Source organism: Eublepharis macularius, chromosome 5 (genome assembly GCF_028583425.1).
Source record: "Eublepharis macularius isolate TG4126 chromosome 5, MPM_Emac_v1.0, whole genome shotgun sequence".
In the NCBI taxonomy this organism is placed as follows: Eukaryota; Metazoa; Chordata; class Lepidosauria; order Squamata; family Eublepharidae; genus Eublepharis; species Eublepharis macularius.
In genome coordinates this window covers 173,405,625-173,547,418 of record NC_072794.1, presented here as the reverse complement: position 1 = coordinate 173,547,418, position 141,794 = coordinate 173,405,625, and the positions used below count along the sequence as shown (strand labels likewise).

At 50.3% G+C, this 141,794-nt stretch overlaps 1 protein-coding gene across 1 annotated transcript; it reads left to right on the top strand.

Annotated features, from left to right (window-relative positions):
• Positions 1-22,252: 22,252 nt before the first annotated feature.
• CTNNBL1 (catenin beta like 1) lies at positions 22,253-136,148 on the top strand. Its single transcript, XM_054981738.1, has 16 exons — positions 22,253-22,327; positions 48,779-48,964; positions 50,682-50,788; positions 54,408-54,549; positions 60,509-60,604; positions 65,397-65,490; positions 67,571-67,662; positions 77,125-77,197; positions 77,505-77,563; positions 79,456-79,604; positions 92,600-92,781; positions 116,685-116,782; positions 120,988-121,068; positions 129,310-129,447; positions 130,796-130,868; positions 135,929-136,148. The coding sequence occupies exons 1-16, from the start codon at positions 22,298-22,300 to the stop codon at positions 136,015-136,017; spliced, it is 1,689 nt and encodes a 562-aa protein (XP_054837713.1). The 5' UTR covers positions 22,253-22,297; the 3' UTR covers positions 136,018-136,148.
• Positions 136,149-141,794: the final 5,646 nt, after the last annotated feature.

The window sequence follows — 141,794 nt, the reverse complement described above, 5'->3', positions numbered from 1 at the left end:
CAAAATAAGCCATTGTCTAAATACATTACTTTCCAAGAATTCCTTTCTGCCTGAATGTATCTGGCAAACATACAATGCTAGCCTGCACCGTTATCTTCTGAGACAGAGCTCTGAATTCTTGCCTTCAGTACTCAATGTAACTGAACACAACTTCTCGAAGTTACTAAGCAATTGTGACAGGCACACATCACAATCCACCGCAAGAAGAACACGGATCCTGTCCGACAGGCACAAAAGGCCTGGGGAGAACTCTATGAACCCCCCTTCCTGGAGAGCCCCTGTAATAGCCTGGCTGAAGTTCCCTCTGAGTGGCACAGAAGCCCTCAATATCCTCCTATGCACCTTTGCACCACCTTGATCCCCCCGGGCCAAAACCAGGGACAGCCTAGCCTGAAATGTAGAAGGTGTGCATGGGATGAAAGTGTGTAGAGATGCCCCTCAGGCTGTACAGGAGAGGACAGACAGGCACCTTCCCTGTCGTGGGCGTGCACTGAACACAACTGCACTTTCAGCCCTTTTCCGGCAGGAAAGCCACAGCGTGGAATGAACGTGGTGGCAGGGAAGTGGCCAGTAGATAAAATGGAAATGTTGACAGCCGGTGAATTCCAGGGGCGTTTGCTGAGCTGGTAATGACGTGCCCAGTGAGCTGCATCGCAACGACGCCACCAAATTAAAGAAATTCTTTCCCCCCTTTAATTTGAAAGTCACCGCTGGGAAATCTCCCCCGGCTTCGGCGGTGATTTCCCCCCAGGCTGGCTTTCTGGAGAAATCTTTAATTTTGATTGTCACACTTTGTGGAGTTTTAAATCAAGAAAGCCGAGCCATGAATGAACACAAGCGCCCGCTCAGGAAGCAGAAAGACAAAACCACAGCTGTGAAGAGGGCCAGCTGTTGCGAAAGGATACCCCCTCCCTGTCAAGGTGGCTGTTCCCCAGAGAACCTTCAAGGGATCCCTCCCAAGTCTGAACAGGCTCAAGCTTTAGGGGACAGCAGGAGGCAGCTCAGGTCTATCCCACTCTTGTATTTAATGGGGTGGTGGTAGAGAGTGCCCTCAAGTCACAGTTGACTTACGGCAACCCCTGGTGGGGTTTTCATGGCAAGAGACTATCAGAGGTGGTTTGCCATTGCCTTCCTCTGCAACCCTGGTCTTCCTTGGAGGTCTCCCATCCAATGACTAGCCAAGGCTGACCTTGCTTAGCTTCTGAGATTTGATGAGGTCAGGCTTTCCTGGGCTATCCGGGTTAGGGCATATAATAGGTAGGGGAGGCGTCTTTGAAACCAAAAAGTATGCAAGGAGGGAGAGTTGCACACTGCCGGCACCGTCTCCGTAGCTTTCCTCCCGGGCCCTTTTCTACCATCCCGACTCACTCCTGGAGCCCAGCTGAGGGGGAAATGACATTATAGGAACCCAAGAGAAGCCCTAGAGACTTTTTCTGTTGCTTTGCCATCACACCCTCAGGTCCTCTAGCAGAGGACTTTTGTTTTTGTGTATAATGAATGATAAAAATGTTGAAAAATGATATGTAATATGATGTAATTATGCATTATTGTTAAAATCACTTGAAAAGGGTTATAAACTGTTGCACTAGAGTATTGCAGAACCTTTCTTCCCGATGGTCCTTTGACCACCTCTGTTTAGTGACTGAAATTGGGAATAGCCTTATCTTCTGGCCCCTGGAGAAAACGGCTGCTTTGGAAGATGGGCTCTACGGCATTATACCCTGCTGAGGCTTTCCCAACCCAGAGCTGGCAACCCTATTCCTGGGGAAGCGGCAAGCTGTTATCTCAGACCCCCAATGGGACCAGCTCTTTCTGCAAAGGCCTCCTCGGCCACCTGCCCTCGCTTCCGCCCTTTTGTGGAAGACCCCACCACTGTCCTTAAGGCTGCAGGAGTCTGGGGCTCTGCTCGAGCGTGCACATCTTCGTACCCCCAAGCTCCACCTGTTTCCAAGCACTGGGTGCTCCTGTTGTTGTTGTCTGGGTGCTCCTGTTGCTGTCGTGGAGAACGTTTGTACCATGTTCTGGAACTGACCTGCCCACCAGACTCGGGGTGCGGTTAAACAGAGTTTGCTCTGCTGGCACTGCAAAACGCTGCTCCCCTAAATAGTCTCTTGGGCCTCCTTCCAGATTGCCACACTTACGTTCTTAATTCTGCGTATTCCTAACCGCTGTGCCTCTTGCAGGAAGAAGGAGGCCCAAATGTGGCAAATAAGCAAATGCCATTTCTCTCTGACTTTCTCTCAGTCTTCAGTGCAGGCACCGCGAGCCCTGATTTCACATGTCGCTTCTTCTCCATTAGCCGGGTTCCCATCTTTCCTCACATGCTCTCCTGGGGAAATTGCAGGTTCATGAAATTTCATTAACCTGAGTTGCACCACCAGTTCGCTTCCCTGCTTAGCCAGAAGGGCCTGACACTTCCAGCAGCTCTTCATTCCGCCTTCCTCTCCACCCTTGCCCACCCCCATACTGTCACAGGTGGTGGCAGCAGCTGGGCCAATAGCCAGGCCATGTCCACTGAGACCACCCCCCTACCTCGCCCCCCCCAGCAACATACCTGAAATTTCACTCTGCAGCAACACTTGAGAGATGAAATGCAGGCAGGAGACCAAACTTCCCCGTGTGAATACTTCTTCACCTGAAAGGGTAATGAACAGGGTCGCTAGGTCCCTCTATCCTCCCAGCAGGAGGGTTGGGACCGGGCACTTACCTTTCGGCACCCAGGTTTGAATCCTTGCATGCACGCTTTGCACGCGCCCTCCAGCAGCAGTGTGATAACGTTACTTCCACAAGTTACATTATTGCGCCTAAATTGGTGCCAAATGGAGCGCGGGGATGCTCCAGCAGCTGGCATGACAGGTGGGAGCGTGCGCTCAGTGCGCACTCCTAAGGTGCTTGCCAGTGGCGGGCAAGCTCTGGGAGTTTGCCCCCTCCAGCCGATCGCTGGGAGATCGATGGACGAGGGGGCAAATCCCCAGGAGTTTGCCCACCACTGGCAGGCACCTGGGACCCTAGTAAATGAAGAGGGCAGTTCTCAAAGGCTCTTGATTCTAAATTATGTCCGTTTGGCCTCCACCAGGTTCCTAACCCCCACAAGGAGCAGAGTGTAAAGAAAAACAGGCCAGGGAGAAGGCTTAGAGGCCTGAGATGCTAGTTTTCCGTGTGCAGCAACCTTTTAAATATGAAGTTCATTACATCATGTGCCATCTGCGGTCTGAAGTGGAGCAACTCAGACATGGGTTCATTTATTGCAAAGTCCCTCTGCAGGCCAACCCTGTGGTTGCTGTGCTCATGATATTTAACAGCAGTTTGAATACTGAAGGAGCAGTTCTGCCTCCTGCAAAAAGATTGGCAGCGATACCGACAAACCAGAAGAAGCAACGATGCTTTTTTGTGGCCAACTTTAGAAAAAGACTGAGAGCCAAGCTACAAGTGACGCCTGACACAGGTTGGACACTTGTCAGCTTCCCTCAAGTTTTGATGGGAAATGTAGGCATCCTGGTCTTGCAGCTGTAATGGAGAGCCAAGCTGTAAAACCAGGACGCCTACATTTCCCATCAAAACTTGAGGGAAGCTGACAAGCGTCCAACCTGTGTCAGGCGTCACTTGTAGCTTGGCTCTGAGCTTTCTCCACCTGCTCGTAAAGACAGAGGCAACTCCAAATGAAGCTCGGAGGAGCTCACGCATAATTATTTCTGAGCAACTGGAACGCTTCCCTTTGCCTTAGAATTCACCCCAGTAATTCAGCCATTAGGGCAGCACTCTGCCTATGAGCTGGAACCCGGCTGCAAACTCGCAGCTAGCAAAAAGAAAGATGCAACGGGACGTCATACCCCAACCACAGAGTACACCAGCGCTGACAGAGGCAAATGACTTTCTGCAAAAAGACAAAAGGGTTTCTATCGAACACCTCCACATCAAAAAGGCCAGAGAGTAAGAAAGCCCAAATCCTAGAGTGTTTTTTCTTATTTGGGGGCAGCAAGATCAGGACTGATCCCAGAGGGGGATAGACTCCCAGGGGGAGATTATATATTCTCAGGACATGAGAAGGAAGCTCTCTTCTCCTTGTTCATCTTTCTTGGATGGGCACAAGCTGTGAAGGACTAAACCTTTACTTGGGGACTCCATCTTGACCAAGTGTCGAAGAACCGTGGGGAGAAGTCTCAAAGTGTGAGAACGAATGATGTTCATTAAACTTGCTTATATTTTGAATGCTCCAAGTTTGATCTCGGGAAGCACCCTGTGCCTATCTGGGCTTGCTTTCTGGTGAGTGGTAAAAGGGACAGTAGTGGGTAACTGTGCCATCACTTGATTGTGAGAGCTCACAAGTAGGTTGCCGGGTGTCCGGTTTCCACACACACACACACCCCCCCCGGACAGTCTGGTTGTTTCTGGTACTGTCTGGGGGAAACAAATATCAGACATATAAATATCTGGTGCTTTTGTGTAGGGTAGGGTATGAGCCTGCGCAGAAAGGCACCAGCAGGCCTTTCTGCGCAGCCTCCCTCCCCTCCTTCTTTCAGTGCCCGGCTTCTTCCTGCGTATCCAGGAACTGGCAGGCCCGTTCACCCACCCAGCCTCCTGAGCACCAGGGGAGTGGTCAGCGATGCCAGGCCCAAGAGTCCAGTTTGGGTTTTTAACGCAGTCTGGCAACTCTCTTGGTGGTTGTTGTGGATTTTCCGGGCTGTATCGCCGTGGTCTTGGCATTGTAGTTCCTGACGTTCCGCCAGCAGCTGTGACTGGCATCTTCAGAGGTGTAGCGCTGAAAGACAGTTTGACACTGAGAGATCTCTGTCTTTTGGTGCTACACCTCTGAAGATGCCAGTCACGGCTGCTAGCAAAACGTCAGGAACTACAATGCCCAGACCACGGCTATACAGCCCGGAAAATCTGCAACAACCATCGTTCTCCAGCCGTGAAAGCCTTCGACAATACATGGCAACTCTATTGCTCTCTGTTCACAAAGGCAATATATCATCCCCATTCTAGCTAATATGAGTGAAGCAGGAGAAGCTGAAAACTAGGTGGGACTTTTAAACAGCTACACAGATTCAGAGCGCTATATAGCCAAATCTTTCTAGCAGGAGATACACTTTCAGACTGGGGTCCAGTAGCACCTTAAAGATCAACTAGATCTCCAGGGTATGAGCCTGAAAGGAGCTCTCAAAAGCTCTTACCCTGGAAATCTAGTTGGTCTTTAAGGTGCTACTGGACCCCAATCTTGCTCTTCTGCTACAGACCAATACGGCTGTCCACATGAAGCCCTCCTTCAAATTTGTTTGTGGCAGCAGTTACTACCTTGAGAGATGCTACTACACCCTAGGAGTAAGCAGAAGGGGTGGAGTCACTGGGCGGAGACCTGGAATGGCCTCAGGGCTTTTCCCAAGCCCCAAGGGAACAAATTAGCAAGTCCATTCCTTCCCAGAGCCCTCAACTTTACTGGGTTAAATTCAGCCTGTATCTGTATATCTGTAAGGAAGCTTAACTCTCAATAGCTTATACCTTGGGAATCTTGTTGGACTTTAAGGTGCTATTGGACTCAAATCTTGCTCTCATCCATAAGCAGGCTCACCTTTCAGGCTTCCAGCAATGTTATCTTTTCTCCTTCCACGTTTCGTTTTTTGCTGTTCTTACCTGCAAATGAAAAAATGTTGAGATCAGTATTTTTGACATTACTTTGCTGGACAAAGGAACTGCGAACCGACTCGCTCTGCTCCCTCCCCCCTCTCTTTATGTATAATGATGTTAATCGGCAATAACAGTATCCCTTTTTAACTTCCCTGTAATGAGGACCTTGGAAGGGGATCACTTAACAAATCTATTAGCAATTAAAAATATGGAGGGGGGGCATGGCTCTGGAATGTCTGTGCATCTCCCCCCGCCCCATACATACACACACGCTGCAGTTCCAGTGGTGAACTCTGGAAAGGGGACCACCGATTGAATTCCACTCTTCAGTAATTTCCACACTTCAGGGTGCAATTAAAGATACGAGGCTGGAGTTATGAATCTGTCTGGGTGGAGAGACCTGAATGCTAACTGACTCCATTCTTTGTGGCTCCTTGATTTATCTATGATAAAACCTCAGTAATGCCTGCGGATTTCCATTGGCGGCTGTAATGGACCTTGACTACATTAAACACACGCCTTTTTGTAGCTTTTCTGATGGCCTGGACTTCTGGAAAGCCTTTCGCTGATGGATTTAGTTCTTGTTAGGCAGCAGGGGCCGGGGGGGGGGGGGGAGCGAATGGGAATTTCTGGCAACTCTAGGTCCTGGCCAGGAGCCAGTTAGGATATGCAACAGCAAGGTGGGGCATGACGACGGACTGCAGTTCACTTGTGATTTCTGCTTATTCTCACTAACGAGTTAGGAACCATAGACCTGTCAGCACTATATTGCCTTAGGTCTTCCCTGTTGCTTTAAGCAAATGCTCCTATGTGCTACCTGTGGTTTTAAGTATGACTCTACTTGGTAGTTCGGTGTTGTCTAATGTCAGTCCTGGAATTGCTTATGTTCTGTTTCAGCATTTCTTCCACTCTGTATTGGCTTCTTGCTCGTGCTACGTCTTTCTAAATAAACTTGTGTTTATTTACCCTATGGCATTGTTTATGGAAATGTCCCTGATCTTGACTGTACTAATCTCACACTGTGTAAACCGCCTTGAGTCTCAGTGAGAAAGGCGGACTACAAATGACATAAATAAATAAATAAATAAATAAATAAATAAATAAATAAATAAATAAATAAATAAATAAATAAATAACTGCATGCATGCTTTGTTACGGTGACAACTTGATTGATGGCCCAGGGACGGCCTCCCGTCTCACCCCTTCCCCCGTGCAAGGTACTGATTTGCCTGGAGGAAGGCAGCTGCCCCTTTAAGTTCCATCACCCTCTAAGGGGATGCTTTTGAGCTCAACCTCATGATTTGTCTCTTTCTTTGCCTCCATCAATTTGCTCTGAGATTTCTTTCTTTCCCTCTATTATCCACCCTGATTAACTCAACTGCACCTGTCAGCTTTTATTCCACGGTGCGGGGGAGTGCTGGGGAGAACCTGTTAAAATGCATGAGTTTTTATCACATTTGCTCTTTCCTGGCCAGCAATGCTAAACCAGGAGGTGGCCAGGGAAAGGGAGGGGGAGGCAGATCCAGGCTCACTGCTCCAGAGCAGAGCGACCTGCCGGCTGGCCAAATAAACTCGCCGCTTGCAAGCAACTCAGGTTTCCCAAGACATCCTGTTTCTGTCTCCTGGAGGTTGGGAAGCCTGAGAGGCCAGCATCTCTGGGAAGTCAGCTCTCTGTTTCCACCCAGTCACACAACTGCCTGGCTCATTGAGGCCCATCTCTTTCTAGCTTGGGCTGTATAATTTTGGCTTGATTTTGCTCCTGATGAAGTGATCATGGATATATCTCACCTGTCTTCTGTGGAAGTTACAGGGGTTTCGCCCATCTCCCATCCAGGCACGGACCAGCCTGCCAAGGCCTTCTTTGATTCCGCAAGGCAGGTGCAGCACAAGCCTTCAGACTATGGTATGGTTGCCAACCCTGGGTTGAGAAATTCCTGGAGGTTTTGGGACGGAGCCTGGGGAGGGGAGGGACCTCAGAGAGCTATAAAGCCATAGAACCACCACCACCACCCCCTGCTCCAAAGCAACCATTGCCTCCAACGGAACTGATTTCTGTAGCCTGGAGATCAGTTGCAATTCTGGAAGTTCTCCAGGCACCACCTGGAGGGGTTGGCAACTGTATTGGGGGAGTTACACTCTAGGCCCCAAAGATCTCATCTTTACACCCCGTTGCTCAGTCAAAGGTCCGTGCTTCGTAGCCCCTGGCTGAGTCCACTCCTTGGTGATGCTCATGGAGTCTTGGCCAGCAGCAGTTTCTGGACCTCTTTCCTGCATTGACATTAGAAATGGAAACGTCCAGAAACCAGTGGGAGAACACTTCAATCTACCAGGACATTCCACCAAAGACTTAAAGGTCGCTGTGGTTCAACAGAAACCTTTCAAAAACAAAATCCAACGGGAGGCTGCTGAACTGGAATTCATATGCAAATTTGACTCAGTCAGGCTGGGACTGAATAGGGACTATGAATGGTTATCCTTTTCAGGTTTCCTTTACAGCGGCGTGGTCTGGGGGAGCCCAGTGACGCCTGGTGTGGGCTTTCGGGGACCACCGTTCTCTTTGTCAGATGCATCTGGCAGGGAGAGCTGTGGTTATCGAGGGCTTATACTACATAGAAATTGGATGCTTTTACTGCTGCAAACTAACACGGCAAACTGACTCCACACCAAAAGGAGATGTTTACATTTACTAGCAAAGGAATGTTTTGGTTGCCTCCCCCCTAATTGCATCTTGTCCCTCCTCTCCTTCTCTCCCCTCTCCCCCCTCCTCGTCTGTATTTGACCAGTTTGTATCATGCATCTGACGAAGAGAGCTGTGATTCTCGAAAGCTTATGCTGCAATAAAATTGGTTAGTCTTAAAGGTGCTGCTGGGCTCTTTCTGATTTCCCTGCATTGGTCCTGCATGCCTGTTACGGTTTGTGGAGCGCAGCTGCCTGGCAGGCTCTTCTTCCAGCGTGAGCAAACAGGAGCAGAGTCCCAGCACTGGCAGGACAGAGGCAGCAGCTGGTGATACACCCGATCTCCACCCACCCCGAGGAGGGGGTGTCCGTCTCCTCCAGCAGTGTGCAGGGCAGGTGTATCAGAACGGACGCACCTCGAGCCTTTCCCAATTCATCTGTGAAAATGCCGGGGAGATGGCACCGTGTACGGAAGTCAATGCGGCTTTCTGATCAGTGGAGCACCTATCTCTGGGCAATAGACTTATTATTAGTATATTGTGCACATATGAGAAAGCCGTACAGTACTGGGAGTTGAGATTTACTGTAAACCTTTCATCTATCAAATCTATCAAAGAAGGGAAAGCTGCCACAACGTTGGATGATTCTGGAGCAGAGCGTACCTGTTCTGGGACTCCAGGGCAAGAACAGTCCGCTGCAGTGCCCTTTTCAAAGCCAGCACCTCTCTCTTTATTTTTTACTGAGAATAGCTGAGCTGAGTGCCCTTTGCCCAATGCAGAAACGGAATCCATTGTATTCCTTTCTTGAGCGCCAGAGAATATGGGGCACCCTTTTGTTTCCTTCTTCTCTGCATGGGGCCAAAGCACAGCAGAGCCGCAAGAGTGTTTGCGCAAGCACAACGGCAGTGGAGCCGGTGCCTGCCGAAGCCAAATGGGAGTCATGTGCTGTCGTTGGCAAAGGTTGCTGTGTCGACTCTTATTATTTCTTTCCATTCTTTGGTACTTTCATGTGCGGGGTAGAAATCCTTTCATGTTCTGTCAAATACGCAGAAATGTGAGTGCGCACACAGACACGCACAGTGTTTGTGGTCTATCAAAACATTTCTCTGTTGTTGCAGATTCGCTGCTTTGCAAATGCTAATTTCACTGTCCAATTATAACCGGTTCGCTTTTTCTCGTTTTAATAAAAACGAAAGCATCCGGAAACGCCGCTGCACTCGGGAAGCGGCAGATCTGACATAATTAGAAAGTGGCTTCAGTCAGGCTGTTTTCCTAATGGTTTGTCATATCAAGCTGCAGCTCCCTGGGAGCCCCCCCTCGATTCCCAACCCCCTGAGGCATCATTTACATTTCTTAATAACCCCTCATTAATATTCATGACGTGAGGAGGGTAATGACGGCTGAGTGCACACCACTAATTCAATTTCGCTGAGCCTCCGTGTGTTTAGTTAATCACCGGGGGACCTGGGTTCCTCAGCACAATTATTTATTCGGAATTAGATCTCGCGGCATCTGGATTGAAAAGTGCCCGAGGAACGCCATTCAGGAAGGGATTCTCCTTCTCGCCTCCACGGTGGGCTCTCAGTCCCAGAAGCAAGTGGGCCTCTTGACTGGCAGCTCGGTGGGCTTCCTGATGTGAACTGGCACGGGCGCCCTTTCCTCCTCCTAATGGAACGTGCTGAAGGCGGTCATTTCTGTGATGTGCGATGGGCTACCTCACATATCCCAATGGCTCTGTTCCAGTCATGGCTGGCATTGGAGGGTGCCAAGGAGGCAGCTGCTGGGGCTTTGGCAAGATGGCATGTACACTCTCCCCTCTCGCCTTAACCTTTGCTCGGATTGCTTCACAGCTTTGGCCTCATGAGTCCAGGTAGGGCAACAAACAAGCAGTTCTAAACTGAAAACCTCAGCCAGTGACGGGGCCATGACTCCATGGTAGAGCCGCTGCTCAGCAGGTGGGAGATCCCAGCTTCAGCCAGTTAAAAGGAACAGGTAGCAGGTGTTGGGAAATGTTTAGCAGAGTAAATAAAAGCACAGCAGAATAAAGCAGCCACAGGCACACGCAAGTTTAGCTTCCAAGAAAGAAGTTTACTACTAGAATAAAGGGAAAGGGTTGCAAGGAAAGAAAGCAAGAGCAGTCTAACTGAACTCCGTCTTGCTTCGTTTGTCCTCTCTCTTCGTCTCACTGCTCTCTCCCTCTACTCTTTCATCTCTGTGACAGTAACTGAAACGGATCCCTTGCATATGTCCAGGATAGTTTAATTGGCCCCCAACATATTGATTAGCCAATACTCAATCCTAGGTTCACTTCATTGAGAATAAAACCTCCCCTTTTCTAGCGAGAAGAGTCTACTGTACACTAGAGATGGCCACGAACTGAAATACAAACCAAAGTTCGTCATGAACCGGGCCTATTTTTTGGTTCGCGAACCGGTGGTTCGTCGAAGCTCATTTCTGATGAATTTTGATGAACCGCTACGATTTTTAGAGCAGTTCGTTTCCTTCGTTTTTCAGTTCGTCACTGCAGACAGCCTAACTTTGATCAATCTGTTACCTAGGCAACAAGGAGATGGGCTTTCTGCAGACCTTCTGCAGCCTCGGAAGTGATGTACGCACGAACCAAACAAACCATTTTGCGAACCAAGCAAGTTCATGGCAGTTCATGGTTCATAGTTTGTGAAACGCGAGGAACCATGAACCACAACGAACCACCATTTCCCCAGTTCGTGCCCATCTCTACTGTACACCGAATTGCCCCTATTCTAAACTTGCTATCATTAGTTAACACAAATATCAGCTTAACTCTTTCATGACAGGAGGGATGGGAGTTGCAAAACCCAACAGCAGGTGATGGGGAAGGTCTCCCACCTGAGACCCTGCAGAGTTGCTGCTTGTTTGAGCTGGCAGTACCCAGCTTGGAAGGCGAGCGGTCTGACTTAGTGGAAGGCTGAGTTGTGAGAATGGACGAATCATGGGATCTGCTACCCAGGGAGGGGGTGGTGGTGGTATGAGGGCAAGACTAGAACAACATCTAACTGGGGCACTTTTTGGTAGGGATACACGAACAGTCACTGGCTGGGCTCATGCCGTTTGCCAGTTGTGAATAAAGAGCAGGTTTTCGGACAGCGTGTGTCTGTTTGTTGACCCATTCAAGGCTGTTCCACAAGTGACTTCCTATTTCTTTGCAACAATGCGATACAGCACCGCCAGCTTGGAGGCACATGTGCTATCTCACACAGCCTGATGGAGTTCTACTCCCTGCCCCCCCCCACCACACTTGCTTTACTGATGCTCTACTCAGCAGGCAGCTGTTCAAGCAGGCAATTAAATCAGTCACAAATCATATAAATCAGTCATACACATACACTTTTTTTTTAATCCTACCCTTTGGTAATTATCTAAGTGGTGCTTAGCACGCATATGCAATTGTGTTGCCACCCTGGTGCCAACCTGTTTGGCAGGCGTCCAAGTGGTTGGGCTCCAAACCAAACAGTGAGCAGCTCATGGATTGTCAAACATGGTCCATGCGACCGTCAAACACATCTGCCACAGAACACTCAGCATCCCCGTTCTGTCCCATTTTCTTTACTGGCTGACAACACCTGTCTTGAATTGCAGGTCTTGGGGAACACTTTGGCACGATGATTGGCCTTGTAAGTTGAAGTATCACCCCGTCCTAGAAGCTTTACAAAATATGCTTGGAGATGGTGGAGCATTACCACAACGCCACATCTCAAGAAATGCACAGGAAAGTCAATGCATGGGAAAACGGTTCTGTGACTCACCTTGAAGGACATATGATGGTTCTCCAGCTACTTGTGGGGTGGGGAGGGGATTTGATGTTCTGAGTCAGTACACTTGAGTCCTGGAAGCAACAAATTGCTTACATGCACCCCACATAAATCCCTTGCGAAGTCACAACATATTTCTCCTTGCAGCACAAGCTCTGGTGTGCCTCCTGGCCTTTTTTTAGTGAGAGGGGAGTCATTCTGCCTTGAGCTTAAGAGTCTAGCTACATGAGACATGTGACATGTGAAGAACACGTCGGGAGATGCAATGATAGCTGGGAAGGGTAGTTTAAAAAGGCAGAGCTGGCAGCAGGGCAAAGGCTTTGCTGTACACTGGAGCTGTGTGAAGGGACTGTGAAATGCCAGAAGGGAAACTTCAGCCCATTATAATCTTTCCTGGTACAAACTGGGCTCTGGAAGGCAGCTCCAGCCCGTTTCCCTTCCTCGCTGCCCTCTGGTTGACATCCCACACAGTTTTAGACTGGAGAAGTGAAACTGACAGAGCCTTTGGGGAGGCAAAGATGAAATTGACAAACCCTCTGTGGAGAGATCTCTGCCGACTTTGTCTTTTTAAACTACGCTTCCTGGCTAACATTTAGTCTCCCTACACTTGATGAACATGCGCCGAGGCGTCTCGTGCAGAGAGACTCTACACTGGGTTAAGCATGAAGCCAAAAGCACAGCCAATTCCCTTCTGGCTTAGAACCTAGTCAAGGGCTCAGATGAATCACATTCAACAGGCATGAGGCGACACAGTGCCATCTCCACAGCAAATGTTCAGAATTGCTCTCCACTATTCGTATGAGCTGAGGACCACACAGAATAACAAGTCCCAGTGTGGTGTGAGGTTCAGGCAAGGACCTGGGAGATCTGAGTTCAAATCTCCACTCTGCCATGTTGTTTGCCTGATGGCCTTGGGCCAGCCACTCTTTTCCAGCCTACCTCACAGGGGCGATGTGCGTCCAAAATAGAGGACAATATAAGCTGCCCTGAGCTCCTCAAAGGAATCAAGTTAAAAACATAGGGATAAAAAAGGCACATGTGTAGATGCGTGAGGTGCCAGCGGGCCAGGAGAAAAATTCCTGTCCCTTTAACAAAGGCTTAATGTGTGGAAATGAATCAAGATGGGGAGCCGTGTTACTCTGCCTGTAGCAGTCAAAAAGAGCAAGAGTCCAGTCGCACTTATAAGGCTAACAAAATTTGTGGTAGGGTAGGAGCTTTTGTGAGTCACAGCTCACTTCTTCAGAAATTTTGTTAGTCTCATAGGTGCTACTGGACTCCTGCTGTGTGGACATGGGCACTTGAAACTTTTTGTGGCATGGAGGCAAATCTGATATTTCTTGCAGATCAAATTGATATTTAAAGGGGCAGTAAAGGGAGCAATTTAAAAGCGGGCAACTCTGTGGTCTTTTTGATAGGGAAAGAAAGAGAAGTGAGTGTGTGAGAGTGAGAGAAAGCAGGAACTATGGAAGGGAGCTTCTAAGAACAAGGAGGCAGGAGGGGACCAGGCGTGCTGCGTGCATGGACCTGGGGGGACATTCTGGGCTGGCCTGTTCTTGGCCATTCTGTCCTTGTATTGTACTGAGCTGGTGCTGAGCCCTTTGTCCTCCCCCCATGCTTTGCTTTCAGAAGCCACCAGCCTCCCCCCCCTCAGCTGTCAAAGGCCCTGACAAACAGCTCCAGCGATGGCTCATAATGCCAGCGATGATGGAGACATGGAGGCGACAGCAGAGAGAACGGGTTGGGAGGGACTCTTGTCGTAACTTTATTTGTGGGAGGCAAATCCTTGTCAAGCAGGTGACGGATGGGCAAAAGACACCCAGCAAAGCACAGCCCCGAGTTTGGCTCCTGGTCGTTTGCACAGCTGAGCAACCTTGTAGCTGAGAAATGAGTTTGGGAAGGAGGGGAGACGAGGGCTGCAGCGGCTGTCTCCGTGCAGAGCAAAAGAGCCGTTCATGGGCCTGGCTGCTGTGTTGTGGCTTTCATATATAGTATAAATATACCACAGCACCCTCTACTGAGTTCCCCACCACCCCTGTTCACAGCACAGTGGTTAAGTGGTTTGGCTGTGAACCAGCACTCTGCTGGTTCGAATCAGACTACTGTCCTGAGCTCAGCAGGCGGCCTTGGGTCAGCCACTCCTCTCAGCCCCAGCTCCCCAGCTGCATCGTGGGGATAATAATAACACTAACTTGTTCACCACTCTGGGTGGGGTACTAATCTGTCTAGAAAAGCAGTATATAAGTGCAATTGTTATTTGAATTGTTATTTGAATTGAATTGTTATTTGAATTACACACAACATAATCAATAATAAATAAAGATCATATGTTACCATTTGATTGGCATTGCTGAGCTGATACAAGTTTCCACCAGAGACCTAAGTATCAACCAGATATCGGTGTAATACGTACGCTGTTCCAAGTAACGCCGTCTTTTGCAATTCTGTGGGTGTTATTTTAGAAAGCTGCAGGTTTTCCATATACGTTGCAAATTTTTTTGAAATAGTTCCCAGTGCTCCGATGACAATGAGGACTACTGTTGTTGTTGTTGTTATTGGGAGATAATAATATCAGGTGCCACTGGATAGCAATATCAGTGTATTTAAGATTATGTTCCAGACGAGTTAGCCATATTAGTCTGTAGAAGCAAAATAGAAACGAGTCCAGTAGCACCTTTAAGACTAACCAACTTTACTGTAGCGTAAGCTTTCGAGAATCACAGTTCTCTTCGTCAGATGCATCGTTAGCTTTCGAGCACCACAGCTCTCTTCGTCAGATGAGAGCTGTGGTTCTCGAAAGCTGATGCATCTGACGAAGAGAGCTGTGGTTCCCAAAAGCTAATGATGCATCTGACGAAGAGAGCTGTGGTTCCCGAAATCTAATGATGCATCTGGCAAAGAGAGCTGTGGTTCTCAAAAGCTTATGCTACAGTAAAGTTGGTTAGTCTTAAAGGTGCTACTGGACTCTTTTCTATAAGATTATGTTGTAGCAGAGAATGCCCTCAAGTCATTGCTGATGTATAGCAACCCCTACTGGGCTTTTCAAGGCAAGAGACTAAGAGAGGTGGTTTGCCATTGCCTGCCTTTGCACAGCATCCCTGGTTTTCCTTGGACTCCCCGTGGTCAAAGAACTTCACGTACATTATACTGCAATCTTTACAACCATCCTGTAAGGTAGGTCTGTCTTGTCTCCATTGTGTAGATGGGGGGAATTGTGGCTGTGTGACCAAGGGAGATTTGAACCAGGGAGCTCACAGGAGTGTGTGTGCGTGCACGTTGTGTCCAGGCCCACCCTCCCAGACCACAGTCGTATTTAGTCCAGAGATGCGTCAAGAGTGTAACATACACAGGGGCAGCATCAGGCCGATCGAGGATGCAAAGCAGGGCAGGAGCGATCCGTGAGGACGACAGGGGTCTGAAACGACCACGACTCACACTCAGGCACTGCCTGATGTTCTGAGCAGTCCGCTCTGCTCCTGCACAATCTATGCTCCTTCCAGAGGGATGACGGAGGTCCTGGGCTGCCACCCAAACAACCACGTTTCTTGTGGCCCCTTCATGCCTTGCAATTAAGAAGCTTCGCCCGAGGGTGCCACGACGATGGCTACCAAGTGGGCAGCCCTGAAATCTGACAGGTTGGGGGATCCGCGGCCATGCGCTCATTGAAGCCTTTTTTTGGTCAGTGGGTAACCCCGTTATTTGGATTCCAGCCCAAGGGAGAGAGAACACATTGGAAGCGTGTCCCATGTGGGACCGTGCTGCCTGTCCGGGGCTGAGCACCCCAAGCACCCCAGACTTGCCACACTTGCCCTTACCTGAAGGCTGACGAAAACCCTATAAAGGCCGGCTTGGGGGAGAGAGCAAGGTGGGTTGTGTAGGAGTGGTGGCGTGGGAGTGGTTGGCGGTTGGTTGGCAAGGAGGTGTGTGAGCGAGCAAGGAGGGAAAGGAAGGTTGGTGAAGGAGTGGAAGGAGGGAGGTGGGAGCAGGGGCTGGGCCACGCTGAGCAGGCCTGCGAGTGGACTGAGAGGGAGCAAGGGTGAGGTATGCCTCCCCTCCTTCCACAAAGCAGGACCCCGCAGTATCCCTGACGACACCCCAGAGCCAGAGTCAGGCACCCTGGCGCCTGGCACAGCAGCGCCTGGGACGAATCCTGGCACCGCCATCCCAGTTTCTCAACTGATGCTCAACTGAGTGCCAGTGGAGTGTAACTGAAAAGCGTTGGGCCAAAGAGACCTACACTCAAACTCCCACGAAGCAAAGATCCTCAATGGATGCCCCTGGGCCAATCGTGATGCAAGATGCCTTGAGTCAAAGTAGTATATAAATGTTGAAATGAATACATCTAAGGTACCTCACAAGATTATTGTGAAGATAAAACTAACATGAAGAAGGAGGCTTGTACATTGCCCCGAGCCCCTTAGAGGAAAGTCGGGATAAACATCTAATAATTTATCATATATTTTTATTTATTTATTTGTGTTATTTATAGTCCACCTTTCTCACTGAGATTCAAGGCAGATTACATAGTGTGAGTCAGCACAGTCAATTTCAAGGGCATTTCAATAAACAATGTAATAAGAGTCTTATCAATGCCAATTTGCAAAAATTTAAAACCACAAGAAATCCAATACATAGTTGAAAAAATGCTGAAACAGACTCATGAGAAAATTAAGACGGAGAGAGGAAATATTCTTGGTTTGTGTTGTATACCGGAAAAATGTTATATGGTTGTCGTACTTTAACAATCCTTGTAATGTGCATTTTCAATTTTCTTTTAAACTTAAACCTTTTGCTCCTTTTCCCTTTATCCTTCTGTGCCCGTTTATTGTTTAAAAAATAAAAAATATTCTTAAAAATAATGCTGAAATGGCCGATACGCTGAACAACATTAAGCGACATAGATCTACTTAGCAGGATTATACCCAAAGCAACAACACAGGAACAAACAGTAACATTTGCGGTCCCTAAACTTTGAGGGATGCAGCCCTCGGAGACCACTTCCTTGCAATACAGCCGTCCTATATGGGATAGGGCTTAGCTGGTAATCAGGAATGGAATGGAAAGCACCTGATCTTATTCAGTAACCCCTGTGTTCTGACATGTGTTCCCGGGAGGGATCACGGTTCCAGTAGCACCTATAAGACTAACAAAATTTGTGGTAGGGTATGAGCGTTCATGAGCCACAGCTCACTTCTGCAGATACCGGAGAAATCAGAGCAATTTGCAGGCATGCGTAGGCTGCGGTATGGGCAGAAGACTTCACCGCCTGGAGGGTGGGTTGAGTGGGTGGTATCCTGCTCTCACCTCCCCACGTTCTTTGTCCACACGCTTGCTGTCATCTGCACAGGGCTACACGGCATGCCACATCTGCAAACTGAGCCTTCGCTTATTCATTTCCAGGGTGATTTTGTCTTTTCTTTATACAACTCCTGTTTTATCCATGCGGCCGGATCCAGCACGTGCTTCCTTGGATGTACGCCCCACTTTGTATTAGAGGAGGTTTGCAGCCCAGGGGTAGATTACTTTCTCCTTTCTAGCCAGTGCTTCTTCTTCTAACGTCTTTTGCTAGAAAATATTTTCAAAGAAGCTTTTTCTCCACATCAATCCGGCCTTTGGTCAAGGCTCAAATTCTCTGCCCTGGAACAGAGGATTACAGAGAGACTGTGGAGTTTTCTTCCCAAAGCGAGAACCATTCCTCTGTATTTTGTTACAATGGAATAAAGATGTGATGAATGAATGAAATCCTATTAACACTGGCACATACCCCTAAGGTGGATCCTCTGGCAAGAGAAGGAAGTGCAAGATCTTGGCATTCCCTTCCCACTTAAGGAGGCATTCAAAAGGCGATTTTGTATGGATGGCCACATTGCGCAGACGTGTGGTTGGTTGGCACCCTTCCTTCCACTCCTTGCTAGCTCAGCTTAGCATTCCACAGAAGCCAGACTGCAGAACCCCCCACCCCCGCCTCTCTGTTTTCTCTTTCTTCTCTACTTCGTTTGCTTTTTGTATTTGCCTTTAATTCAATATTTTGTCCCCATGCTCCATCTCCCTTTATTGGATCACACTACTCTGTTATTGAATCCTCCCCCGCAAGAGGAGGGAGAAAATTTAGTTTCCCAGGCAGCAATAAAGTTGGATTGGAGTCTTCGGAGGCCAGAAACTGTGCCAAGGTTTGGAGGAGCCTGAGAGACGGGCTCCAGGGAATTCTCTGACAGTCGCAGGAGCTGCAAAATACAGTCAGCCTTCGAGTTCATCGAACCAGCAGAGCTGGAAGGAACTCAAAAGGCTCGCCTCACCCCACCCGCCTCAGCCCACACAATACCACACTTGACAAATCTCTTTCCCCGGACCTTACAAAAGAATACCAAAAAGATCTTAACACGATTATGAAGGAGCTACACTCACAGATATGGAAACAAACCAACACGGATATACTGTGGAAACCCCAACATGGTGCCTCTTTATCGGCTATATACCAACTTCTCCCATAAAGAGGAACCCCAGGCCATCCAGAGCGTTATTCCAGATGACACCATAGGAAACCAGGATACCGAGCTTTACTTATTTGTCCTTTCCCGGAACCACTTTGAGTTTGATAACAATTTATACCTTCAGATCAATGGCACAGCCACGGACACCCACAGGGCACCCTGGAATGCATACATTTTCATGGCTTAGAGCCACACTTCCTCTGCTCCTGCATTAAGATTTATTGTTGACATTTTCATAACCTGCGTCAGAAGGAAGCTGCTGAGAGACCCATCGGCACTTTTACCCCAACAGCAAGCTCAGCGTGGCGCAATTCACACAACACCACGGAGCAGCCCACGCACCTTGAGGGCTTGCAAAGAGCATTTAGGGGGTTGCAATATACTGGACACCACTGCGAAGCTTTGTGATGGACACATAAGCACCATTGACCACCAAACGTATCCGAGCGCTTTCAGCTACTACTCGTACTACATCAAAGAATCCATTGTCTACATTGAGCAATGCATGACGATCACATTTGCTCCAATCCTTCCGACAGGACTCCCACCTTGAGACTTACAAAAAGCATTTCTGGGATTGCAATACCCTGTCAGAATAGTAAAGGAGCAGATCAGCAAAGCCATACTGGTGCCCGGAGCCAGCCGACTACAAGTCAGACCCAAGGAAAGCGACGAGAGAACACGACTGGTTGTCACCCACAGCTCACTACTTAATGAACTCCGAGGCATTTCCAATAAACCCACAGCCTCTCCAGCATAAGGACAGTTCTCTCTCTGGGCCGGGGCAGGAGGCAGAGCGGAGGAGAAGTTTTACGTTTCGGAAACAAGCTTTACGTTTCGGGACCCTCGTTTCAGGCAACAGAAGAGAGTCAAAATATTAAGGAGCTAAAACAAAATGTGTGCTCAGCAGTGTAAATCACTGGTTGTTGTGGGTTTTCCGGGCTGTATTGCCGTGGTCTTGGCATTGTAGTTCCTGACGTTTCGCCAGCAGCTGTGGCTGGCATCTTCAGAGGTGTAGCACCAAAAGACAAGGATCTCTCAGTGTCAAACTGTCTTTCAGTGCTACACCTCTGAAGACACCAGCCACAGCTGCTGGCGAAACATCAGGAACTACAATGCCAAGACCACGGCAATACAGCCCGGAAAACCCACAACAACCATCGTTCTCCGGCCGTGAAAGCCTTCGACAGTGTAAATCAATGCTTTTGCTAGCTGCTTCCCATCTGTCTGTACGCCAAGGGTCAGTACTTCCTCTTTGTAGTTAGCTGTTGTCCCCCCCCCCGCCCCCCCGGTTCGTTTGCTTTTTATTTTTTCACAAGGCCTTATGTCTTCTTTACTAGTGTTCGCTGCGAGGCTTTCCAATAACTTGGTAATGTCCTCAAGAATGTGTCGATTCTCGCTGAACCACCGTAAGCGTGCGTGGATCACAGCTGGTGCTTTATCAGGGTGCTCAATAAAGGGACGGCGGATGATGTGAGCATCATGGGCCGTTTATCTCTTCTCTAGAGCAGAGATTTGTTGAGTTAATTTTGTCGTGACTGCGACTTCCTCGGCTCCACTGGTACAACCAAGATGCTGGCTGGGGGCTTCTGTCAAAAAATTATATATGTTTTTAATTTCAAGCCTATTTTTCAAGCAAACTCCCACAGAGATAACTGCGCAAAATCTGCTATTAATGATATGGGATAAGGCGATTTTTTTTTTAAAAAAAGTAAGTACTGGAGACGGTGCTTTTTATAGGATTCCAGACAATTATCTTCTTTTTCTTAGCTATTAATGCTTGCTGACAAATTTTGCTCATTGTTACTTCGGATCTGGCTGCAAATGAAAAGCATTTATCCTCAGGGTTTTGTTCCCCCTTGCCCAAGCAACGGGAAATTTAGGCCATCGGAGAATGCGCAGGAGACTTCCGTGGATCTGTAACAAACAAAACAGTCAAGCATTTGTTTGTCTGCAAAGGCCTAAGTTGGCAGGTCAAAGGCAAGACGTGCGTCAGTCTCCATCCAGTCCTTAGATGCAGAGGAGTTAGCCGTGTTAGTCTGTGGTAGCAAAATCAAAAAGAGTCCAGTAGCACCTTTAAGACTAACCAATTTTATTGTAGCATAAGCTTTCGAGAATCAAGTTCTCTTCGTCAGATGAATGATAGAGAGACAGTCCTTGGCTCTTGGCATCACACACAAAAAGCTGGGGCCAGTTTCAGGTGGGTGGCCATGTTGGTCTGCAGTAGAACAGCAGGATTTGAGTCCAGGGGCACTTTAGAGACCAGGTAGATTTCCGGGGTTGGAGCTTTTAAGAGTCAAAGCTCTCTTCTTTAGATACATTTAGAAGTGGAAATATATGTTTTTTTTTCAGCCAGAAGGTGGGAGGGGTATTTAACTGCGCTTATAATCCGCACTTCTAGATAAATTAGTGCCTCACTCAGAGTGGTGAACAGGTTAGTGTTATTATTATCCCATCAATATAGCTGGGGAGCTGGGGCTGAGAGGAGCAGTTTACCCAAGGCCACCTACTGAGCTCATGGCAGGAGTGGGATTCAAACCAGTAGAGTGCTCATTTGCGGCTGAACCACTTAACCACTGTGCTACAGCACAGTGTAATTACCTTGATAGATCAGGGGTGTGAAAAGCAGAACAGCAGCATCTGTAGAGAGCAGAATCCAATGTCCCTTAAGCCCTGGAAAAGGGTTCCATTGTTCCATTGTTTCGAATTTGCAAATTCTGTCCAAACTTTGCAAAGGTGTGGCCAGGCTCGTGTTTCCACAGCCTTTCCAGCTAGACCCTGGAAGAAGACTGTGCCTGCTACCCCATCTGCAAGGGTTGCCAGGTCCAGGTTGGGAAATTCCTGGAGATTTTGGGGGCGGAGCCTAAAGAGGGTGGGGTTTGGGGGTCGTCAGTGGGGTATAATTCCACCCTTCAAAGCAGCTATTTTCTCCGGGGGAACTGATCTCCGTTGCAATTCTGGGAGATCTCCAGCTATCACCTGGAGGCTGGTTACTCCTCTGCCCGGCCCCTGCGCCTGCAGATTTGGAGCCCTGGCAGGAGCAAGCAAGACTCCCAAGGGTTGCTAGATCGGGCTGGGAAATACCTGGCGGTTTGGGGCATGGAGCCTGGAGATGGTAAAGTCTAGGGAGGGTCTGAAGCTCATCGGATTATAATACCATAGAGCCCACCCTCTAAAGCAGCCACTTTCTCCAGGGGAACTAATCTCTGTGGCTTGGAGAGTAGGTGCAATTCCGGGAAATCTCCAGCCGCCACCTGGAGGCTGGCAACCACACTCCCAATAGAGAACCGGCAGCCGATCTGACAGGTGGGGAGGGGCCGGGCTGCGCTTTGCACATGTCCAGAGGATTCAGAATCGTTTCCCCCTCCCTGGCGCACGGGAGAGCAGCGGCGGGGCTTGGGGCCGCTTGCCTGTGGCGAGGCGGGCGAGGGAGCCAGCCGAGGCGGGGCAAGCTTGCTTGGGCCGGCAGGCGGTCCAGGGCGCGCAATGCTCGGGCTGGCGGAGCTGCGCGGCCGCTCGGGAGGCAGCCTTTTTTCTCTGCGCTCACCGAGAGCATTTACGGCCCAGCCTTCCCTCTGCCGCAGAAGGCGTGCGTTCCAACGCGGCGGTTTACGGTAGCGTGGCACCGGCGCGGGTCGCTTTGCGGCGCCGTCTTGCTTTGCGGCAGCGCCGCGGCTTTTCGCGACAGTTGAGAAGGAGGCTGCGCGGAGGAGCCGCCATGGATGTGGGAGAGCTGCTCAGCTACCAGGTGGGCGGAAGGCGCTCGTGTGGATGGCCCTGCGCGGGGCTTGCCTCATTTACACGCGTTGCTCATCGGCCCTTGGTTTTGCCAACCTCCCGGGGGGAACGGGAGAGCTCCCGGATCTCCCGCCGGCCTCCAGACCCCAGAGAGCATCCCCCCCCTGTAGAAAGTGGCAGCGTTGGAGGGGAGACTCTGTGGCATTACATCCCGACGAGGTCCCTCCCCTCCCCAAAGCATGCCTGCCCCAGGCTCCCATAGTGGTTAAGTGGTCGGGTTGCGAATCAGCAGTCTGCTGGTCTGACTCCCACCCCCTGCCATGAGCTCTGCGGATGGCTTTGGATGAACCACTCCTCTCAGTCCAGCCCCCCAGCTGTCTTGTGGGGATAATAATAACACCGACTTTGTTCACTGCTCTGAGAGAGGCACTAATCCATCTAGAAAAGCTGCTGTACCATCATGGTTAACTGGTCGGGCTGCAAATCAGCAATCTGCTGGTTCGACTCCCACCCCCTGCCATGAGCTCTGCGGATGGCTTTGGATGAACCACTCCTCTCAGTTCAGCCCCCAGGCTGCATTTTGTGGGGACTGGGCTATTGTTAGAGATAATTCCTGTGGAGATATCTCTAATAGCTCCACAAGACCCACTTTTTAGACATTCTGATTGGCTGTTCTTAACATGTTTTGTCAGACCTTGTACCAATACCAGTTAATTTTCACTTAAACTTTTGGCTACTTTGGATGGTGGACTTTGTGGCATTATATCCCACTGAGGCCCCTCCCCTCCCTAAATCTTGCCTGCCTTAAGCTCCCATAGTGGTTAAGGGGCTGGGCTGTGAATCAAAGTTTTGGCTACTTTGTGGCATTATATCCCACTGAGGCCCCTCCCTAAATCCTGCCTGCCCGAGGCTCCCATAGTGGTTAAGGGGCTGAGCTGTGAATCAGTGCGCTCCTCGTTCAACTCCCACCACTGCCATGAACTCTGCAGGTGGCCTTGGGTCAGCCACAGCTCCCCAGCTGTATTGTGACAATAATAATAACTTTGTTCTTTGTTCACTGCTCTGAGTGGAGCATTAACTGTCTGGAAGAGTGTTTTATAAGTACACTGTTGCAGCTGAATTTCCCAACCTGGTGTTGGCGGCCCAAATTGGTGCATGCCATAAAACAACATGACCACCTGTGATGCTTGGATCCTACTTCCCTCCAAGAAGTGCCATTATAGCCCTTTCCTCCATTTTATCCTCACAGCAGCCCTGTGGGGTAGGCAGGGCTGGAAGAAGATGGCGGCCTTCAGATTCTAACCCCGCCCCCCCAGCTAGCTTGATGGAGGATTTTAACCCAGATCTCTCTGAAGATGGTTCTAACCCACAAAAGCTTTTTTTTCTGTGGACATAAAACCTTGTGTGTCGTTCAGGTGCCACAAGATTCTTGTCCAGGTATGCTGCAACAAATTCATATCGTGATTCCTCTGGAATCATTGCCAAGGAAGATAGTTTCAGGTGTGTAGCCCTGTTGGTCTGCAGGAGAAGAGCAAGTTTTGAGCTCAGTCGCACCCTAAAGACATCAACTAGATTTACAAGGTATGAGCTTTTGAGAGTCAGAGGTCCCTGGTATCTGAAGCAGGGAGTTTTGACCCTTAAAAGCTCATACCTTGTTGGTCTTTAAGGTGCCAAGGAAGACACTGTATTTAGATTTAATCGGACACTTTTGACTACTATAGTACATGCATACATAAGCAAAAAGAGACTGTGGCTTCTTAAAGGCTGACAGAGCTCCCTGGTGGCTGAAGATTTCTGTTTAATTTCTCTAGAAATATTGACTGTTGGATCTAAAAGCTGCCACCAGAGTGTGAGTTTTGTGAACAACCATTACCTTGAGAATATAAGAAGCGGTTACTGGATCAGACCAGTGATCTGTCTAGTTCTGGCATTCATAGGTTTGCTGCCCCTGGCTCTGGAGGCTCCTTTCAGTCACGATGGCTGCTGCCTTTGACGGGCTCCTCCTCCCGTGGCTGCCCCGTGGCTGCTGTTGTCATAGCGCACACTGTGCTTTTCCGTGCCTCCTTGCTGATGTGACCCTCCCCATCCTAGAAAATAACGCAGCTGGCATTACTGGGAAGGTGCGAACAGTAACTTCGGTGCAGTTATGGTGCTCCTTGGGGGAATATTATTGTGGAAGTGGGCGGTTATGAGAAACGTTTGTGGTATCGCTTGTAATAACAGTTAAAAAATCTATTCTCCATCTATCTCCCCAATGGGGACTCAAAAGTCTCTTCTGCATAGGGCTTTTTCATACTGCATCAGCTTCTCTCTGAAGTTCTGCTCTCATGCTCAAAATACCCCAATTCAGTCTCCAAACAGCTTCCCAGACTTTTTTGCATTCTGCACGGGTAAAGGCTGCATCTGCCACAGAACCAGTCTTTCCTTAGCTTTTCTGTGGCTTTTCTCCCTGCGTGTATACCCTGATTCCTGTTTTCCAGCAAAGTCAAACTGCAGCTTCTTTGAAGTGCAGAATGCTTTCTTCAGTGAGAAGCCTGGCCCTGTCTTTCACCCTCCCCTTTATCTCCCTGTGCCACGATTGGTTGAACAGCAACAATTCTGTTTTTTTTCCTTTCAAAACAATGCAACGTTGGAAAGAGCAAGAGTCCAGTAGCGCCTATAAGATTTAACAAAAATTGTGGTATGGTATATGTTGATTACAACATTGGTGTCTTAAAAAAACAACAACACCTTGCAACTGCAGAGAGCCTTGACTCCTACTTGATATTGTAAAGTTCCCCTCTGTGCTTTGGTGTTCCTAACTTTTTTTAAAATAGCAACCTTGGTGCCTTTCAAAAAAGACAAAAAAAACCCTTGTCCACTGATGAAACTGACCAGTGCTCAGCTGATCAAAAGACGAAACGGACCTGTTCCTCAGAATCTCCACGGCAGAAACCCGGCGTTTTTCTAGTGCAGAAAAAATAAACAGGCACCACCTCGGTTTAACGCCCTCAAGTGCGGAATGACGGAGGCCCAAAGTGGATCTGATCCTTGTGGATTGAATAGCTAGAAAACCTGGTGTAAATTTGCATGCAGAAAACACCAAAGTAGCTTCCACCATTCTCTACTCCTTTATTCTAGATGAAAAAGGCATTTTGTTGAGTTTGTGTATAAGTGCATCTGCACAATGTTGCAGAGTATTTATAAGCATTCTGGTTTCAGAAAAGATTCATAAGTTGTTTCAAAACAGGCGTAGATCCTTCAGTGTTTATTTACAGACCCAGGCAGAAAGACTGATTTTCTACTCAGCTGCCACTTGTTAAAAATATCCCCAAAAGAGAAGAGCATTGAATTATTTTAGCTTACTTGCCTCACAGGCTTATATCCGCCACCAAATAAAAATACTCTGACTACTTCTCTCTGCTTTTCACTCACAGAATAACAGCACAACTCTCTCCTTCTCCACACAGATTCCCTGAACTAGACTTTCCCTCACCACTCTTAAGAGTGCCTTTCACTCCACTCGCTGTTGTACAGCTACCGTCCAGTACACGGCATGCTCCATTCACCCACGCAGCCCTCCTCCTCACTTCAGAGGCCTGCATTTTAAACCATAACAACACACACATTCCAAACCCCACATTAACCAGCAGAAACAAAACACAGCCTATTTACATGGCAAAACCTTACAGATGTCCCTGGCAGCTTTATCCAATGCTTCGTGGAGAGATCCACAACTCTTTTGAGTCAGCAGTCCCATTGCTGGAAGGCTGAGAGAAGGAAGGTAAAACGGCTGCCGTGGGAGCGAGGCCCATCGGTTCTGCAGACTGGTGAACCCAAGCGAAGCCTCTTTTTGTGCTGGAGACAGCCACTTTTGAATGGGCAGCACTGCAGACAAAAAGACTGGGCTCTTCCTGTACCACGCAGGCGAAGGAAAACCAGAACTGGGTCTTTGGTTGGTGGGAAAGATGGCGTTTGGTTCCAGTTGCCATTTAAAAAGGTTTGTTCCTTATGCATCTGCAGGGAGAAGTTTCCAAGCCCGGTGGTAGAAAAGAGGTTCGTGGTAGTGCCACTCCTGCCAAGGGTGAACTTGGTGTTCGTCTGCTCATCTTATAGGAGGCGACGTGCAGCTCCTTGTTTTTTACCTGTTCAGGGTTAAACTCTTTGGAATACATGTGTCAGGGAGGGGGTAGCTTTAAATCCCCTGCACTGAGCAGGAAGTTGAACTAGCTGTCCTGCAAGGCCCCTTCCAGCTCTAGGACTCTATGATATTGTCCCCAAAATTCCAAGAAGGGAAACTGTGCCCGGAAGTCCTCAGTGAGCGCCGTGTCTCCTCTTGCCCCCGCATTGGGGTTACTGGCTTAGGGAAGAGTTTTCTAGGCACCGATGGTGGGAGAATTGACAAATCAAGGCAATTTTAAAGCTGCAATTTAAAGTGCTGAGAAATAAGGCTGATTTAAATCATCCATGTAAATTAAAAAATCCTATTTATTATTTAGATACTTCCTTTAAAAGTGCATACTAATTGGTTGCTATAACCATAAAAATATATTGATTTAGAGTAGAACAGTTTTCATACAACCTTCATACGCTTTCTGAAATATTTAACTTAATAGTGTTACTATTTTTGAAAATGCTGTGCCTTAAACAGCTTTTTCTTTGCTAACTGAATGCTCAGCGCCACAGATAGGGACCCTCTCACATCCTGCAGCCCTCAAAGGCGACTGGTTTTTCTCCTGTGGTTCCGTCCTTTCCTGTAGAATTGCCCCTGGCACCCGAGTAAATCACAGAATCACTGAATAACAGAGTTGGAAGGGTCCATACAGACCTTCTAGTCCAACCCCCTGCCCAGTGCAGGATCAGCCTAAAGCATCAGCCTAAAGTATTCATCCAGCCTCTCCTTGAAAACTGCCAGTGAAGGGGAGCTCACCACCTCCCTAGGCAGCTGATTCCACTTTTGAACTACTCTGACCGTGAAAAAGTTTTTCCTAATATCCAGCCGGTACCTTTCTGCATGTAATTTAAGCCCGTTGCTTCGGGTCTTACCCTCTGCTGCCAACTGGAACAGCTCCTTGCCTTCCTCCAAATGACAGCCTTTCAAATACTTAAAGAGAGCAATCATGTCCCCCCTCAATCCCCTCTTCTCCAAACTAAACATTCCCAAGGCCCTCAGCCTTTCCTCGTAGGGCTCAGTCTCTGGACCCCTGATCATCATTGTCGCTCTCTTCTGCACCCTTTTGAAATAATCTGGGCCAGTTGTTGTGTTCTATCAGATGGTAGTTGCCACCTACCATTCTTTTGCAACTACTGTATGGAGCCAGTTGCAGAGATCTGGTAGTTCATAGGCATAAACGGGGGGTAAAAAAAAATCACCCCAGTGGATCAGGGTTTGGCTCCAGGGTGACCTGCTCTTGTGCTGTGTGGTGGCTGGAGAAGAGGTTCCCCCTCAGATCATTGATCCAGAAAAATGGCCTTTCTTAAGTTCAAGGAAAGGACTAAGTTTGCGTATTTATTTAATTTATGCCTTATTTTCTCCCCTATGGAGACAGCAAGCAGCTTATGTTGTTCTCCTCTCCTCTGTTTTATCCTGACAACAACTTTGTGAGGTAGGTTAGGTTGAGAGTGTGTGACTGGCCCCAGAGTTACCCAGCAAGCTTCTGTGTCAGGGTAGGAATTCGAACTTGGGTCTCCCAGATCCTAGTTTGTCACTCTAACCCCTACACCACACTAGCTGTCGTGTTCAGTTTTCAGAGATTTTGTGGGGAGTATATCCTTGCAGGGGCAGTTGGAGACTCTGAGTGGGGGTGCCGCCAAGAGTGTGATGTCTGGGGTGCCACTTTGTGGGTCGTCTCCTCTCCTCTCTCCCCCCCTTCAAAATGTGCGTCTCTTGTGCCCGGCCCTTCTTGACCTCTCAGGGCCTGCAGATCAAAGGCTTTCTGGCTACCAGCGATTGCCTCGGGCCACCGCTGTTTTTGGTACCCGTGTCCACGTGGCCTGCCAAGTGGCTTCCTCCCCTGCCCTTTGAGTCGGTCCCTGTCCAGTATCGGGTCCTTGGGGATCGTCCCCCCGTCCCTGCGCCAACTTCTGTACATTCGGCACTTTCTGCCAACTCTTCATCTTGTTTCTAATCCCAAGTGAAAACATTCATTTTTTCCCTGTCTTTATTTCTTCATTTTTCTTGGGCCCTGCTATTATTTATTACCCTCTTATTTAATTCTAAGTATTTTTGATGCAATTTGCATGTGGCGTGCAAGGCAGCAGAAAACGTAAAGCCGTGCCGTATTTCATGGCTTTCGCTTGTCCCAGCAGCACGTCAGGAAAAGAAGATTGATTTTGCTCATATTTTTTCTCTCCTGGTTTTGGAAATGAAAGGCTCGTACAGGCAGAAGAGAGGGGCCTGTGTCTCTTCAGGCATATTTCAAAGCACTGCAGCCCCCCCTCCATTTCTCAATGGCAACATAAAGCCTGGCTTCTGCCAGTGAGGCGAGCGGGGTGGGGGGGGGACCTTTCCTTTCTTGTTGGTCTGAATGCAGGCGGGGGGGGGGGAGGAGTGTCCCAGCCCCCAAGCATGTGTTGTGCTGCAGCTTTTGGCAAAACATAGCTCCATGGTATTAGAAGAAGATCTTTTGTCCCCTTCTGGGGTCCTGTGACTTGGGGAAGGTTTTGCTTTCCCCGTAGTGTGACTGGCTTGGCTTGCTTGCCTGCCATCTGGAGCGTTTGGCCTCGCCTGCTCTCTTGCTTGCATGGCGCTTTGGCGGTATGGATCCGGTGGAGTTTTATGTAGGCAGAATCTGTGAATAGCTGTAGGAGGGAGGGAGGGAGGGAGGGAGGGAGGGGGGGTTCACTTGCCAGCCTCGTGGATCTCCAGTGGTTCCAGAGCTGCAGCCACTCACCTGAAATGACTGCGCTTTGGAGTTGTCTTCTTCCTATGGAACTGGAAGGAGGCTTTGCTGTGTGTGTTGTTTGGAAGCTGCTGCGGCTTCTGCTCCGGGTTTAGTTGATGGGGCCTTCGGGTTGGGAAGGCAGAGACCTTGAAGGACATCATACTCCCCACTTCCAATGCAGTTTGTCTGACCCTTGCAGGCCCAGTTAAGGGCTTGAGGGTTTTACTGGGTTGCAAGTTAAGGCAGCCACCCCCCAAAAAAATGCTTTCTCCAAACTCAGGCTAGCTTGGAAGATGGCATCGTGCCTTGACTCGGCCGATCTGGCCACCTGGGTCCATGCCATGGCCACATTGAGACTTGGCTACTGTAAGGCACTCTGCATAGATCTCCTCTCTAAGTTAACTTGGAGACTCCGGTTGTGCAGCACAATGCTGCAGCTCAGCTATTATCAGGAGCGAGGAGGACCATGAGTATTTCTTCCCTTCTGCAGTCTCTCCGTTTGGCTACCTGTAAGTTAACTGGGCTCAGTTCAAGAAGCTGTCACATGCAAAGCTCTTCATGGCCTTGGCCCGGCATATCTATTGGATCGCCTCTCTCCCAGTATTCCACTAGGGCCGCTTCTGAACGGGGCCTTCTGCAGGCGCCGCCTCGCGCATGGGCCGAATCAGTAGTTGCTCAGATACGTGCTTTCTCTGTGGTGGCCCCCATCTTATGGAATGGCCTACCTGAAGAGGTCAGGACGTCTCCCACTCTCCTAATTTCTGCAAACTATGCAAAAGTGGATTATTCAAGAGGATGGTTGTTGTGGGTTTTCCGGGCTGTATTGCCGTGGTCTTGGCATTGTAGTTCCTGACGTTTCGCCAGCAGCTGTGACTGGCATCTTCAGAGGTGTAGCACCAAAAGAGGACCTTTTACTCAGATAGGAGGGCTGTGAAGTGGTCTCCAAAGAGATGCATCAATAAACGGATAGGGACTATAGATTTACTACTATGTACTGTCTGTTGCTGTAAGTCTGATCCTACTGGGTAGTTCTTAATGTTGTTTAATATTTCAGCCTTGGCATTGCTTATACTCTGTTTCAGCATTTGTTCAGCTCTGTATTGGCTTTCTGCTGGCTTTAAACCTTTGCAAATGTGTCCTGTTACACTGTATTGAAATGTCATTGAAATTGACTGTACTGACTCACGCTGTGTAATTTGCCTTGAGTCTTGGTGAGAAATATATGCAGAGGAGTTAGCCGTGTTAGTCTGTAGTAGCAAAATCAAAAAGAGTCCAGTAGCACCTTTAAGACTAACCAACTTTATTGTAGCATAAGCTTCCGAGAACCACAGCTCTCTTCGTCAGATGCATGGAGGGCAAGAAGAAACTGGTCAGATATATAGGTGGAGAGGGGAGGGCGGAGTAGATGCAAACAGAAGCTTCTGATATGGAGATCAGTTTGCTTCTGATAACGAAATCAGTTACTTCTGATAATGAGATAACCATTCATAGTCTCTATTCAATCCCAGCCTGACTGAGTCAAATTTACATATGAATTCCAATTCAGCAGCTTCCCGTTGGATTTTGTTTTTGAAAGGTTTCTGTTGAACTACAGTGACCTTTAAGTCTTTAATGGAATGTCCTGGTAGATTGAAGTGTTCTCCCACTGGTTTCTGGAGAAAGGGGGACTATAAATGATGTAAATAAATAAATAAATCTGAACCCGAGGCCACCAAATGGAGATAATGAGCAGCCACCCTTGATTTCATCTGGACTTCTGCTCTGTTCCTTCACTTCTAGTCCTGACTTCCGGTTTGGGACTTATGGAGGTCTGAAGCAGCTCCATTTGCGGAGCTGACCGGACTGCCGTTTTAAGCGGCCGGCGGGGTGAAAATAGCCCGCGGCCGACTGCTCTCAGGCGGAGAGCAGGCAAAGAACGCTCGAGACCCTAGGGTGAGTTAGATCTCGGACGAGGGGGGGCTCTGCGCAACGGGTCCCCTCCCGATCCTTGAGGTCCCACCCTGCGACAGGTCGGCTACAATCTCTGCGGCAGTTCTGGGGCCAATTCGGCTGGCATAAGACCTACATACCCAAGCTTCGATTGGGGGAAGAAGTGGAGAGGAGAAGCCAAAATCGAAACAGTGATTACAACCCGAGAAAAGTGAATGAGAAGGTAAAGATCACTATCTTCTGATACGGGACAGATTGATAAAAGCAGAGAGGAATAAAAGTAGATTTTTAAACTGCAACAGGTTAATGAAAAGGAGGGGAAGACTCGGCAAGAGTTGCATTTGAAAAGAGACTAAGTTTAAAGAAGTTATTAAAGAAACTGGACTATTGTTTTGAATACTTGCGGTTATGGAGCTGTGAGAAAAAGACACCATCGCGAGACCTACTGTGGGAAGTTGGGAGACAGGAAGTACGTAACAACAATAGAGTTGCTGGAGAGAAGCGGCCCTTGCTGGAGGGCAGGAAGAAGGGAATCGCCATCTTTGAAAGGGGAAGGGTCGTGGCCTCAGCGGAAAAGGAAGTAGGCCATCTTGGATTGCAAAATCATAGAGAAACCATAGAGAAAAGACGCCCGACATTTTGGACTCTTTAAAATTTAATTTTGGCAAGAAGACCGGGACATTTGAAATAAAAGGACATTAAATTTTACGCCACGGAGTTAAGGAAGAGAGCGGACTCGTGGGAGCGAGCCAAAGCAAGCCCCACGATGTCAAAAAAAGAGTGGCAATCGGCAATAGAAAACCTGGATAAAAAACTTTTAGATGTGATTAAAGAACTTAAGGACACGAAATTGGAGCTGATTAAAGAGGTTAAAGAGGTTACACAGACAGTAAAATCGGAGCTGTCAGAAGTGAAAAAAGGTATGGAAACAATACAAAGTGAACTACAAGGAACGCAGCAGAGAGTTAAAACAGTAGAAGACGCGATGGAGAACTTAGCAGACACGCAACAAACAGAGATGAGACTGATGAGGGGGAGAATGTCAGTTGCAGAAACTAAACACATGGAGAAGCAGTTACGTTTTCGCGGCTTGCCAGAAGTGGAAGGAAAGTCAGCGCAAGAACAGATGACTGAGGTGTTAGCTGAATACCTGGGGAAGGAGGAGGAGGAAGTTGTGGCTATCCTAGATGTGGCATATCGTGTGAATTCGAGAATTGCAACCCAGAGGAAATTACCAAGAGACGTGATTGTGCAGTTTACGACACGAAATATGAAAGAGAAGATTGTGACAAAACAGTTTCAAGACCCATTGGAGATTGATGGCAAGACGATTATCATAATGAAGGAACTACCCAGGTCAGTGTTATCAGATCGGAAAAAATACAAAGTGCTAATTCAGATCTTGAAAGACATGAAAATCAGATACAGATGGGAGTTACCAGAAGGGGTGTCCTTCGAGTTTGGAGGGGCCAAAAAGCGCATCAGATCTGAGCGAGAGATGGAGCGATTCATAAGGGACAATGAAAAAGACTTACCAACAAGATCATGAGTATGGAGTGTAAAGTTTTATCTTGGAATGTAAATGGACTAAACTCACCGAATAAGAGGAAAAATATTTTCCACTGGCTATTAAAGCAAAAATGTGATATTGTTTGTTTGCAAGAGACCCATATCAGAAAGCAGGATGTAAAATATTTAAAATCAGGAAAATTGGGCAAAGAATTTGTAGCGGCCTCCAACAAGAAAAAAAGAGGAGTGGTATTGTACATAAAAGAGGAGCTACAGCCAAAATTTGTAACGAAAGATGTGGAAGCCAGATTTATTGCAGTGGAATGTACTTGGGACTTAAAGAGAGTGTTGGTAGTCGGAGTTTATGCACCCAACGGTGCAAAGGAAAGTTTCTTTGAGGATTTGAGGAAGCAATTAGACGATCTTTCATATGACCAGATAATTCTTGCTGGAGACTTCAATGGAGTGACAAACTTGGAATTAGATAAAAAGACAATAGCGGCACAAAAGAAAAGAGGACTATTACCAAAGCTCTTTTTTGAGTTGATACAACAGGAGACTCTAGAAGATGTATGGAGAAGAGAATATCCCAAAAGCAGACAATTTACTTTTTATTCTGCAAGGCACTCTACATTATCAAGAATTGATATGATCTGGGCCTCAAAAGACTTAGCGTTATGGACTAAGGAGGTAGAAATAATGCCGATGGTAGGCTCAGATCACAATCCAATTATGTGGAAATTAGGGAAAAGGAGAAAAAGGAAAGCATGGAGAATAAATGAAGACTTGCTACAGGAAGGAGAGAATATGGAGATGTTGAGAAGAGAGACAAAGTTCTTCATACAATACAACGTGAATAAAGAAGTACCAACTGATAAAGTTTGGGATGCTTATAAGGCGGTTATAAGGGGCATACTAATGGACTTAAACGGTAGAGCAAGAAAGAAGAAAGAGGAGAAAAGACAAGAAATTGAGGAGAAAATAAAAGCCAAAGAAATACAGTTAAAAAAGAGACCAGGGAAAAAGAAATTATATCAGGAAATTAAAATACTTCAAGAACAGTTAACAGCAATGAGTAACAAAGAATTGGAGTGGAACCTTAAGAGACTGAATCAGAAAGCGTTTGAAGGCGCAAATAAACCTGGGAAGTACCTGGCATGGCAATTGAAAAAGAGAAAGGAAAAGAAAATAATAAATAAAATTTGTGAAGACAATAAAACGTATTTGGAACAGACTACCATTAGTAGAGCCTTTTATAAATTCTACGCTAAGCTGTATAATAAGAAAGAGGTAAATAAAGAATCAATAGCGTCATATTTGGAGAAAACGAAGCTTCCAGTAATCTCGGAAGTTTGGAGAAATAAATTGAACAGTGAAGTAACGGATGAGGAAATAAGTAAGGCAATACAATCTGCAAATCTAGGAAAGGCGCCAGGGCCAGATGGACTTACGGCTAAATTTTATAAGACAATGGCCAATGAACTGGCACCATTCCTAAAAGAGGTGATTAATGGAGTTCTAAGGGATCAAAGGATTCCAGATACCTGGAGTGAAGCGAATATATCATTGATCCCAAAAGAGGGCCAAGACTTGACTAATGTGAAAAACTACAGACCTATATCGTTACTTAACAATGACTACAAAATCTTTGCGAAGATATTGGCGGAGAGACTGAAGGGGTGGCTCTCGGAAGTTATAGAGGAGGAACAAGCAGGCTTTTTGCCAGACAGACAAATCAGAGACAATTTAAGGACAGTGATTAATGCTATTGAATATTATGACAAGCGTTGTGACAAAGAGGTTGGTTTCTTCTTTGTTGATGCTGAAAAGGCGTTTGACAATTTAAACTGGGACTTTATGTTTGCCACTATGGAAAAGCTACAATTGGGAGAAAGATTCATCAGAGCAATTAAGGAAATTTACAGAGACCAGACTGCAGCAATTGTGGTGAATGATGAAGCGACTAAGAAACTGACTATAAGTAAAGGAACAAGACAAGGTTGCCCGTTGTCTCCACTGTTGTTCATCTTGGTATTGGAGATCCTGATGATACAAATACGACAAGACGAAGAAATTCGAGGAATAAAAATAAAGGACTATTCATATAAGGTCAGAGCATTTGCGGATGATATAATGTTAATTGTAGAGGACCCATTGGAGAACATGCCAAAAGTGATAGATAAGATTAAGGAGTTTGGAGATTTGGCAGGTTTTTATATTAATAAAAAGAAGTCAAAGATACTATGCAAAAATATGACTAAGCAGAAACAACAATTGTTAATGGAAATAACGGACTGTGAAGTAACAAGTAAGGTGAAATATTTGGGAATCGAACTGACTGCAAAGAATATAGACTTATTTAAAAACAACTATGAAAAATTATGGACTCAGATTGAGAGAGACTTGATTAAATGGAATAGGCTGAATCTGTCATGGTTGGGAAGGATTGCAGCAGTTAAGATGAATGTGTTACCAAGAGTAATGTTTTTGCTACAGACAATACCAATCATCAGAGACTCTAAGCAATTTGAAAAATGGCAGAGGAAAATATCAGATTTTGTATGGGCAGGCAAGAAGCCTCGAGTGAAAATGAAAGTTCTACAAGACGCAAAAGAAAGAGGCGGAATGCAACTGCCCAATTTGAGACTTTATCATGACGCAATCTGCCTAGTGTGGTTGAAAGAGTGGATGACGTTAAAGAATAAGAAATTACTAGCCCTAGAGGGATACAAAAAAATATTCGGATGGCACGCATACCTATGGCACGATAAAGTAAAGGTGAACTCGATGTTCCTGCATCATTACATACGGAGAAGTTTATATACAGTCTGGAAGAAGTACAGACTTTATCTACAAGAAGGAACCCCTTTGTGGGTAGTTCCATATGAGGTGATAGATCGGAGAGCTGTTGATAATGAGCAACAACGTTTAACTTACAAAGAAATAACTAGAACTGAAGCATTTAAACTTAGAATAAAGACGCAGGAGGAACTATCACCTTATTATGACTGGTTCCAGTACAGACAGATTAGAGATTTATATAATTCGGACTCTGTAAAGGGAGGTATACGAACAGAGAATTCGGAACTAGAGCAGACCCTTCTTAAAGAGGACAAGAAAAGAATATCTAAGGTATACCAAGTACTGTTGAAATGGTATACTGAGGATGAGACAGTTAAAACACAAATGGTGAAATGGGCTATAAATTTCAACAAAGAAATAACAATGGAGGCATGGGAATACTTGTGGAAGACTACAATGAAGACAACGACATGTACTAGCATCAAAGAGAACATTTACAAAATGATCTATCGTTGGTACATGACACCAAAGAAGATTGCGCTAGGGAATTTGAACACTTCTAATAAATGCTGGAAATGCAAGAAGCACGAGGGCTCCCTCTATCATATGTGGTGGTCATGTGAGGTAGCTAGGCAGTACTGGGGGGAAATAATAAGAGAAATGAGTGAAATTTTGCAATTTCAAGTAAATAAGAACCCAGAACTCCTGCTACTAAACTTGGGAATGGAGGGATTACCAGCCCATCATAGGACGTTGATATTCTATATGACGGTAGCAGCTAGAATTTTGTATGCGCAAAAATGGAAAGTACAAGAAGTGCCAACTATTGAAGATTGGATCTACAAATTGCTGTATATGGCAGAAATGGACAAGATGACAAGAAAACTGAGAAATCTGGACTCAGGACAGTTTAACACAGACTGGGAGAAGCTGAAACAATATTTGGAGAAGAAATGGGAGGTGGGAGGAGAACTGTGGCAGTTTAAGAACTATTGAAATACAATAAAATGTAGAGGGGGGTGACTTTACCGGGGGGGAGAAGAGGTAAACGTGAATCTCTAAGCAGTTAGGTTATTAGATTGATATATATAGAATAACAAATAGAATATTGATAGAAAATAACTAACCATATGGGTTAATTATAAGGACTGATTAACTAATAATATTTTCTTTCTGGTAAGATTTGTATAATGTACCAAACTGAATATGTTTATTTGAAGATATATATGAGTTAAGTGGATTGATTATATAATGACAGTAATATAGATCTACTATCGAAGGGGAATAGAAATACTAATGTAATTAAATATAATTAAAACAGAAAGAAGAAGATAGAATGAGTAACACATAGAGTATAAGTCAAATTGTTTGATTTATATGAATGTATGATTTATATGGTTTATGATCTATAGAAATATTTGAAATTTGAACTATGAAAAATGGGATAAATTGTTTATCCAATATGGAAATAAGGACTCATAGGGTACAGAGTTTTAAAAATAGTTAAAGAAGTATTGCTTAGAATAAAGGGAAAATATATATTTGTTAGATAGAGGAACTTAAAAGGAGTAAGGGAAAAGGGACAAAGGGTTGGAAAACTGTTGGAAGTCAACAAAAAGGGGGGGAAAGGGAGGGGGTTAGAAATTGGAAAATGGGAGAATTGATTGTAATGTGAAAATAATTGATCCTAACCCAATAAAAATTTTTCAAAAAAAAAAATAGAGAGGTGAAGTCCTGAAAGAAAAGAAAACTAAGGAAAAATGGGCAGGGGTCATTTCCCCCATATATTTCTAAGAACTTTTGTTTCTCATAGTAATTTGGGGAGACATAACAAACCTTCCTTCTCTCTCTCTCTCTCTCATGAGTGAGATATATTTTTAGGACAAGGTTTTGCTCACTCAAAATGTAGTCAATGGAAAAATTGGGAAATTTGTGGGAGCACTGAAAAAAACTGATTTTTTTCTTTTGAAATGAGTGCGGTGTGTTAAGATTAAGATAGCATGAGGTGCAGCTGTTTGACACTCTCTCTTGCTTTCTTTTGGGGGGTATTTGCTATTTTGCTTGTAGAAAACTAAAGGATTTAAATTTCATAAACATGCCAGTTAGTATAATTTTATATGCTAGCAGAGCTATAAATGGTGTATTTATGTTAAAGCAGAAAAATAGGTTTAGGTTAGATAGGAAAATAAGTATGGCATATATTGTATTGTCGAAGGCTTTCACGGCCGGAGAACGATGGTTGTTGTGGGTTTTCCAGGCTGTCTTGCCGTGGTCTTGGCATTGTAGTTCCTGACGTTTTGCCAGCAGCTGTGGCTGGCATCTTCAGAGGTGTAGCACCAAAAGGCCACGGCAGGTGGTCTTTTGGTGCTACACCAAAGTCTTTTGGTGTAGCACCAAAAGACTTTGGTGTAGCACCAAAGTCTTTTGGTGCTACACGTCTGAAGATGCCAGCCACAGCTGCTGGCGAAACGTCAGGAACTACAATGCCAAGACCACAGCAATACAGCCCGGAAAACCCACAACAACCCTATGGCATATATTGTTTGTGTGAGTTTATATAGTGTTGTGACTGACTCATCAATGTCCAGCCCAACCCCCTGGACCTAGAAACATGAAATTTGGGAAGAACATTCCTTTCATGATGTAAACACCCACTAAGAAGGGATTTTAAGAAATTTGCTCCCTAAGGGGGTGTAAAGGGGTCAAATGTGTTTTCCCAAAGGGATACAGCTTCTCTGTGTGGCTGGCAGGCTGCTGCCTGCTTGCACCCCCCACCCACTGCCAGTTTGGCCACTCTTCCCTGATTGGGCCAGCCTTTCAAGGTCATTTGCATATGCGGGCTGATTGGGGCTCACAACATTCCACACCTCAAACACTGCCCCCCTCAAGACAGTTGGAACACAGAGGTCATTTGCATATGCGGCCTGCTTGGTCCTCACCCCTCACATTCTAAACAGTCTTCAGTTGCTATTGGAAGTCATTGAATGTGTCATGAGGACGAATGCACCTCCCAGTCTTCTCCTAAAAGTTCACTAGGGCAAACCAAAAAATGTTAATACCCGTAAGTATTATAACTTGATTTAATGTAGTTAAATACCGTAGCGAAGCATGGGTATCAAGCTTGTGTGTGTGTGTATTGTACCCCCCATTTTCTGTTTAAAAACAGAGGGGGGAAAAGCTCTTTCCCCCCATGGTTACAACATTCTTGGAAACTTTGCACCCATTTCTTCCTTGAAATGGATTTCAAAGAAAGCTGGGTTACCTGTGATTAGACAGCAGCTGGGCAAGTTATTTTAAAATGGCGTTTAGGTGCCTGCACAATTGCTTTCATTGTTTTCGTCCTTGAGTTGCTTATTTTGTTTGCATCTTGCGGGACAAAGCGTTTACGTGCGACTGAGTCTTTGGAGAAGTTGGTGTGCATTTTCATACCATATCCCCAGGCTGAGAGTAACTAACTTGGGTGTTACACCCAGCCTGGGTTGTGCATTCCACCTCTTACATTTACATGACCCTTACTCCCTGCACCCTCTCCCCCTTTCGCTCACCTCCTATATATATCCGTCCAGTTTCTTCATACCCTCCATGCATCCGATGAAGAGAGCTGTAGCTCTCGAAAGATTATGCTACGAATAAGTTGGTTAGTCTTAAAGGTGCTACTGGACTCTTTATTATTTTGCTGCTACAGACCAACACGGCTAACTCCTCTGGATCTATAACTTGGGTGCGGTTTTCTACTGAGTATAATGTGTGGGTCCCAGGCAAAATTTTTGGGGTGTATAGAAATGATATGGATTGCTCCCTCAGGCTCCTAGGTTGCTGAGTTCTTTGGAAAGACACCCAGCATCTTTCTTGATAGGCCAGCCAGACGAGTTCCTTTCCAGTTCTGATCGTCCTGGATAGTTCCCTCCTCTAAGCATTTCATTTGTTCTCTGCTTATTCAAATAGCAGCGTTGCCTTCTTGCCAGGCCTGGCTGAGGCAGCGCTGGGCATGCTGTCCCTTAATTCGGCACCAAATGTTGGTTGGACAGGGAGGAAGGCTGTGCCTGTGGCGGAGAATACAACTGCTCTGGATGCAGCACCTGGTGGTTTGCAAACAGCCCAGGAACGCATAAGCGTTGAGATGGCAGGGCCGAGCAGCTGCAGATGGCCTGTGCCGCTGATTAAATATTGCCGCTGTTTTGCCCAGAAAGGTTGTGCCCATACCCTGCCTGTCTGGTTTCTGATTACAGCAGGTAATTAAGGGGTCATCGCCAAGTCCGGTGATTTCCAGGGCTCCTCTTCAGAGCGAAAGCTGTCGCCCTGATTGCCGAGCGCTGATTTGTGCTGCCGCAGTCCGTTGATTCCCAATTGCCTCTTGGGCTTTTAAGAGTGGAATATCTGTGTGGTGCTTGAAGGTAGTTAAGATGGGCAAAGAGACCAAGGCTTTATCTGCTGGCGCTGGTGCGGAGGGAGGGAAATTGCTGGCGTTGGCAACGTGTTTTAAATCGGCATGGTAGCGAGCACACCTGATGCCAGAGATGTTCGCTTTGCTAGTGGCCTTCTTGCAGATCCACTGCTGGAGACCTTTTGTGCCACTTTCAGTGGGATTGCTGTCAACTGCGAGGAAGGGGTGATTTCTAGGAGAGCCCTGGCACACAGTAGCCCTTTTAGGAGAGAGTGACCAGGTGGGCTAGTGGCCGAGTGCTTCTTCCCACTCTGTGGAATGCCCGTGTTTCCATGGGGATGTTCTCCTACTCTTTTACGTGGATTTTCAGGAGCAGCCGCAGCAGGAAATCAGGGATGGAGAGTCGTGCACTGCCCACTGGGGTGTCACAGAGATGCGTACCTCTCCCTGTTGCATGCTTGCACTCTTCGTCACGCAAGAAGTTCAGAAGAGCCCCGATGAATTGGACCAAGGGTCTGTCTAGTCCAGGCCTTGACCAATTTTCTTTGGCTTTAGGAGCCAGACCAGTTTTCCAGTCTTCAGAATTCCACATGTTAATTCCCATATTTTCTCATGGTTGCTACTACAAAACCTAATCCCAACTCTTTCAGTTTCCTATAATTTTAATAAAGCTGTGGCAGATTTGTTGTATATAAATTAATATAGGGATATTGCCAGCACAACAGACTTATTTCTGGTTATTCCATTATTGCTTTAAAAACTCCATTTAATGGAATATTGGCACCACTACAGAAAGCATCTAATGAAGAAATTAATTCATCCAGTGCTGCTGGATGGTGTAAAGTTAACACATAAATACGCAATAACAAGGGCTTCATGCACACACATTTTTGTTCCATACAACAAAACATATCTCATTGAGAGACACTACAATAAAAACATTGTGAAAGATCCTAGGCACCACAGTGAAGTTTCTAGGTACCGTAGAAAACCGGTGGCCCACCAGTTGCCCTTGGGGGCACATCTGGATCGAAGGAAGGAGTGATAGAAACCCCTTTTTGCCCTGCATGTGTCTGCTGCCCGCTGTTTCCAGGAAGCAAAATCACTTCCCTCCTCCATTTTCTCGGGCAGCACATCAGCATTTATGCTATGCTATGCTATGCTATAGTCCAGTAGCACCTATAAGACTAACAAAATTTGTGGTAGAGTATGAGCTTTTGTGAGTCACAGCTCACCTCTTCAGGTGTGAGTCACGAAAGCTCCTACCCTGTCACAAATTTTGTTAGTCTTACAGGTGCTACTGGGCTCTTGCTCTTTTCTACTGCTACAGACAGACTAACATGGCTACCCACCGTGAGCTATGCTATGCTATGCTAGTTACAGTCCGCCTTTCTCACTGGGGCTCGAGGTGGATCTACACAATGGAGGTCAGCGCAGTCAACGGCTGGGGCATTCAGTAAACAGTGCAATAGGGTAAGGAAGGCAGAAATTTGGAAGCAAGCAGCAATCAAACACAGAGCTGAAAAAAATGCTGAAACAAAGCATGAGCTCATTGACACGACATGTTACATGACATGGAACTATCCAGTCGGAGCGTGCTTACTTTCTGATTGTTTTAGTTGAAGCTATGAAACTTCCGGAGTTTTCACTAGCTGCCTGCTAGGGTTTGCTAGGTCCCAAAGTGGCCAAATATTTTAAACAGATTCTCTTCTTTTAAAAGTGAGGAGATTTAGCATTTCCTTAATCCGATTGGTTTGGTAAAAATTAGATGATGTGGAGTGTGTGTATGTGTGTTAAAATAGTAAAGAGTCCAGTAGTTCCTTTAAGACTAACCAGCTTTATTGTAGCATAAGCTTTCGAGAGCCACAGCTCTCTTCGTCAGATGCAACTTTATTGTAGCATAAGCTTTCGAGAGCCACAGCTCTCTTCGTCAGATGCAACTTTATTGTAGCATAAGCTTTTGAGAACCACAGCTCTCTTCGTCAGATGCATCTGACGATGCATCTGACGAAGAGAGCTGTGGTTCTCGAAAGCTTATGCTACAATAAAGTTGGCTAGTCTTAAAGGTGCTACTGGACTCTTTACTGTTATGTGTGTTAAACAATCCTGAAAAATGCATGCAGGAAACCATCTTCTGCCTCTCCCACAAATGGAAAGCCCATAAAAGGGTCCTCTCCAGATGTCCTGGGGTCACGATGGCTGGTTTTTGCAGCCCATACGTGTCACAACTGATGGGAGACTCATGTGGGGTGCAACATAGGATTGCTCAGGGTTGGAGCCCACAGAAAGGGGAGGCATGTGCCTTTGGGAGCAGGACCTGATTTTGTGAATTTAGCGTTTCTCTTCTGCTGCGTGTCTTCCCCCAAGGGAAGGATAGGTTAGTCCCATTGGGGTGTCCAGAGCCCTTAAGAATCACGGAGTCACGTTATTTCCCTTTCCGTGCTCAGTTTTTGGCTCGTGGGAATCAATCGTGCCTCGGCATTTCCCCTCTGCAGGGCAGCTCAATTTCCTTTCCCTTTATTGTCCTGAGTGTTGAGCTGCTGTCCTGCCTGCCGTGGCTCATTCCTTTCGAGACGCCCCGGAGAAAAGCAGGATTGAAAGCAGGCTGGCTTAACACAGGTGTTACAGGAAAGATTAAGAGGCGGTTGCAAAGATATCGCTGGAGATTTGGGGCTTGCCTCCTGAAGTCTTTCTAAATTGACAGCTAATGGGTAGCTCTCCTTGATGGCTCTTTCCTGCTAGATTCAGCCGTTGTAGATCCACGCACAAAGGGAGCCCTTTCACTTGCGAAGATTCATTTCAAATTTCTTTTAACAAATGGTTTCCGAGCTCCATAGTAACAAGGTTACTTTGCCTCTGCACCACGCGCAGCCGACAGTTTTCTATTATTAAACAGAATACGTTAATTCACGGCCACCCTCCCCCTTCCCAGTTCCAATTTCCCTGAATGGCTGATGACGGGTGGCAGCTAACTCGGCTCAGCACGAGTACCTTTCTCCGGCATTTTCTGTCTTTCCTTTGTGCTGGAAGGAATGTTTCCAGGGCAGGCGGGTTGCTTGGATGGGTGGCCGGGGCTGTGCCCAAGTGTGGCCAAGAATGGCATCTCTGGCCATCAGGCAGAGGGGGGGTGGCCCTTGCTTCCTTCTTGCTTTTAAGTCTGATCTGTGCAGGTCAGTGGGCTGATAAGGAAAGCCTCTGGTGGTTGATGGAGGATTTATTCGGCCCCCTTCATGCCAGAGGGCCTGTGCTCCCCCTTATGATCGTCAAGGAAGCCTGCCTCAGCTGGAATAAACTGGAGTCTAGTGGCACCTTAAACACTAGCATACAAGCACACAAAACTATTTAGCTAGTCTTAGAGATGCCGCTGGGTTCCCTGTTATTTTTGCCGCAATGGACTAACACAGGTGCTTGCTTCATGGTCTTGTGAGAGGAGAGGCTGGTGGAGGGGGGACGCACACACGATGGGACAGCTTTTCAGCTGCCATTCCCAAATTGTGCTCCTCCCTCCCTTAAGAGGGAAGAGATCTGAAGGTTTTTTTTTTAAAGTTCTGAGACAATCAAAAGCTTCCATGCACTTTTGTGTCATTGCAGCTGGGGTTGGTAAAATTTAGTTTGGCTTTGTATGGTTTGGGGTTTTGCATTTTGATTTTGGACCACCATGGCTGCAAACAACTTTTGTGCTGGAAGGGTGTTGAATTTAGTGGGAGATGGTACCATCTCTCTCTCTCTCTCTCTCACTTTTAAAAACAGGCCCTCAGTTAGCTAGATATGTGGAGTCAATATATAAATCAATATTTAAGATCAATTTGTTATTACCATTACATACAGATCCTCCAAGTAAATGATAAATAAATTCGCAAGACTGCGGGAAGCCCCTAGAGTGCCATCGGTGGGGATAGAGGTGTGTGTGTGTGTACTTTCCTGCCCTGTTGTCATGGCACCTCAATGCCATGGGGGGGGGGGGATGCCCGTGCTGCCCCTCTGTCCCCTGGCCAAGGAGCAAAGAGCACATTGAGAAAGATGGAAAGAAGCGGCATGCTGTTTGGTCATGTTTTCTTTTCCTTGGGGAATAAGTTGCTGTGTTTTCAAGGAGGTAGACAAAAAGTCAGGGGTTGGTTTTGTCTGTGAGACAGATCCAGAGGAGTTAGCCGTGCTAGTCTGTAGTAGCAAAATAGTAAAGAGTCCAGTAGCACCTTTAAGACTAACCAAATTTATTGTAGCATAAGCTTTCGAGAACCACAGCTCTCTTCGTCAGATGCATCGTCAGCTTTCAAGAACCGCAGCTCTCTTCATCAAATGCAACTTTATTGTAGCATAAGCTTTTGAGAACCACAGCTGTCTTCGTCAGATGAAATACTTTGTAAGCTAAACTATTATTCGAAGTGTGTAATACATAAAAATGTACGTTAGATAATATTTTCTGTATGTGGTGTAGGCAATTGAAAAGGTATGTTGAATGTTTAAATGTGACTAGTTGTGTCCACTATTAATATGCTATAGTGTATGTGATAATTATGTAATCTGCCTTGAGTCTCAGTGAAAAAGGCAGACTTTAAATGGCATAAATAAATTACATTATTAAAAAGTTCAGGGATTTCATTGTTAAAAGTTTTAATTTGCTATCCAGGTATACCCTCCCTAACTGCAATGGTATGAAATGGTTTCTGCCCAAATAATACATTTTTGTTTACTACAAAATTTATTTTCTAGTTTCAACTTTTATCTTTTTCTATCTCTTGCACAGTAAAAGCTAAGCTACTTGTACTAAGATGCAGAGGAGTTAGCCGTGTTAGTCTGTGGTAGCAAAATCAAAAAGAGTCCAGTAGCACCTTTAAGACTAACCAATTTTATTGTAGCATAAGCTTTCGAGAATCACAGTTCTCTTCGTCAGATGCATAGTACAGAAACTGGTCAAATATAGAAGGGGAGGGGGGGAGGAGAGAGAAGATGCAGTTAGGGGGGGAGGGGGAGGGTGCAACCCAAACATTTCTTTGCTAGTAAATGTAAACATCTCCTTTTGGAATTGGATGGTCTAGCTGTTTTACTGCTACAAACTAACACGGCAAACTCCTTTGAAGCCTCACACAAGCCAACTGATCCCCCCACCAAAAGGAGATGTTGGTCAGATGCATCGTCAGCTTTCGAGAACCACAGCTCTCTTCATCAAGTGCATCTGACGATGCATCTGACGAAGAGAGCTGTGGTTCTCGAAAGCTTATGCTACAGTAAAGTGGGTTAGTCTTAAAGGTGCTACTGGACTCCCTACTATTTTGCTACTACAGACTAGCACAGCTAACTCCTCTGGATCAAAGGAATATCAGAGTCTCATTGCAGGGATACGAGTCCTCTGTTCCTGGGCTGTGCTGCTGGAGTCCGGCCGAGGGTGCCTTTGCAGGCAGGGGTTTCCAGGAAGCCCACACGCAGGGCGCAAGGGCAGTTCACCTCCCCACCGCTGCCAACAGGCACGAAGAGGTCTCTTGTCTCTGAACATGGAGGCATCGTGGGGTGGGGGGGTCTGCTGCTGTTCAGTTTGGGATGGTGGACTTTTTTTGTGCTTCATTTAGGATTGCAAAGTTCTTGAAAAGCCCGCCTCCCCTCCCCAGTCCTAACTTTCTAGTTTTTATCAGGGAATTCAGTGATGCTTGGGTGAAAATTTGTAGCCAGCATTCATAATTACACTCCAGGCACTTTTCTAATTTATCATAATGACTCTGTTATTGCATATTAGAGAAGATTCGCCCCCCCCCTCCCCACTTGAGGTCGAAGCAGATCGTAACTGCCGATAATGACATCGATTGGGGGCCCGGAGGAAATGGAGCTGGCTTTGGAGTGGGGTTTTAATTTCGAAATGGTTCTGGTGCAGCAACCTCTTCTACGCTACATTACTTTGCGTCCAACTCGATGGTGGGCTCCCCTAGCCCTTCATTACGGCTGCAGTCTCATTGCTTTTTAATTAAAAAAAAATGGAGGAAGAAAAATTAGAACCGGCAGCCTGAATTGTTTGCTGCCTCAGTAGACGGTCAGATTGTAACTTTTAACTTGCGGCTTCGATATGGGCATGCTCAAGTTTCCTTCTTAGCGAAGTTGGGCTCGGGAAGACGTCCTGCCGCCCTGGAAAGTCTATTTCCTTGAGTGAATTTTAATGGGGAGAGGAACACAGCAAACAGACGTTGCCAAACTCCCATTTGCAGAGGCACCCTGAGGTTGGTGGATTGGGGGGGGGGGGTGGCGGGGGGGAGGAAGAGATTTGCAGTCGTGAGAATGAATTCCCTTCCCTCTCCAATCTCCCTTGCGAATGCACCCCCTCCCCACGCAACAGGGCTTACTTCTAGTCTCAGAACGTGGCTGGGGGCAGAGGCAGCTTTCAGGGAGGAATTGGTGAGAGTGGGAAGAGTAAGGTACCCTTTCTCACTTGCAGAGCCCCCCCCCCCGTCCCCATGCATTAATGTTACAAGCAAGACAAATCCAGTGCTGTGTTTTATTTTGTAATGTGTAACTTCACCATTTCTGTTCCCTTCTTTGGAAGTGTTTGGCCATTTCTTAGATCTGTTGGCTCTCTTGTAGGCCAAGGACACGGCCCGCCATGAAGGCAGTGTGGCTGCAGCCCCCGCCTGCTTCCAGACGCCTTTGATTCCAAGGCCTGGACGCACATTTTAGCTCTTCCCCCCTGAGGCTGCTTTGGTTTACTCTTTTCTGTGCTGGTCTCTGTGGTTGAGAGGCCAGAGTTGAAGACTCTGCCCAGCTCTGTACAGGACCTCAGAGAGTTGGCATGGGGTTCCCTGGCAGCCACTGGCAATGCTGTGCCAACGATTTCCCAGCCCAGCAGTGGCACAGGTTGGCCCCAAAGCAGGGTTCTCCTGAGCCCAGGGTGCAAGCATTCTCTCTCCATCCTGGTGACGTGTGCAGTGCCCAACAGTGGAGTTGTTTCCGCAGTGCTGGGGAATGTCTTTATCTCCGTCCTAGAGGAGGCTTCTTGGACTGCTTGGAGGCCCGCTATGGTGTGTTTGTGTAGTGTTTTGTGGATAAAACCAATTGCAGGCATCCCAGCTTGGTTGCCACATTGCTTGTCTCGCTCGAACAGGCTGTTTGTTCCCGTAGCCCTGTTTGGTTGCTTCGGCTGGGATGTCGAGTGACTGTTACGGACTGGGGATGCTGCATCAGATCTGGCCTGCCACCTCTGTGCCTCACCCTCGTCTACAGTCGGTGGTCGATGTGGTGGCTGCTACCCGTGGCCCCTTTGCTGCCGTGGGCTCCTGTCAGGCCCTTCTGGCCACCCCCGTTGCTTAATCTGAAAACAAAGCTGCTGGGGGAGGCTGGCTGCCCGGGGATTTGAGGTTTCTTTCGCGCATTCGAGTTCTATCCTTCTGCCTCCTGTTGAGCCACTCAAGGCAGCTGGCAGCTCATAAACCAAAAATTATGATCATTTAAAATATCATAAAGTAGCTAAAAACAGCACAGAGGCATCACAAAAGAGCAACGCCAGTCAAAACTAATTCAAAAGCCTTCCAGAATTTTTTAAAAAAAACCCTTAATGGGAGTTAGAAGGCAGGGGCAGATGGCGCCGTCTCTCCTCTCCGGGGAGGGAATTCCAGCAGCCAGGGGGTGGGTGAGTGGCGGCCGAGAAGGCCCCCTTGCCAAATCCTGGACTCTAGCAGATCTCGTCCGGGGTGTTTGGGCAGGTTGGTGTGGGTGGAGATGGTCCTTCGGGTGCTTTGGGCCTGGCATACCTCACAGGGCTCTTCTGAACATCAGATGGGCAAGGGGGGACCACATGTACTGCCCCAAGTCCCTAGGAAGAAGGCGGCCTAAAAGTACAATGTCAACCAACACAGCATCCAGGAGCATCGCCCTGTCCAGAGCAGGCGCCTGCATGCCCCTCTGCTGGGTTCACTCCTAACTTGCGTTGCCAACATGTGTTGCCTGCATGCCGAGGGTGCTGCTCTCTCTTCTCTGGACCTCTGGCCTCGCTGAGGCTGTGCCAGTAATGGGTTGGGTGGGGCGCAGTAAAGCAGAGCCCAGCCTAGACAAGACAGAGTTCTGTTCTCAGGCAGGAAAAATGATCAGATCCTGGTGCGCAGTGTTACATCCCCCCACCTCACCCCCCGGAAAGAAGTTCTGATCTGCCTCCCGGTGGCAAGTAAGATCTTGCCTGGCCGATGTTGACTTGAGGGATGCCCACCCCTCCGTGGCTTGGCTTAGGCGCTGGTGGCCTTTCAGGCGAGCCTGATCCTGCTACGGAGGGTTATCCGTCCTTTGGCAATATCAGAATTGGGCTAACGGAGGGCACAGAGGTGGTTTGGAAACCAGATGACGCAGAATATGCAGTCGTAGGCATGATCCTATTTTGCTTGTGCTTCCACGTTTAAACCAGCGGCCAGGTTTGTTTCTGGGCACAATTCAAAATGCTGGTTCTTTTAAAAGGCTTAAATTGCTTTGCACTGGGGCTCCCTGCCAATGTGTTTAGCTGTTCTCTTGAAGCCCTGCTTTGGAAGCTCCTACCTTGGGAGGATGTGCCCCAAGTCCGGTCCCATTCTCTGATGGCAGCAGGCACTGCCCTCTCGAAGTGCTCGTCTTTCTTCTTAAGTGCCAGTCTGAAAATGTCCTCCTCTGCCTGGACTTAGGACAGTATTTGATCCGTGTTAAGTCCAGGGCTTGACTGATGCTGTTTGCTCTCTGTGGCATTTGTTTTTAAAGTTCTAGTTTTCTTCTAAGAAGTTGCTTTTTAAACTTCCCTTCTGAGCTGCCAGAGTTTGGAAGAGTGAGGCACGAAGCTTCTCCTGTGGTGCCGTTGGTGGGAGTTTCCCAGCAAGAGTGGCAGAGCTCTGGCACCCTGAGGCCACTGCTGCTCTCACTCCCCCCCCCCCCCAGACCCTGTCTGTTTGCAAAGGTCACGCCATGCCAGGAGTTCTCTTTGGCCTCCCAGAGGCAGGGGAGACAGGTTTTCCTGGCTCATCCGCATGATTTCTGTCCACAGCCCAATAGAGGAACAAAAAGACCCCGCGAAGATGAAGAGGATGATCTTAAAGTGCGGCACAAGCAAGGCAGCGTGCGGGAGCGTGGCCGGCACCGGGAAGAGGAGGCTCCTGCCATGGAGGAGGCGGAGGATGAGAAAAAGAAGCTCCTTCAAATAATTGACAAGGGAGAGGAGGAAGAGGAGGAGGTATGCAGCTGCTCAGGGGGCTGAAAAGAGGGGCTTTTTCTTAAGGGTGCTGCCTCCAACAAAGGGAAGGCAGTCCTCAGATATTTAAATGCCTCGCAGGGGTGTTTTGTTCTGCTGGCAGGCAGGGTTTTAAGGGCATCAGCCTGTGGAGGCAGCAGAAGGAGGATTTCGAGTGGCTGCCTTTTGCCCTTACTCTATCTGTAGTGCAGATACTCAGAGGCCATTGGAGGGGGGAATCTCATTAACAGCTGAGGAGCTGAGAAATAATTGTCCAGGTCCTTGTCTCTGATCTCGTTTTCACTCCTGGGGCTCCAAATGTTAAAAACATCTCTTGTTCCAGTTTTCGAGGCTACAATAAACCCTCTCATTTGGGGGGGGGGGGCAGGGGCTCCCTTCCTCCTCACACACCCACACAGGCAGCCTGGGAGCCACTTCCTCGTGGGACCAGCCCCTGCTGCTTGGGGGAATACCTGTGAGGGGTCCCAGAGGTTGGCACTGGAGCATTGTCATGCGTGGCACAAAAAGCCCTTTGAAGCCCCACCTGATCCCATGGCCTGTCTTGTGTTTTCACTCCTCTTTGCCGCCCCCATCAGGCTGCTCTTTGGGCAACATTCTTAGGGCTTCTCTTTCCTTTGCTGCATGAAGGCAGCCAATCAGGGATCGTTTGGTGGTGCCGTGACACTGTATAGCCAGTCAGGATTGGCTGCCCAGTGACACTGCTGGGGACGGATGAAGCACATGAATGCCCCCGCGGAGAGTGATGAGGCAGCCAGGCCTGCGTCCCTTGCGGCTCTTGGGGCTGTACTGCCCGGTAATGTAGCTTAGCTCTGGTTGCATTATAGCCCCTCAAGCCAGAGCATCCATTGCACTGAAAGTGATGCAGCGCAGCTGGGGGTCGTGCAGGTGTGGATGGTGGCCCTCCCTGTTGCATTTCTGCATGTATCCATCCAGAGTCTGTTAAAACAAATCAGTTGTGTATGGCTGGATTGGGCATGGGAGGGCCGATCCGGTTGCCTTGTCAGGGCAGCTGCCTTCTGTCCTGTGTTCCACACTTACCCCTTTCTGGACGTTTTCACACCTTTGGGCAAAGGAGTGATAGAAATTGCCGAAAAGGAGGCTCTTCTAGAAGGGGGTGGGCTGATTTCTTAAAGCATCCCCTCCCCCTTTTCAGGTCATCGCGATTAACACCTCATTTTCCATCCTGCTGCAGTGTGCATGTGTGTTCCTCTTTCTTTGATGCACAAAATAGTGCCCGGGCTCTAGATTTGTATTTGTGGAGATGGGATTTAAGATTCTTAATAAGTAATATGCAGGTATCTATCTTTTCTGTCAGGGTTCACCATTGCGTGGGCTTTCTCTTCTTCCCTCTGTCAGCCCCAAAGGAGAAGCGTTCCTTAGGGGTGGGGAGTTTTGTCCTCTCTTTTACTGTAGCAGTTAAGAAGCTGAAACTCCCAAAATGGGCTGCTGTTTTTGCTGAAAGGGGTGGGGTGGGGGAGTAGAGACCCAATCGGGAGTCTATTTTTGCCTATCAAGCAGGAACTCCTGCTCAACTGGGATCTGATAATAATATCACCCTTTGTAAACCGTTCTGTTAAGTTGCCCTGAAGGGCGGTATATATATGGTTGTGGTTGTTGTTGTTGTTGTTGTTACATGCTGTGTGTTGGCGGGGAAATTACTGGCCAGCCCCGAAATCTTACTTTACATGTTTTTGGCCAGGAGGAACCCCTGGACGAAAGCTCAGTCAAGAAGATGATTCTCACATTTGAGAAGAGGTCTTACAAGAACCAAGAACTTCGGATCAAGTTCCCCGACAATCCTGAAAAGTAAGATTTGGCAGACCCGTATGCTGAAGTTGACCAAAAATATCAAGCATGCAGAGAGAGACTTCAGAGTATAATGTAGAGATGGGTTGGTATTCATTCTGAGCCATTTGCTTTGGGCAGAAGCAGGCGTGTGGTCCAGCCCTTTAATCGCATTGGGCTGTTAACACTTTGCAACCCCTGGGTTCTAGCAGATCCAGGGATTTCTCAAAGGGGGTTCAAGTTGCTCTGAGTTGGGCTAAAGAGAATCAAGAAACCAGGTAATGTGATTCTGGCCAGCGAGACAGGACCGCTTCTGATACAAAGCGCACAGTCCAGCAACCTGATCCTCAATGCAGATCTGTATACGACAAGACTTCACCCTGCTGCAGCCAGTATCAAAAAGGCAAGGCCATGAAAGGGGAGGTATCTCATTGCACATCTTTTATCTGCCAGGTATGAATCAGCAACGGTGTTTGAAAGTAGCAGGAGGGGGCTTTGATGGGACATGTGAAATAAAGCATTAGAGGAAAGCTTACAGTGCGGCAGGCACAGAAAATCCCGTGGCCGTGGAGAGAGCCTGGCTGGCAATTAGGGCACAGTGCGGGCGCTTTCTGAAGTGTTTGCAGCTCTGGGAGAAAATCCAGCAGTTGATCCGGTTGCCTGCCGCTCTTCTGCTGTTTGTCAAGAGGTTGCGAAGAAAGACTCCAGCGCAAGGGCATAGACCGGCTTCCTGGCATGGGTGGCATGACCTGGCACCTTTCCCCCGCCCCCTCGAGTTGAAGCACCATCTGTGCTTCCTCTTCCCCATGTCTCTTCCTGGCACAGGGTGGCAGTGGCCTCACGGCGGTGCATGTGTGCTGTGTGGCTTCAGGGTGCTTGTTCCTCTCTGGTCGCCGCTATGGAACTTTTGGCCTTTTAAATGGAAGGTGGGACAGAGCAGAAACTGAGCTTCTGCCGTGGTCCCTGGGGGTGGAGGGGGAGTCTTGTTGCCCAGGGTGACGAAAGCTTTTGCACGGCGGTCTTCTCCGCAGCAGGATGTTTGCCTTCTGCCCCCTGTGCTGGTTCAAATAATAGGATTATGTTTCTGCCCAAAAGAACGTAGGTTCCCTTTTTACATTTGCAAAATCTGCTCAGTTGTGAAAAAAAATATTTTTAGAAAAACTTGGTTCTTACTTAATTACCGAAACGATAGAGACAAACCTATATAAATACCACTACGAAACTGCGAGTTTCATAACTCATCATGAGTTCATGCTTGGCAGTATTGTCCATATTCTCATTCTAAAATCCCCCAGGTGAGCTGGCCAGGAGCTGCCTCTGGGAGGAGAGCTCTTTGGCTGGCAAAATGCCGCAGGCCGCCTGCTTTTGCTTCCAGCTCCTCACGCCTTTGCTGCCGTGTCTCTTCTGCCTCCTGTGTCTTTGCCCCCGTTCCTGTCTCCCTGCTTGTGGGTCTTGGGGAACTTAAGTTACAATTTAGTTTTTCCTTCCTATTCCTCAATCTTACTTTTATTTCCTTTGTTAATAATCGTACATAATGTTTGCAAGGCATTTTAGAGCGGTAGAAGCTTCTTGTTTTCCTTACAACAACTCTGTTAGGTAGGCCAGACGTATAATCTCTGTATTGCTGATAGGGGGATGAGAAAGAGTGGCTTGCCCAAGGCCAAGCTGCCTTGAGTCCAAGGAAATAAAGCAGAATAGAAATGTTTTAAATAAATAAAATAAAAATCTGAGTGGACGCACAGTTTCTGCCAGGGACGCTTGGGTTCCTAGCTCGGGCTCTCGGCCCCAGAGCTGTCTCCAGGTTTCCTCCACCTGCTGCAGTCTCTGCATACCTTCTTGACCTCTTCTTACCTGAACGGATGCTGATTCTTGCTGGCTTTGCCACCTACCAGGTGCTGCAGGCCTCTCTGTCCATCCGCATCAGTTTTTCTATCATCTTTACGATGCGCTCAGAACGGCCAAGTTAGCTGAACGGCTCTTCCGGCTGCAGCGGACAGCTCTGGAGAGCTCTTGCACGTGGTGTCCTGGGAACTTGGAGGGCCGTGCCATGCCAAGCTAGACAGGGGCAGCTTTGCCACTCTGCTGGAGGTGCCTTTGAGTGGCAGTTCCTTGAACAGCAAGAGCCGTTCCTTCTCCTGCTCTTCCGCCCGTACAAAGTCAATTCTGGGCTCTTAAGCCGATGGCTTTCTGTTTCTGTGCTCCCCCTTGCTGGTTTTCCTGGCAGGCTACAGCTTTACTGCCTAATGCTGGGGTCTGCCCTTGCACAGCTTCCCGGGCGCGGTGGAAATGTAAGTCTCTTTCAACCTGCTGGGCTACATCTCTGCCTCTGTGCTCAGCTGCGGCTCTTCCACCCAGCAGAGTGCAGAATTATAGCAGCTCCCCCCTCCCTCCAGAGTTTGCTCCAAGTGTGAAGGAAAGGGCAGTTAGTGAAAGACCTTTTCCAGAGTCGATACATTCCAGCGGGTGGGTAACAGCCAAAAACAGCCGAGAGAGAATTTAAAAGCAACCCATGGACATATCAGAACAAACGAACCCCTAGAGGAGCCTGTGTTAAAACAAATGAAGTAAAAGACTTCTCGTGCCATCAGATCCGTGTAGTAGCGTGTTGACGTGTGTCCTTATGGGCACAGAGATGAGATAAGCTGCAGGGCTGGAGGTACACTCACACACCCAATAATATGACTGTTAATGGTCCATGTGTATCTATCACTTCTTACCTGTGAACATGTCGAGTTGTCTCTCCTCACCCGTGTAACACCTTAGCTGGCTCTCGTGTGCCTGGAGTGAGGGGAAGGGCTCCCCACCTGGCCTCCTTGCTCTCTCCTCAGTGTGAGCTCAGGTGAGATGGGGAGATTGCTGAGGCACCCAGAGGAGGGCACGCTGGCCCTGGAGAAAGGGAGTAGGACCACCTTCATCCGCGCTGTGGCCACCTGGCTCTTTCCCCAGGAGGCTGTGGTTGCTCTCCTCTGTTGCCAGATCGCGCCTTGACCCCGGTAGCCACGCCTGTGCAGGGATGAGTGTGCAGAGACGGGACTGGAGACCGGGCTGGAGAAAAAAGGCCCTTTAATTCCATCCTTGGCTTGAGGCCTGCGGCTTGCAGATTACATGTCCTGCCTGCAGTCCCTGCAGCAGATGTTTGAAGGTGGGGGCTCCCTACCGACTACAGGCCCTCCGGGGCAATGGACTCGCTCCCTTACCTGAAATGTAGAGCAGGTGCCACATGGGGGATTTTGGAGCGAGAAATGTGGACAGTATTGCCAAGTATGAGCTCATGATGAGTTATGAAGAGCGAGCAAGTATTACAGCTCTAATGTCTGCAAGGTGAGAGAGAGTGAAGGATACATTTCCCCCCGGCTGCGCTGTGCTAATTAAACAGCTCTAATGGGGGAGAGAATCTGGGCCTCGACTGCGTTCTGGAATCAGGTGGGTTGTCAAGAAAAGGTTTCCTCTTAAAGGTAAGGCTGGGTCTAATTAAGGGAGGGGGACACAGGAGCTTCCTTCTTTCTTACACAACCACGATACGGATCAGGAAGGGGGGGTGCTGCCACCTCTGGCCTCTCCTGTTGGACAGGGGCTGCTGCGGCCGGTGGGTCTGGAGCAGCCCTTTGAGTCCCAGGTGCTGCCCTGCTTCTGCCTGCAGGTTCATGGAGTCGGAGCTGGACCTGAACGACATCATCCAGGAGATGCACGTGGTCGCCACCATGCCGGACCTGTACCACCTGCTGGTGGAGCTGAACGCCGTCCACTCCCTCCTCGGACTTCTGGGGCACGACAACACCGATATCCTTCCTGTGGCAGAGAGCCAGGCTCTCCGGCTTGGCTCGCCCTGCATGTCCCCTCTTACGCTCCCGTGAGCAGCGTGTCGTTTAGTAATGGCTCCCTCTTGGGTTCCAGTGCTCCTCTGTGTGAATAATTGACCCTGTTTAATGTGGATCCTTGAAGTGTGGCACCAAGCAGAGGTGCTGAGAGCAAGCGCAGCGCTGGCTTTTTAACCTCCCCTTTCAAAGTCGCTCGAGGGCCTCGACTGAATTGTCGGAAATTGGTGTTGTAAGAGTGTTTCAGAGCTAGTAAGGGGGAACCGAGACCCCGGGCTTACCCGTTACACTTCCTAAGCCCCTTGTTTCATAGAACCATAGGGTTGGTAGGGGCCTCTAGGGCCATCTAGTCCATCTCCCTGCAGAGTGTTTAGCCCTCTGCCTGTTGTGCCTCAAAGGGCGACGGCCCCCTGGCGTGCTGTCTCTGGCGCTGCCTTTAAAGTTGGGCTGTAGTCATGGAAGGCAGGTTCAAGAACAGCTGAGGGGCGGACAAGAGCAGCTTATTTTTATTTATTATTTATGTCATTTATAGTCCACCTTTCTCACTGAGACTCACGGTGGATTACATAGCATGAGATTAGTACAAACAGTATCGGGGACGTTTCCATACAGGGTTAAGGACATTTCCACGACAATGTCATAGGATTTTACAAAGACATAGTATTCGCAAGAATCCAATACAGAGTTGAAGAACTGCTGAAACAGAACATAATCAATTCTGGAACTGACATTAGATGAACGTGAAGTACAGGTAGCATAAGAGTACATATTCGAGCAGCAGATAATATGCAAGGCAACGTAGTGGGGAAGTCTGTGGTCCCTAACTCATTAGTGAAGCATTCGAGACCCCTCCCTATAATGCTTCCCTCTGATCTGAGTAAAAAGCCTTTTTGAACAATTCGGTTTTGCATCATTTGCAGAAATCCAGGAGAGGGGGGGCTCCCCTGACCTCCTCAGGCAGGCCGTACCATAGGGTGGAGGCCAGCACAGAGAAAGCCCATGTGCAGGCTGCTGTTGATTTCGCCCATGTGCAGCCTGGCACCTGTTCAGATGAGTGAAGCTGCCATGGAGGACATACGGAGGGAGGCGGTCCTGTAGGTATGCGGGCCAAGGCCACGAAGAGCTTTGTATATAATAACCAATACCTTGAACTGAGCACAGTAACTGATAGGTAGCCAGCGAAGTGACTGTAAGATGGGAGTGATGTTCAAGCTCCTGCTCACTCCTACTAACAGTCAAGCCGCAGCAGTTTGCACCAATTGGAGCCTCCTAGTTAACTTAGATGGGAGACCAATGTATAGTGCATTACACTAGTTGGAATTTTGATGTTACCATAGCATGGATCCAGGTGGCCAGGTCGAGGTAAGCAGCCCTCTTCCAGGCTAGGGTGAGATTGTAGTAATCATTTTTTGCAGCAGCCTTAACTTGTTTTTCTAGTAGAAGAAGCTTGAGAGACGGCAGCGCCTGGTTGGGGCCCTCCTCTCCTGACCTCATGTTCATTGCGGGGACCCCAGAGATGCAGGCCAAGACATGACTGACATGCATGATCCATCAGCTGGTTGTTGAGTCTGCATTCATTCCTAATACGCTGAAAAAGGTAGCGACCAGCTTTGCGAAGGAGCTTGCACACTAAGAAACAAGCAGGCAGCTCACGGGTTTTCTCTTAAGTCTCTGTGTGTGTGAAGACTTTCCAGGGTTCGACTCAAGTACGAGGAGAATGCTGTAGGGATCTTCTCTCCCATGTACAGGGTGTGCCCCAGTGCTGTAAGCGGGGCCTCCTCCGGCACTTATTGTGCGTGATGCGCATCCTTGCGTGATGCGCATCCTTGCAGTTAGCAGGATTCGAGTCCAGCGGCACCTTAGAGATCAACGAGATTTTCAAGAGTCGGAGCTCCCCTCTTTGACTCTCAAACGTTGACACCCTGAAGATCTTGTTGGTCTCTAAGGTGCCGCTGGACTCAAAGCCTGTTGTTCTACTGCAGACTAACACGGCTGCCCACCTAAAACCATACTTGAGATTGACGTCCTCAAACTGGCTGCAGCCAGGCTCCTGTTTTTGCCCATTTTGTTCAGGCTTTTGTCTGGCTTGACCTGCATCCGGCATGCTCTGCTGCAGGGCTTTTGCTGCCAGGAAAGGGGGGGAAATCCCGTGCAGATTGTAGTTGAGCAGCCCGTGGCCCCAGTGCTGGCCCCGCCTCCTGAGCACATCTGCTTTCCTGGCCTCGGCTGATGGCTTTCAGTTGCTTTGGCAGGCAGCTGGAGTGCTGCGCCTGGTGCTGAAAGGTTAGTGCAGATTAGTCCTTGCCGCGGACCAACATCAGTGGTGCGGGCCTTGCCTGGGACGGGAGGTCATGCTCGCGGCGACCTTTTCAGGGGAGGAGGCTACAGCTTGTGCGGTTCCAGCCACGAGGAGTCACTTCTGGGGTTGGCAGCTGCTGCGGAGGGCTTGTCAGAATTTCCGTTCCTGACCCTGCTTTGAGCGGGCATAAATTTGTCTGTCATTTACACTGGGGGGGGGGAGCAGCCTGGCTTGTGATCTGCAGTCCCCCCTCCCCCGAGAGGGGAAGGGATGTTTGCAGATGCAAAGCGACTGTTGACGGCTTCTCTGAAGTGTGGAAAGGGAAAGACTTTCCTCCCTCAAAAGGTGTTCACACAAGCCAGACTGCAGTCCAGTGCCTGGACACACGTCTCCTTCCCTCCCTGGGTTTGTACAAAGCTGCGAAGAGGTGCTCAGTAGCCGTTTTTCCCAAAGAGAGGCTAACTTGCCTCTCGGTTTAAAGATGCTGCCATAGTGGGGGAAGCTGAACAGAATCTCATGCAACGAAGTCGATTTCAAGACCAGGCAGTTCCCCTGCTGAGCTACAGCCACGGGTGGGCATAAAAGAGAAGGCCTTGGGTGGTGGCTTAAATTAGCCAAGGCCAACAGCTTCTGGAGGAGGGGGAGCCCGTTCTCTTCTCCAGAACTCTTTGGCATGTCTGGCAGCATCTGTGGCGGGCAGAACAGCAAGGAAGATTGTGGCTGCCAGGCAGCTGTTAAGTGACCTTGGCATTTTACGCCCTAGTAATAGCCATCTGGAGGTTTGTAGCGGCAGAAGAGCTGGATGGGTATTTGCAGCCAAGCTGAGGCCTGACGCTGCAGTTGACAGGGGCCTCCTTCCCTGCTCCCTTTTCTCCCTTGCCAAGATGAATTGCAAGCCCAAGAAGTGGCGCTTCTGTCAGATTCCGACCTGCCGTGCTGTGAGCAAAGGATGGGATCTTGCTCCGTCCCTTGATGGTGACAGTTTAAAGCAGTAAGTTCAAAACCCCAAAGATAAATATTGGCGTAAAACCTCATTCCAACCCAGCCAATTAGAAGACTCAAGCTAAGCATCCCCCTCTTGCGTCACCCACTGAAAGCCCACAAAGATGAAGCACACATGCACTCCCTCCCAAGTTTCCCAAAATCTGAACTTCCGCAACGATCAAAAATCACCTTATGGAACTTGTGGACAAAGTTCACATTTGGGGAAAGACTCCAAGGGAGCAGGAGTTGACTTCATGGAGCCATTTCCAGCCCTTGCTCTCTACCCCAGGCTCTAGCTGAGGTCAGGTTCTTTTAAGCAGAAACTGAGAATATCTCAGAAACGCCCAGATCCTGGGCTACCAGTCACGGATGGCGTTAGTGTACAAAATTCTTGGCCCCTTGCCTGACACCTGCTGTTTCGGGGGGACGGGAAACAAAGAAGAGAGCCCTGTCTGTCCCAACCAGAGTCTGCTGAAATCACAAGCACCCCTAGTGATAACTAAAATATTGAGTCCGTTTATATCTAGCCTTTCTGAAAGGTGGCTTCCGACAAGTGCATTCGGAAGATGCCCTCTTCCTCAAGCTTTTGGTTCTAGAGGGGAAAATCAAATGTGCCATTACAAACAACCACAACTCGTCTCCAAGGGGTTGTTTGGCTTCCTTCAAATCTGACACGCTCTGTGGCTCATGGTCTCTGGCATCTTGCTCCGGGGCCTCACAGTTATGGCTGAAAAGGTCCCCTTCCTCCCCAACAGTTCCCTTCCTTTTATGGAGAAGAGCTCGACCATTCGTTCTGAAACAGTGAGGGGAGTCATAGAGCGGAAAGGCAGTCTCTGACATGGCTATGAAGGAGCCAGATAACATTTCTCGGTGGACACAAAGATCTGCTTAGAAAAGAGCTTGCAAATTATATCAACATTTGTGAATTGGCTTCAGTGACCTCTTTGCTGAATGCAGAAGTTTCTTCCCACCTTTTGCAGAAGAGAAGTGAAAGTTTTGATGAGGGAGAATGGAGCTTGTGGCGTTGAAAGAAGAATACAAATGCATTGCCCAAGGAGGGGCGGGGCGGGAAGGAAAGAGCTCCCATTTCAGGAGGAGAACTTTGCCTGCTGGCAGAAAGCTGCTATCTAGGACATCTTGCAATCTGGGCTGCCTCTCCTGCTGCACAGGGAATAGGTCGCCATTGATCAGCGTGTCTCCAAGAATACTCAAGGAGGCCTAATGAGCAAGAATCCGGCTGGCTGATGGACTTTGCAGCGGCTGGAGGAGACGCGTGTTGTAAAAGGCTTCTGTTTAATGAGTGGGCATTGGGCTCTCCCGTGGGGTGCCCGCCGATCCAGCGTTTCTGGCCCGGTTGGGTGTTGCGGCCTTGTTAAGAGGCTTCTCCACCATCCAGTCGGCAATGACAACAAGGCGAACGCAGGCTGGATTTCGTACGATCCGTTTTCTTCGTCCGTGTATGGAGGCTTTGCGGTTATTCCCATGCCAGATCGTGAATACCTAGAAATTGGAGGTGGCTTTTTAATGCTGTTTGCAGAAACGGCACTGACTGTCAGTCCCCCTTCCTGTCTGCAGAGTCGGAGCTGCTGCCTGCATTTCTCTTCTCGCTGTTTCTCCCCACCCGTCTGCCACTGCTGAGGATTCTTTGCACCTGGGAGCTTGGGTTGCTCAGTGGCCAGCCCTCGCCCTGGTCTCAGGTGCTCCTGGCAGCTGTAAGCCAGCCTGGCCGTGGGGACTTTGGGCATCAGGAGCAGTGGAATCATGACGTGACGGGGCAGGAAGTGAAAGGAAAACAATTCCCGTAGAAAGACAGCACCCAGATCCTCCTAGAGAGCTATTGCATTGCAGTTCTCACCTGAGTCAGTGAAGTGACCTGCGGGTGATGTGGGCACTCTGACTCGGTTTCAGAGAGCTGGATCGGGACTGCATGAATTCCAGGATTGCAACAGATCCCGAGGAGTTAGCCGTGTTAGTCTGTAGTCGCAAAATAGTAAAAGAGTCCAGTAGCACCTTTAAGACTAACCCACTTTATTGTAGCAGAAGCTTTCAAGAACCACAGCTCTCTTCGTCAGATGCATGTACGGTCCATGCATCTGGTGAAGAGAGCGGTGGTTCTCGAAAGCTTCTGCTACAACAGGATGGCAACAGAGAGGTTCATTCAGGTGGGGCCTGAGGGATGGCAGGGATGCTTTACCAAAGATCTGATACCTCACCGTGTCAAATGCTGGCAGCATCTGCCATGGTCATGCCTGAGGGCTGGGGCTGGGTGTTACGGTCATTCTGTGCCTGAACTGTAAGTCGGCTTGTTCGTGAAGTTATCTCTGCTAGACGGCGCTCTCGCATCTGGGCTATGGGAGAAGAAGCTTTGAAACCCTTGTGTCTCATCTCTCCCTGTGTCGATCCCCTGCATAGATAGTTCCCAGTGGGATTAGCCAGCCCTTATGGAGGGGTGGGGGGTGGGGAATTAGCCTTTGAAGTATATTTATGCCTGATGCCTGCCTGTACCCTCCTTCCTGGCGAAGAACCCAGTAAGATCAGGATACTAGCAGCTTTTCAATAAAGCTCTTACTATCAAACAGTGGAGCCTTTTGAAGGTCTTGAAAGATCCTTACACACCGTGCTTCTCCTTAACACCCTCCACATGTCTCTATAGCTGTCGTTGATCTTCTGCAGGAGCTGACGGACATCGACACTCTCCACGAGAGTGAGGAAGGAGCAGAAGTCCTCATCGATGCCCTGGTGCGTAACACCACAAAGCCGCTCGTCTGTCTAGGCAGGAACCTCCTCTTGTTGGCAGCAGGATATGAGTCCGGTGGGGCCTTAGAGACCAACACGCTTTTCAGATCCAGACGGGAAATGGGAAGCGTTTCCTTGGTGTGTGTGTGTGTCTCCCTAGTGCATCTATTTAAAAAATTGGGAGTTTTATATAATAAAAGACAATACATAACAATACAGTGCACTAGGGATTTCATTTGTTGATGAATGAAAATCCCTAGTGCGCCTCTTGTCTGAGCTTGGGAAGTTACCGGACGTTGGAGCAGCAGAGCCCTTTCCCTCCCTCTCTTGCCCTTCCTGGCCATTGGCTTCCTTTCTGTCTCGTAACAAGCGCAGCCGTGGGATTACCTGCCAGGGTGCGTCTCATTCCGTGGCTTTAGCACGCCCCTGTTCTTCTCAAGCCCTTGGGCTTGGGGCAAAAGCAGACATGGGTCAAGGAAAGGATGCCTGCTGGCCATTTCCGATCTTCTTTGTGAACTGGGTCTCTGAGGAACTCCTTGCCTCTGTGGAGCATTAGGGCTCTTGTACAGCTTGGGGAGGAAGCGAGGGGCAGGCAGCTGTCCGTTTGGGGGAGCAGAGCGGGAGAGGCGTAATTTTCTCTCCTGCAGTATTTCTCCCTCGGTGACTGGGATGTTACCTCCCAGAGGTTAATTACAGTCGACCTGGATGAGTGGCTCTGGCTGGCCTCTGAGTTCTTTTAATTACGGCTCCCGTTACAAGGGCTAGCTTGAATGAATGAAGCAAAGGAGAGGGGAGGGGGAGTTGGTGGTGTAGAGGCTATATCCTGAATTTCTTTTGCAGAGAAGCAATAAACCAGGACAAAAGCTCCCTTTGTGTGCCTTCCTTTCTTCTAGGATGTTGTCAATACCTTACCTGGAGAAGGGTTTTTTTATTGTCCACCTTGAACAAAATGGGTCACATCGGAGTTCTGAATGGCTCCTTTTTATTTTAGGGGCATAATTACTCTCAGGAGGGGAAGGCTGTACATTGCCTGCGACAATTATTCCCGTCCTGCTGATGTTGTGTATTATTCAGAGGTCAGATGCTAGGGATGCCTGCAGTTGTAGAGCCGGTGGGGTGTAAGGGGTCATCTAGTCTGATCTACAGTAGCTGGGACTTAAAGCCTGGAAAGGCCTTTTCAGTGTTGCTCCTCTGACTTTTCCTCTGAAGTGTGCACTTTGGAGGAAAGGAGTAGACTAGGTGGGTCCCATCTAGAGATGGGCACGAACAGGAAAAAAAACCCTGAATGTGATGTTAGTTGTTCATTGCCATCCACTAACAGGGACTCACAAACAACTGCGAACATGGCCCTGTTCACAAACCTGTTCGTGGTTGGCTGTTCGTGGGGGCCAGCAGGCTCTCCTCCAGCCATCATCCAAGTCAAGATCCCTACTGCACCACTCCCAGAAACCTGATCTGAGCAGGCAGCAGGAAAGGTACCAATAATAATAATAGCTTGGCCCAGAGCCTGGCAGCAGCCCTGGAACTTGAAGGGATAGATCCCTATCCCACCACACACAAAGAAAATTCAAGCTCCAATGCACTCTCTCTATCAAAATGCCAACAGCAACTGTCTCTCCCTCTCCACTGTCTGCAAACTAAGCCACAGCTGGGAGCCCCCCTCCCCCCTGGTCTTTGCTCCCTTGTAACAAATTTGGAGCTCCACACTTGAAAGGAAGACCTGCCTATCAAGCTAAATGGGGCTTAGATTGGGGTTTCCAGGGCAACAGCAGGAGTTCAGACAGAGTTCAGGCAGTCCCTGCCTAAGTTGCCAAAGGAATTGATTGCAGGTGCCAGACTGTCTGGCTTGACAAACAGCAACGAACGAGGCTTGCAACGACCACTTGTTCGTTTAGAATAGGGCCTCGCAAACAGGAGGTTGGGTTGTTCGTGGCTTTTTTTTGTTCGTATTGCTGCTTGTGCCCATCTCTAGTCCCCTCAGAGTTGAGTGACCTCTGTCGGAGTTGAGATCCTTTCAGGCGCTATTCCGTTGTGTATTTATATCAGCATCTGACCAGAGTACAATGTCAGAAACAGCTTTGTACGGTAACATGTTTTTTCTTCAGAATGGGCTAAGCAAATCCCTCTGTCTTGAGGGAGCCATGCTGCAAACAAACACTAGTTGAAAAATGCTGTAAGGTTTTTTTTCCTGCTTTCTGTCCAGCGGCGCTTAGCAAAGAATGCATTCTTACGAGCGGCCTGGCTCCGGAGCGTCAAGTGAGGCTTTCAATGCAAGTGATACCAGTTCGTGGCAGGAGGAAGCCGTTTTCTTCCTCGTCCACCATCCTGGCTGCAATAAATCGCCACGCGGGATTGCTGGTGCCCTGCTCGATCCCAGCAGATGCCACGCAGGGCCACTGCGAAGTGAGAGTAGGCCACCTACTTTGCAGATCACCCCTTGGGCTCTTCTTGGCTCAGGGGAAGGCGCTTCCTTGACCAGAGTTACTCTTTCACTGATACGGTGATTTTTCTTTTCATCCATGAAGCTTCTCTTGCGTGGGGATGAACAAGCCGTCCTAAAGAAAGTCAGGTCTAGTGGCAAAAACATCACGCAGCCATGGTCGAGTTTTACTGTTGTCATTATACCCAGTAAAAGTTTGTTGTCTATGGCCAAAGGAAGTTTACAATCAAGACACATAAAGGAATCTAATAAAAATATATAAACCACAATAACAGATGTTAGTATTTAAAATGAAAAACCCAAAAGGTACTAATTAGGTAAAAAAAAATTCTAGAAACAGCTCTAGCCCACATTTTCTTGGCTGCTACAGGAAAAAGTGATACTCTCTAGGAGACGAATGGTTCAGTGTCTGAGAGGAGAAAAATCAACTTCTCTATGACGGGAAGAGTTGAAACACCTTAACAACTCTGCCAGAAATTTAGTTCTAGACTACATATGAAGGACAGGATAGTAAATAAGATGGTAGATCTTCTGGAACTCAGGCTCCACAGATGCAGTGATGGAAAGCCCGGGATATTTTTATTTATTTATTTTATTTATTTACCTTCCATTTCTATTCCTCCTTCCCTGAACTGGCAAGCTCAGGGTGGATTACATTCTATAAAACAATTCCTGTTTTGTAGTAACCACCAGTAAACATCACTGTCGGTGTGATTTGAAACTGAAGAGAGGTAAAGGCTTTTCTGAGATGAGGAAGGATATTAACCAAATAGAAGCCTCTAATATGGTCTCTGTTAAATAACGAACCATCAGGAGAATTAGGAGTAGGAAATTACCTGTCGGTGCATTACAGCATCAAAATGAAATTTAGTTCTAGACTACATATGAAGGACAGGATAGTAAATAAGATGATAGATCACAATGAAACACCCAGTCCCGAAGGTTGGAGCCAGCTATCAAGACACTGTTGTCGTTGTATATGTTGGCTCAGTGTGAGTGTTTGCAGGAGAGAGCCATTGTCAACCGGTAGATTACCTCCTTTGTGTGCGGAAGATCCCAGGTTCAGTCCCTGGCGTGGCCAGTTAAACCAACTCTGGTTGCACGGCAGGTCAAGTCTGCCCATCCGCGATGCTTGCTCTGGCGTCCAGAATGGGGATTTCCTTCTCTGCCTGTGGCTGCCGTTTGGCCCTGGTGCTCGCCATGTCTGCATATAGTCCCGCTAGATCTGGAAGGGAACACACGATCTGCCCATGGCTTTTGAAGAAACCGTTCTAAGAAGCCCATCAGACTCTGGCCTGGAAAGCCCAATTAGTGAAATCCATCAAGGCGCAACAGCAAACCTGCTTGTTTGCTAAATCCTGTACTCAAAAGCCGTGTTGTTTGCCTCCAAAGCACCCTAAAAAAAGGACAGTTTTAATCAGATAAAATGGCCTTCAGCCGCACTAACTGCATTGGGCCATATAATAAAAGACAGAGTGATCGTTTGGTGTGTTTCTCTCCCCCTTTTCAAAAGGCTCCCTTTCTTCCCCAAGGCTTTCATTATGTGTAATTGCTCGGCCCTTGGATTTCGCTCCTGCCGTTTCCCAGACAGCTCCGTCAGGGAGGCAGAACGGAAAGCGAGGGGGAAATTCCGCTGAAATGGCAACCGGCAATTGAAGCGCGGCAAGCGGCTTTCAGAGCTGACAGGCGGCTGATGCCCAGTTGGGCTGTTCTGCCCGGCACTTCGGAATTCGGGGAGATTATAAGTCAATCAAGACTTGATTTGGGGAATGGCAGACTTGTGACAAGGTTCATATTCCTCCGATGCTTTTCTGTTGTATCTGACACAGAAAAATTGTCCAATTAATTAAGGGGAAAAAAACATAGTGGTGAGGTTGGCTGGGAGAAAGCTTTCCAAGCAAAATAGTTCCTTGATCAAAACATTTCTCACTGGGACCTCTTTTATTTCTGTAAGGTTTTGATTTCTTTATTGCATCCACTACACTGCTCACTCCGCTGTTTGCTTCGTGCTCCCAAGCCAAAGTCTCCTAACCCTTCTTAGTAAAGAGCCCAGTAGCACCTTTAAGACTAACCAACTTTATTGTAGCATAAACTTTTGAGAAACACAGCTCTCTTTGTCAGATGCATCGTCAGCTTTTGAGAACCACAACTCTCTTCATCAGATGCATCTGACGAAGAGAGCTGTAGTTCTTGAAATCTGATGATGCATCTGACAAAGAGAGCTGTGGCTCTCGAAAGCTTATTCTACAATAAAATTGGTTAGTCTTAAAGGCGCTCCTGGACTCTACTATTTTGCGACTACACGGCTAACTCCTCTGGATCTAACTCTTCTTGTTTCCCCCTTTGGTGGCTCAGGTCGACGGGCAGGTGGTAGCCTTGCTGGTACAAAATCTGGAGCGCCTAGACGAAGGCATCAAGGAAGAAGCGGATGGAGTTCACAACACGCTGGGTATGGAGGAACTGCTGAAATCCCTCGTGCCTCCCCAGGGGTCCCGTCATTGAGGGCAGGGCTGGTGGAGGGGGTGGGGTGCCTTGACACTTCCTGTTCTTGGCCTTGGGGTCTTGTGGGTAGAGGGCTTCATCTCTGCTAGAGAACTTCATGGCAGCCCTGCAGAATCCTGCTATTATCCAGGGAGGGGTCGAAGTGATACTGTCTCAGCAGTTGCCTTCTCTCCCCCTCCCCTCACCCTCAGAGCTCGCATATGCATCTGACGAAGAGAGCTCTGACTCTCGAAAGCTCCTAGCCTGCAAGTCTAGTTGGTCTTTAAGGTGCTACTGGGTGCGAATCTTGCTCACTTAGCAGTACTCCTCCCTTCCATTGGGTCTCCGAGTGATGGTGCCCATCACTTTAGGGAGGCACCAGAAAAAGGCAGGATGGCTCCATAAACAGCTTTCCAATGAGTTGAGAATTTAAAAGGATGCATTTAGGAAATGGAAGGAGGGCCACGGAAACAAGGATGGATCCAACCAAATAGCAAGTGCCTGTAGAGAAGAGTATCGAAACAGTAATACTCAGAATGAGCTCAGGCTTGTGAAATATGCTGAAAACGACAGCAAAGGATCCTTTGGTTATGTTTGGAGCAAGAAAAAGAACAAGGAAGTGGTAGAGAACGTGATAAAGGAAAGGAGTTGCATTCAAGGACAGGAGTAGAATCGTAGGGTTAGAAGGGGCCTCACCAACTGTCTTGTCCAACCCCCTGCCCAGTGCAGGAACAGCCTAAAGCTGTCACTTAGAGGAGGGAAGGGAGCTGTTCCTGTTGGCAACAGAGGGTAGGACTCGAAACAACGAGTTTAAGCTACAGAAGGGAAGGTACCAGTCTTAGTAGGTCACACACCAACCGTGAGTCAGCAGTATGGTGCAGAAGCGAAAAGGCTAATGCGAGTCTGGGCTGCATCAACTGATGTATAACGTCTAGATCACATGAAGTGATGGTATCACTTTACTCTGACCTGGTTAGGCCACGTTTGGAGTGCCGTGTTCAGTTTTGGGCACTGTAGTTTAAGAAGGATGTCGACAAGCTGGAACATGTCCAAAGAAGGGCTGCAAAGTTGGTGAGGGGTCTGGAGACCAAGTCTTTGAGGAAAGGTTGAAGGAGCTGGGCATCTGTAGCCTGGAGAGGAGACGGCTGAGAGGTGATATGATAGCCCTCTTCAAGTATATAAAGACAATTATGTGCCCAGGGTGGTCAGGAAGGCCCTTTCCTCTATGCCAGATTACCTGGGGATCCTGGCGTGATTTTGCCTCCCTCTGGGCATTGAGCCCTCTGGGGTCATTGTGGGAATGAGGGGGTGGGTGTGAATTTCCTGCATTGTGCAGGGGGTTGGACCAGATGACCCTTGGGGCTCTTCCAGCTCTAAGATTCTCTGATTCTAAGTCAAGCTACGGTCAGGAATGGGCTTGGGTGTTTTCAGCCGCCTCTTCCTCCTCTGAGTCCGTGAGAGGAGCAGAGTTCTTTGCAGCTGCTCCGCTGTCTCTGGCCGTTGGATGCTGGGCAGCTTCCATTCATCCTCGCACTTTCCTTGAGGCTTGGTGTTCGGGTGAGGTGACGAGTTACTCACTTAAGACCCATTACATCAGCTCTTCAGCAACATAACGGCCAGCCAGAGCTCGGAGCCCATCGTTTTAAACCCATTTAAAGAAATCCATCTCTCTCTGGCCAGGTATTTATATCAGGAAGGGGGTGGCTAGGGAAACTTTCCAGCCCTGTTGGCCAAGGAATGTAAATAGTTGGGGCTGGCAGAGTGGGATGTGAACCGGCTTCCCTCTGCACCAGGGTGGGAAGTCTCTGGGGCACTTCGGGTTCCCTGTGGCAGCAGCTCTTTGCTGTGTCTCTGGCTGTTCTTTGTAAAGAAAAAAGAGCTCCCTGCTGCTTTAACTTCTCTGTGTTCCAAAGTAGTGCCGGTAAATTCAAGAAGAGCCAGTGGGAGGCAGGGCCAGACAACAGAGGGGAGCCCCCAGGGGAGGAGTCTGCTGCAGGCCGGGGAACTCCAGAATTGAGGGGTCCTTCTTTTTCTCCCCCCCTCCCCAGCAATCATTGAGAACATGGCAGAGTTCCGGCCAGAGATGTGCTCCGATGCGGCGCAGCAGGGACTCATGCAGTGGCTCCTGAAGAGGCTGAAGGTAAGAGCTGGAAGCCGGAAGAAGGGGAAGCAGGGCAGAGGGGGAAAGGGAACGGATGTGTTGAGACCTCCCCTTCCCCCTTGCCGCTGGGGATTCAACACAGCTTAACGTACAAACATAAAGTGCAAAAAATGCAGAGCTGGTGTCTCTCCGAAGAGATTCGTGACAGCCTTCGGCAAAGAGCCCTTTGGCTCCCCGTCCAAGGTCTCACCCCTGGCCATGCCTTCAGCACCGCTCCGTTTTGATGGCAAGGGTCAACACAGGGGAATGTGGGAGGCCCCTGGAGCTGACCACGTCTCGAAAGAGGAAGGAAGGAGGGAAATTGAGCCTCTTCTCCCCCCTCCCCTCCCCTCCACGCCCCAACCCCACAGCTCCAGTTTGTTTTCTGTCTGCCTGGCTGGAACATTGCTACAGTTGGAGATCATTTGCAAGGAGAGGCTCTGGAAGAGGAAAATGTGCTGAGACGCAGGTCTGAGCTGGCCCGGAAGAGAAGCTGACCTGTGAATCTCAGGTGCTCTCTGTAATCTCTCCGCCTCCCACCCGAGTCCCCTGCGCCTCCTTCCGGCGTGTACCTTACAGCCCTTCCTGGGCCTATGTACCGTGTGAGGCTTTCCCTGCAGGCAAAATGACCTTACGCTTCCTTCACAGATGCGGATTCTTTTCTCATCTTTACCCACCCTGAGAAACTGGAATGTTTATGTAAATTCCATGACACGACAGTGCATCCGGATGGTTGGATCTGTGCCTCATTAAAGCTTCCAGGCCATCCAGTTGTGAGATTTATGCCCCAACTCTGAACAGCTCTGAAAGCTTTAGATAATGAGATCTAAAAACAGGGCTGAAGAACCCGTTACTTAGTACAGATAATTTGTATGGGTTCTCCTTGTTTTAACTCTTCCCATCAAGGCACACAGAGGCTTCTTTTAGACTAGAGTTTGAAGTTTATTCTTTGTTGAAATAAACTCTAATCTTTTTAATTAAGCAAGATACTAAAATATAAAGGATTATTAAACTGAAACCTATGATTAATGAACAAGTACATGCAACAAGGCTTAACTTCCTAACATCTCTCAAATAAATCTTAAGATTGATTTAATATCAGATTTAGAATGGAATGCTCTGAATTTTCAATAAGCACACAGAGAAATATATTTCTCACCTAGATGTATATGAGATTTCCTTCTTCAGAACCCTAATCTATCTGGGAGGCATCTTTTATAGTAATTGGCATGTGCTGTCTACTAAGAAATCTAAGATCTTTTGCACATGACGACAATATAAAAATATGATTTAGATTTAGCTGATATTTCAGATTTTCAATCGTGTGACATTCTACCCAGCCAAAAGTGATGCCATGGTGCAAGATAAACTTCATAAATCTCTAGGTGTTGATGAACATAAGAACATAAGAGAAGCCATGTTGGTTCAGGCCAATGGCCCATCCAGTCCCACACTCTTGTGTCACACAGTGGCCAAAAGCCAGGTGTCATCTGAGGTCTGCCAGCGGGGAAGGGACACTAGAAGCCCTCCCACTGATTGCCCCCCCAAACACCAAGAATACAGAGCATCACTGCCCTAGACAGAGAGTTCCATCTATACCTTGCTGCTAATAGCCACTGACGGACCTCTGCTCCATATGTTTATCCAGTCCCCTCTTGAAGCTGTCTATGCTTGAAGCTGCCACCACCTCCTGTGGCAGTGAATTCCATGTGTTAATCACCCTTTGGGTGAAGAAGTACTTCCTTTTATCCATTCTAACCTGACTGCTCAGCAATTTCATTGAGTGCCCATGAGTTCTTGTATTGTGAGAAAGGGAGAAAAATACTTCTCTCTCTACCTTCTCTATCCCATGCATAATCTTGTCAACCTCTGTCATGTCACCCCATAGTCGTCGTTTCTCCAAGCTAAAGAGCCCCAAGCGCTTTAACCTTTCTTCCTAGGGGAAGTGTTCCATCCCTTCAATCATTCTAGTTGCCCTTTTCTGCACTTTTTCCAGTGCTATAATCTCTTTTCTGAGGTGTGGTGACCAGAATTGTACACAGTATTCCAAATGAGGCCGTACCATTGATTTATACAGGGGCGTTCTGATACTAGCTGATTTGTTTTCAATTCCCTTCCTCATAATCCCCAGCATTGCGTTGGCCTTTTTTATTGCCGTCACACACTATATCGACATTTTCAGTGAGTTATCCACCACGACTCCAAGATCTCTCTCTTGGTCAGTCTCCGCCAGTTTGGACCCCGTCACTATGTATTTATATTTGAAAAATTAAGAGAGCGGATCATGATTGGTCCATTCTAGCAATTAAAGAATCATCTCGCTTGCTAACATCCACTACTTTTAATTGGTTGGCAAAGATAAAAGGAACATCTGTGTGGTTATACAACCTGTTGACTACATTAAAGTTCCTACACAGAATTCATGTGCATAACTAGAGAATGTTTCAGTCTAATCCACATTTCCATTACAGTAGGAGTCCCAGGACTGAAGTGTGGGTGTGACATTGGAGAATTGCATGATTTCTCTGATCTTTCAGCAAGTTTACTCCTGGTAAATTGCAGTGAAGTTGTTGAATGAATGGGGCCTGTTGGCTTCGTTAGTGTTTGTTTGTTTGTTAGGTGTGTGTTCTGTTTCTTGATCAAAGACCCTGGTCGTTCTTTATTTCTTTGCATCCAAGATGGTGCCAATTTCAGTTTCCAGCATCTCTAAGTTTAAAAGGATAGAGCTGGGAAAGACTCCTGTGTGGGATCCTAGAGGAGGACAGGAAGCAAAGTGTAGGAAGACGTGGACTGCTCTCATAATGGAGGGAGGGAGCAGCAGGGTCCCACAAAAATAAACTTTTGGACTGATGTAATTAAATTTGTTCCTAAATGATCTGGAATTGGCGGTGGGAGAGATCAGTGTGGTGGCCATGTTTGAAGATGATACCAAATTATTCAGAATGGTGAAAACCAGAGTGGATTGTGAAGAGCTAAACTGGTTGAGTGGGCAACCGTATGCCAAAGAAGTTCAGTGTAGGCACGTCTGGTGGTCCCTGACCCCAAGGAGGCTCGATTGGCTTCAACCAGGGCCAGGGCCTTTTCGGTGCTGGCCCCAACCTGGTGGAACTCTCTGTCTGAGGACACCCAGGCCCGCCAAGGTCTTGTCTCCTTCAGGCGGGCCTGTAAGACGGAGATGTTCCGCCAGGTGTACGGTGGAGGCCATCAGGGTTTCCCCCAAATGAGCCTTTCTCCCGGTCTCCTCTATGTCTGTAGGGGGTATTGACCATCTACCCCCCATATATCAGCGGCTACGGATGGTTTAGCCGCGCCTCCACCTCCGTCAAATGTTATATGGTTTTTATATGGTGAGCAGGTGTTTTATTAGAAAGCTGTGTTAATTGATTGTGGTTTTATCTTTATATATTTTATCTTCTGTTGTGACCTGCCTTGAGGCCGCTTGCGGGAAGGGTGAGATATAAATATAATAAATAATAATAATAATAAAAAAGTGTAAGGTGATGCACATTGGAACAATAAATCCTAACTTTAAATCTATCCTGCTGGGTTCTGAGCTGCCTAAGAAAGAAAGATCTTGGGTCATAGTGGACTGCCCATTGAAAGTGCCAACACAGTGTGACACAACAGCGAAAAGGGCAAACCGTGTGCCTGGGATTATTAAGCAAAGGAATTCAAAATAAAACCGCCAATATTGTAATGCCCCTGTAGAGATCTCTGAGATGGCCTCGTTTGGATGACTAGATGCAGTTCTGGCCGCCGCCACGTTTCGGAAAGGACCCCGCAGAGTGCAGAAGAGGGATAACCGAGATGAAACAGGAGCACCTTCCCTATGAGGAGAGACTGAAGGGTCTTTGTTTTTTCAGCTTTGGAAAAAGATGATGATTGATGGGGGGGCATGACAGTGGTTTATAAAAACAAGTATGAACGGAGAGAGTATATTCTAGGAAGGACGGAAGGAAGGAAGGAATTTTTTCCCTCTCTCAAAGTGCTAAAACTTGTGACACCCAGTGAAGTTGACGGGCCATCCGTTCAGGGCAGACAAAAAGGAATGCCGCTTGACTCAAGGAGCAATTAAATGGTGGGATTCGCTGCCGGAGGACGTAGTGACGGCCACAGGCCCAGGCAGCTTTCAAAGGGGCTCAGGCACCTCCACGGAGGGGACGTCCACCGGCAGCTCCTAGCCGTGGTGGCTAAAGTGAACCTCCACAACGGGAGGCAGGAGGCAGCATCTGGGGAAGGCCTTGCCTGTCGGCCCTGCGGAGTCGCTGGCTGGCCGCTGTGTGAGGCGGGATGCTGGGCTAGGCGGACGGCAGAGTGCTTCTGAGGCTTCGTTTCAGAGCGTATTCGGCGGAGGGTTTGGGCAGACCGGCCACGTTCTTGCCAATTCACCGTTAGGTTGTTTCTGTGCATTTGCAGCTTCTTGTTGCTTTGAGTCCAAGGAGATAAGGGGGGATAAAAACAGGTTTGCCTTTTTTCCCCTCTTTGAGCAGAGAGCGGGCAGTCTCTTTGCCGGGCCCCTGTGCTCTGCCTCACTCTGAGGGCAGCTGAATTTTTAAGAAATATTCCCAACGCTGCCCAGGGGTGCAAATGTTCCTCTGTGATCCCAAGTGCTTGTCCTTAGCCGGGGACAACCTGTAATCTCTTGCTGCAGGTGGCAACAGAACGGTGTCCTCTCTTTCAAACGCACACGCACAGCAAACTGCTCCTCTCATTTTATTCTGAGCAGGTCTGCCTTAAACATAGAATCGTTCTCTGCTTTATAATTATCCTGCCAACGGAAAGCCTTAGAAACTTGTGCAAATAGTAATTATGCTACAGTTTTGCTGTTTCAAACACATTTCCCAGAGGTTGGTGCGGGATTCATACCTTTCTCAATTCCAGATGGCACGGAGCTGATGGCGTTTGATGAAAGCCAGGTGGGGGAGGGTGCCACGAGGGGGCAGTCACTGCAAGGGCCTGGCCCACTTTCTGAGTGTGAATTCAGTGGCCCTGCAGCCTCCGTGGGTGCTCTGCTCCTGTGCTAGGATACCACCTGCACCACTAGGTAGCGATGCTTGCTTGCGGCTTTTTGTGCTTGGATTTTGTTATATTTATTTATTTATTTTATTACACTTCTAGACTGCCCTCCCCGTCAGACAGGCTCAGGGCAATGTAACAACATATGATTTTTACATAAAGATTAAAAACAATTAAAACATTAAAACATCATTCCATACACAATTAAAATTGGCAGATATAAATATTAAAATACAGCATTTTAGACACAGGGCTCAGCTCTTGCATCCTGCCCTGCGCCACATTTATGAGCTCCTGCATGGGTGGTGGGTGCTCTTCAGTGGTATGGCCAGCGAGAGGACAGCCCAGCCCCCACCTAATGCCTGGCGGAACATCTCTGTCTTGCAGGCCCGGCAGAAAGAAATCCCGCCGGGCCCTAGTTTCCTCAGACAGAGAGTTCCACCAGGTCAGAGACCTGGTAGACCTGGTAGAGGCCAGGTGGACCTCCCTGGGGCCAGGGACAATCAGCAGCTGTTTATTGGCTGATCAAAGCGACCTCCGGGGAACATACGGCCAGAAGCCCCTGCCTTGCGAACTCTCTACCACTCTGACTCTCTGGTTTCAGGTGTCATCGAAGCCTTAGTGTTCCCCGTTGGTAAAATGAGAACAAGGTGTCTGTTCTCCCTGGACTCTGCCTGGGAATCTTGAAACTATTTTTCAAAGGGAAGGCCTGATTGTTTAAAACCTCATCGTATAGCTCCCATTCATTCCAAAGAGACTTGGTCAAGGAATATCCTAGTGGTGCATTTTGGCCTGTCTTTCTGGCAATGTCTGGGGCAAGTGTCCTGTAAGCCGAGTCTGAGCAGAGGTGCAGCATTATGTTAGGTCTTTTCCACCTGGCAATTTCCTACCGGAGTCCCGGTGTTGCTGTGGCTGCTGATGGAGCACGGTGGCAGAGGGACTTCCAGATGGCAGATTTCCCCACTTTTCCCCTCTCCAGTTTCCATGGTGGCCATTCCCACCCTCAATAGACACTAATAGACATACTGATTTAACACTAAGCTCCCTCGTGGCATCCAAGGGGGAAGGGAAGGGAAGCACCGAGAGGGTTGTTACGAGAGGGCATTTTTGTACGATCTGTACTAGGAAATATACCTTCAGGAGAATATGATCAGATACAGCACGTTCTTGATAAAGCTTCTCAAAACGACTGAGCAAGCCGGCTCCTCGTTGGGCGGAGCCGTTGGAATTCTTTTCTCCTGGAAAAGAAATATAAATGGAAATTATTAATAACACAAGACAATTGCCTTAAAACATTTAATGGACTTTACAACATAAGGCTAATTGCCTAAAACGTTCAAGGACTTACCTCAACCCTGTACAACCTAGGATGATTATGAGCAGAAGGCTATTTTTCCAATACACATTTTGTATGGATTGTAGTTAATGTTTGCATGTCTTGTATTTGTATTCATTTCGGGTTTATATATTGACTGATATATTTATTGATACCTTAGACACTTTATAATATTGAATTGAGGTTCTTCATTAGTTGATTGTTTACCATTTTAAACCACATGGGTGTGTGTGTGTGTGTGTGTATGAATCGTTTGATTGCCTAACAATTTGAATAGCAAATAATATCAGCAAAATGACCAAGCTTTGAATTTTGTGACCAATAAATAAGTTGCTGTGGGTTGCCTATTACGTAGTTGTAGCCATGGGGACAGGAGCAGGGGAAATGGCTCCTGTGGGGGCAGGACCGGAAAAACCCAGACTTTGCCACCCCCAGGCCCACCGTCTCGGCTTTGCTGCCATGTTTCCCATAACATCGCGGCAAAACAGTCCTGTGAGATGTTCACGTGCCTCAGATGTTTTGCCAGCTCAGTTGCTGGAAGTCTCGCAAGTCCTTGCTGTTGCTTTCAAGGTGACCTTTGCATCCAGGAGAACTATAAACTTGGGCCTTCCTTAAAACTGAAAGCCGAGATTCTTGAGATGCTGAACCAAATTTCTCGTCCTCAGCTTGTCGTGTCCAAGACTCGTGCCTCACTCAGGGTCCAGCGTGCAGCCAGTCTCTTCTTGCAGATCTGTGGCAGCCGCTAGAGTTTGCAGAACGATGGACTCGTGCATTTCTTTGGTTCTCTCGGAGCGATTTAAAAAGGGAACAGCAAGGTGTCCTCTCCGTGGCCTGCTGCTAAAGTTGAGACAGTGGCATTGAAAGGCCAACTGGACCAGGCCCAGCGTCTTCCCTCTTGTTCTAGAGTGTCAACAGCTAGCAATTAGTTGCAGGGGTTTTCTGCCCACCCCTTGCCCAAAAGGACCCCAGCAAATCAGTTTATGTCACGACAAACTCTCTCTTTGGCTCTGGCTCTCACCCCCCAAGGCAGCAAGCGCGGCAGACTTCGGCAGTGGTGGTCCTCGCGTGCTTTGCCTCGAGGCTGCTCTGGGGGTTGCATGCCCAGTTCATGCAGGTAGTGGCACCTGCCATGGGGGGGGGGGTGGTCATCACATCTTCCCCGGGGGTTCTCAGCTGGTCTGCTGTGCAGCTGAAGGTTTGTAGCAAGGATGTACATTTACTTGTTTGTATTTATTAAATATTTTTATAATAATAATAATAATAACATTCAATTTATATAGAATCATAGGGTTGGAAGGGATCCTCCGGGGTCATCTAGTCCAACCCCCTGCACAATGCAGGAAATTCACAACTACCTCCCCCCCCCCCCACACACACCCAGTGACCCCTGCTCCATGCCCTGAAGATGGCAAAACGCCACCAGGATTCTTAGCCAAATTGGCCTGGGGGAAATTGCTTCCTGACCCCAAAGTAGCGATCAGCATTATCCTGAGCATGTAGGGAGAGGCCACAAGAACTAAGCACTGATGCAACCCCCTTCCTGACCTCTCATGACCTGCCTAGGTTCATCTCATAAGGAGTCTTTAACCACTTCTGTTTCCTCTTTAATTAGTTATATATCTAGTTCATACTGTTTTGCCTTTCTTAAAGCAGATCTGCAGAACTTGCAGCCTTCCCAAACCAAATGCCCTTCAGGATGACTTAACACCCACTCAGAGCGGTTCACAAAGTATGTTCTTATTATCCCCACAATAACAAACACCCTGTGAGGTGGGCGGGGCTGAGAGAGCTCTGAGAGAGCTGTGAGTGACCCAAGGTCACCCAGCTGGCTTCAAGCAGAGGAGTGGGGAATCAAACCCGGTTTGATTAGTCCACCTTTCCCCCCAAGATAGGGTCCTCAAGGCAGTGAACAATAAGGATGCTAAAACAACCTAATATACAAATAGAGAGATATCAAATGATTGGAACACACAGAGAACCAGTGTGGTCTAGTGATTAGAGTATTGAACTAAGATCTGGGGGGAAACCAGGTCCATTTGGCCATATAAGCTTGCTGAGTGGTACCTTGGGCCAGTCATACCCTCTTAGCCTAACCTACCTCATAGAAGACAGATCGAGATGGGTAGCCGTGTTAGTCTATCCGTAGCAGCAGAAAAGAGCAAGAGTCCCGTAGCTCCTGTGGTAGGAGCTTTCGTGAGCCACAGCTTACTTCTTTAGATAGAGCTAGATTTCATGCTGTCTCTGAAGAAGTGAGCTGTGGCTCACGAAAGCTCCTACCCTACCACAAATTTTGTTAGTCTTATAGGTGCGACTGGACTCTTGTTCTTTTCTACTGCTACCTCACAGGGTTGTTGTGAGGTTAAAAAAGAGCAAGAATGATGTCTGCCCCTTTGGGTCCCCGCTGGGAAGAAAGGTTGGGTGGAAATGAAGTAAGTAAATAGGCACATGAATGGGAAGAAGAATCTGTGAGGGAATGCCAAGCGAAACAGAGAAGTCTTTGCCCACAGGTGGAAGATAATGATAGAAGGGGGTCAACAGATCTCCGCAGGGAGGGAATCCCATGGGTTTGGTGCCGTGACTACTAAGGTCCTTCCTCGAGTTGCCACCCACCTAGCCTGTACATCATTTCCTCCATGAATTTTCAGTTTCAAAAGCAGAACAACTGCAACCCCCCCCAAGCCTGCCCCTGGAGAGAGGCCTGTGGAAGCTTTGGAAAGAGGTCTGGCCCTTGGTGAGTTTGCAGGAGGGCCCAGGGGAGCCGACGGCTGTCTGTCTTCTATGGCAGCCATCAAAGACGTCCTTTCTGCATTGTTGCTGCCCAAGCATTGTGGCTAGACAGTGATGGAAGGAAAGCGTTCCTGGCCGCTCTTGCGTGTGAGACTCCCTTGCTCGGAATGTGGGAGCAAAAGGTAGCCCAGGAAGAGCCAGGGGCACTCCAGGCCTATGCGAGTTCCCCAGGGAGGCTGCCGGACACTCATCTCCGGGAAAACGCCTGTGGCAAGGGGTGGTGCTGGTTTGCAGTGCCCAGTGCCAGTTGGAGAGTCGTCTGCCTGGGCCCCTGGGCACTTCTGAGTCCTGGATGCTCATCTCTGTCCTCCTCCTCCCCGCAGGCAAAGATGCCTTTTGATGCCAACAAGCTTTACTGCAGCGAAGTGCTGGCTATTCTTCTGCAGAACAAAGATGGTGAGTTGTGTCCCTCCAGCAGCGGCGCAGCCTGCTTGGCTCGCCTCCGGGCCGCTTCTGCACTCGCTCACGTTCTCTTTTTCCCCTCTCTGCCTGTCTCCTGCCTTCGGCTTCGCCCGGCTTTTGCCTGCAAGCTCTCTTTCTCTCTCTCTCTCTCTCTCCCTCTCTCTCTCTCGTGTGGCAGCTTCTGTAGTCTGTCAAGCCGTATTGATTTTGCTTGCTGATATACCCGTGTTAGATGGCTGTAAAATCTGACAGTTGGCTTCATTTTTTTTTCTCCCCCTCCCTCCCCCCTCCCTTCCTGTAGACAACAGAGAATTGCTTGGGGAACTGGACGGAATCGATGTGCTGCTTCAGCAGTTATCAGTGAGTAATTCGCTGCCCTCCTGCCTGCCAGTGAGGGCGCCGGAGCCAGGCGGGAGGGGAACGGGGAGTGGCGAGCGGAGCTGAGCCGAGCTGAACTTGGGGGGGGGGGGTGCAGAGAGGACCAGTGGTAGCACGGGGTTCTTGGACCAAGGGGGTGCATGATCCCGTCCGCTGGCCTTCAACCACGCTCCACCCTTCTTCTTGGTCCCTCTCTGGTAAATTGCCTTCAGCCGACTATTACATGGATAGGCTGGGGGGCTGAATAAACTGGCCTCAACGACAAGCATTGTTGGTTATTGGAATTGAGGTCCATACAGTGTGGAGTCAGTGGACAGGGAGAAGCTTTGCCCATCTCTCTTGTAATACTACAACTGGGGCCGTCCATTGAAGCTGAGGGTCGAGAGATTCAGGACAGACAAAAGGAAGCGCTTCTTCACACAGTGCATAGTTAACCTGTGGAACTCGCTACAGCAGGATGTGATGAAGGCTGCCAACTTGGAAAGCTTTGCCAGGGAAGCAGACAGGTTCATGCAGGATGGGTCTATCAGTGGCTGCTAGTCATGATGGCTGTCCATTCCCCCCAGCGCAGGAGGCTGTATGCCATTTATGTCAGCTCCCGGGCAGCAGGGGAGGGAGGATGCTGTTGTAGGCTTCCTAGAGGCTGTGTGAGCAGAGCGCTGGACTAAACAGGCCTTTGGTCTGGTCCAGCATGGCTTTTCTTAAGTTCCTGTGAATGCTAATGCTTAGTCCCTGGCACCAAATGCTCTCAGCTGTGCCTCCGGTCCAGCTTCTAGCCCAGCTGAACATTTGCACAGAACCCCCGAGGCCTATAAGCACCCCAAATTGGCAGGACCCCAAAAGGTACACTAGCTCTGAGAGCAAGAAAGTCCTTGCGGGGGTTCACATCACCGCTTGCATCCCAGTTCCACGTGGCCCCCTCGTCCCCTGAACGTGAGGCTGTCGGGAGGGTTAGGGTTCTAGCCTCGCTGCCTCCTTGCTGGGCTAGTTTCGTGTGTGCCAGGAGGACTCCCTTCTGGTTGCATGATTCTCTCCGCTTGTAATCTGAACTGGTGCAGCCCAGGCCCAGCTTGGCCACGTCCCTGAGGACTAGCCCATGGCCACGATCAGACGGTGGCATCCGGCCTGGCGTCTTGAAGAAAGCTTCTTATTCGGGGAGGCAGAGTGAAGTCCAGGCGTACAAAGATGCCCGTGGGGGGATAAGGGCAGGAGCAGAGAACAGCTTGGAAACAAAAGTAGCCGTTGTGACAGTAAAGGGACATTTGGGGGATCCCCGCCTCTGGCTCCCTTCATAGGCATCCCATGGCTTCTGGCGGGCCCTCCAGCCCCTTCCCTTCCACCCTGACCCACACCATCCCCCTGGCTTAGCTAATTGGAAGTTTGCAGGTCAGCCATGTGGAATCACATTCCCTCCCTCCAGCCAGGCCGGGCGGTTTGTGAGGGAGGGCAGCCAGTGTGGATACATCTCACTTGAAAGAGAGGAACACCTGAGGAGGGAAAGAGGCGGGAGAAGCAGGCAGAGGCGGGCCGAGAGGAAGGGTGGGGTCAGCTGCACGGGCCGCACCTGGCCATAGCATGGAGATCCCTGCCTCTGAGAGCCAAGCTACAAGCGATGCCTGACACAGGTTGGACACTTGTCAGCTTCCCTCAAGTTTTGATGGGCAATGTAGGCGGCGTCCTGGTTTTACAGCTTGGCTCTCCATTACAGCTGCAAGACCAGGGCGCCTACCTTTCCCATCAGAACTTGAGGGAAGCCGACAAGTGTCCGACCTGTGCCAGGCGTCACTTGTAGCTTGGCTCTGAGCTGGCCCGCTTCAAATGCAGCGGCCGTTTCCCCAGCAGGATCTTAACTCTCCGGGCTTCCTTTTGTGCAGGTGTTCAAGCGCCACAACCCGAGCACGGCAGAGGAGCAGGAGATGATGGAGAACCTCTTTGACTCCCTTTGCTCCTCCCTGATGCTGAGTTCCAACCGGGAGCGCTTCCTGAAGGGGGAGGGCCTGCAGCTGATGAACCTCATGCTCAGGTGAGGAAGACCGGGATGCTCTGCGACATGCGAGCCGGGAGGGCTCTGGGCAGCCAGTGGGGGGGGGGGGGCTGATCCCCCCCCTCTGGTCTGGGAGCCAGTTCGGGGATGCCCACCTCCTCTGGCTTTGTCAGGCAGCGGCCTGATGGCCGTGCAACACGCTACACCAACTGCCAAAGACAGTTTCATTGAGCAGAAAGGGCTTCTTCCCTCTTGGCGTGGCTGGGCAGGGCAGTCTGTTCAGACAGGCACCCTCACAGGCTTGCTGCTGCAACAGAGACGGAGGGGATGCCCGGTGGGCTTAGTCTCTCTCGCCCCTTGCAAACCTTTTCCTTGGCCTTTCCAGTGGAACTGTGGGCAGCTGATCATGATTTCATTCAAACTGCTTGGGGTGAAGGTTGGTCCTGCTATTGGGCTACTGGCAATTGCTGTGTTTGATTTGGGGGGAGAACTAGCAGGTGCACTTCGTTCACTTGATGCAGAGGTCCCTTGCCTGCGTCTCCTCCTTTTCCTTCCCGGATCTCTTGCAAAATTCCTCTCCCTGTGGCATCTTCTGAGTCAGGCTGTGAGAGAGGCTGCATCCCTCGATTGGCAGGCTGGCCTTCCAGCGGAGCCCCTTGTTTTCTTCCTAGACCAGCAGGAGCCTGCGGGGGACGGGAACTACCCTCGATGGCTTCATAACTGATCAGGAGGCGCTGAAGCATGCTCGTCCCGACGCGGAAGTTTGTCATTAGGCGGCCCAGAGGGGTAGATCCTAACCCTCTCTTCCATTTCTGCAGCACTGTCCTTCCCTGTACAAGAAACAAGCACCTTGCAGTGAGAAAGAAGCGCCAGTGTCAGCAGGACATGCTGTAATGGAGCATCTCCTCTGCAGTGGAGGGCAGTGGCAGGGAAAGAGAGGAAAGGGTTAGGATAGGAGCGAAGCTGGCACCCAGGAAGCCCCAAGCCACCCGTGCCTTCTTCACATTTTCCCTGCATTCTGTTCTCCACTTGCTAGGCCCGAAGATCCCCGTCTTTGCCTGTGTCAGTCTCTGGAAAGCAGGATACTCTGATTTCGTCTCCCACCCCTTGCAGCAAGAAATCCAAGGTCTCTTGAGTCAAAGGTTCTTTATTGAGAGCTTATATATTCAGAAAATACAAGTGTCCATAGATTATCCAAAGGCTAAAGCAAGCTTCTGGCTGTACATAGACCTCTTGTTGAGAATGACGTATTGGGGGCTTGCTACAGTATATCAAACCCTCTAAACCACCCCCCACCCTCGGTGTCTACCCAGCTGGTACAGAAGGTGGGGAAGGAGCTGTCCCAAGGCCGCTGTGGTGAGCCATCTCAGATAAGGCTGTCTCAGGAACCAAGCTGCTCCTGCTAACACACACACAGGAAATATTACTGGAAAAATACAGCAAAGCAAAAACAATATGGAAGGACTGTGGGCAGCAGACCTGACAGCCTGGCTGCTTCTGAGTAGGCACTTCCAGAGAAATGGGGAAGGGTCCTCCAGGGCCAAAAGCTCATTCAGGGGGCTCTGTGCACCTATTCTGCTGGGCCTGCTGGCAAACATAGCTGGGTGCTAGTCTGAAGGGTACATTAGCTTGTCTGATGAAACTTCCCTTTGTCCTGTGCCGACTCACAGAATCACACAGAGTTGGAAGGGGCCATACAGACCTTCTAGTCCAACCCCCTGCCCAGTGCAGGATCAGCCTAAAGCAGCTCTGACAAGTATTCATCCAGCCTCTTCTTGAAAACGGCCAGTGAGGGGGAGCTCACCACCTCCCTAGGCAGCTAGTTCCACCTTTGAACTACTCTGACCCTGAAAAAGTTTTTCCTAATATCCAGCCGGTACCTTTGTGCATGTAATTTAAGCCCATTGCTTCGCGTCCTACCCTCTGCTGCCAACTGGAACATCCCCTTGCCCTCCTCCAAATGGCAGCCTTTCAGATATTTAAAGAGAGCAATCATGTCCCCCCTCAATCCCCTCTTCTCCAAACTAAACATTCCCAAGGCCCTCAGCCTTTCCTCGTAGGGCTCAGTCTCTGGACCCCTGATCATCCTCGTCACTCTCTTCTGCATCCTCTTGATTTTGTCCACATCCTTTTTGAAGTGAGGCCTCCAGAACTGCACACAATACTCAAGGTGTGGCCTGACCAAGGCAGTATAGAGAGGGGCTATGACCTCCTGCGATTTCGACGCTGTGGCCCCTTTGATACAACCCAAGACTGAGTTTGCCTTTTTTGCCACCGCATCACACTGACTGCTCATATTTAGTTTACAGTCCACTCTTACCCCAAGATCCCTTTCCCATATACTACTGCCCAGAAGTGTATCCCCCGTCCAGTATTTGTGCTTCTCATTTTTGTGGCCCAGATGTAATACTGTGCACTTATCTATGTTGAATTGCATCCTGTTCACAACCGCCCACTTCTCCAGAGTATTCAGGTCTTGTTGAATTTTAACTCTATCTTCTTGGGTGTTTGCCACTCCTCCCAATTTGGTATCATCAGCAAATTTAATGAGTAGTCCATTTACCCCTTCATGCAGATCATTGATAAAAATATTGAAAAGTACCGGGCCCAAAACCGAGCCCTGCGGCACCCCACTGGACACCTCCCTCCAATCTGATGAAATGCCCTTGACCACCACTCTTTGAGTGCGATCCTCCAACCAGTTCCCTATCCACCAAACTGTCCTGTAGTTGAGTCCGCAGTCTTCCAGTTTACCCATTAAAATGTCATGGGGAACCTTATCAAAAGCTTTACTGAAATCCAGGTAAATCACGTCAACAGAGTTCCCCCGATCCAGTAAGCTGGTCACTCGATCAAAGAAGGAAACCAGGTTGGTCTGGCAAGATCTGTTGGGGACAAAACCATGTTGGCTTCCCTGGATCACTAAGTGGTCCTTCAGATGCTTCCAGATCGATTCCTTTAAAATCTGCTCTAATATACTCCCTTACTATGGACACTCCAGTGGCTGGAGCCAGGGATCGAGACATGCACAACATTTATGTATGTATGTATTATGTATGTATGTCATTTATAGTCCACCTTCCTCACTGAGACTCAAGGCGGATTACTCGGTGCAAGAGCCGTATAGTCAATATCAAGGACATTTCTATAAACAATTCCACAGGGTCAATAAACACAATTTTACAAAGACATAAGAATGAGCAAGAATCTAATACAGAGTTGAAGAAATGTTGAAACAGAACAGAAGCAATTCTAGGGCTGACGTTAGACCACATGAAGCACAAGTAGCTCATAGAAGCACATATTTAAGACAACAGGCTTTTGACTCAAATGGGAGGGCTGCATTGTAGGGATGGGGTCTCAGGTGCTTCACTAACAAGTTGGGGATCATAGACTTCATCACCATTTTTGCCTCATATATTATCTGCTGCTTTAAATATGTACTCCTGTGTACCACCATCACTCCATGCTGCCTAATGTTAGTCCTGGAATTGATTACGTTTCGCTCCAGAGTTTTTTCTACTCTGCCTTGGATCCTTGCTAACGCTACGTCTTTTAAACTTGTCTCTGTTTACCTAATGGTATTGTATTGAAATGTACGTGATACTGATTGTATTAACCTCATACTGTGTAATCCGCCTTGAGTCTCAGTGAGAAAGGCGGACTATAAATGACGTACCTAAATAAATAAATAAATAGGCAACATAGCGGTGAAGTCTGTGGTCCTTAACTCATTAGCGAAGCATCTGAGAGCCCCTCCCTACAATACAAAAGCCTTTTTGAATCATTCAGTTTTGCGCTGAGCATCAGAAATCTCTGGGCCGTTTAACCGCGTGTCGATTTGCTGGGCTGATCCTGTCCCAAGCTGGGGATTTTGGCTCCCTTCTCCCTCCCTTTTCTCTGCTGCTCCATCCATTTCTCTCCGCCTTGTGCTGGAGACTAGAATCGCTGGGCTGTATATGGTGGCCAGTTGTTGTTGCTTGGGAGACCCGCGAACTGCAGGTGCACGGCCAGTTTCTTTTAGACCGGCCAAATCTTTTTGAGCCAGGCGGGCAGCTCCTTCTGTCTTTGCTGGAGAAAGGTCCACTCTGCCTTTCTGACAGCATTTCTTCCTCTCGTGTTCACACGCCCCTCTTGCACCGATACGTCCTCTGCCCACTCTTCTTGTGCAGCACCTTAGGAACTGAGCTGCTTGCACCGCACCATGCACTGAAAGGACTTTCTCTGGCCTTGAGCTGCTTGCGAGGGGGCTGGCAAGCATTGGCGAGAGATGATGCATCCCTTCAGCCCCGGGAAGTGCTCAGCCCCCCTTCCCTGGCAGTTTTCAAGAAGAGGTGGGAGGAATATTTGCCAGGGATGCTTTAGGCTCCTCCTGCACTGGGCAGGGGGTTGGACTAGAAGGTCTGTATGGCCCCTTCCAACTCTGTGAGACTGGGCGATGCGTAGCAGCAGGGAACTGAGTAAATAGCCAGAAATGCAGATTGTACCCTGCATTTTTCAGAAGGCTAATGAAAGCCAAGTTGCAAAGCTCGGAAGCCGAAGGCAAGGGGGAGCTCCCCCTGCCTCCTGGATTTCCCCGTCCTTTTCTCCTCTGAACGCTAAGCTGCTCAGCTCGCCTTGCAGAACTAATTACCTGGAGTCCTCTAGCCAGATGGGTGGGACCTTGCATTTTAATGTTTTTTAAATGGCTTTTCCCCCCTTTTGGGGGGCTGTGCTGTTTACCAGCCGCCTCTCCTCTGGTCCCAGCTGGCAGATAATGACAAGGAAGAAATGTCTCTGGATGTGGCTGCCTTGAGAAGGAGCTCTGAAGGACAAAGCGTGAAGCAGCAGCAACAGATGGGGGTTCTTGGGCTGCTGACGCTGTCCTGAAATCAGAGGTGGTGTCCTCCTCCTCCTCTGTGGGTGGAGGGAGGTTCGGCGCCAGGAGCTGCACGAGGCTGAATTCTGCTCCTGTGAAAATCCATCCTGGGTGCTTACTGTTGGGGTGACTTGCATGTGGCAGCCATATCGATGCTCTTCTATGTCACTCAGGACATGCAAAAGACGCAGAGTTTACCGTGTCCCCTTCAGTAACTGAAGCAAAGGGGCCTGCACGGCTCAACTGGGATTTTTTGGCTGTGTTCCGAGGGCCTGAACCCTTACAGTCATCCAGGCAATGGCGTCTAAGTCCTAGACTCTCCTGTGGCAGCAGAGGAGATGGCGACCAGCAGCCTCCAGTTGCCAGCTGTGGATTTGGTTACTCCAGTGGCTTTTCTAAATAAGGATCTAAATGTTCTGCGTTGCTGCCAAACACGCTTTGGGGAGGGGGGAGTAACCGTCAGCTTGTGCCTCTCGGTAGCCCACAGGCAAGCTGTGGCCAAGGGCCGTAGCTGAAAGACCGAGAAGAGGACTAGCATCCACCAGTCACTGCTTGGCCATTGCAGCAAGACTGGGGAAGAGCATCTGGAGTCTTGCAGAGCGCTTGGAGCGCCCATGCAGAGGCCCGTCAGCTCCCTACATGTAGAGTGGAATGAGGATAGCCAAGTTCCATGGGGCCAGGTACGGAAAAGAGATGTTCACGTCGCGGAGGAGGCAAGTCGAGGGGTGGAGGCACATTTTGATTCGAAGCAGCCCGTGGGGCAGGTGAGCTGACTCGCAACTTGGTGGCCTCCCACAGAGATTCAAAAATGTCACATCCAATTAAGGTCTCTCTCCAAGCACAATTCAATTCCCTCCCTGATCGGGGACTGCCTGAGGCTTCTAGGGGGGAAATGAGACTCCTTCTATCATGGGGGTGGGCGTGGGGGTGGAATTGCCTTGACAAGCTCCTTCTGAATGTTGACCTGAGGCTTATTGTTCCAGCGCTTTGTAGGAGAAGACCCCCTTTTTCTCTTTCTCAAAAGGTCACTGTATTGGGGGGGGGGGGCGGGTTTGTCTAGCTTATGTGTCAAGTGGGGACTGAACTTGTCTCTTTGATTAAGGGGCGGGGGCACGTGTAGTGGCGGAGAAATGGATTGGAAACAGGACTTGCCAATCCCTGCACTGAGCGTGAATCCATTCGTACTGGCTTTCCTTGACCTGAGTGCCTTTGCCGACTGAATATATGCGAGGGCAGAGGCGGGCACGGCCAGGCATACCAAATCCAAGACGAAGATCTTGGCGTGGATCAGGTGGCAGAGCTCGACTGCCGCAGCCCGTGCGTAAGACTCTTTCCCGACTTCTCTTGTTTTCCTTTCTCATCGGCTCCTTGGAAACTCAAAATTAATGTGTATCTACTGAAATTTCCTTTTATTAGCTGCTTCCTGCTCTGGTTACCTAGCAGAGTCAGAGCCTCGTGCCAGCTCTGCTTTACTACAGGCAGCCTGCACAGTGGAGTCTTTGGGCAGAAGCAGCTCACAGGCTTTTGTGCTCTCGGCACCTCCTTCGTCCGAACCTCCCTGGGCCATCCGTTGTTTCCTGCGGTGCCTTTCCTGCTATGGGAACCTCCCAGAGTTCGGTCCCACCCTCCTTCCAGAATCGCTGTCAGACTCTTAAGGTGGGGGGGGGGCGCAGGAGGGAAATTCATGCTAGCTGAGGCTCAGATTGTCCAGTCATTCCTCTACTGATTGCTCGAATGTCAGGGTGACCAGGTGTGTGCTTTCATCGGTATTGTCTGGTGACAAGACACCTGTCAGACCTGGTGGCTGACACTCACCTTTTAGAGATTTTCAGGCCAGACCACTGCAATCGGGCACGGAATCCTGACGCTGTTAACTGGGGGCACAGCCCATCCGGGTCTCTCGTCAGCCGCTGCTTCTGGCTTTTTAAGGCACAATTTGTGCCATTTTCTCCTCTTGATGTTCCCGGCACCACCTCTCGGATTGGTGAAAGGGACAATCTTCACTCTGTTTTGCACACAACTTAATGTGTCACCCACTTCTCTCCCTTTAGTGGGCAGATGACACACTCAATTAAAATGGTGTTTAAAAACAAATGAGCAAAACCAAAAAAAACTTCAACAAAATCAGTGAAAACATCTACAAACCACAACTGTGCCCTCACATAAATAGCATTTTCAATTTACAAACCTCTCATGGGCACCAAATGCTCTTTTATAAAGCTCTGTTTTACGGCATTTCTGGATGAATGTGTTATGTGCCATCAAGTCGCCTCCGACCTATGGCGACCCTATGAATGGAAGACCTCCAAAACGTCCCATCATTAACAGACTAGCTCAGATCTTGCAAACTGGAGGATGTGGCTTCTTTTATTGAGTCAAGCCATCTCCTTTTAGGTCTTCCACTTTTCCTAGCATGATTGACTTTTCCAGAGAATTTTGTCTTCTCCTGTGACCAAAATAGGATAGCCTTAGTTTTGTCATTTTAGCTTCAAGGGAGAGAATTCAGGCTTGATTTGATCTAGTAACCATTTATTTGTCTTTTTGGCTGTCCATGGGATCCGCAAAACTCTCCTCTAGCAACACATTTCAGATGAATTTGTTTTCTTCCTGTCTGCTTTCTTCACTGTCCAACTTTCACATCCATACATAGCAATGGGGAATACCATAGTTTGGATTATCTTGATCTTGGTTCCCAGAGAGACCTCTTTATCTTTAAGGATCTTCTCTGGCTCCCTCACAGCTGCTCTTCCAAGTCTCCATCTCCTTCTGATTTCTTCATTGCAGTCTCCCTGTTGGTTGATGATTGAGCCAAGGAATAGAAAATCTTGAACATTAACAATTCGAGATATGCAGATGACACCACGTTACTGGCAGAAAACAGCAAAGACTTGAAACGACTATTGATGAAGGTTAAAGGAGAAAGTGCCAAAGTAGAATTGCAGCTTAACATCAAGAAGACAAAAGTAATGACTACCGAGGAGTTACACGTTTCTGAGGTTGACAGGAAATTGAAATGGTTCAAGATTTTCTATTCCTTGGCTCAGTCGTCAGCCTTTCTGGGATACCAGCAAGTTTTATGATTTCAGGGGGGTTGCTGTGTTAGTCTGTCGTAGAAGAGGTCCAGTAGTATGTTAAAGACCGACTGGATTTCTAGTGTATGAGCTTTTGAGAATCAAAGGGAGCTTAGACTCTTGAAAGCTCATAGCCTGAAAGTCTAGTTGGTCTTTAAGGTGCTACTAGACCTGAATTTAGCAAGTTTCAGCAGCTTTCCTTATATCTTTTGGAAGGTTGTTCCGTAGTGTAGGGGTCACTGCTGCAAACGCTTACGTCGGAGGCAATGCCCAAGTGAACTTGTGATTCAGCAAGCTAGAGGCAGCCACCCAGCCCTGTATTGCGGTCTGTATCCTCCTGAGCTCGGGGGGCGGGGCAGCTATAGATGGCTGCCTTCCACTTGGGTCTGCTGGGGAATTGGTCCCTGGATTGCGCAGGTGTAGCGGGGAAAGCTTCTCATACCCCCAGCCACCATCTTCATCTGGTGAGCTTCCCAGTCTGTTAGTACCTGAGTTAGTTCTCAGCTAAAAGGCACTTCAGTAAGCCCAAAATAAGACTAAGATAAACTGCCTGCCTTCCAGTAGAATAAATATTTCAAATGAAATCAGCCCCAGACAGTCCAGTCAAACAGCTATTGATCCCCGAGAGCCTGAACTTAAGCCCAATGAATATTCCAGAGAACCTGCTCTCTGCAACCTACCTAAATGCTGATCAATACACAATTACTTCCCCCGAAAACAGTCCTTAAGTTCTTTAGCCAAAACCTGAACTTTATTTTTTAGGCTTTTATTATTTTGACTTGCAAGTAAAAGAGAGTGGAAACTGAGCAGGGTAGGGGAGAGAAGTTTTGCTTTTTGCAATTGTGCGCACACGCCTGTGTGCGTGCGTTCTTCTTCTTGGACTTTTCTCTGGCACTCTGCTGTGCTGTGCTAAAAGGGAACCTGTAACGTGTTACCTTCTAACGCCTTCAAGACCAGGATCTTAAAACTCCTGGTCTGATTAGGCATTTAAACGGATGAGACACCTGCATTCTAGACCTGGGTTAACAGAGGAATGGTGCGTTGAAATGCCGCCTCTTTATTTCTTCTGAAAAACCCAGCAGAGACAAAGGAAGTGGACGAAGCGGCGGGCAGCTCTGGCAGAAAATGACCCTTGGGGATGGACAGCCAGCCTAGCAGGGGTGGCCTGGAGGGGGGTGTCCCCCTGAGAACTCTATAGGCCAGAGATGAGAAATTAGATGAGATTCTAGAAATACCCAGTGGTGGCCCCTTATGGATCGTTTGGATCCAGTTACCTTGGTGGGTGCAAACAGGTTCCTGAGCTGTATGAAGGCTACCACGTTCTTTGGATCCTTGTTTGTTCTGGGACCAGGGGAGTTAGCCGTGTTAGTCCGTAGTTGCAAAAAAGCAAAGAGCCCAGTAGCACCTTTAAGACTCACCAACTTTATTGTAGCATAAGCTTTCGAGGACCACAGCTCTCTTCGTCAGATGCACTGGACTCTTTCCTTGTTTGTTCTGGTTGCTGAAATCCTGTAAGGTTCACATCAGAGAGTCGCTGGTGTCCATCATAGGTCAGTCACTGACTCAGGGCATCTTTCCTTAGTCATTAAAACTGGCAGTCATGCACCTGTGACTTGAAAAACATCTCTAGAGAAGAATTAGATAGCCAGTTATCTCCCAGTCTCTCATTTGCTCTTCCTGCGCAAGAGAATAGAGTGGTAGCAGAATAACTCCAGGTCTTCCTGGATGACTAATTGCGGGGGGGGGGGGGGGTTGGACGATATGACCCTAGAGATCCCTTCCAACCTTATGGTTCTATGATTCTAGACCCCTTCAGTCTGGCTTCAGGCCAGGCTAGGGGTGAAGACTGCACTAGTAGCTGTACCGTGCAATCCTAAACAGTTACCCAGGTTCAAGCCCCGGCCCAGCTCTGCAGTTCACCTGGTGACCTTGGGTCAGGAACTGGTCCTCAGCCTCGCAGGGTTGTTGTGAGGATAAAATGGCAGCTAAGGGAACGTCTGCATACAGTTCCATGGAGAAAGAGGGGAGCAGCTTGTCGCTCTTCTTAAAGCACTTGCCGTGCACAAGCGTATCCTTCACCTTAGTGGGTGGCCCCCACCCCACCCCGGATCCTAATGTTGTCTCACCTTCTGTCTTCTCACCTCTTCTTGTCATGCACTGATGCGGGTTGCCAGTTTTTTGTATTGCTTTCATATGGTTTTAGAGACGTATATGGTTTTTAACGTATAATATATGTTGTTAGCTGCTCTGAGCCCATTCGAAGGGAGGACAGGGTATAAATTTGGTAAAATAAAATAAAACAAAAGGCACTGGGGCAATTGAGCTGCCATTTAAGGGCAGGGGCGGGATTTGCATTGAGTCTGGTGTTTTGGGAAACTGCTTTGCCCTTTTGAGAGGGTGTAGCTTGGTCCTTTTCAGCTGAATGGGCTGCCTGATTTCTGTCTCTTCCTCTGATAACGGGGCCCCGTGTCCTCTCCAGAAGGCAAGTTGAGGAACTGATCCTGCATTGTTAGGCTATGAGTGAATGCTAATAGGGGCTGTGCTGGCCCGTCGCTTTAGCTTCTGTTCGAAGGAGCTGTAGTTGGCTCAGAAGAGGCAGCCAAGCTTTGTTTTCTCTTTCTCTCTCCCTTTTCCCCCTCGTCTGTTCATGTTCCAATTCAGGCATCCCGGTGGCCGTTCTTTCAATTTTATGTATTTTTATGTTTAAGAATTTTGTCTCTCAAAATGAGACGCCCCTGGAACAAATTGGGAGTTGCGCTTTGCTGAATGGAGTGATGTCGGCTATCAGGTGCCTGCTTCTTGCATTCCTGTGGTTGGCATGGATTACGGGCACATCCACAGCAGTGTTTTGGAGGAGCCTTGCGCAAGGGCGGCTGTTTTGTTCCTTCCTGCACCTGCTGTTGGCAGCAGCCAAGAAAAAGCAGAAAATCCTCCTGTGCTGACTCCTGGTCTCCATTTGCAGGGCAAAGCTGGCCTTGGATGCAAGCTTTTTGCCGCACACAGGGAAGGAAGACCACCAGAACGTAAGAAACGAGGAGCCAGGTGCCGATGCTCTTGAAGTCGGTTTCTTTGGCAACTTCCCTGTGCCCCATGGAAATGAAGGGGGCTGAGCAAAGGCACCCTTCACGGCAGTGGGGCTTGTGCTGGTGAGCTGGCTGCTGGGTGGTGCCCTTGGAGCGGAAAGGGAGCAGCCCGCTCTCCCGAAAACGCCCAGATGGGGCTGTGCAAAGCATTGGCCGTGTGACGCAACTGTGGCCCGCCTTTGGCTGCTTGTGTCTCAGTTCCAGCCGCCTGCCTGCCTGCAGTGCCCCTGACAGAGGCTGTGCCACAAAGTCACCTGTCTGGGCACTAGTAGGTCTCGCTGAATAAATAGGTGGAGGGCAAGGAAGGTGTTGGGGAGCGGCAACAGAACTCAGAGGCAGGCTGCAAGGAGAGTGGAAGAGGGAAGGCTGTGAAGCCCAGAGGGGAAGACGGATGGTTGGCCACTTGCGCTGAAATGCTTAAGATGGAGCGAAACGAGGTACCAGGTATGGGCTGATCCCAGTGGCCAGGGGTGCAAATTTGACATGGGAACTGTAGTTTTCAGAGACAGAGCTGCACCAGCTCACTGGGGGGCTGGAGGGACTGGAGGTGGCCTGGCCACCGCCACCTGTGCCACTGTGCCCCCCTGCCCATTCTCTATGTCCCTGCATGCCCATATTCCCACAGGGAGCACAGACAGGAAGATGGCAGTGGTACACGGCAGCCCACGGCCTCAGGCGCACAGCCACCCTTATGCTGCTGCCCAGAGTGGGCGGTGGGGGGCAGAGGCAGCCAAGCAGCTGGCAGAGGCAGAAGCCGGCTGCGAAGAAGTCCCTCCTCTCCCCATCCCGCAGTGAACCCTCGGCTGTGGCTGAAAATTACAGTTCCCAGCTGAAACTGTGCCATTGGCCAGCGATATCAACCTGTGCCTGGCATTTCGTTTAGCTTGACTCTTAGATAGGTGTTGGAGGGAAAAGGAGGAGCAGTTTTCTCTGCCAAAGGTAGGGCAGGAAGCATTGAGCTAAAATGGGAGGGAGGGAGAAATGCCGGTCAGGAAGAAACCTAGGGGCAATGGGAACTGAAAAACAAGGAAATGTTTGTCCAAAGCCCTGAGAAACAATGCGCCTGCAATCCTCCCAGCCCCAAAGGGCGTGTCAGCTTTGCCGGCCATTGTTTTTTCAGCTCTTTCACCCAAAAGGCTCCCCACCTCTCTCAGCCTGTCTAAGAAGACTTGACCCCAGGACAGTGCTTCTCCTCCAGGGACATCTGTTTCGGTTTCTTCTTTTACTTCCACTTTTATAAGAGAGGAATTCCCTTCTTTCTAAGGTCTTGCCTGTTTGGGGACAAATTTTGTAAATGTTCTCTGAAGCCAGTGTGACCACAGATGGGGTGATGTAACTTCTTTATTTCGCACAAGTTTAGATAGGATAGCAAGAGTAATTATCTCTGCCATTCAGATATGCTACTGTATCCAAAACCAGAATTGTTCCAGGGAACAAAATATATAACCCTCTTCATTTTAAAACATGAACCTGCCATTGAGTCTTGGCTGCCAAACAAAACGAACTCTCAAGCTCAACTGGTCGTTCTATACAGAAACATGGATGAACAGACATCCATTCGATTTAAAGGGCTGGTGATCATGGGTGATTCACCAAGCAAGAATTTAAAAACCTGCGCAATGGGACCCTGCCAGGGTAGACTCTAGACTTGCAAGAAAATAGGAAAAATGCGTAACAGTAAGGGCCTCTAACAGTAAGTGAAGTCTGCATGTACAGATGTCGGGAAAGGGGGAGAATACTGGCTAGCGTTTTCTTTACCAGAGCCACCTGAATTCTCACCACAAAGCCAGTGACATAAAGTGAGATTTCGCATCAGTTGGCATGACGGCCCTTTAGATGCATGAGGCTGATGTTGCATTGTCCGACTGCAGTGCTGGCAGGGGCTGCTCTCTGCACCGGCCAGGAGCCTGCAAGGGACGCCGCTGAGTTCCACGGCTGAGCTGGGGTCTCCTCGGCCCTCGCGCAGCAGCACCTGAGCCGTGTTCCGCGCTGGCTCCCCTTAACAAAAGCCTTCCTTCACAGGGAGAAGAAGATCTCCAGGAGCAGTGCCTTGAAAGTGCTGGATCATGCCATGATTGGCCCAGAGGGAGCCGACAACTGCCACAAGTTTGTGGACATCCTTGGCCTGAGGACCATCTTCCCGCTCTTCATGAAGTCCCCGAAGAAAATCAAGAAGGTCGGCACCTCGGAGAAGGAGCACGAAGGTAGGATTCAGTCAGAGCCTGTTTCCTGGGGAGGGAAACCTCTGAAGAGAGAGCTTGGCTCACCCAAGCCCCGCCTGGTGGCTCAGAATGCATGAGCAGTCCATGTGCACAAGGATGCTTTGCTCCTTCCCAGAGCCTGCTAGCCAGCTCGGCTACCGACATGGCGCTTAATTAGCTCTTGCATATGCGTGCGCGAGCCTGTCGTTTGAAGTGGTGTCTTTGATGCCAAACTCTTTTGAAAAGAGTAATGAGCCAACTGCAAATGTCACCTCCAAAGCAGTGTTTTTTCTGGCTCCAAGCACCGAAGTGTGACGTGAACATCAGGCATCGGAGGCGCAAGGCAGACGACTGGTGGCTCATGTTCCTCCCTCCCGTTTCTCTCCGCCCGCTCGCCCCAAGTGTTCTGCGCTTGGCAGAGATGCCAGGCTCCGGTCGACCTGATCTACTGATACGGGCTTTGTGGTTCTTTTTTCTCTAGCATATAAGGAGCACAGTTGCCCGGGGGCGGGGGGGGGGGGGGGGAGGAGACATTGGGTTATGTGTTTAACTGAAGCTTCTCACCATTAACCAGAGAGCAAAATTACCAGATTTTTAAAAAAAAAACATAATTTACTGCATTGATAAAGTGGCATAAAATCATCAGTGGACGAGGTGCACCTCTAACGCCTGTTGTCAGACACTTCCCCAGCAGAGTCAGAGTCCCTGGGGCTGCAGCACCCTCCCGTGCCCCCTTTTCTGAGCTCCCAACTCCAGTTGAACCTCGAGATACAGAGGGGGGGGGGGGTTCCTGTCGTCCCCTGGCCCTTCTCGCTCAAGCCCTGCTGCTCTCCACTGACGTCTCTGGCTCTTCCCGCCTGCCCCTCCCTTGGCCAGCCTAATAAAGGATTGTCTGGGGGTGGGCCAACCCTGTCTTCTCCCAGTGCTTCCTCTTCAGAGGTGGGCCCAAGATGAGTGAAGGGAATTGGGGCCAATGGCCTCCCTGGCTGGGCTGTCCCTTCTGCTGCCTTGCCCTCTTCAGAGGTTGTACGTGGCTGCTCTGCCTGCCTTCCCACCCGGGCCCCGGAAGGCCCCAGCTGCTGCTAGGTGCGGATTGCTGCCTGAGCACCACCTTCTGAGTCCAGGGCAGGGACATGCCCAGGTTAATCCTGATCGCCACTTGGGGTCAGGAAGCAATTTTCCCCAGGCCAGTTTGGCTAGAGATCCTGGAGGTGTTTTGCCATCTTCTGGGCGTGGAGCAGGGGTCACTGGGGGTGTGTGGGGGAGGCAGTTGTGAATTCCCTGCATTGTGCAGCGGGTTGGACTAGATGACCCTGGAGGTCCCTTCCAACCCTTTGATTCTCTGATTCTGGGGCACGTTTTGGATTCCAGGTGGCTGCTGCTTTGGCACCTCTAGACATTGCTGCCCAAGGGGCAGCCAAGGAGGCCAGTGTGTGATTGACCACACCTGCGTGTGAGTTGTATGGCGTGGCTAGTATGCCAAACACTGAACGTGCAGGGGAGGAAGCCCACAGATCTACCCCTACGGCAGCTGGAAACTTGCAGTGCCAACGGTGTTGTCACATATTATAGGACAGGGCTGCTTTGAATAATTCTCAATAAAGAGGAGTAGCTTGTATCCTGCCTTTTCTCCAAAGGGATCAACGTGGGTTGCAAAGAAGACATTTCCACAACTGATCCTTACGACAGCACTATGAAGGATACATAAAGTAGAGAGAGAATGGCCGGCCCAAGGTCACCCCATGAGCTTTGCAGCTGAGCAGGCATTGCATTTTGGTTTTCCCAGATAAAGACAAGTTCTCTAACCATTAGGTAACTCTAGCCTTTGGTAAAGCGTCTTGAGTGGAGCGCTCCTCGCGGGAAGAGAAGTGACTAGACTTTCCCCCCAGGTTTTGCTCTCCTCCTCCTTGAGGAAGGGCTCCTTGCTCCAGATGCAGAGGCCCTTTAATTTCCTGTTACATAACTGGTGCTCTGTAGTCCATAGCAGAGATGCCAACTGGAAATGGGCAGGAGATGGAGAAGGCTGGGATGGTAACGAGGCGTGAGTGTTTCAGTCATTCATTTCCGAAGCTCAGCCTGCGCATGTTGCACAGGAGTGAATGCGGATCCTGCCCCCCTCCTCCCCCCGTTTCTCTCTGCCTTCTTTGTTTTATTTATTTGCACACTGCTTTTCAAGTAAGAGTCCCTGTCCCTGTGGTCTTCCTCGTCTCAAAGGCTAGAGTACAGGCCTCTGTGGTCTTTGTCATGCGCATTCGTGGTGCTGGGTACATAAAGTTGGGTGAGCACGGAGTGAGGTGCAGCCCCTTCTCTTGGCCAGAGTTGTGAGCCGAGGGGTGTGTGCCTGCCTGCCTGCCTGCCTTTTGGCCAGCCCCCTGATAGGTGCTTCTGCAGGCTGTGGAGCACACGGCAAGCGATTGGCTCAGTGCGCGGGTGTTCGCCTCCTGACAAATGTGCCCCGTGGTGAGCCGGTAACAGAGCATTTCCTTTAGAGCCACCACCACCACCACCAATTCAGTAGCCTTCTCTTAAGGAAAGCGGCTTGGCAAAGCAGCTCCTGGGAGGCATTTTTGGTCTGCCGGAGCTGCCGAACGGAGCTCTGCCTCTGGAGTAGGGGGCGTGACGGGATGAGAGGCAGCGGCAGGGGCTCACCAGAGTCCAGGGGGGCCTTGTGGGGGCACTCTTCCATACAGCTGTGCAGAGACAGCCTCCTCTGTTGAGGCCTCTTGGGGTGGGAATTGGTGGGGGAGGGATTCTGCCCAAAGCCATGGGGCAGGGGTCTGGTGGGGGTGTTTCACTTGCCCCCATGTTTTGAAAACGCCGCCATCAAACTCCTCTGACAGAGGACACCGGGCCCGCCTCTGTTGGAGGACACCCGGGCCCGCCAAGATCTCATATCCTTTCGGTGAGCGTGTAAGACAGAGATATTCCACCAGGCATACGGTTGAGGCCAGTCTTTGATCGTTTTAGGAACCTCCTCACCGGTCTCCCGCCCGGGGGGGGGGGGGGCAACGTGATCCTCCGCCTCTCTATAAGCACAGTCAGTGGAATATTATAAACTGTGCCCCCCACCCCCTTTTGTTTTGCTTTGTTTTATCATGATTGGGGAAATTGGAGGGAGCCCGCCATCTGAGATGCTGTTTTATATGTATTCGTGTGGGGTTTTTTTGGACTTTTAAATGTATTTATATGTTTTTATGCGTACTGAGCATTTTACTGTAACCCGCCCTGAGCCCGTTCGCGGGGAGGGAGGGCTAGAAATGGAATCAATACACAAATAATTTGACTTTTGATGGAATTTTCTCCATGTTTAATTGGCCTGTGTCTGTGTTTGGCTTAGTCATTTTGAGGGGCCTTCCCCCCCTGCCTTTGGCACACGGTTGTTGTGAGAATTGCGTTGGCTAGTCTCTCTGGGGCAGGCGGCTCTTCGCTAGTCCAGGCAGAACCGGGCACAACGTTCTGGGCCTCTGGCTCCACAGTCGCCTCCGTGTGGGTTTGGGGTTGCATGCGCTCATAAGCATCTGCTCGTAGATGTTCCCATAAATGGCTAATTGGTTGTTGTGGAATTAAAGCAAAGGACACGGTGGATTTCTGTATGGAAATCTGCCGCTGGCTGTTCAGATTGTGTGATTAAAAATTCAGACACTCGCATGTGAGTTGTCAATTCTGAGCCCCCTTCTTAGGACTCAAATCTGGCTTTTGACACATTCTAGGGGCTCTGGTGAGGAAAGGGCTGGAGGCCTTCCAAGTTCAAATAGCAGACTTCTGTTATTTGAATCACCAAATGTTCCCAAGGAGTAAGGCGCACAATATTTGGAGCCCTCTTTTTAATGTTTAGGTGCACTAATTAATTTGAATCCGACTGAGGTTATGTTCAGATGTCATGTGTCACTGCTGCTATAGACAAATGCGCACAAACCTGGTTTGTTGCTGGGTGTGTGTGTTTTCACCCCCCTGTTCCCCGAAGAGTCATGGTTACACTAGTTTCTAAAGTGTGCATGCTGGTGTGTGAGTTAACTGAAGTTAGTTTCCCCCCCCCCTTGCTCACAGTTAGTTTCCCCCCTGCTTTGAGAGCCTTGTTAGCAGCAAGGAAGGCATTAACTGAGCATTTTTACACTTTGGAGAACTGTTGTTGATGTTGGATCTCATTTCTTGGCACAAGAAGTGAATCCCCCGGGGGAGATCTTGGCCATAAGCCAGGTGATGCACGTTGTTCCTTAACCACGGCTACATGTGCCGTCCGAACGCAGCCGGAATGTGAGCCCCAACTACAGCTGGAGGCTTTTCTTAAGTGGGAGAAGAAAGGTCTTCCAGCCGCGTTTGCACTTGGGAATGTGCTTCCTAGAATGTGGGTGTTTGGATTTTAAAGAAACATCCCTCTTTGGTAGTATATATAATGCTGTTTCGACTGCTCCTTCTGCTTTATCAAGAGGTGAGCTGAAGCAACCTCGCCCCCCTCCTCCAAACCATTGTTTGCCTCCTTTAGAAAGCATATGCCCAGCTTTTCATGGCCAAAGACAACCTCAGAGTGGCTAGCAGATTAATTTACACTTTACAATAAATGGCTCAGTGGCATGTGAAGCAGCACCTTGGTGTGGCACGGGCGTGGGGCTGGGTGGCTAGATCTCCGTGGGCCCTGGAAGGCCGCTGGCCCTCCCTTTTTTCCTTGCCCCCAGCAATGCCACCGCACCCACCGGCTTAGCGAGGCTCAGGGTCGGTGCCCGGGGAAAGTGGCCCTGCTGGCAGCCTGGCAGTCCAGCATTCAAAGCCATAGTGGAGCTGCACAGGCAGGCGCCTCTGATGTCTTCAGGATCCCATGGAGGGGCTGTCCTCCTCCTTGGCTCTGCTACAGGACAGCAAGCCCCTTCTGTGGCCCAGGACAGCACTGGGCTGGGAGTACCTTGTAACGGAACGGCCCCTCCTGCCCCACATGCACACCCAGGCAGCGTGGCTGTGCCACTGCAGTTCTTCACCTGGGAACCAACGCAACGTCGTGAAAGGAGGGCCTGATGAACATGTTATCTGGAGGAGCTGAGCTGAGGGGTGGGGAGAGGAAATGGGATTATTGGTTTTCCAGGCTCTCGGCTTGCCTGCCTCTCACTCGGTGATTCCAGGAAATGAGGGGCTGGCAAGGAGGGCCGGCCGGCCAGCCAGAGCTTCCTTCATAGAGACGTGAAATAGTACGTGTCTTTTTTTGTTTTTTAAAGCAAACCCAGTTCTCTTTGTTTTGCATCAGTGGGCAGGTGAGCGATTGAGTTCCCCGCAATGGTAATGAATGGAGACATTTCACAGAGTGCCTCTAGCCCGATCCGTTGGCAGAGGAACTGTGTGCTGTTGCGTGTGTCCCAGTGTCTGCACCCGGCACCTTGCTGGGCCTCTCTTGATGGGCGGGCATCCCCGCAGGCCTCCAGCGCCATCTCTGAATAATGCCACACGGGAGGCACCGCTCGGAGCCCTGGGCTTTGCTTGCCTCCACATGCAGCACAATTGATCTCCTGTCCATTTTAATCCCCAAACAACATTTTTTTTTAAGTTTGAGTGTCAACTTTGCACCCGTTTTAGAAACAAGAGATCTTAATGATCTCCCTTCCTGCCAGATTCCTGAGGCTTTTCATGCCCTGGCTGTCTAGACGAGACTTTCCCCTCTCTCCTGCCCCCCCAGTGCCAAGACGCCTCTTTCCTTAGAGCCAGCGCCAGTCGCCAGGCAGGCTCATCCCCGTATGGCAGCAAGAGCATCCTTGCAGGGCCAGGCCAAGTGGCTCTCTAGCCTCAAGAAGTTTTGAGCAGCCAGCAGCGCCGCCCTTTGTCCTGCAGCTCAGCATTGCCCGTGCGCTACCTAGTTTGCCGCCTGCATGGCTGCTGCTGCACTGCTGCTCAGAGTGGGGCTGGCCGCACCCAGAGACTCCTTCCCACACGCTACAGCCAGACCTCCGACTGCTTCACATGGGTGGGGGCGGCCAAAAGATCCGGTGATGGCACCAGCACCCTCTCCTAAGGAGTGACACCTCCTGTTCTGTGTCTACAGGTGAGGCCTGTGTTCTGGTTCCCAGTGGAGCTCACAGTATTCGGGTACGTTGGCAACTTAAGCAGGCCCTCTAGGAGACGGGCATCACCTTTTACCGATGCTTGAACCACATTTTCATCGTCATCTGAATGACTACAATTACAAAATGGTAGAAGCGTGATGACAAAAACTGGGTTCAGGTTAAGGAGCTGAAAGGGTAGCTTAAGTAACCTTTAGGAGGTTTGGGGGTGGGAAGGAACAGCCAAAGTTAGAGAGATGCAAAAACCTCAAATATTTGAAAACTTTTTTTTTTCTGGGTGTTTTGTGGGGGGGGGCAGACGTTTGAGGAAAATTTAAATATGCGCTATTCTTACTTTCCTATCAAATTTAGTGTTATTTTTCTGCTTTAACAACAAAAATACTTCGTTTATTATTATAAGATTGAACTGTTTGGCATGTCGGTGGAATTTAAAAGTATAAAACCGCTTAGTTTTCTACAAGGAAAATTGCGTATATTTGAGAAAGCTGCAAACTGCTGCGCGTGTAATTTGAGAGGCAGGAAAAATAGTTGAAACAGGAAACAGATTTTATAATAAAAAACAGAAGTTTATTATGTGGACAGCAACAGTCTCATACAGTCACAATTGAATTAGCTACGTAGTTGGATAGCAAGTTAAACTTTATATCATGGGAAGTATGGAGTTCTTCATCATGTATTGCTACGATACAAACACATCACAGCATCTTGTTTAGGAAACTTGGTGCCCCTGATGAGGGCAGAAAGGCAGGGAATATATTCTGTAAATAAATTAATGTTTGGTGCAAGAATTACTCATATTTAAACAATAAACCCATTGGTTGTTGTGGGTTTTCCGGGCTGTATTGCCGTGGTCTTGGCATTGTAGTTCCTGACGTTTCGCCAGCAGCTGTGGCTGGCATCTTCAGAGGTGTAGCACCAAAAGACAGAGATCTTTTCCACACTGTGACACTGAGAGATCTCTGTCTTTTGGTGCTACACCTCTGAAGATGCCAGCCACAGCTGCTGGCGAAACGTCAGGAACTACAATGCCAAGACCACGGCAATACAGCCCGGAAAACCCACAACAACCATCGTTCTCCGGCCGGGAAAGCCTTCGACAATACAATAAACCCATTCTTGAAAATGTTGTATATGCCTGCAGTCTACATTGGCATTATCATTCTTTAATTCTGTATAGATTGTCTTACATTAAACTATTCATGCTACGCATGTTGAGTAAAACTTTGTCTTAAAAAGCATTTCACACGTTCTGAAAAAGAGAATATTTTATAGTTTTTTTTAACGCTCCCCACAGTTTCCTCATTTTTCCATCAGAAAAACTGGGGAAGGCCCAGTCCTTCAGTTCTCTAAAAAGTTAATTTTTCGTATGAGTCCACCAGGGGTCACCATAAGTCGACTATGACTTGAGGGCAGGGTTTCCTTCATTCTCCTTTACGTGTTTGTGTCCAGATGAATGGCTGTGGGTATAGGCCGTGGAAATGGGTGCGCAGATTGACCGGAAACCAGCCCTGCAGTGCTGCATCTGGGAGGCAGAGGGCAGAAGCACCCCCCCCCCCCGCTGACCCTTCTGGAGGGGTGGAGGCACAGAAAGAATGGGAGCAGGCGGGTCCTTCTCCTTTGCCGGCTGCTTTCCAGATTCATCGCAAACACACACACACTGCTACTGCCAAGTGTGCAGTTGCAAACATGCGTTTGAAATCGGGAGAGGGAGGAAGCTGCTGGGGGGGGGAAATGGTGGGGGGAGGGCTTCAGCCCCCTCACTCTCCATTTCTCTGATCCCAGTTGCTTCTCTGGAATTGGGACCTTGATGCTGTTGAGCTCCACTGCCCTGAATCTGCCCCCCCCCCCCCCGCACTCACATGCCGGGAAGCTTGAGGGAATTTTTTTTTTTCCTGCCTGGCTATAAAGCCTTAAACAGTCAATGCCGCTTAAATTAAAGAGTGGCATTAAGTTGTTCACTAACAGGCGCTTTGTGTTAAGCAAGGATTAGACTGTGTGTCTTGATGGCTCTTGGTTCTTTCCCCACGCACACTTCTCTGGCAGCCCTGCCTGTCGCCCTGTGGATCGGGGCCCTTCTGTGGGCGCACAGCTTGAGCCTCCAAGTGCATTTTGCGCGTGCTGAAATTAGCTTCCTAGCAATCTCTGCTTTCGGTGAAAATAATGATGGGAGAGGTGTTTGGGTTTTGTTTTTTTTTAAAGCCTGCCTTTGTAGTGCTGGGGGCTGTGAATGGCGTGGGCAGCCCCTCTGCCTGGCGCAGTCCCGCCTGCCCTGGCTCACAGCAGCTTTCCAGGGGTCCAGGCAGAGAAAGGGCCTTCCCCCTGCTTGCTGCCCCAGGTCCTTTCAGCTGGAGATGCTTTGCCGGACCGGAGACCTTCAGCTTTCGAGCTCGTGCGGAGTTCTGTGAGGCACTGGGATCGATTTTTCTGTATTTTATTTTTAGCACCTTCTGCTTCCTGGCTCAGCCTCCTGCTTCAGTCTTTGCTTTTGCTATCTACATTTGGTTGCCTTGAGGGTTGGCGGCTTGGAATGCCCCCCACCCCCACCCCTCCGGTCTGGTGGTGTTCAGAGACAGTAGCAGCAGGCTCTTGACGGAAGATTAACAAGACTTCGACATGCTGGCTTCATGTATGTGGGATCCTTGTCACAGAAGGGGTTTTTATTCTTGAGGTGGAAGCTGTGGCTCTGGCTCATTCCGGCCGCCGCCTGGAGCAGGCTGCCTTGGAAGCACGGCAGACACAGGCTTGGTAGGCGCTCCATTCAAATGGCAGAGGCTGCCCTGCCTGTGCTGCTTGGAGGCGGGTGAAGGTTGGACCTGGCCCATAAGCGGTGACCGCTCTGCTTGTTCGACAAGGTCTGTGTGTATCGGGATGCCTCGAGGCTGCTTATTGAACGTTACGTGACTCACACAGTCCAGGCACAGGCAGGCAGTGGAGGTTCAGTGGATGATTTTCCCAGAGGGAATTGTCTGCTTTCGTAAAAAGTAGCTGCACTGAAGCAGAAGCCACACCTCTGCTGTGGACTCTCTCCACAGCCTTGGCAAGGCTCGCCTCTCATGCGAATGAATGAATGAATGAATGAATGAATGAATGAATGAATGAATGAATGAATGAATGAATGAATGAATGAATGAACAGATCTTCTCCAGGCATGGAAATGGGGGGTGATAGTGGGCTGCTTTGCAGGGTACCTCGCACCGTGCCACTGTAGTCAGTGCCTCCTTGCAAAGCTGGTGGCGCATGACAGCTGGAGCCCTTCTTTGCAAAGACCCTGATCAGCCCTAAGGGCAATCCCCCCAAGCGCCCTCTCTGCTTCCAAAGGCATTGCCCTTCATGCCTCTTGTTTGCCTGAGAATGAGGAGGAGAATTCTGACCTGGGCAGAAGCGCTGTCCGCACAGGCCCCCAGGACGGCGGTGCAGGACTGCAGTGATAAACAGGAGGTGCGACGGCACAGATTTGCTGCTGCAGGGCTTCTGCTTGTGGCATGGGTGCTTGCACAGGAGGCGTTCCCAGCAGAACGGAAACAGAATAGGACTTGCTAGACTGTAGCTCCAGTCCTGATAACGGGGAGCGTCCTTGTGCCGTTGAAGCTGCAGCCAGACTGGCATTTGTCCATTTTAATGGGCCATTAACTTGAAAGTCTAATTATGCCCATCTGGATGACAGGCAGACTGCTGTGGCTACAAGCTGGCCAGAAAGGGGGGAGGGAAGGACGGGCAGTCTCCAAGGGTCGACACCAGAAGGTCACATAATGGGACTTCCCAGATAGGCTCCACTAGGGCTTTTTGTCAGCCGGAACGTGGTGGAATGGAGTTCCGGCACCTCTTAAAAATGGTCACATGGCCGGTGGCCCCGCCCCTGATCTCCAGACAGAGATCAGTTCCCTGAAAAAAAAGCCCACTTTGCCCGATGCCAGAGGGACGAGGGAATCCCCTCGCCCCTCTTGCACCAGGTGAAGGAGGCACCTTGCTCCAGCAAGGGAGGGGGGAGCAGCGGGAGGGCAATTTAAACTTTAACCCCCCCCCCCCACTGACTGGCACCAGTCAACTGGAGCAAGGGGGGAGTTTAAGTCGCCAGCAGCGCAGAGGGCAATTTAAACTCCCCCCACTTTGCGTTAGCGCTCCCGGGAGGTTGCTGCGCCCTGCACAATGATATCACTTCCCGGAAGTGATGTCATTGTGCGGTCCCAGGAGCGCACGCACGCATGTGGTACCAGGGGCACCACCTCCTGCCAGGATTTGCCCCGTGTACTGCCAACCCACTGAGTTCCACCACCTCTTTTCCCAGAAAAAAGCCCTGGGCTCCACTCCTGTTTGTGCTCAGGGTAATTACCTGTCTGTGAAACAGCCCCCTCTCCCCCCTCAGATGGAGGGGTGTTCTAGGAGCAGGTCTGGGCGAGCAAAGCTTACCTCCGCCAACAAACTCGCCGAAGAGGCTAATGACAAAGAGAAAGTCAGATCAAGCCGTGGCTCCCGAGCAGCTGCAGAAAGCAAGCTTCGAGTGGCAGCTGCCTGCTGTGGACCCTGACCCGGGCAGGCCAGTCTCCGCATGGTAGAGGAGCCACAAGTCGTAGAGGGTACCCAACACACCCCAGTGGTTCCGCATGGTTGCCTGACTTGTCCAGTCTTCTCCTTTCCTCTCCCTCCACCCCAAGAAGAAAGAATAATGTCATGATGTCTTGATGTTGCCTGTGCCAAGAGGGAGGAAGAGTAAGGCTGTATCCTGTAAAACGAGTCCCCAACCTTTTTGAGCCTTGGGCACATTTGGAGCTCTGAGAGCCAAGCTACAAGTGACGCCTTACACAGGTTGGACACTTGTCAGCTTCCCTCAAGTTTTGATGGGAAATGTAGGCGTCCTGGTTTTACAGCTTGGCTCTCCATTACAGCTGCAAGACCAGGATGCCTACATTTCCCATCAAAACTTGAGGGAAGCTGACAAGTGTCCAACCTGTGTCAGGCATCACTTGTAGCTTGGCTCTGATACATTGTGGTGGGCACAGCAACAAAATACACGCCACAAAATGGCTGCCGCAAAACAGCTGCTGCAGGTGACGTAGCCAGCCCCGAAATGGCTTCTGCAGCTTACCTTCAGTCACACCGTGAAAATCCTTGTGCTGTGGAAGCAGCTTCTGCCAAAGCAATATTTTGAAAAATCTGCACAGCCAATCAAACCTCCAGTAGCCTGTCAGAACCCATGCTTTGCAAAAGCTCCACCTGACAACACCTACTTTCTAAAAATACCTGGAACATAGAACATAGAATCACAGAGTTGGAAGGGGCCATGCAGACCTTCTAGTCCAACCCCCTGCCCAATGCAGGATCAGCCTAAAGCATCCCTGACAAATATTCCTCCAGCCTCTTCTTGGAAACTGCCAGTGAAGGGGAGCTCACCACCTCCCTAGGCAGCTGATTCCACCTTTGAACTACTCTGACCGTGAAAAAGTTTTTCCTAAGATCCAGCCAGTACCAGAAAAGATGTTGGCAGGTACAAAGGTGCCCAGGGGCACCGCGTTGGGGACCCCTGCTGTAGAAGCTGTTGGCTGCTTGGGCAGGTGTTCAAACAGGGCTGAAGTCCTTCTGCAGTTCTCCTTGTGAAATTCTGTATCATTTTCCATGCTCCAAAATCCTCTGCAGTTGTCCATCAGCTCGCCCCTGCCTACATCCCCTGTGGGCTAAGTGTTCAAGCCCCTGCCCCCCTCCCCTAGACTTTGCGTCTCCTTTGGGCGTGCTCCCCCTGGTTTAATTCCGCCCCTCTCCTCTAGAAGTGAAGCCTTTTGTGGCCATGGCTCCCCTCCTGAAAAGAAGCGAGTTTTTTCTTCTGGACCTCGAGTGGACGCATTCTTCCTAACAGCTGGCATCCCTTTTGGGTCCTGCCCAGGGAGATCTGTGGCTGAGCCTCATCCTAGCACCTCCTCCTGCACGTGCGCCATAGAGCAAGTCTGAGGGTGGCGAAGCCGGGAACTGCTGGGCCGAGGGGTGGGGCAGGCCTCGGTGGATCCCTGCCTTCCACTTACCGCCCCAGCAGCCAGTGCTCAGAGCAGAGGGGGTCCGGAGGAGCACTGCGCCCAGCGATCCTGCAGGGGCCTGTTCCTTTTGAAAGAGCCTGAAGCTCCAAGGAACCAGTCTTGGCTTTTTGCTAGTAGGGGAACGGACTGATGTGGCTTGCCTCCGCTTCCCCTAGGATCCCGACCACCCACCAACTCCCAGCATCAGAGCAGAGGTGGGGTGCTTGGAGGGGGCTTCTTTCCTGTCCTTTCGGAGGGTATTGGAGGAAAGGGCTTGGAAGGGATGACGGTGCCTTCTCTGGGGGGCGCAGGGCGGGGGGGTCCGCCATCTTCTAAGGCACTCTTGCATTTCACGTGGGAGATTATGCATAAAACAATGTTCATCCTCTTATATAAGGCGTCTTTCCCAGCTGCGAGCGGTTATTATTCCATCAATTTGGCTTGGGCAGCTTTCATTTATTACGAAATTTCACGGCCCCAATTAAATTTTATAGAACAAACTTGAAGCATGTTTACCTTGGAACACTGTGGGCCCGTGCCTGCTCAGAGTAATTTGCACTTCTACGTTTCTCCCCTCCCCTCCTCCCGACACCGTTGCGCTGTTTTCGCCGCAGTTCTTGGCCTGATGCCGGAAGGGGATTTCTCTACCATGCAGGTCTTAATTTGAGCCATGGAGACTCAAGAGCCAGAGTGCCTCTAAGCATGAGCAGAGGGATTGCTGACTTGTAGCTGTGTTGGTTTTGAACTGATCCTGGAAAGCTGGGCTTGTCCGTTCTCCCTTCCCCAGTTCTGGTGTCCATAGACCCCTCTGCTACCCAGCTTTGACTTGGTACCGTGCAGAACATGGAAATGCCTCAGCAGGCAGAGGCACAGAACAGCCACTGGCAATTGGATGGCTGGGGAGAAGTTGGGGCCGGTGGCAAGTGAGGAACCAGGCAATTTTGGGAGGACTCGATGGGGAAAGTGTCCGTCAGGGAGGACGGGGCCAGCAGATGCCCCGAGTGCTGCTGCCTTGACTTGGCTAACGTCAGCTGCGTTTTCCCAGAGCCAGCCCGAGCGCTTCTCAGCAGGAATCTGGAACGGGCCCCTCTCTTTCCCCTCCGTGGCCACCACCCTGGCGTTGCGGGTGTGCCCACTGCAATGGGAAGCTTCCGAGGTGGGTTCTGCTCTCTCTGTGCCCATCCGCCCACCCGTGAGCTGTTCCAATCCGGCAAAGCAGCCTACTTTTCCTGCTATAGATTTTTAATTATTGCTGTTATCTGTCCCTGCGATAACAGTGCTGCTTGGAGAGCCTGCCTGTTGTTTGTGCCACCTTCTGATCTTGTATGTACAAACAAACAAAAAACCCCCTCCTTTTGATAGGGGAGATTAGTTGCCTGCCTTCGCTGCCTAAACCGGAGGCCACCGCGTGCGCCCTAATCTCCAGGCTGCGGAGGGGAGATAGGGAAGGATATTTAATCGCAGTGTACTTGGCAGCCTTTGAAGATTGCAACGAAAGCTCATCAATGCGGCTGTCTTTTGTGCTGAAAGGAGTCGGTTTTTTGTACCTGGAGCCTCTGAGGTGGCGGAGGGCTGCTGCGATGGGCAGCCAACGGATCGTAATCACTCCATTTCGTAATCTGGGCAGCCCCCCAATAGCTTTCGGGGTTCCAGGATTATCTTGGAGATCTTCCCCGGAGAAGGTGTGCATGTTGCCCAAGATGATTCCCTTCGGTTAAGCGAGCTAGGAGCCCCGTGGCCAAGCAAGGGCCGCGTGCCCTGGGTGCCTTGATTCAGTGGCTTGATTGATTCGGCAATGTGAACATATTGAAAGTGAGCATGCTCCGTGGAGCACAGCATGGGAAGAAAAGCAGGGATCCCCACCCCCACCCCCCGGGTGTGTCTTGCATCTCTGGCACCCAGAAAGCTCCTCAAAAGCCACTGGCTGCTAGTCCAGCTAGCCCGCCTCTCTCATTGAGACCCAAGACGGATTACACAAGTGTGAGATTAGTACAGTCAATACCAGGAACATTTCCGTAAACAATGCCATAGACTAAATAGATACAAGTTCACAAAGACGGAGCATTAGCAGGAGTCCAATGCAACGTAGCAGTGAGGTCTCTCGGTTCCTAACTCATTAGCAGATCATCTGAGACCCCCTCCCTACCTTACAGCCTTCTTAGCTGAGAAAAATGCCTTTTTGAACAATTTGGTTTGCATCATTTGGGGAAAGCTGGGACAGCGGGGGCTCTCCTGACCTCCTTAGGCAGGCCGCTCCACAGGGTGGGGGCCACCACAGAGAAAGCCTGTGTATGGGCTGCTGTCAGTTTCACCAGCGAGGGGATGGGGGCATTGGTGCATGAGGATCTTCTCGGCCAGTAGCATGCCAGGACTGAGCCCAAACCATTCGGCTCATTTCCTCATCTCTCATTTGCTGGTCTTGGGAAAGGGTCTCCTCTTTGCGGCACTGCGGTGCTGTGGACACGTTTGACCTTCTTTCTCCTTGCAACCCCCCCCCCCCCATTTGCTCACAGTGCAATTTAATGGAGTTAGCCTTGGAGGGAGGCCTGCATACATTCGTCGGTGACGTTGCAAAGTGGGTGCATCTGCACCCCCCAACCCAGAACCTTGCAGACACTGTGCAAGGCGAGCCGGCCTCGGCCCGCAGAGGAAGCCAACCAGCTGGTTGTCTGGGCACTCCAAATGCCTGTAAAAATGGCCTCTTGTGTCTTCCTATAAAATACATCCCCTTCCCCCATCCCAGATGATGGACCAGGGGGGGGGGATTACGGTTTGCTGCAGGTGACAGAAAGTTAATGACTGAAATTAGTACCCACCCAAAAGTCTAATTCTGCCCAGCGCTGAGACTATTTGTTTTGGGATTAGTGGCTTGTTATAATCTTCTTGATGAAGGATCAAGATCCCTGGAGAAGCAGAAGCCAGGCAGGCCTCCCAGGAGTGGACGGAGGAGTGCCGTGGAGGACTCTCGGAGGCAGTGACCTTTCTGAGGCAATTAATCCGGCTAAATCGTGGTTAGAGGACTCCCCGGGCAGTCCTTGCTCTTGGCCATGGTAACGGACAGCATCTGCCAGGAAAGGCCTTGCGGCACCACAGGCGCCAGGGAGGGCCCCCCCAAACCCACTCTTAAACAACTGGCGAACTCCACGTGAGGCTCCCTTTGGTCCCTGGTCCTTTGGCAGTGTTGCCTTGCATGTCTTCCTCGTCCCATGAGGGCTGGGAACAAGGCCAGAGGCTACTGAAGTTCTCCCCAAAGCAGACTGGAGCCATTATGCCCACTGCAGGTTGCCGAAAGGGGTCATCGTTTGCTCTCCGGAGCAGTCGTGATGAGCTCCGGCACGCGTGAGACTCACAGCTGTGTTCTTCCGTTGTCCTGCCTGCGCGTCTGTTCTTTACTGGAGGACCTCGGGCGCTGAGTGTTAGGTGCCCTTAGCCCTGCCTCTTGCAGCACAGTGGAGGGCAGGAGATGCTGTGACCCGAGGCCCAGGACTCACTGCCCAAGCCCCAGGACAAGGGAGTCCCCACAGCCCTGTTAGGGGCGAGCTGGCTCTCAGGGCCAGGGGTTTCGAGCTCTCTCTGCCTTGAGCAGCTGTCAGGGGGAGATGAATAATAATGATAACAACAACAACAACAACGATCGATTTATATACCGCCCTTCAGGACCACTTAATGCCCACTCAGAGTGGTTTACAAAGTATGTCATTATTATCCCCACAACAAAACACCCTGTGAGGTGGGTGGGGCTGAGAGAGCTCTGAGAGAGCCGTGACTAGCCCAAGGTCACCCAGCTGGCTTCAAGGGGAGGAGCGGGGAATCAAACCCGGAGTCCCGTGCTCTTAACCACTACGCCAAACTGGCTCTGTTCATGTGGAACCCATGGCACTGCCTTTTTTGCAGCTGGTGGGGATTTGGCCCACCTCCTTTTTACGGCCACAAGTTCAAGGACCTTCATCTCTGCATGTCTGCCCAAGACAAACACTTGGTTGTGTGCAGGCAAAATGCAGGGAGTTCCAGCCACGCACACTGTCTTGAGCTATTCTTGGGATGCTGGGTGGATTCTGTGTACAACGAAGGACGCCCTCCACCACGGCGCACGCCTGCTGCCATTGGTGGTACGTGGCCGCTTGTGCCTCGTTCACGACCCCTTGGTTTTGCCAAGGGGTTGGGGGCCTTTTTTCTCTCCCTTCATCCCCTGCTGCCTGTCACAGGCTGGCATGAATCTGGAGGGGGGGGGGTCCCGTGGTCGCTGCTGGCGCAAGCAGGTCCCTGCGGCTGGGCTCCCCTTTCTGGCCCTGCAAGAGAGGCTCGTCCAGGCCGCAGTTGCTCCCCATTTAACTCTCCCCATGACAAGTTAAGCTGACATGCTGCCTGGAACGTGTAAATCTCCTGCCTGGCGTCTCATGCATCTCGCTGGCAGCATCACGGACTTAATGAATCAAGGTGTCAAGTAGCTTGAAGAAAATTAATTTGTTAATTGCCTAAATACTTGGGGTTGGGTAATAAAAAGGAAAAATTAGAAGCACTCGAGGAGGAGGCAAAATGTGACCTCATTGTGATTTCTGGGCCCTGGCGGGGGGGTGGGGAGGGGAGGGCTGTCTGTCGGGAATGCTGAGGCTGTCGACTGGGAAGGAGAGCTTGGCTGCCCCTCCAGGCAAGCCAGTGCTTCTGGCAGCCACGTTGCAAGTTGTGGAGTTCTTTTAGATGCAGGACTTGCCTGCACCGTGGACAGCAGATCCTTGGAGGGTCGGGACGTGATAAGGCCCAGAAGGGGCGAGCCTCGAAACCTCCCCAACAAACCCGGACCCACTGGGCAGGAAATTGACCCATCTGTCCTCCCACCCCTACCTCCCAGGAGTTCAGGCCCACGTCCCTGCTCCTCACTGCTCTGTTTTATCCTCCCGTCTGGTAGGCCGTGGCTTGGTAGCACAGCATCTGCCTCGCATGCAGAAGGTCCCAGGTTCAACCCCCAGCACCTCCAGGTAAAAGGAGCAGGTTGATGGGAAAGACCTCCGCCTGAGACCCCGACGAGCCGCTGCCAGGTAGAGTAAGGAAAAGAACAGAGGGGCAGTGGGAGAGTTGTTACAATTATCGATCCTTTTGTGAGTAAAACAATTCGCCCGCTGAACCTTGTTTCGTTTCCCCCTCCCAGACCTAACATTGGTGGCACACACATGCCCCTTTTCTTGGTTGCCAGGTAGAGGAGGCAGGACTGGCCTTGGTGGACCAGGGGTCCAATACTTTGGGTGCAGGGGGACCGACTCTCCGCTCTGGGTATTTTTCTTCCTCTGCGTAGAGAGCTGGGGCACGCTGGGCCCTTTGCCACGTCTCAGGAGCCGCCTTGCTTTCTCCTCTCAAAACATGATGTTCTTTGCAGTTTTCAAATCCAGTCGTGCTCATTCCCCGCCCACCACCTCGCTGTCTGTTGGCACAATTGAAGGGGCCATTTCTGGGCTGCACATTCTTCGGAGGCCCCCCCCCCCCCGTCCACTGGGTTCCCATTGGCAGGACTCCCTGAAGGCTTGGCCCTGTTGTGGATCTTCTGTTCCTTGGGAGGTCTGGCAGAACTTGACTTCGTTGATCAACGAGGGCAGGTTTTTATTGGTGGGGCTGAGAAGGAAGGAGCACCCATGTACATTCGGAGGGGTTTCTGAGGGGCAGGGGTCCAGTGTAATAGGAAAACAGGGCAATCCTAAGGAGAGTTAAGCCAGTCTAAGTCTATTGAAATCAGTGAACGTAGACTCTTGTTTATGATTGCACCATAAATATTACTGACACTTAGCTGAAAAAATGAGCTGTGACTCACAAAAAGCTCCTCCCCTACCACAAACTTCGTTAGCCTTATAGGTGCTACCGGGCTCTGGCTCTTTTCTGCCGCTTAGCTTTTGTTTCAGGTGGATAGCCAAGTTGATCTGTAGCAGAAGAGCCAGATTCGGGTCCAGCAGTACACAGGGACCGACTAGTTTTAACTCAGTCCCTTAAGTATAATGTCCAGTTTTTTTTGCATTTGGATCCATGTGGTCTTTTTAATATCTCAAAAAGAATTCACTTTTGGCCAACTGCATATGTTTTAAAAAAATTGAACGGTTGGGTGCAAAGTAGGGAAATCCTGTGGTTTTCTGTTGTGCTTTCATGGTCAAAAGGATCTCCACGCCGTGCGCACCCCCCCCCCCATTTTCATATGCTGCAGTTCACATTCTATAGACCATTGCAAGTCGACGTCTGTAGCACAGAAGAAAGAAATGTCCAGGGGTCAGGCTGACCCCGGGGCCTCCTTTCAGTCTTGCGCAGAGATTTCTTGGCCCAAGGAGGCAGCCCTCATTTTGGTGGGCAGAGGAGCTGCCCTATTCTGGAGAGGAATGAGAACATCTCCTGCCTTTCTGACAAATAACAAACAAAGAGGGGTGGCGTGTGGATTGGCAAGGAGGGCACAGAACCGCCCTTGTCTTCTGACTGGAGATCAGAGGGGCCTCTGCCAAGCTCCTCCCTTGCTTTCTTTCTTCCATTCCTTTGGTTGGCCGTCTGCCCCACCTCTCCTTTGTGAGAATTCGCAGGAAGGACGGGAACTGTTCCCGTATTCGGAGTGCCCGTGTCGCCCCTCCGCCCGCCCATCCTCCCCTGCTAGGCAGATGTCCATTATAACGTAAAATAAAGTGCAGGGCGGGAGAGAAAATAACAACAAAGGCGCAAGGGGGGGGCGGGTTGATGGCGTGATTTGACGGGACCTCCTGCTGCTTCCGCTGCCAGCACTGCAGCTCCAGGACAGATTAATCTGTATTCCGGCACGCCAGCTCCAAAGTCAAGATCAATCTAATTAGGGTATTTTAAACACTGCCTGCATCGCAAGTCTCCTCTGCCAGTTTGTTTAGTGGAGGGAGGGGAGGGGGCTGGGCAGGCCTTGGCTGCTGTTCCCAGGGCTGGTTTTGGCCATTAGCGACCCGGGTTCAAATCTTTCCTCGGCTGTGATGCTCGCTTAGCTGTCAGCTGCCTGCTTGGTGTTCCGGCCCCAGTGATCAAGCTCACGGGGTGCTTGTAGGGACTCAGTGGGATAATCTCCACATTTGGCATCCCGAATTCCTAAGCGAACCGCCATAAAATACGTTTTAAGAGGCTGGTCCTTGGGTGCCCCTTCCCACGGAGGGAGGGAGCTGGTAACTTGGTACCAAGTTACGGTACAGATCTTGGGTACTGGAAAAAGTCTTTCTCTGCCTGCAAGTCTTAAAGAGCTGCAGCCAGGCTGCAGACAGCACTGGGCTCTGCAGCAGCGGTCTGACCTGGAATATGGCAGGAGGTGATGGATTTGACTGCCCTTGCAGTAGAGGGGACGAAACCCTCAGGTCTGCCGTGTCATCTTCAAGGGCCCTCTTTCAGCTGCTCCGTTTGGGTTGCACTCCCTGGGGCCTGGAAGAAGTAGTCGGTCCGCCTCTACGGGGCTACTGGACTCGAATATCGTTCTCCCTGGGGCAGGAGCTCTTGAGGCGGATGAAGTTGTGTTTCTCGGTGCTGCTGTCTGGGGAATTTGCTTTGTAAAACTGCGTCTGCTCTTTTGCCGATGCCTGAAGTGTAGCCCCAGGTCTGTAAGCAGGCAAAGGAACGCTCAGACTTTCTTACGCAGCGAAGGGAGACATCAAAGACGGGATTGCAAGCACCTCTAGAGCAGGTGTGAAGGTGAGGGTGGGGGAGGGGAGTGTAGAGTAGGGTGGGTAGCCGTGTTGGACTGCAGCAGAACAGCAGGATTTGAGTCCAGTGGCACCTTAGAGACCAACCAGATTTTCAGGCAGCAAGCTTTTTAGAATCAAAGCTCTCTTTTTCAGATACAGAGGGTAATAGAGTTCCCTGAGCCTTTATATCCCAGTCAGGAGGTGCGTTGAGATATAAAGTCTCAAGGATCTCTACTCCCCCCTATATCTGAAGAAGGGGGCTTTGACTCTCGAAAGCTTATACCCTGAAAATCTTGTTGGTATCTAAAGTGCCACTGGACTCAAATCCTACTTTTTAAAAAAAACATCTTTCAGTTTTTCTCATGGAAAAATTGGGACGTTTTGGAGGAGCACTGAAAACTGACTTCGCCCCATTTTGGAAACAGTGAAATCTTTTAACCAGGAATTGCTCACTCAAAATGTATAGCTTGAAACAATTTATGTAATGTCATGTAAGATAATCCACAACATTAGATAACGGTAATTATTCCTGTAGCACAGTGGTTTTCAGTTACGAATCAGCACTCTGGTGGTTCGAATCCCACTCCTGCCATGAGCTCAGCAGGTGGCCTTGGGTAAGCCCCTCCTCTCAGCCCCAGCTGCATTGTGGGGATAATAATAACACTAACTCGTTCACTGCTCTGAGTGAGGCACTAATCTGTCGAGAAGAGTGGTATATAAGCACAGTTATTATTATTGTTGTATTCTTTAATCATATTTCCACTGATGTGTTTAATTCAGTGTCCAAATCGTCTCAATTTTGTCCACAATTAATATGCTATGATGTGTTTGATGATAAATTATTTTAGAGTTCAGTGTTTTTGGTGTTGGGAAGTTTCACTTGATATCCAGGAATGCTGTTAGGTTTCTTTGTTGTGACTGTATGAGAATGATTCTGTCTAAATAATACACTTCTTTTCTTTACTCCAATATTTGTTTTCTAATTTCATTATTTTTCCCTACCTCTCAGATAGCAAACATTAAGAATACCAGGCATTAAGAATACCAGGCAGTGTTTTATCCATGCACTGAAGTGTGGCAGTTTGCAGCTCTCCCAAGTATTTGGGCATATTGACATTTTTGCTTGCAGAAGGCGAAGGCATTTATACTTTCAAATGCCCTAAATGTCAATTAGTACAATCTGACATACTGATTAAGTTATAAGTGATACATTTTGTGTTGTCAAAGCAGCGGAATAAGTTTCGGTTTGATAGGAAATTAAGTTTGCATGTATTTCCGTTCTTCCCCAAATTTCCTTTGATGACGGGTGTGTGTGTGTGTGCGTGCGTGCGTGCGTGCGTATGCGCTCTCCATGGCTTCACTTTAGAATTCCTGGAACTGTTCTGTCTCTGGGCTCGCCGGCTCCTCCTTTGCATCCCAGATCCAGGAGCGGGGCCTGGCCACTGGGGCCAGCGTTCTCCGAGGACGTGGCCCATGGACGATGTCTTGGGTCCCAGAGACTCCCAGCTCTGGTGCTAGAGGTTGTACTTCTGCTCCTGCGGCTTTTGCTCTCTTCTGTTAAGTTAGCAATATGCCCGGAGAGCATTCGAGAGGGCTCGCCAGTTTCTCCCCTTGCTGCCGCCATGCGAGGAAGGGAGGCTCATGCGGAGGGGGGCCTGGGTGCAGGCAGGCCAGATCTTTGGCTGTGGGCCTGGAGCCCCACCTGAGCATTTAGTTGCTATGTGTTCTAGGCATTAGTGAACGTATTTAAAAATGCACGCTTTTGAGTGCAGGCTCTGATGATGTTGGGGGGGGGCGGTTTGTCTCCCCTTTCCCAGGGCTGAAACTCGAGCTGCAGCCGTGCCGCCATCCATCTTTGTCTCTCCAGCCAGCAGAGAGAGCCCCTGGGACTCCTATTATTTGCAAACAGTCTTGCCGGGGCTCTGAGTTTTCCACACTCCTCTTATTAAAGCAGAGGCCACGGATTTGATGTAGTGCACGCCGCCACCGTGGCTGCCTCCCGCCGACTGCCGTGTTGACACAGGTTGTGTGCCGGCGTCTCCTCGGCCATCCCTCACCTCCATCTTGCCCCGTCGGAATGATGGAGCTGCCGAGCGGGGGCCGGCCACCTGATAAACCTGTTATCTCCTCTCCTCTCCCTGCCGGCACTTCTCCCCATCTCCTTGGCGTGTGAAAAATTGACACCTCCGCAGGCTGAAATCTGTTGCTGAGGAAGCCACATTTATTAGCAGCTAATGAAACCTGTGCTCAGAACCAGCTTGTCCTTTGCTTGCTCTGCACTGCCCAGATGTGGATTGTGGGGCTTGTCCATCATGTGGGACAGTCGAGGGCCTCCTGGAGCCCCTCTTCAACCCCTTCAGGGAAAAGGAGCCTTTGGTTTATTGAAAGTCTCTCCCCCCGTCCCCTTGCAAGCAAGTAAATGTCACTTGCGCTTGGTGAAATTGATCTCCATTTCTCATGGCCCCAAGCCAAGGCAGAGGTGTGAAAGCGCCCGTGCGTCTGTCTTGGCAGCAGCAAGGAAAGGGCCCCGTCTCTTCTGGATTCTGTGTCTCCCCCTCTGGACCGGAGGACATTCCGACCCTCCCTTCCCTCCTGCAAGGCAACAAGGGGAGCATTTTATGTGCCCCCCCAATCAGTCTTAATCAGCAGGATTTGCACATAGGCAGTGCAGAGAAGGTAAAATGTCTGCAAGCTGAGATTTGCACGAATCACAGAGCATGGCTGTGCATGTTGTAATTGTTGCCATTGTTAGAGAGAGGGAATGGGCCCTCTGTCCTAATCAAGGGCTTAGGTCCTGGACAGGCAGGGCCCTGATCCTGCCCCAGCCCTGGGCAGAATTCAGCATCTGGCACCAAAGGAGCTGTCCGTGCTGAAACTTTGCTGGCTTTTTGTGCCCCACGTGGGGGTGAGCTGGCACCTGTTGCTGTGTCGATGGGAGAAGGGTAATCCCTCAGATGTGTGTGTGTGGGGGGGGGAGCCACCTGCCTCCCCAGCCCAGCGTTGTCTGCTTTGATTGGCGGTTGGCGTCTCCTGACTCTGCAGCCAAGATCCGGTAACTGGTGTGCCACACGTGCAAGGCAGTGGCTCCCCTACTGCAGCACCAAGATTTGCCTTATCCTGAGCCAGGCCAATATTGTCTGCTCTGGCTGGCAGCCGCTCCCCAGCGTCTCGGGCGAGGCTCTTTCTTGTTATCTCACGCTTTTGCTGGGGATGCAGTGATGCGCGCGTGAAGCACATCCTTGGCAGCTGAGCTCTTGCCCTTGCATCAGCTAGACCAGCGGAGAAGTGTGTGCGCGTCTGTGTGAGTGCAACACGGGAGGTGCAGCGCGGAAGGCGGCGCGCACTGTTTTGCTGCCACTTGTGGCTAGCGTGGGCGGAATCTGCGCTCTCTGCTGAGTGGCGCTCCTCCGCAGGTGGAAGAACAGCCAATAGTTCTGCGTACGTCCAAAACTTGCAATCCTTTGTAAAAGGGGTATTATTCTGCCTGCTTTTGTTTTGTGGGGAAGGTACTGGATGGAAGGAACTGCGTGATCAGAACCATTGGGGGAGGGGCGATCCAGCCAGCCTTAAATTGGGGGGGAAGGGCTGACTTGAGCAGCGCATTTTGCTCGCACGCAGAATCAAACTGGGGCGCTGGAAGGGATCGTTCCCCGTGCCAGACGGGCCACTGAGTGTCCCAGGTGGTGTGCGACGAGCCTTCCTCTGTGTCTCTCTTTCTTTGGCGCAAGGGGCTTGTGAATGAGGCCAGACCAGGGTGCAGGATCAGGGCGTTTGGGAGCTGCTTTCTCCAACACAGCTTGTCCCTCTCCTGTCCCAGTCACTTGCCCCGCATGTGGTGGCTTCAGGGTCTGTCAGTCCATGAGGCCAGCCCGTAGCTGGGCAGGAAGCAAGACTGTGAACAGACACCCCCACCACCTTCGGTGCCTGGAGGAGACAAAGTGAGGATTAAAAAAGCTGTAAGTCAGACAAACACATGAGCTCCCTGACCGGATTCATAGAATCATAGGGTTGGAAGGGACCTCTAGGGTCATCTAGTCCAGCCCCCTGCACAATGCAGGAAATTCACAACTACTTCCCACACACACACACACACACACTCCCAGTGACCTAGCTGACTCCAAGGTGGCGATCGGCCTTGCCCTGGGCATGTAAGAAGGGGCCATGAGAACTAAGCACTGATGCAACCCTTCCTGTGTCCCCCTCTCCAGAACACGTCTGCTCCATCCTAGCTTCTCTCCTGAGGAACCTGAGGGGACAGCAGAGGACCCGTCTGCTCAACAAATTTACAGAGAATGACAGCGAGAAGGTGAGAAGGGGTGGGCACCTGGGACAGTGCCCAGTTCTGTGGGAAGATCTGGGGTCCAGGGGAAGGAGTGGGTTGGCCCTGGCTGGCTGTATTGATTCTCCCAGATGGAACTAGGAGAGCATCGCCTCGGATGGAAGATCCAGGGGCACCCCCTCTCTTCCTGGCCCACGAATGAATCTGAGGCGCAGTCCGTCTCCCTGCCTGGCCCCCCGGCTGTCACTCCAAGGTCTGCTGCCTGATGCAGCCCACTCAGCGTCAGTCAGAGGGTGAAGCGCCCTGCTGGAGCCGCCAGCAGTCCGTCTGACCCACAGTGGCCAACCGGTTAAAACATTGACAGTGAAAATCAAACTAAATTAATCCCCCAATCCTTCCCTACCCCCCCCCCTGAAAAATGCCTGTCATTTAAACTGCTGTAGCACAGTGGTTAAGTGGTTCGGCTGCAAACCAGCACTCTACTGGTTCGAATCCCACTCCTGCCCTGAGCTCAGCAGGTGGCCTTGGGCAAGCCCCTCCTCTCAGCCCCAGCTCCCCAGCTGTATTGGGGGGATAATAATAACACTGACCTTGTTCACCACTCTGGGTGAAGCACTCATCTGTCTAGAAGAGAGGTCTATAAGTGCAGTTGCTGCTGCTGCTGTTAAACCCCCTGAACGCCCCTGGCAGACAGGCAGTCCTCGCAGCACCTCCTGCAGGTCTCCAAGTTGGGGGCTCCTCTCACCTCTTCAGGGAGCGCATTCCACAGTGCAGGAGTCACAGTGGGAAAGGGCCCAGGTCCGGTGGATGCCGGGCAGGTCACCCTGAAAGGAGGCTCTCCAGCAGGTGGCTGCCTGAAGACCGTAGCTGGTGCACAGGGACATACGCAAGGAGACAGTCCGGATATGTGGTTCTCTTTAAAGGGCACAACCAGCACCTTGAATTGAGCTCAGAAACAGACTGGCCACCAATGCAGTTGTTTCGAAACAGGCAGCGCCTGAGCCCAGCAGGTGGCCCCTGACAACAGTCGGCCTGCCGCAACCTGTAGTTCCTAGGTTGTTATCCAGGGCAGCCCCCTATTGAGCATTTTAACAACAACAACAACAACAACAGGTCCTGAGCCTGCTGGAAATGTGGGGAGGGCGGAATAAAAGTCGAAAATAAATAAACAAATAACAATAATAAGGATTACCCTTCTTCTATATCACTCTATACCACTCTCTGCTATACTGCTCACCCAGAGTGGTGAACACATTAGTGTTACATTATCCCCACAATACAGCTGGGGAGCTGGGGCTGAGAGGAGGGGCTTACCCAAGGCCACCTACTGAGCTCATGGCAGCGGTGGGATTCGAACCAGTAGAGAGCTGATTCTCAGCCAAACCACTTAACCACTGTGCTACACCAATCCAGCCATGAGAAGCAAGGAGCAGCATGGCCAGATCAGCATGAGAGATGGCAAACCAGATGCAGCCATCAGAAGGTTCTCTATGCTACCGTGTGTGTGTGTGTGTTATGTGCCGTCAAGTTGCCTCCGACCTACGGTGACTCTATGAATGAAAGATCTCCAAAACGTCCTCTCATTAACAGACTTGCTCAGATCCTGCAAGCTGGAGGCTGTGGCTTCTTTTATTGAGTCCAGCCGTCTCATTTTAGGTCTTCCTCTTTTCTTACTGCCTTCCCCTTTTCCTAGCATTATTGATTTTCCAGCAAATGCCACCCTGCCAATCTGCTTTTCAAAGAGCAGGCAGGATCCATAAGCACCCCCAAGCTCTTAACCTCACCTGCAAAAAGCCAACTTCGTTCTGTCCAGGACGAGTAGATCCCTTCCCTCTAGAACATCAGCCTCCCCAACCAGCATCGCCTCTGACTTGACTTGTTCTATTTTAGCCACCTAACCTCCGCCTCAAAGCACCAGTTCAGAACCCAGACAGGTCAGATGCATCTGGCGGGGAGGACTGTGGTTATCGAGGGCTTGTGCTGCAGTGCTGCTGAACTCTTTTTGATTTTGCTACTACAGACTAACACGGCAAACTCCTTTGAATCTTTACACAAGCAAACTGATCCCCACACCAAAAGGAGCTGTCTGCATCTCCATATCAAAGGAGTTGTTTACATCCCCCCTCTCCTCCTTCCCCCCCTCTCCTCCTCTATATTTGACCAGTTTCCTTCTGCCCTCCATGCATCTGATGAAGAGAACGTGATTCTCGAAAGCTTATGCTACAATAAAATTGGTTAGTCTTAAAGGTGCTACTGGACTCTTTTTAAATATAGAACTGGGTGTCATCTGCATATTGATGACTGCCAACCCCAGGCGATCTCATGCAGCGGTCTCATATATATATTAAAAGGCACGGATGAGAAAATAGAGCCCTGTGGCACTCCTCGAGACAAATCCCTTGCTGTGAGCTGCCTCTCTTGCTCCCAGTTGAGCATTCTGCCCATCAGACTGGCAAGGCATTGGGGCAACCCACCTATGGGCATCGCGTGGCTAGCAGAGGCATCTGGACGGGGGGGAAACCGTCCAGGTTGGCATCGCACAGCAAATCACACCTGGGTGGTGGAAGGTCTGCAGCAGGGTCATCCCCCAGGGAACTCCTGTGCAGAGGGGGCAGCTTGGTTTCCCGATTACTGAATTAAATGATGAGTGCTTTTAGTGCACCTGAAAATATTGGCTGAAAATAAGTATCTGTTTAAAAATCTATTAAAATAACTCCCAGAACCAGGAAGGGAAGGCTAGAGGGTAGCTCAATTGCAGCTTCTGTGAGTCAACATTTCTGGTGGGATTTGCAAATGAGCCCCTCGGGGAGGGGGGTGGGTTCTGTTGGTTTTATTCTGCAAAGAAGAGCAATTAATGTGACCAAAATGCTTCTATAAAATGATGCTGTTAAGGCAGCTTTTTTATCCCCCCCCCCCAAATTCCTGGAGATCTGATAGTGGTTATTAAACCCAAGACCACCTGAATGGAAATTCCACATTCAGAGGCAGTGCAGTTTGGGGGGCGCCACCGTGGGCTGGGGGGGGGGGCTTGAGCTGCAGTCTTCATGCTCGGCATCTGGGCTCCTCGGGGGCTTCTGTCTGCCAGCGGATGGGCGGCCTCTCCCTGGACCAGTTCTGCCGGTCTCCTGAATGTGGCGAGCTGGCACCCTGTGTTTTTCAACCACTAAGGAAAATAATCGCGTTATGCTTCTATACCACCCTTCTAGACAGACTAGTGCCCCACTCCGAACAGTGAACAAAGGCAGTGTCCTTATTATCGCCACAGTACAGCCGGGGAGCTGCGCTGAGAGGAGGGGCTGGCCCAAGGCCACCTGCGTGGCAGGAATGGGATTCGAACCGGCAGAGTACTGGTTCACAGCCCAGCCACTTAACCACTGTGCTACGCCAGAGGCTTTGGGGCATGCTCTGTGCTCTTCTGGAGTAAAGCAGAGAAGTCTGGCTGTGTAGAATATGGGAAAGCAGCCGGCCCTGTGGCTCTGCATGAACCCTGCCATGCCTGTGTGTGCCCCCTCTGGGTTGTACCCAGTTCTGTACTTCTTAATGTTTAGTAGCAAAGGAAAACATGGGGCGGGTTTTGATTCCACCTCATCAAGGAGCCAGGCCCGGGCAGTGCGAGGCAGCTGGGGGCGAGGCTCGTGCGGAGCTGCAGGGAGCAGAAGCCAGAGGTTTGCCATGTTCCAGTTGAGAAGAGAGGGGTGCAAAGGGCTAAACTACACAATACCTTTTGTTTAACAAGTTGGGTCCCGGTTCCCTGGGCTTAGCTTGCTTTCCGCACAACAGCTGCTGGGTATGTTTACCTTGGGGCTGCGGCATGCATGGAGGAGGGGGTTCCCTGCCCCCATGCTGGTTTTCCAAGTCAGAACGGCCCTGGGGGGAGTTATTTGCCCCATTTTGGAGCTGCTCATCCACAAAACACTCCTTCCCTGCATGTGGCTGTAGGGAAAGTGAGTCAGATTTGGGAAGCTCGGACCTGACTCCTTTTTAAAAAAAAAAGTGAAATGTAGTTTAGTTTGGCTTGGTTTTGCAGGGGCAGAATGGATATGACCTTGGCTTCACAGCTGCCTGACTCCAGGCATGGTCACTGCTTGGCCCTCCTTGAATGTCTTTTCACAGCCTGGAAGCCTGGCTGGTTGCGGGCAGAAGGAGCCATCTGCTTCGTGGGTTCCTTGCTCCAGCCCTGAAGGGCTGAATGCGTATCCCATCCATGTCTCTCTTTTCTTTTTCCCTGGCAGGTCGACAGACTGATGGAGTTATATTTCAAGTACCTGGATGCAATGCAGGCAGCCGATAAGAAGATAGAAGGCGAAAAGCACGTAGGTGTCAGTTCCTCCCTGCCCCATCCTGGGACAGTGTCTGCAGTCCTTCTCTTTCCATTGGGCTTTATTTATCGGGGGGGGGGGGGGAGTGTTTCTTGCATCATCCCAACTGGCTTCTGTGCCTCTTGCTGCGTTGCTCACAAGTGGCAGAATGTCTCGCTCTTCACAGGGGTCGCCGACGGGCGATCGTGTGCCAGACCTCTCCTCTGCAGGAGTGGGCACTGAATGGGGGGAGCCCTGAAAGAGGCTGGAGTCCCTCCTACTCCTGGATGGGGAGGAAGCTCAGAGCAGCACCGCAGAGAGGGCCACAAAGTCGGGCTCAGTAGGCTGTCCAGATTCTTCACGGAGCAAAGAGAACAGGACATCCCCTCAGCTCTGCAGCAGGCTCAGCGCAGAAACGTTCAAAGCGGCGGCTTGCAAGGGGGGTGCCCCGTCCTCTCCCTGGCTCTTTTCATCCTTTCTCCGAGCGGAGGTGGCAGAGTCCCTTGGCTCTTAACTCCCTCTGAAATGGGATGTAATTACCGGGCCTTTGCAGTGATCTCTGCCAAAGGGAGGCGAAGGCAGGAGCGGGCTGGAAGCATTTGTTCTGAGTTCGGTGAGAAAATTATGCTCAGCAGGTTTATTCAATAAAATGTTCTCACCGGATACTTTGCGCCATAACGACTTACAAATTAGATGCTAATTGTGCCACAGCGAAGTCGTTCCAGCCTTGAAAAGGAGAAATGGGACTCTCGGAAGCGAAGCAGCGTCCGTAGGTTTTGATAGCTTAAATGGCATTTGAGCGTGGCCACAAATGGTTTGAATTGCATGGAATTGTATCGAGGGCGGGAGAGAATGATGGGGGTTAATGCACAGCATGAGACGCAGGGCGTTCTTCACTGCAGGGCACGTTGTTGCGTAGGCTGGCTGAAATCTCTCAACCCCCCCCCCCCCCCGGTCTCTATTGTGTCAGGCCTTGGAAGTTCCTCAGGGTTGGACCAAAAGACAAGGGTGAGGCGCATGGCTTTAGTGGCGGGTGGTCAGCCCAGCTCCCGACGTTGCCCCCAAAGTAAGCACAACCCCTTTGTCTGTCCTGCCCGATCGTGTAGCAAACAGTGAAGTCTTCATGACAGAGGCTGTGTGCGTTCCCTGGCCGTTGCAACTTGGAGAGCTGGGCTGCAGCTGTGGCAGAGACGCGGTGAGCAGTCGGTCTGGGTGCGCCGAGGCGGCCACAGTGGGGTTTTTGCTGCCGCCCTGCCTCAGTCTTACACTGCAGAAGTCTCTCCTGCAGCCAGGCTATTTATATGTGCGCAGTGCTCTAGTCTCCGTATGTTGTGAAAGTCTGGATTTGGGCTCTTCACCAAATGGGCCTGTATTTCGTATCCACAATCTCAGCTTCTTAGCAGCATGAATGGAGGCACCTGCTTGTCTCCTGGGCAGACACCAGCCACCCGCTCTGCAGCCCCAAGGGAAATGTTACTGGTGGGGGGCTCATGTCTGTTCCCCCTCCCTCGGCTGGGTGCTGGAGCAGGATCTCCCAGGAGTGGGCTTGTGTGTCTCTTCCCTCTCCCCAGGATCCAGAGCCCCGGAGAAGGGGAAGAGAAACAAGCCTTTGGCTAGGCACTGGGGCGGAGCGCACGGCCCGCTGCTTCTGCGAGTCTCTCCCCCCCCCCCCGCCCGCCCGCCCGCCATTCTGCACCTGTCGCTCTGGCCTCATTAGTGTGAGAGGAGCTCCTTTTAGCTTCGCAGAAGCCCATCTTCTTGCTGTCGTCTCCCATCGGCGTGGGGCACCTTGCGGCAGATAGGGAATGGCACCTGAGCTCTCATTGGGAGGTTAGCAGCTTGACAGCTGGAGGGGGGGAGGGGAGGCAATGAGGTTGTTTGGTATTTGTTCTGGAACGTCTGGGAGGGGTGCAGTGGTTGTTACCAACTTCCATGGCATTGCACATGCCGGCTTCTTGCGCGCCCAGAGAGGGGCTTGTGTTTAATCTCCTGGCATGTGCCATTCTTGTCCTGCTGTCAGAGCTGGAGAGGAGGCTCCTGCTCGGCATGGCAAAAGCGCGCTCTTGTTCTCGCCACTGGAGCAGTCAGCAAGTTCTGCCTCCCAAATCAGAATCGCAGGTGTCATCCGCCAGGCTTTTCAGATGTCAGCTGGAGCCGGCAGTGCCGACATCTCTCGAAATCTTGCCTCTCGTTTTAAAACTTCAAGAGCTGTCAAGGCGAATGGGCAGAAGCCGTGGGAAATGACGGAACTCCTGCCATGGCTTGTGAGCGTCAGTGGGATTCCCGCTGCCCTGAGCAGGGCTGGGGGCCCTAGAAGACTCCTGAGCTTTCTCCCAAAAGCTGCTGTCATAGCCAGGCAGAGGCTCAGGTGCGGTATCCTTGGTGAATATGAGGCTGGGGCGGGAGGGGAGGCACCAAGAGGTCGACCAGAATGGGAGAGACAATCCAGAAACCAGAAAATAAGACCCAGAGCCGTGTTAGTCTGTAGTGGCAAAATAGTAAAGAGTCCAGTAGCACCTTTAAGACTAACCAACTTTATTGTAGCATAAGCTTTTGAGAACCACAGCTCTCTTCGTCAGATGCATCATCAGATGCATCTGACGAAGAGAGCTGTGGCTCTCGAAAGCTTATGCTGCAATAAAGTTGCATCTGACGAAGAGAGCTGTGGTTCTCGAAAGCTTGTGCTACAATAAAGTTGCATCTGACGAAGAGAGCTGTGGTTCTCGAAAGCTTATGCTACAGTAAAGTTGCATCTGACGAAGAGAGCTGTGGTTCTCGAAAGCTTATGCTACAGTAAAGTTGCATCTGACGAAGAGAGCTGTGGTTCTCGAAAGCTTATGCTACAGTAAAGTTGCATCTGACGAAGAGAGCTGTGGTTCTCGAAAGCTTATGCTACAGTAAAGTTGCATCTGACGAAGAGAGCTGTGGTTCTCGAAAGCTTATGCTACAGTAAAGTTGCATCTGACGAAGAGAGCTGTGGTTCTCGAAAGCTTATGCTACAGTAAAGTTGCATCTGACGAAGAGAGCTGTGGTTCTCGAAAGCTTATGCTACAGTAAAGTTGCATCTGACGAAGAGAGCTGTGGTTCTCGAAAGCTTATGCTACAGTAAAGTTGCATCTGACGAAGAGAGCTGTGGGTCTCGAAAGCTTATGCTACAGTAAAGTTGCATCTGACGAAGAGAGCTGTGGGTCTCGAAAGCTTATGCTACAGTAAAGTTGCATCTGACGAAGAGAGCTGTGGTTCTCGAAAGCTTATGCTACAGTAAAGTTGCATCTGACGAAGAGAGCTGTGGTTCTCGAAAGCTTATGCTGCAGTAAAGTTGCATCTGACGAAGAGAGCTGTGGTTCTCGAAAGCTTATGCTGCAGTAAAGTTGCATCTGACGAAGAGAGCTGTGGTTCTCGAAAGCTTATGCTGCAGTAAAGTTGCATCTGACGAAGAGAGCTGTGGTTCTCGAAAGCTTATGCTACAGTAAAGTTGCATCTGACGAAGAGAGCTGTGGTTCTCGAAAGCTTATGCTACAGTAAAGTTGCATCTGACGAAGAGAGCTGTGGTTCTCGAAAGCTTATGCTACAGTAAAGTTGCATCTGACGAAGAGAGCTGTGGTTCTCGAAAGCTTATGCTACAGTAAAGTTGCATCTGACGAAGAGAGCTGTGGTTCTCGAAAGCTTATGCTACAGTAAAGTTGCATCTGACGAAGAGAGCTGTGGTTCTCGAAAGCTTATGCTGCAATAAAGTTGCATCTGACGAAGAGAGCTGTGGTTCTCGAAAGCTTATGCTGCAATAAAGTTGCATCTGACGAAGAGAGCTGTGGTTCTCGAAAGCTTATGCTACAGTAAAGTTGCATCTGACGAAGAGAGCTGTGGTTCTCGAAAGCTTATGCTGCAATAAAGTTGCATCTGACGAAGAGAGCTGTGGGTCTCGAAAGCTTATGCTACAGTAAAGTTGCATCTGACGAAGAGAGCTGTGGGTCTCGAAAGCTTATGCTACAGTAAAGTTGCATCTGACGAAGAGAGCTGTGGTTCTCGAAAGCTTATGCTACAGTAAAGTTGCATCTGACGAAGAGAGCTGTGGTTCTCGAAAGCTTATGCTGCAATAAAGTTGCATCTGACGAAGAGAGCTGTGGTTCTCGAAAGCTTATGCTGCAATAAAGTTGCATCTGACGAAGAGAGCTGTGGTTCTCGAAAGCTTATGCTACAGTAAAGTTGCATCTGACGAAGAGAGCTGTGGTTCTCGAAAGCTTATGCTACAGTAAAGTTGCATCTGACGAAGAGAGCTGTGGTTCTCGAAAGCTTATGCTACAGTAAAGTTGCATCTGACGAAGAGAGCTGTGGGTCTCGAAAGCTTATGCTACAGTAAAGTTGCATCTGACGAAGAGAGCTGTGGTTCTCGAAAGCTTATGCTACCATAAAGTTGCATCTGACGAAGAGAGCTGTGGTTCTCGAAAGCTTATGCTACAGTAAAGTTGCATCTGACGAAGAGAGCTGTGGGTCTCGAAAGCTTATGCTACCATAAAGTTGCATCTGACGAAGAGAGCTGTGGCTCTCGAAAGCTTATGCTACAGTAAAGTTGCATCTGACGAAGAGAGCTGTGGCTCTCGAAAGCTTATGCTACCATAAAGTTGCATCTGACGAAGAGAGCTGTGGTTCTCGAAAGCTTATGCTACAGTAAAGTTGCATCTGACGAAGAGAGCTGTGGCTCTCGAAAGCTTATGCTACCATAAAGTTGCATCTGACGAAGAGAGCTGTGGTTCTCGAAAGCTTATGCTACAGTAAAGTTGCATCTGACGAAGAGAGCTGTGGGTCTCGAAAGCTTATGCTACCATAAAGTTGCATCTGACGAAGAGAGCTGTGGTTCTCGAAAGCTTATGCTACAGTAAAGTTGCATCTGACGAAGAGAGCTGTGGCTCTCGAAAGCTTATGCTACAATAAAGTTGCATCTGATGAAGAGAGCTGTGGGTCTCGAAAGCTTATGCTACAGTAAAGTTGGTTAGGCTTAAAGGTGCTACTGGACTCTTTGCTATTCAGAAAATACGAGGAGCTCAGCAGGATCAGACCAGGGTTCAGTGTCCTGCCTCACACGGGGGCCACCCAGTTACTCTGGAGGGCCAGTAAGAGGGCAGAGAGGCTGAGACGTCCCTCTGGAGTTGCCTCCTGGCACTATAGTCACAAGTTTACTACCCCCGAATAAGGAGATTCCCTGTAGTTACTGTATCGATCAGCCACCGATGGACCTCTCCTCATCCTCTTAAAGCCATCTGTGCTTATGGCCCTCACTGCATCCAGTGGCAGTGCGTTCCACAGTTCAAGTGCTCCTTGCGCACTGAAGCACTTTCTTTTGTTCTGAAACGAGTCCCAGTAACTCAGCTGTGCCAATCCAGTGCTCAGGCTAGCTTCTGCATCAGGGAAGACTGAGGGATTGCTGGAGGAGCCTTGGAGCGGGGGTCTGGGAGTGCCAGCAGGGGCTCATGCCGTCCCTGGAGCTGGGCATTCAGCTGAGGGTACCAGGAAAAGCCTGTCTCAGCTCTGGCATGGTGACCTTGCTTAGAGGTTTTGCTTGTGACACACGCACACAGAGACACCGTCCTTGCTGAGCATTGCAGGTACCAGGCACTTTTGCTGGCAACGGCTCTAATGAGGAAATATTGCTCTGGCGGAGTGTGCCCACCTGCTAGGCCGCTGCATAATAAATCATGCGAGCGGCAGGGCGCTCGCAGGTTGGCAAAACAAAATTCCAGTGTGAAGATTGCAGAAAGGTCACACGTGGCGTGAGTCACTGCTGGCAGCGGTCCAGGCAGAGGAGGGCAGAAAGGGTTAGGGTTCCTTGAGGCGGATAAAGGAAGGCCGGCCCGTTGGAGGAAGAGCAGAAGGGAACTGCCGGGTCTGCAGCTGCTGCAGCGATGCAGAGCAGAAAAGTGGGTGAAAGCGGGCTTGCACGTAGAACTCCCGCAGAGGATCTGCTTCGTACCCCATGGTTATGGTCAGGAAAGGGGGGAAGTGACTTTCCTTGCTGGGGACAACCTTAGACCCAGGGATCCCTGGGAAACACTTGGCTAGTCGGCTGCCACCACTCTGGTACCTCCTGAGAACAGCTAGGCTGGTCCACTGGGAAGCAGCTCTTCCAGCTCAGCCCTAGCAAAACAACCAAGTAACTGGGTGGGGCCCAAGCGGTCTGGCACGTAGGGAAGAGAAGCGGAGAAATATCCTAGAGAAATTGTACCATGGGAGCCAAAAATGCCTTTATAGAAAGAACGTTTATTATAGGGGGAGGGGGAGAGGAAAGTGTGGGTGGATTCAAAAGAAGCAGGAAGGGGGACAAAATCCAAAATCCAAGGAGAAGCACAATATCACATAGCGCACAGTCTCTGTCAGATAAAACAATGATGTTGAGCTAACTCCGCTAAGCACACTTTACTTAAGTTTGGAAGGTTCCTCAGAGCACACGCGGAGTCCCTTGCAGTACCAAGATAGCAGAGGAGTCCTTAACCGCTGGCCCACCGGTCTTGGGGTCTCCGGATGTTCCAAACTGGGACAAGGAAAAGTCCAGAGCTCCCAAATTTTTATGGGCAGTGGAGTCTGACCTAGACCAGCCTCCTCAGTGAGATTGACTAGCAATTCTAACCAATCCCAAGCAAGCCCCATCTCTGATGTCGGAGACCATTTCTACCAATCGGAGCAGAGAATTGTCACAGGATAGTCCCACCATTTTAATGGCTGTGCACTAACAGGACAGAAAGGGAATCTGGCCCAAACCGGTTGCCCTTTGTCAAAAAAAAAAAGGATTAAGTCGGCCGGGCAGCCCTAATGTGGAATGGAGTGTAAAACATTCTGCTGGTGTAAGCTCCAGAGGTCCAAGAACCCAGAGCGTCTAGCTGGCCCTCTCGAGCCATAGGGAATCTTGGGGTTCTGTCACACCCGTCCAGAGTGGGGCACAGTGGGGTATGCACAAGACTTCCCTTGCACCGGATTCCTGCTTCGGGCCTTGTCTGACTGCCTGATCCTGGCTAAGCTCTGCTCCAGACTGTAGACTTGATCCTGCCAACTAGTTCCCTGGCCGAGGCCTTGTGGGTGCTCCAGGACCAGCCCCGTGAATTCAAACAAGCCCCCCCCCCCGACCTCTCTGGAAAAGGCAACCTTCCCTGTTGCTCAGGAGGGCTCTGGTCATTCCCTCCCACCACACTGCAAGGTGTTTTTATTGGAGTGGGGGGGACAGTTGATTGGTTGGTTACAAAGCCATTTGCTTCCCCAGTGTTGAAAGTGCCTGCATGTATTTTTGAGTGAGAACTTGCTGAAAGCCTCCCCCGAAAGCACGGAAAGGTGCTCCACAATAGTGAATGAAATTTAATTTTTCCTCCAGAATGGAGCAGTGGTGGTGACATTTCACACGTCTTCCACCCAGATCTGTTCTTGTAATAACTAGGTTAGATTACTGCAGTGTGCTCTACAAGGGGCTGCCCTTGAAGACTATCCAGAAGCTACAGTGAGTGGAGAACGTTGCGGTCAGAACACTGACTGGAGCGGGTCGTAGGGACCATTTCACTCCAGTCTTGTTCCACCTACAGCGGCTCCCAATTTGCCCAATTCACTGGGCTGGTATTGAGTTTTAAAACCCTGGCCTGGAGCCAGCATACCTGAAAAACCACCACCTCCTGTATGAAAATCTTCGGAGGCTGTGCTTCAGGTGCCCCCACTGTCTGAGGCTGGACAGGTGCACTCTGGAGAAAGGACCTTCTTGGTTGTGGCTCGAAGACTTTGGAAGTCCCTCCCCATGGCGATTCATCTGCCTCCCTCTACTGTCGTCTTCCGCCAGCCTTTTTTGTTTGGCTTGTGGTTCTCTCCCTCTTATTAGCCCTCCGCTCCGTCTGGGTAGAACTTGCAATGTGTGTTTATATTTTTGTTAAAATATTGTTAAAATATGTTAATGTTCGACGCCTCAGGGACCAAGAATTGGGTAGGAAGGTGACATGGAAGTAGCTTAAATTAATTAATTAAATAAATAATAGCTTAGGTGCTACTAGTACAGAATTGCTGAGAAAAGTGAGTTTGCACGTGCTTTTCCTCTTCTTCGTTTTAAAAAGAAAAACTCCAGTTTCTGGTAAGATCATCACTGGGTTTGCACGCGCTGTGCCCCGCTCTAGCTTGCGGTGGGCTAGCTGTGTCAGGCAGGCAGTAGTGCAAAGGGTGGTGCCGGTTCCCGTGTGCAGAGCAATCTCTTGGCCTCTCTGATCCACCCTCCTTCCTGCTCCCCCCCCTCCCCAGGACATGGTGCGTCGCGGAGAGATCATCGATGACGACCTGGAAGACGAGTTCTACCTCCGCCGCCTGGACGCCGGACTCTTCGTACTCCAGCTCGTCTGCTACATCATGGCAGAAATCAGTAGCAGCAGCATTGGCCAGGTGAGGGCAGCCCAGCCCCTGCCAGCCCCGCCAGGCATTCTGCTCATGAGCCCCCCTCCTGCTGTAGCCCACCAACCACGAGAGGGAGGGCAGGAAGGGTTACACATCAGTGCTCAGTTCCCCTGGCCCCTTCTTCCATGCCCAGGGTAAGACCGATCGCCACCTTGGGGTCAGGTAGCAATTTTCCCCAGGCCAGTTTGGCCAGGGATGCTGGAGGTGTTTTGCCATCTTCTGGGCATGGAGGAGGGGTCACTGGGGCAGTCAGGGGGGTTAGTTGTGCATTTCCTGCATTGTGCAGGGGGCTGGACTAGATGACCCTGGAGGTCCTTTCCTGCCCTCGGATTCTGTGATTCTCTCTGTGGGGCTTTTGCGTGGCTTTGAAAGGGGGTGAGGCAGATTCGTGGGAGAGAGGCCCACCTGTGGCTGCTAGCCACGGAGACTGGAGGGAGCTTTTGCCTTCGGAGGCAGCAAACCTCTGAGACTGAGCTCTGGGAGGAAGCGCCAGGCTTGGGCCGCTACGCCCCGTTGTGGGCCCCCTGGGTGGCCCCTGTGTGAGAGCGCTGGAGCAGAGTGACCCTTGGCCTGGCCCAGCGGGACTCTTCTTTGTTTCTCGCAGGAGAAGTGAGGGATGGGGCCCCTGGCTAAGAGGGACAGCCGGGAGCACAACCCCCTGCCCCCTTTGGGACTGCTGAGCTTTTAGCAGAGCTCTCCCCTGCAGTGGGGCAGTCTCTCCCAGCATCCACGTCAGCTAGAGAGAGGGTCTGCCCCTTGCAGCGGTCTCAAGGAGACGCCGGCCCGCCTGCTCATTCCTGCCTCTGCTAAGTTGCCAGTCCAGATTAGAGGCCGCAGCTGAAGCAGAGCAGGAGCCAACACCAGTGAGGGCTCTTCCTGCCTGCCACTCAGCATCAGCCCTCGCTTCCCCTCCTGCTTCCCTCCTCAAGTGAACCATGGGCTCCATCACAGCCCCTCCATAGCCTGCCAGGGAAGGTTAGAGAAGCGATGAATGAGGGGAGATCGAAAGCTGCTCTCTCTGACCACCCCCTGAATGGACAAGCCGCTTAGCCTCAGTTTCCTGCCTGTAAAATGAGGATCCTAGTCCCTGCTACGCCTGTGCCTCCATTCCTGCCCATGGCAGCAGGCTCCCCACAACTTGCTCCTTCGATTCCTCCCCAGCACGCCTGTGCCTGTGGCTTGCGGAGTTCTTTGAAAGCAGCCTCGTGGCCCTTCCTGGTCCATCTGGGCCCCTCTGAGGTTGGGTTCCTGTTTTCCAGTTTCCCCCAGCAGATTGTGTGCCAGTTGCCTGTCCTCTTTCCTCCTCAACACGGCTGTTGGTTTTGTTCCCCACCAGATCCGTCAGAGAGTGCACCAGATCCTGAATATGCGGGGAAGCTCCATCAAGATCGTTCGGCACATCATCAAAGGTGAGCTCTCTAGGGAGGGAGGGGCTGGCCGCTGTAAGAGGAGGGGCCTGTGGTGTGGGCCAGAAACCAGCCCTCCTCCTCTGCACCCTCAGGGAAGGGCTGACTGGTTTGATGCTCTGATTGGTAGGTGTTTGCTCTCAGATTGGGGAGGGGGGGCGTGCTCACAGGGTGCATTTAGGCACAAGCTCCTTGGATTGCTTTGTAAATTGAGACTGAGGGCCAAACTACAAGTGACGAATGACACTTGAACGGCAAGTGTATTCCTCCCTGTTCACTTGCCCTCCACTTGCTCTCTGCTCAATCCACTTGCTGTTCAAGTGTCATTTGTCACATGTAGCTTGGCTCCTAGAAGGGGACCGGAATAGCCCTCTCCCTTTTCTAGCTTCCACCCAGCCTGAGACCTTTTTAAGGCTTCGGTCTTGTGCTGTCTTGGGAAACTACCAGCTTGAGCATCCCAGTGGCCTAGGCCACTTTCAGCCGTGGCTCAGAAAGGGAAGGGAAGAGCCTGCCCGGGAAGTGAGGAGCGATGAAGCTCTTCCGCAGGCCCCCCTCGCCTGCATCCTCCTCGTGCAGTCATTGGCAGCCCTTCAGGCAGACCTCTCGTCCGGAGACAGCTTCCGAAAGGAGCTCTGAGTCTCGGAAGCTCATTCCTTGGAGATCTAGTTGGGCTTTAAGGGGCTGTTGGGCCTGGATCTTGCTCTGGGTCAGGAATGTGCAGCTGGCCCGTTACTCAGACGTCCTGTGACTCCACTGGTTTAAACGGTTGCTGTCGGGGGGGGGGGCAACTCGTTTCTGGGGTGAAGACAAAAGGGGTGGGGCTCGCGGGGAGGGCACTGAGACGGGCATTTCCTTGGCAGCGGCCACCTTGTGCGGGTCTTCCCTGAGCCACCTTGGAGCCGCCTGGGCCTCCTCGCTTGGCACGCGGGGCTCTCGTCCTCCTCTCCCTCCTGCTTTTTTGCATGCTAATTGGAAGCCTGTTTCTTAGCTTGATTTTTATGGCCTACATATTTTCTCTGTTTCTCTGGCAGCCTGACAGCTGATGGGTCCCTCGGGAGGGCCCAGAATTGCTTCTGATGCAAGAGAGAGAGAACTGGGCTGGCCGTTTGTTTTGGGGGGGGGGGAGCGGAAGGCTCATTCAGGCTCTTTCCTGCCAGCTGACCAAGCAGGGACTTCCCGAGGGCTGGGGGAGAGTGGGAAGAGTCATGGCGGGGGGGGGGGGGGTCGTGCTGGGGGACCCACTGCACCCAGCACGGGGCTGTTCCCCAGTTGCTGCCAGAGAGATCCAAGAGCAGTCCAGGCAGAGGGGGGGCCCTGGGAGGAGGGGAGATACTTCCCTTGTGAGGGGGTGAAAGTCTCCCGTTTCCGTGGAGTGGTTTGAGACATGATTTACGGGGGACTTCAGCTTGGCTCACTTTCTTAAGGCATCTGGATGGGTTCCGCATTTCCCTTCACTCTCTACCTACGGCACTTGGTGCCGTCCGGTGGAGGGGGAGGGGGAGGGGGAGATACACTTTGGGGGTCTCTCATGGTCTCTGCTTGTCCTGAGCAACCGACTCTGGCGGGATGATCGAAGCGCCCAAGAGAGATGAAAGGGAGGAGGCAGCTGAAGCATAAGCCCGCACCACCTCCATGCCTGTCCAGGCACTCAGAGCCAGCACCGCCCCCAACCCGCTCCACCGTAAAGCCAAAAAGAGCACTTGACTCTCTGCAGCTGAATCCACCGCCCCCAGCCGGCGACCTCTTGGCTGCTGGTTGAACGCCATTTGCCTGCCTGCCTGTTTCCTTGGTGCTCAGGACATTTGGGCAGCATGTTTGGGGGAGGGGTGGCCTTGAGAGGCCTTCGCCAGTGACGCCAAGGAGGCGTTCTTGATGGGTCAGGCTTTTCTGGCAACTTGCGAACAAGACAGTGGGGGAGGCAGCGGCGGAAGCAGTCGTTCTGCACCTGGGCTGAAGTGCCCGGAAATGTTGCTGCTTAATTCTCCTGCCCTAGTGGATGCAGATGTATCTCACGCGCAGCATGCAGGGGGGCCGGCATTGCCACTCTCGTGCACTGGGAACTGGTGGGTGTAACTTGGTAGGGGGGGTGGCTCGGTGACCGAGCGTCAACTCTGGTTCTGTCCCCAACAACTCCCGAGAAAGGCAAATGCCCTTCTCTTCCTGCAGCCCTGCAGAGTAGTCAGCTACATCGCGTACCTATCAGAGTAGTCAGCTACATCGAACTAGGCGGGCCAAGGGGGCTGACAGCACAGTAGGCTATTCAGACACATGAAGGGAAAATCAATCGGAGACGTGAGCATTTCTTGAGAAAACACTTCAGTTTTTGCAGATGACTCTTTTCCCACCCACCAAGAATGGCTCCTGTGCCGCGGAGAGGAGGGCTGCGTGGAGAATTCTACGAACGCCAGTGGTGTGCATGTGAAAATAATACTGTTTTAATTCTTTGTTGTTTTCATTTAAAAAATGAGAATATTGCTATCGTTCCCGGAAGCTGTTCTGGAAATATCAGAACAGCGTTTGTGCTATTTTATTAAAACTTACCATGCCCTTTGCAACAATTCCATGCAGAATAAAATGGAGAGGGAGAGAAAGGAAGGACCCCCACCTGACTGGCGCACATCAGCTGTCAAGGGCTGGAAAAACGAGCAGTAGACCTGGCCTCCGGACTGCAGAGGCCAGGTCTTCGGTCCCTTTTTTAGTGTGCCCCTCAGCTGGTCAGTGGGGCATCTGCCCTTATTTTCAGTGGGGTAGGTCTGCCTTCCCCATTGAATAGTTTAAAGGCAGCATGCTGCCAACCAGCAGGGGAGGCAGGAACAGTATTGGCGATTGCTGATCTGATGCCTGACGTATCGGGCATCTTATCAGGTCAGCAGCACTCAGGCAAAGTGCTTTGAGGCCGTGATCTGGCCCTCTCTGGGAAGGTTTACGTTTGAGCAAAGCGGTTTATCGTTGGCCTGGGGTGAGCCCGGAGCCTCTACGGCTGAGCGAAGAGGGTCAGAGCCACGGTCCCTGCCCTCCATTGCGGCAGCTCGCCTTGGGCTTCATAAATATTCAGGGCCGCCCTCCCCAGAGGGAGTGCCGGCAGCCAGCTCATCCCCTGCTTTGTTTATCTGCGCTTGGGAGGGAAATGCTTCCCCGTTCGCTGGCTTTCCCGTAGAGCTTGTCTTTTAAGGGAATTTGGTGAGGCTTTCAGCCATGTGGCGGTGCAGGGTCCATAATTCTCATATGCGCTCCCCGACTGTGCAGCATCCTCCAGGCGTCGGGTGCAGGCGACTCTCTTGTTCCGCCTGCTATCCAGGCAGCCGCGGTACCTCTGCTTCCAGTCCCAGGACTGCTGTGGAAATGCTTTGTGTTGAAGACCACAAGGGAGATTTAAATAAACTGCACATTTTAAATAAAGGGGGGAAAGCACTGAGGGCAGATGAGTCTAGATGGCAGCTCCGCAGCAGAAGCAGTCGACTGGGGCAACGGGTTCAGGAAGCCTCCCTGCACAGCCAAGGGGTCCATGAAGGCTACCAAGTGACTTCAGCATTGTAGTTTCAACCCAGCTAGTACCACGGTCCCCCGTTTTAACGGCAGCCCTGTCAGGTCGGAAGACAAGGGGCGGGATTCAGGCACCGGGCCTCTGAACCAGGCGCTGGTACTTCTGCTGCCCCAGACTGCCTGAATGGCCTGGGGTGAGTCTGTCAGGCCTCGGCCCACTGCGGTTTTCCTTCCGAGAGCGCCGCCTTTCCTCTGCGTGGGCTTTTCGTGTCTTGAGTGCTTAGGGGCCAGGTGTGTGATGTATCCTGTTAACGTTATCCTTGTTGAAACTGATAATGCTTCTCCGATGCCAATTGTGTTTGAACGCCTTTGGACTGGCATGTTTCTGGTAAGCCGCCTTGGGCCCTCCAGGGAGAAAGGCAAAATGCAAACCGGTGGCAAAGCGCTGTGTGGATGGAAGGCGCCGCCCAAGTGATGGATGGCGGCAGGAGAATGCTGTGTGTCTCCTGGATTCTAAGAATGTGCATCCATGGCAGCAGAGGGCAGGGATGCCACGCTGGCAGGAGGGCACCCTGCTGGTGTTGCCCGCCGGACCGCATGGAGCAGGTGGCACGGGAGAATGGGATGGCCGGGAGAAAGGGCTTCACCCCCCCCTTCCTCGGCGAGGGGCCCGGTGGTGCAGCATCTGCTTTGCAGGCAGGAAACCCCAACGGAACAGGTCCGGTAGGAGGTGCTTGGGAAGACCTTTCTCGTCCGGAGACCCTGGAGAGCCACTCGCAGCAGGAGAGAGAAGGCTGACCTGGAGGAACCAAAGAGGGCTTGACTCGGGGGAAGGCACCTTCATGTGTTACCTGCCTGCGAAGGCCTCCCAGGCCGTGGCCGTTTTCACACCGCTTACCGGCCACGGAACATCTCGCTGAGCTCCCGGAACGACAGCGTCTTCCTGGCACGATTTCGCGCGAGAAAGACACTGTCGTTGCGGGAGCTCGGTGTGATGTTCCGTGGCCGGTAAGCGGTGTGAAAACGGCCTGTGTCTAATAGTTTTTCCCCTGCTGGACTCCAGAACTCTAAAGCCTGGGGCAGGAAGGCATTGGCATGAACGGGCAGGTCCAGGAAGGGTTGGCATCGCCTTCCCTCCCGTGCAGCTGATTCTCCTGCTCACCCAACTTCCATGTAATCGTGGTCCTGGTGGACTCAGGGATGCATTTGTCAAGGCAGCGTGCCCTAGCAGCTTCTCAGGTTTCAGAGGCTGGGGGACCTTACTGAGGCCTTCCTTGTGACCAAGGAATGCTCCTCTTGTAGCAGCACCGGGGGGGGGGGGGCGCAGAGAACGGATGGGTCTTTCCCGTGCCTGGGCTCCTGATCAGGATCCTGCTGGCAGGTGACGCACAGCGAGGGCCAGGCGGTGCCGGAGCAGTTGTTGGCCCCCGCTTTGGCAAGGAGGGAGAGGGCCTCTCTCGGTGGGCTTCTCGCTCCCCCCCCCCCCCCCAGGTCATTAAGAACGTTAGCAGACGTGGCACCCAAGGGGTCCTCCGCTGCAGTTTGCCCTCCTTGCTCAGAGTCTTCTCTCCTTTCTGCAGAGTATGCGGAGAACATCGGAGACGGGAAAAACCCAGAATTCCGGGAGAGCGAGCAGAAGCGCATCGTGGAGCTGCTGGAGAATTTCTGAGGTCCCCGTGGGCGAAGGTAGCCCTGCGCTTGGGCGTTCCCATGAACTCCGCCATCCGGGAACCGGGAACGGACTTGCTGAGAAACGGAGCCTCTCTGGGCTTTTTGAGATATTAAAAGTGTTTTTTAAAAAAGAAAGAAAGAAAAATGTTCTGCAGCTGATTTTCGGCTGTGCAAACACAGAGCTGTCTGCTGGAACAGAACCGCTCGTTTCAGGTCTTGGCTTGCAATCCGCAGTCCTTCTGACTCCCCCCCAATATTCCAGAGATTGAGCACTGAAGGGAAAGGGCTGAGGCTGCAGTGATAGATCACTTACGTATCGCTGCCCTGGCCCAGCAGGGTCAGGGGTCGTTTCTCTGCCCAGGCCAGAACCCCCAGGGGGTCCTTTCTCTAAGACCCTCGAGGTCTTCCGTGTGACGGCTCCTCCACTCCAGGGTCACAGCTGGGCCCTTGTCTGACCGGTCCTGAGATGAAACACCCGGACTGACCCCTGCGGGTACTCTTCTGCCTGGGCCTCTGCCTTTGTCCTGAGGGAGGTAAGCAAGTGCTGAGCACGGGACAAGGAGTGGGTGGGGGCCGGGCAGCACAGGCAGTGGGCGTTCCACACAGATGCGGCATCCTTACACACCTCGCGGCAGCAGCTGCCCTCTCCCCAGAGTGAGCGAGTCTCTCTCAGGGTTTTGACTTTCCTATCCAGCAGAAGATCCAGAGGAGTTAGCCGTGTTAGTCTGAAGTAGCAAAATAGCAAAGAGTCCAGTAGCACGATGGTTGTTGTGGGTTTTCCGGGCTGTATTGCCGTGGTCTTGGCATTGTAGTTCCTGACGTTTCGCCAGCAGCTGTGGCTGGCATCTTCAGAGGTGTAGCACCGAAAGACAGAGATCTCTCAGTGTCACATATGCAAAAGAACCTCCTCAGGATACAGTGAAGCATTAGCATTCCACACCCTGGGAAACTCTTACAGGATGACTCAGCCCAAACCCACCTTCCTGAGTAGATACAAATGACCTGCCAACATCTTTTCAACACTGTGACACTGAGAGATCCTTGTCTTTTGGTGCTACACCTCCGAAGATGCCAGCCACAGCTGCTGGCGAAACGTCAGGAACTACAATGCCAAGACCACGGCAATACAGCCCGGAAAACCCACAACAACCATCGTTCTCCGGCCGTGAAAGCCTTCGACAATACATAGTCCAGTAGCACCTTTAAGACTAACCAACTTTATTGAGGCATAAGCTTTTGAGAACCACAGCTCTCTTCGTCAGTTGCATCGTCAGATGAAGAGAACTGTGGTTCTCGAAAGCTAATGATGCATCTGACGAAGAGAGCTGTGGTTCTCGAAAGCTAATGATTCATCTGACGAAGAGAGCTGTGGCTCGCGAAAGCTTATGCTGCAATAAAGTTGGTTAGTCTTAGAGGTGCTCCTGGACTCCTTGGTATCCAGCAGAAGACTCCGAGCTCGCATCTTCTCCAAAGGTGCTGACGGCCTCCGAGCTGCCTGCTCTCACCCGGCTCTTCCCTTCCCTCTGGTAGGATTGTTCGGTGTTTGCAGCTTCAAGGTGCCCCGCGGGGGCGGAGGGAATTCACAGCTGCCCCGGCTTCCCTTTGCTCCGTTCAGCCGGTTAATGATGGCCGGCACTACGCAGCAGCTGCTCCCGTAAGCAGGCCAGGCCTCATTTAGGGAGATTTGCGTGCTGGCTGCTTTCCTTCCTTATCTCTGCAAAAAACACATTGTCAGGGAAGCTTCAAGGCTCCCGGTGGCGCAGCAGAACTCAGCGCTGTTGTTTCGGTCTGCAACCCAGGAATTGCAAAGCTGGTGGCCAGAGGTAGCGGCAGAAGTGTGGCTTGTTTGTTTTGGAGTAGGGGGCACAGGTTTGCCTGTCATTTCTCTCCCTTCCACGAAAACCCCTCTGTTCCTTTCCTTTGTCCCCTTGAGATCGCAGCTGTCAGCCCCGCGGGGCTTCGGTGTAGGGCTGCTGTCTGGCAAGTACTTGTTGAGAGAGATTTCTGCAGGCCCAGATTTCTAGCTTCCTCCCAGGACAAGGGCCAGTTTTCAGCTGCCATGTTAAGATGTACCCCATTGGGGCAGTTCATTGGCTGCAGTAAAAAGGTCCAATAATAACAACATTTGATTTATATACCGCCCTTCAGGACAACTCAAGCCGTTTATAAAGTGTGTTATCACCATCCCCACAACAAATCACCCTGTGGTAAGGCTGAGAGAGCTGTGACTGATCCAGGGTCACCCAGCTGGCTTCAAGCAGAGGAGCGGGGAGTCAAACCCGGCTCTCCAGATTAGAGTCCTGCCACTTTTAACTACGACACCAAACTGGCTCCAGGGACTTCCATGCCCGGTTCAGCAGTGACCCGCGCAGTGTGGGAGCTGCTTCCTGTGCCAACGTAATGGTATTGGAAGGGGCAGAGCTGCAGTTGGGAAGCAGCCAGACACGCCTTCATGTCCACATAGAATCATAAGGTTGGAAGGCCCCTCCAAGGCCATCTAGTCCTACCCCAGCATGATACCTTCCCTGCAGTGCTGTTGGTTGGTCACCCTGTGGCTCCCATGACATTCAGGCAAAGAATAAGGCAAGCCGATGTTGCACATGGAACATGAGGGCCTGCTGTGTCTGAAAAGCACATGACACAGCGGCCGTCTCCGCACCACATCTTGGAGTGTCTTCCGCCAGGCACTCAGAATGTGTGAAGGGGGCCCTCCGCTCTCAAGTGCTTTCCTTTCCTTTCAAATCCAAGAGGAAGGACCAAGCTTCAAGAGGGTGCACGTGCAAGGTTGTTATGCAGAGTCATGTAGGTTCAAGCTGTTCTTGTTCTGGGCTCTCGGTTCCCTTGCAGCTTCCGTATCCGTTGGCAAAGAATTCCCATCTCTTTGCCCTGCCCGGCCTGGCCAGGCCCACCATAAAGGAAGCCAGAGGTCTGCTGCCCTATGTAAGTATAAAAGGGGGGGGTCCCACTGCTAATGTCTTGAGTACTTTGGAACGGGCCCTCAAGCGTTGCGTCCTGGGGAAGTGGCTCTCTCCCCCCTTCCTGTTTTAGGAGGCCATCACAAGGAAAGCCTCGAGATGACTTCAGAAAGGTGGGTGTCTGTTGTCTTTCTACTTGCTCTTCTCTTCTTAAATGAAAGAAATGTTTGAGGGGATTATAAAAAATCTGAAATGCCAGCGCTTATCTGAACACAAAGCAATCTTGGCATCTCTTGGATGATGAATGACGCTCCAGATGTTAGAGGTATTAAGCTCAGGGTTCCTGTTTTCTTGGCCAGGGACGGCTGTCTTGAAGCCGTGCAGAAGAATTCACCCGGCCTGTCCTCTCCGCTGCCTTCTGGGCTTTTAGTTTAGCAGCCCCCCAATGCAAGGTGTCGTTGAGAGGGGGGCAAGATGCTCTCTCTGCAGGATCCTTTCTAAGAGCCCTTTGGAAGAGGACAAGGCGAGTGCACCTTCAAAGGAGCCAAATTCAGTAAATCTGTATCTGAGCCCGGGGATGGGTCCAGCTGGCTAGCCTCAGTTTGTCTACTGACTCGACTTATTCCAGCTGTGCAGTAAAGTGGTGACCTGTTCCTGTGGCTCCTTGAATAAGTTGAGGCTGCTGCACAGGCTGGTTATATACCCTGCATTGAATACCAGCCCTGTGTTGGGTGCATTCTTCCTAACTTGGTAAACTGCCTGGAACACCTTGCTTAGTGGGCTGTTTGAGTCAGAAGATGCAGAAGGGGAGGGCGGTTGAGGCCTCAGGAGAGGAGGGGTCCAGACCGCTCTGAATAATGAGGTGCGGGGAGAGACATCTAAAGAGGCTCAAATATCTGCTGATTTGAAAATCTGCCTCTGGCTTACATTCTGCTCGCTGGTCACAAGGAGGGAGCCCGTTTTCCATCGAGCCATTTATCCGTTTGAGCAGCTGGCTCCTGTTCATCACATGACATTTTGCATATTCAAACAGTGCAGTGCAGTCAGCATTTCACACCTGTGCATTCTCACACAGCCCAATGGAAGCTGTAATAGCACACACACACACACACCCCGCCGGCCTGCCAATTGCATAAAGAATTGAAAAACTACTTCACCGGGGATTACGAATAAACAGTGCTTTTTAGAAAGTCTTACTTTTGGTATTCACCTAAGTTGGTGTTCTCAGCCAACGTGACAATCCTGGGTGCTTCACACTTCGCATAGGAAAGGGTGCCCTCATCGGAGAGGCATAAATCACGTTGTCTGTGCATGGGGTAACTGGTGGCATTTGTGATGTGAGTGAGCATTCTGGAAGGTCTAGATGGTGCATTGTCATCACTGCTTGCCTGGCCAAGTGCAGGTGAGAGGAAGGTAGCGGGGGACCAGCTAGTCTGGCCTGCCTCTTTGGCATCCTTTCTCGCAAGACAACCTGCCCACATGCTGGCGGGCTGGCCTGATTTCCAGGTCGTCTCTGGAAAGGCAGTGCTGGGCGTGGAGGGAGGTGGCCAGGCCATAAATAACCATAATGAATAAATAGGAACTCTTCCTGGGATGGGATGTTGGATCCTTCCCACCTGCAGTAAAATTTCATTAGGAGCGGAAGCTGCAGCACTCTGGCAACGCGCCCCATAAATCGCAGCCCGGGTTTCTCAGGGCGAGCTCTAGCAGTGCTTCCCCTCTGGGAGGGCTCCTGCTTCAGGCAGCGCAAGGGCTTTGGAGCTCCCCTTGGCCCCTGGAGGTGGGATACGGGGCTGGCATGAGCACACGCTGAGCAGGGGCAGCTGCCAAGGCCCGGTGTTTCTGGCAAGGCCCACTACCGCTGGCCGCTTGCCTGCGTGGCCTTCCCCCCACCTGTTCAGAGCTCTACCACCTGTGCTCTTTGCCACGTGCACTGCCTAGGGGAAGGGGTGGGCAGGTGGGTGGGCATTGCAGAATGCTATGGAAGTGGCTGTGGTGGGCCTCCTGGGCACGCCCTGTGTGGCACCATTGGAGAGAGGGCGTGTGGGAGGTCTTGTGGGCAAAGGATGGATACGTGGGTGGGAAGGGAAGCGCCAGCGGGGAGGGGGCTGGTGGTGGGTAGAGGAGGAGAGGGGGACCTGGCTGCTCTGCCCAGGGCCCCTCAAAACCTGGAAGGAGCCCTGGGGGGGGAAGCTACCGGGCTCTAGCGGGCCACTTTTGGACTCCACCACTAAGGAGGGCCGTTTTAATGGAGTCTTGCACACAGACCAAGATAATAATAGTGCGTTTATATTATTATATACCAGTCCTACGGACAGATGAGTGCCCCACTCAAAGCAATGCACAAAATCCGCGTTGTCATTGTCCCCATAATACAACTGGGGAGCTGCGACTGAGGGGAGTGGCTTACTCAAGGCCACCTGCTGAGATCACGGCAGTAGTGGGAGTCGAACCAGCAGAGAACTCCTTTGCAACCCAACCACTTAACCACTGTGCTACAGCAGTGCTGCCTTCTCTCTCTCAGGAGCCTGTTTCTGCCACGCAGAGTCCTAGGACTGGCTCATCCCTTTCCAGGGGCTGCAATTTGCCAAGAAGCCCCCTTCCCACCATGCTTTTTATTGGTTGATTTATTTACGTCATTTATAGTCCGCCTTTCTCACTGAGACTCAAGGCGGATTACACAGTATGAGGGTAATACAATCCGTATCAAGTACATTTCAATACAATACCATAAGGCAAACAGACACAAGTTTAAAAGACGTAGCGTTAGCAAGGATCCAAGACAGAGTAGAAAAAATAACTGGAGCGAAACATAATCAGTTCTAGGACTAACATTAGGCAGCATGGAGCGCTGGTTGTA

Excerpts from the sequence above, each read along its gene's own strand:
- CTNNBL1 (XM_054981738.1), top strand. The coding sequence starts at position 22,298 with ATGGATGTGGGAGAGCTGCTCAGCTACCAG. Across the intron at positions 50,789-54,407 it reads TTCCCCGACAATCCTGAAAA|GTTCATGGAGTCGGAGCTGG; the intron begins GTAAGATTTGGC and ends TTCTGCCTGCAG. Across the intron at positions 77,564-79,455 it reads TGCTGCTTCAGCAGTTATCA|GTGTTCAAGCGCCACAACCC; the intron begins GTGAGTAATTCG and ends CCTTTTGTGCAG.